Consider the following 127,377-nt stretch of genomic DNA (forward strand, 5'->3'; position numbering starts at 1 on the left):
CACAGATTTCTCAAAATAAACGCCCTAGTCCCTGCTCTTGCCCTTTGGTGTCCCCACACAGCATACACCTACACGTAGTGCTACATAGGGGCGGGCGTCTGGCTATCGAGCCGTGGTTCTACTTATCTAGCCCCTATTAGGCCTCGTTTCCGTTTTTTTGTTTAAACATTCCCGCGCTGGGATCGTTCTCTCGCTCGGGATGCCTGGCGCTGGCGTGCATTTCTGTGGAGGCGTCTTGCCTCTCGCAGGCTTCCCTCGGCGTCGTCTAGAGCCACTTGCGCCGCGTCCTGGTGCTATGGGGTTGCGTCATGAAGCCGCAGACGCGCCAGGTTGCGTTGCATGGTGCTGGCGTAAACCCCGGTTGGCATCCGCTGTTGGCGTCGTCGGAGTAGCCTGCTGTCCAAAAGCTGCCTTGCTCTACGCCGGAAGGCCAACCGCGTGTCCGGGTCCATGGCCTGGATCCTAGCCTAGTGGGGTCACGACCGAACCTGCTCGTTCTCGCTCGATCTTGGGCCGCTGCCCGTACCGCTGCTTGTTCCGTTGCTCGCCGCCTGGCCGCTGCCGTCTGCCGCTAAGCGATGGCTTCCCTCTCGGTGGTCCAGAGCCGCTGGAGCTCGGAACAGATGATTCTTGCTGCCTCCTCCAGTCGAACCCAGGCCTCCGTGCTATAGAGCAGGTGTTCGTGCATGTTGTCGGCGGTAACGGTTGCCAGCCCATGTCCAGACAGGAGCCGCTCGCGCACCCCGGCGAAACGGGGGCACTGGAACAGCACGTGTTCCGGCAACTCCTCGGCGTCAGGGCAGGCCGGACAGCCCGGGGATTGAGTAAAATTTTTGGCTGCGAGATACTGGCGGAAAAAGCCGTGCCCCGTCAACACCTTGGACAGGTAGAAGTTTACCCGTCCGTGTTTCCGGGCCATCCACCGCTCTACATCATCCGGTAGCTCCAGCGGACGAAAGCTTTCTTAGACTCGTCTTCGAACAATGAGGGCTCATTCAGAAAGCGGTAGGTTTGTTCGTTGCTTGTTGATTTCATCAAATCCCGTCGTTGCAGTGAAAGTTGCTGTTCATCGTCTTGAGCTGACACCATGCTTGTTTTCACATATGCACCCAGCAGGACCAGTGCCTCCAACGTGTCATTCTTTTCCAGTTTCAATGGGGAATAAAAGGCCAATTCACTACTCCTCAGTGGGCAAATTAATCCTGTTTCTCCTTCGCTGAGCTTGTTTATCATGGAATCTGAAATTCTCACTTGCAATTACCTTCACCGCAGCCCATCTAAGCTTACTAGATTGCTAAGAATAAATCTTACATTTCCGTTTCTATGGGCCCTCCTATGATTTGTGTATACCACAATATACCATTTCCATAACAGATATTCAATAGAACCGTTCAATCGTTTAAAATAATTGATTCACAGCGTGGATACAATTTGTGAACAGTAACGTCTTTTTCGAATGGTTGACTATATATGTATGTGTACACAATTTGCATCTATGAAACCCAAAACAAACCGGCCTCCAATCTGACAGGGCGATAATGAAGTTTACAAATATCATATTCGAGTTTAAAGAATCATTAATGAAGGTAACAAACGCGATGAAGGATTGCAAGATGTCATATTCCGGTTTCCAGACGCGATAACGGAGTTTACAAAGGCGTTCAACGCGTTTCAACTTATGCTATCCATCGTAAAAGGCTGTAACAATTATAACAGGTTGATCGCCGGTGACAAGATGTTTTACGCGTACCCATCAAATGAACCCTGTATTTGGAATAACGAAGCTTTCTGATCAAAAAATCTTTAATAGTGCTGGCATTAACGATGCAAATGTTTGTGCTTCCAATGAGCCTGAATAATTCCAGCACGTTGGTACGATTACCAATTTCTACCTTTTGTTCACAGGTTCCGTACGTTCTCCCGGTCCAACTGCATTTGGCAAAAAACTTCCTACTAAAAACCAAATCTATTGCTTGATGTATGCGATTGTCACTGTCAACGGCGGTTATGTTAGATTCAAGCCATCTTAGCACATTTTCCTTGTACTCTTTTTCTTGCAAACGATTCTCTAAAGCTTTAAGCTCATTTTCCGAACCAACTGCAGCGAATTCGAACCAAGAACTTCTTGATTTAGACCTGTTACTTGTGCTCGAAATGTTGTTCAGTAGCTTATCCATTTTAATTGAAATCACATTAATACGTTTTTCTACCCCTTTTATGCTCCGAATGACTTTTTCTCTGTCTATGCATTCATATGATGGCATTTCTCTACTATCATCATCCAATGCTTGGTTGGTTGTATCGAACAAATGATTACTACATTTTTTGTATGCTTTCCCTCTTACTAAAATTGATTCTGCTTCATTGTTTGTAACTCCAGCATCGCTTGATAAAAAGGACAGACTTTCATCACCATACATGGCCTTTGGGTCGAATCCGCCGTCCGGTTCCACATCTGCTTTACCAAAACATGCTGTTTGCAGTTCTTTCTGGCTGGCTTCTGCAAGTTTGGTGAAACTATAAAAGCTTCGGACGGTACTGGAGCATTGCGGACACACCGCATCTGGTAAGTTACAGCTTTTACCTGAGATTGTTTGTACCGTCGGAAGCTAAAAGCATTCAGGAAACGTTATATGCAAAAGCATTTAGAGACATAACAAAACTCTCATGTTTATACCGGAAAGCGGAACACAGTTTCGAGCATTTCGCGAAAACCATCGTCAGTGAGAGTAGCAAGGTATTCAGTATCCTTCCCCACTGAGCATAAGCACAAACGACACTTTATCTTTAAATTCATGTTTACTTCAGTGCGGCTTGTGTTGGTTCAACAGGATACGAGTAAACAAACAATCATATGCGAAGGACGCACTTTGTTAGATATCTTCAGCAACGGAATGTTGACATTCATTGTACTTTGACCAAAGTTGATGCAAATTAATGCACCTGGCTGTTCCCAAGGTACGTAGAACCAAAAACACCTCAGTTCGTTTCTGGAAAAAGGCGGGACAAAATATTCTCTCAAATTGTTCAATGCTAAGGGAAAGCTAAAAGAAATATTATATTATAACAAATCAATATTTTATTACACATTCGAATACAATTTCATTTTTGTCAGCTTTACACTTACGCCCTACTTACGCTGCATACTTTATTATCATGAAATCATTGCATTCGCTGGTGAACTGAAATTTGAAGAGTTAGAAGTGTACATCTAGTGCTTTCCTCCCAAAGGTGATGATCTTTTCCGTCTGTAAAACGGATCCAGAAATGGATTTGTCAGCGTTATCTTTTCCCCATCGGCCAGCGTTTGTGGAAGAGGCATGTTTTTAGTTTCCGGCAAGAAAAGGCTCGCTATTCCACCGGCCGTCAGAGCCAGTCCCATGATTACCAACGGTATTGCCACGTTTTCTTTACCCTGCAAACATATGTTGGCTGTTTTTAGGTATTCTTTTTTCGCATGGTGTGTTGCTACTTACAGTATAGTTCATTAGTGGTATGACGATCGGTCCGATCATGCCAACTACGGAGCAAAAACTCATGCCCAGGCCGCGTACGACGGTTGGATAGATTTCTGACGCCGTCAATGGCACCACTACGAACGCCGACGAAACGCCCATCTTGCCAATGCAGTACAGGAGAAGCGTTGTGCCGCGGCCTAGCGGGGAAATATATATTATTCCAGCGTATCGTAAAATGATGAGCTGAACTGCGTTTCACAAAATCGACTCCACATACCCTGCGGCACTATGGTTAGCGCACAGGCCAGTCCCCCGATGACCATCGTCGTGAAGAGAACGCCGCGTCGCCCGAACAGGTTAAGGCTTGGCCAAAGCACAATATATGTCGGCAGCTCGACTAGGCCGGCTAGAAAAAAGTTAAAAATTTCGTCCCCACCAAGGGCCGGCGCGTAATAGCTCAACCCAACGTAAACGCTCGTATTCGTCAACCAGATAAAAGCCACAAAAGTGGTTTTCCGGCGCATCTGTGGCTTCGCAAACAGGTGACGCAGGCCAATGTCTGGGCTACTGGTGACAACCGTACCGCTTGCAGCGCCGGACCCATTGATGGGCAGCACCGGGTCTTCTCCATCCGTCCTAGCGATTGCCTTGATGCGTTCATCTAGCAGCTGGCAGTAACCTTCATCAATTGTTTTTCCATTTACCCTGGAACAATCGCATTGAGGAACAATTAACAAAGGTCGAACAGCATAAATATTGTACTAAATAAATATCAAAATTTGAATTTAACATATGGTATTCAAACCCCATGGAATGAATGAAATAAACTGTATGCCTAGAAACACAGTAAGCTATGAAATGTAATTATGGACTAAAACATAACCATATTGCGTTTGTTTTTTTGTATTAATATTTGGACGGTCTTATGCACTATTAAACCTATCATCCTGTAGTAAAGTCATCCGGCTACATCCAGGCAAGAACCAAAAGACGTCGGGGGTTTTAGCCGATAAGAATCCTACACTAACCGTGGACCCATGGCAGGCCACGGGAACCGGTTGTCATTCAAAGATCTCCTCCGCCCAAAAAAACAAAATCATTGTTTATGAGGTGAATCAATTTTTGAATTATATTTATAATGAATGAGCAAGGATTTATATTTTTTTACGTGAATATGTTCTACGAATACCGTTTAAATGCAACCTACTTTTCGAACGCTGAAGCTTACCCATGAAAAAAAGTTTAAGATCACTAGAGTTGACACTGTTGTCTTTCGTAGTTCCAATAAGTCGGAATAACTCAAGCACGTTGGTGTATTTACTTATTGCTACTTTTTGTTGGCCTCTAATCGAACTTTTTCCTGTCCAATTACATTCGTCAAAAAATTTTCTAGTAAAAATCAAATCTAATGCTTCATTCATGCGATTGGCACTATCCACTGTGGTGATATTGGTTGCAAGCCAACCTAACACTTTTTCCTTGTACTGTTTTTCCTCCAACTGATTGTTTAAAGATATAAGCTCATCTTCCGTTTCGGTTGCATTGAACTCAAAAGATAGACGATGAAAGCGATTATAAATGGACTCGACGCGTGTTTTTCCTATGCTTTGAATAAGCATGTCAATTTTTGCCGTAACCAGACTTACACGTCGTTCAACTTTTGTAAGTTGTTTCGTAGCATTTACTTTGATAGCACATTCTGCAGAAGGAATTTCGCCAGTGTCGTCTGGCGTAGCTTGGTTGACTGAACTTCGCGAATGGCTACCGTTTTCATTGGATGTGTTTCTTGTCACCAAGTTGGATCCATGATTGCTCTCGACTGCAGCATCAACCCACATCAACAGAGGAGGTACATCGTCATGATTCACGTCGGTTGCATTAACAACAGAATCTTGTGACAAACTAGTAGCTTTATTGCCATATTCTGTTTGCAATTTTTCCTGGTTGGCTTCCGTGAGTTTAGTAAAACTGTAAAAGTTCCGAATGGTAGTGTAACATTGTGGGCACACCGTTACTGGTAAGTTGTAGTTGCTACCAGAAATAGTTTGGACCATTGGAAGCTGAAAGCATACGGAAACCTCGATATAGAACCATTCATGGAAGGCTCACAATTCGGATACGTACCGGGAAATGGAAAACTGTTTTAACCATTTCGCAAAACCCATTATCAGTAAGGGATCCACAGAACTCTATTTGATTCCCCACTGAGCATAAACACAAACGACACTTTAAATTCATGTTTTCCGCCGTCAACATCGTTGCGTTGCCATTCGCCTAAAGCCCACACGAGACAAACAAAACTTGTGCAGTTGATCAAAACAAAAATAAAACATTCAATGGTCGCAAATCAGGTGGCTTCGTGACGGGATTCTGTTGTTGACATTTATTGTAAGGTCAAGGTTGTTTTATCCGAGATCTTCACAATGACATTTTTCAAACACCAAATGAGATGAATTTGATTTTTCAAATATTCATGTTCGCGTACTTTGTTCAAGAATCCTTCATTAGTTCTTCCACTATTTCATGACTTCTGATGATACATAAAAGATTATGTACGATTCAGTAGTTTCGAAAGTGTTCCAAGGGAAGGAAACTTTAATTGCTTTTTTGTATTTTTCATCTTTGTTTGTGGAGAGATAGAAAATTGGACAATGTAGGGGTGGATGGGGTAATACGCACCCCTTAAGAAAAACTATAAAATTTTCTATTAAGTTGGCTCTTGATTGTTGATTTTATCACTGAATAGGATTCATAAAGGTTCAAACTAGTTACCAGTTCAAGAATGTTTGCTTTTTTAGCTAAGAAAATCGTAATTTCTTCAGTTTTGAAAAAGTTCAATTTTTGATCGATCTGTATCTGGTTGAGGCAAAACGCACCTGTGCTAGGGGTAATACGCACCCCAACAAAGGGGCAATACGCACCACAACAAAGGGGCAATACGCACCATAACAAAGAGGCAATACGCACCACAACAAAGAGGCAACATCCAACGTCAAATAAAGATAGTTTGTTTACAAACTGGTGCATTTTACCCCTACATACTGGGTGCATATTGCCCCCATTCATAGTTGAACACATTTTCAACTAAAATATGAGTAAATCTGCATTTTTCCCGAAATTTTCATGAACAGTCTCAAGCACTGATTCTCAATTCACGAAATTTCGTATTCCTCGTGGGTAAATATAGGTTTTTGCACTTAATATTTCTTAGCGGAACGGTACGTCACATTATAACAAAAACAGTCTGAGCTGAGAATGATTTTGTTTTGCGTTTATTTCGCGTTTCTGTTGATGTAGAGCTGCCAAACTCACAGGGTGACCATATTTTAGATTGATCTTACAGGGTGAAAACTTTTTACGCGTTAAAAACTCGTCTTTCAAGGGAAATTGGAAGGGGTGCGTATTGCCCCAGGGGTGCGTATTACCCCAGCCACCCCTATATTACATTTATGATTATGATGAGTTGGTGCCAACTCAAGCCAAAGAAACAAACAGTGTCTTCATTGTTAAACAAGGCAGTTTTGTTCTTCTGTCGAAAAGAGGCTGGTTTAGTTTTTCGTTGTTGATACGAACTGCGTGCGTAACTCGTAACAGATTTGTTTTTTATCCTGTATCATTGGCCTACTGGCTTTACATAGTATGATAGCACAGATAAGTTTCGGACTTCTCATGGCCATGGGCAGTTAAACGATTGCAGTACTCAGTTAACAATTTATGATAAAAACGTGTTGATGCGGAAACGTTAAAACTGGTAAGATTAAAACCTACCAACGCATTCATACGGTTCCAGAATGTCAAGGATAAAAACATAGGGGACAGCTAGCCTACCTGGCAATTTTCAGGAGAATTTGTTGCGCCTTGCCATACTGACCTCGAGCAGCCAGCCACCGGGGACTTTCGGGGATAAGTGAATAGAAGAATAACAGCATCAGAAGCGGCACGGATACGGCGATTGAGAGTGAACGCCAGTCTCGTTCATAATACACGATCACCGATAGCAGCACCAGTCCGACCGAGTAGGCAATGTTGGAAATTATGGTACAGAAGTTACGACGCTTCGGCTCGACGAGTTCGATCGCTGCAGAACAAGAAGCAGGCTTAGAGTTTGACACACATCCAGCCTCAGCAGTCCGTGGCTATCTTGATGTTGAATCATTCATGCATCCAAAATTTAAATTTACTTACCTAACATGTAAGGACTAGACAGAATAGCTGGAACGGTTAGTCCAACGATGATACGTGAGGTCAACCAGGACCCATAGCTCCAGACGGCGGATCCTAGGGCACCCGCCGTGACCTGTACCAGCAAACAGATGTAAAACGATAGCTTCCGGCCCCAGTAGTCCTGCATGTACCCAAAGCCTAGGTTCCCAATCAAACCGGCCACACCGAACACCATCAAAGCGACGGTGGTGTCAAAGTCTCGGTCGCAAACGAGATCCCACTTAGTCGAAAGAAAATAGAAAAACATAATATTCTGTAATGTTTGACATCAGCAAGCACTCCCATATTCCAAAGAAAAAGCTGCAATTCATTAATTTTAATGTGAATTTATTTCTGATACATGGTATGCAAAATGTATCAAATGCATCATCTTACTTCTGTCACCACGGTGGAGTTAAAGATGGACTTGTCGTAGCTCCATCCATTCTGGCACGAGGTAGTACCGTTGCTCGGTTCGACAATTTCTGCTAGGCCGCTACCACTGGCTTCGGTGTCCATCAAACGACTGACAATTTCCGAGTAATTTCGCGAATACATGGAACACTTGGAATACTCAATCCTTCCATCCGACTGCCGGTAGTAAGGTAAGCTGGTCCGAAAGAGAACCGTACCGAAAATTAACTTCAATAAAAAAATTGTTCTTCTTAATTCTGGAGACGAAAATCATTGGCCTGGGCCAGAAAAAATCATAACTTGTTTGAAGGTAAGCAACCACCATTAAGTAATGAAACTATCTGTGATGGTTTGATTGATACAATGAAGCGTACCTTATGTTTCTGGCAAAGCCAGTCAAATTGTACGAAAGTCCCTCCAATTCTGGTACCCGACACCAATGGTTCGGTTTTGCCGCTAAAAACAGTTGGCTGGAAAATGGAAGAAAATATGATTTAATTTCTGTTTATTTTTTTATTTCTGATTTATTTATTTATTTTATTTTAGATTTCTGTACTAAAGTAAATCTATATCATTAGGACGAGCAGTAGTAAAATTGTTACCGAGACAAAAAATAGCTCCTATGTGTCGAAAATAAACGACATGAGCCAAAACTAATTTCAATAAAAGATCGGTTATTTAAGGAGTATTTAAAAATCACTTGGATATTTTCCCGGAACAAACTACATACGTTTTACCTCCGGCCGATAAATCTTCACTACCCAGCCCTACCTGTAAGCGTGGAACGCGCAGGGAAATGTGGCTGGAAACAGCAGCACCCCGATGACGATCTTCTGGTACGCCCCGAATCCATCGCATAGTTCCAGCACGGAGTCAAAATCCATCACAACCACCTAAAACTCTCCCCGGTGGGAAAACGAACTTTTAAACACGGATCGGATTATAAATTTCCTTTATACCAAAGGATCACATGCGCTGCTCACGATTTCCCGCTCGAGACTGACCGTTGGATTCGAGCATTGGGTTCCCCTCATCAGTAGACTGAAGCAGTAGCTAAAGTAAATTGGAGCATTTATCTCATAATCGTATCGTCGAGGTAAAGTATAGGCTCGCTAAATGAAATGCGACGCACAGAGGATGGCGTTTTCAACGAACAGCATCCGAAGAAGGAGTTGCAGAGTGATAAATTAGCCACTCAACCTCTATTTGGTGTTTCTCTGATTCGAAAGGAACATTTGTGTGCAGTACAGAACAGAATGGCAAACGGAACGTGTGGGAAACTTCAACGGCACTGACACTATAAGTAATCAAACAGTAGTGAACAGACAGTGAACAGAGTTCTTGGTAGTACCATGTTGTAGATCGTGCTTATCATAGTTTTTTCGTGATGCAATTAAAAAAAATATGTGAAAAATAATGTATCTAATGATCGTGCATCAATATTTACTCCATTTCTTTGTTAAACTTAGTGACAACTTATTAACATTATAAATGCTTCATTTGATGGTTTTTAGGCCCATTGAGGAGTGGAAACTTCTCTAACAATTAATAATGATTCTACTTATCATCAAATTATCTTTAAATGGAGAGGGGTTCACGTCGATTCATTGAATGTTGCACACGGGCATGAAATTAATTCTAATTGAATTAAGACTCCCTAGAGTTTGTGTGGCGGCATTTGCGTTTGTTTTAAATTAGCCATTTAAATAAACAATCAGGCTACCGTTTTGGATTTGTGTTTCGTCATACCAAGGATTAAATAATTAATAATTTTGAATAGTCATCAAACGAGCGTGATGTGCGTTCGAAAGCCGAAAAGTCATGCCGAATGATACACATAATGATTCTCTAATAGACGCATTAAAAAAAGTGCTTTATTTGATAATCAATAGGAAAACGGGGGGAAACAGTACATAAATTCACAAATACAACTCAGTATATTCGCATGTGTTTGTTTTTTAAATATTGCGTGTTATCCATGTGGAAAAAGACCAAAAATACTCAGCAGATTCGAGCCTGTAATGTGCGCGGCTGTTTAAAACAGGTATAGCAGGGCCAATTCTAATAACTATCATACATAATGTTTCGAAAAATCTCGATTCTTTCAGTGTGGCTGGGTGATGAGTGTTCACCATCCCATTGGGTTGTTCGGGTTTGGCGCACCAGGTTGGTGTGCTCCAGGTTGTTGCTGGTGCTGCCCACCGTACGCACCCGGATACGTGCCGTAGTACGCCGGAGGCATCATGTTCGTGGCCGGTGGAAAACCGGTGTACGCTAAAAACGGAGAAAAGAGAACGCCAACATGTAACGAATCGATGCAAGCAATAATTGTTGTGCGAACATTTTACCTGTCGGGTAGGGCAGCGTTCCGTAGGGATTGAAACCTTGTGGCATCGGTGGCGGAACGTAACCGGTGAAACCAGCCCCAGGGGCTACCCCTCCAACGCCATACGCACCCGCCACCGGAATACCCTGCATTTGGTGAGGATAAGGCGCTGGGGCCATGCCCGATGGGGCGCTAGCGGATGCGGCTGGTTCCGCCGACGCAGTGGTAGAAGTGTGGTGTGTCGGGATGACCGGCGTGACTGCCGGGGCCTGTCGGCTTGATTCGTGCGTCAGATCCTTCATCAGCTCTTCCTTCTCAGTTTTGCGAGCGAAACAAAAGTCGCTGATTTTGCTCTGAAACACGAGCAGAATCTCCGTGAGCCCATTGTAGAACGTCTCACCCTCCTGCAGGTAGCCCTGTAGCTCGGTGAACACGTCATACGCGGCCGCCAGCTTCGATAGCATGTTGTCCCGCTGGTCGGTCGATACTCCCGACTCGGAGACAAATTTTTCGTGTGCCTCACGAATGTCGGCGGACAGCGTTTGCTGGCGGGCGAGCGTTTCGCCAACCTGTTCCTGCAGCGGTCCAATCAGTTTGCCGATTTCGGACAGCGAGATCGCTGCCTCGTTGATGACTCCCTCGGTGGCGAGGGCGCCCAGGAAGCGATCCTTCAGGTCAACCGTGAGAGACTTCAGCTCCGACTCTATGCACTCCCGCTCCGCTTTGATCGTGTCCACCGATTCCATCAGCGAGCGGAGCCGCTGGGCGGCGGATGAGTTCGAGGCCTGACTGTTGGCGCCCGCGCCGGCCGATGGAATCTCCTTCGCCAGCTGGTCGGCCGTCATCGATAGCAGCTCGAGACCGTGGCGGTGGGTGGCAAACTTCTCGCGAATCACCTTATCAGCCGCGGTTGCGTTGTTGATGATCGTACGATACTTTTCCCCGTTCGCTCGGAACGTTCCGGCCAGCTTGTCCGACGGTGTACGCGTCCAGCGATCCTTAAATTGTGCGCGCAACTGATTGTCCGAGTCTCGCTCCTCATCAAGCATACGGAAGGCCTGCGAAGAAAACCCGATTAACGTAGATGTAAATCCGTAAAATATTAAAAACAAATTACAATATTTTTAAGACTTCATTTAACGGGCCCTTTTTGGTGTATTAAAAAACAGTCGTTACCACTTCATATCGTCGTCTGTGCCATGACCTTCGGTTATTAGCCGCCGATTTTTTGTTTGAGTTAACTCGCTTTTGCGCCTATTGCTTTGTCTTGTTCGTTTCTAGGAAACGTTGCAAATAAGATGAGGCAATCGGAGCACAACTCTTCACTGTCGCCCATGCCATGATCTTCGGCTATTGTGCTACCGAGTCGTCGTTTGAACCAAATCGCTCAGCTATTCCGCAGTATGCCTTGTTTTGCTCGTCAGCGTTTCCCAGCAACCCGCTAGCCGAAGATCATGGCACGTACTTTACTGAGTGTTAATCGATGTAAAAAGAAATCTTTTCATATCATCTCGTTTTCAACCATAATCATTTGAAAATATTAAACCACCAATGCATATTGTATTAATACATCGTTGTATAATAGTTGAATAAATATGTACATATAAAAAGAAACGTTACCTCGTCAAGAATTTCCTTATTCCTGGTGAACAGTTCCGGGAGACGCTCGATCAAATCCTTCAATTGCCCGATGCCACCCTTCTCCCGCACCGCGCTTGCCTTCTCCTGCAGCGACGGTGGCAAACTGTCGCCCGACGCCGTCACTTCAATGATAGCCGGAAGGTTAAGACTAGACAGCAGCCCATTCATTGCTGTTGTTGCCTCGCGCAAACGCATAATCTCTCCATTGACCAGTTCCGTCTTTCGTCCCTCGCAGGCCGCTAGCGCCTGATTGACCGCAACCGGTACCAGGGCCGTGAAAAGGTCCCTAAAGCCTTCACTCAGATGGGCCGGCATAGGTAAAACCTTCGCCAGCTGCGCCTTGCCCGGGCCGGGGAGGCTGTTAACGTCCGGAATGATTTCGTTGTAGATAAAATCGTTGTCTTTCTTCGCCTCGGCCAGGTTCCTAGCTGCCCGGCTGGCGTACTCTTGAAAGAGCGTTGGTTTTGAGGCCCGCGACTGTGCCGTCTTGAATAGCTCTATCGATTTCTGCAGCCGACTGATTTCCTCCCCGAACGCCTTGTTGCTCTTTGAAACCAGACTGTGGTAGAGCATGGTAAGTGCGTGCATGGCCGCCTGACGACCGGCCACCTGGGATATCCACTCTTTGTCCCACAGAGCACGTACGGTGTCCCGCTGCATCGAACGCAACGCCTCCGAGTAAAGCTCCTCGCACTGGGCGCACAACTTTGCCACTATCAGCTCCTTCATGTTGTCCTTGATGGCCTTGATGACGAACATTTCCTGTGCCTGGGCGAGCATGAGATTGGCCAGTGCGGTGAGGCAGTCCTGCGACAAGTCAGGCGTAGGCTCGCCCTGGATCGTTGCCGAGGCGAGTGTTTTCAGGGCGGAAAGAATGCCCGCACTCTGCTGGAACAGTTTCGCCGCCAGCTTCAATCCTTCGTCAGTATCGATACCCTGGCTTGCTGCCACGCAGCTTTGCAGTGCGGCTATGTTGAACAGCACGCATGTCCTTTCGTAGGCAAGTGATGTTAGAGCTGTGTGAACGAAAAAGAAGCAATCGGAAAGAGCGTTGCTGGAAATTTTCTAGAAAACTATCTTCTCCTTCTTGTCGTTTATCGGCTTGCTTTTCCATACTCACTCAAACTGATACGGCCGCCGAAGATCGACCCCTTGTCGAAGGCATCCTTCCATTTGAATGGCACCTGGAGCTCCTGCACAGGAATTTTCGCCTCCAGTGAACACAGCTGATCGTAATACCGATAGTTTAGCTCCAGCCCCGACTCCTGTTTGTCGAACACCTTCCACACGGCCGTGTTTCGTAGCGTATTCAGCTCCGAAATTGCCTCATTTATGGCGTTCAACTTGTCCGCTTCCAGATTCTGATAGTTGCTCTGAATGAGCGTTTTCAGGGGCTTGGCAATATCCACTTCGGCAGGTTTTTTCAGTGGCACGGACAGCAGCTCCATTCTGAAAATGTTGTTACACTGAATCGGATGGTGGGGGACACAACCAGGGGACACTGTTATCTTTACTTCACGACACTGAAACTCTCGCGTTCTTATGGAAACCGAACGCACGGTGGACGTTACTTGTTCAATCAATGGTTCGCTGGAGTATGGTATTACTCAGACCCCAGTCGCGATGATGAGCTCGTTATTAGTTATCTCTAGTATGATTCATACGCCGAGGTGGTGGCTTGCGCTGCAGCGACGAAGGTTTGACACAGGTTTGTACGCGAGTGCATGGAAATAAAACAGCGTTCACACCTGTGCGAAAAATTGCATTGCATCTGATCTTATTTTACAATTATGGCGTAAAATAAAATGCAAATGGAATTGCATCGAAATACCTAGTTTGCAAAGTAAGCGGGTAGATTGATTGATTGGAGATTTTTATAAATTTTATCCGACTAGGAGAGGGACAAGTGTGAACTACAATAACTTCAAGGTTACTATACATTTGGCTTCATTACGCACCCTCGTTTCTCCGGGTTCACTTCAAATAAGTTGTTTTCAGGTTCCATTTTCAAACACACATGCCTTGAATTGTGTTTAAACATAGAATAATTAGCAACTTATTCAGGCAATTAGTTTTAAGTATGACTTCTCAACCAAGTTCCCTTTTCATATACTATATACATCTTGGGCAATGTTTGACATATGTGAGGAAAAAAGTAAAAAAAGAACTAATTCCAGCTGATGCATGAAATCAGCTGGTAAACATTGAAACGCTGTAATCTACGTCCAAAGATAACGAATACCGTGCAGTCCTTGCAGTACGCTCCGCGCACCCGACGACGTGTGACAAAACGAAAAATGAAAACTCTTGCAGAACGAACAAGTGGTTCACTTTATTGGTGGCTGTTTGCCACGCTGCTGCTACCGATAGCAATTCCCGGTCTTGTTTTCAAACTGTTAGGAAAAATGAAGGAAAAACGTTACGCCCGGAGTTTGAATGGGAAGGTAAAGTGGTTGCAAAACCTTACTGCTCGCTTTGCTTCCAAGAGATTGATTGTTTACGGGTAATTCTTTTCCATCAGGTGGTGCTCATAACTGGCGCAAGTGGCGGTCTGGGCGAAGCATTGGCGCATAGTTTTTTCCTTGCCGGTTGCAAAGTCATCCTAGCTGCCCGACGAAAGGAAGAGTTAGAGCGTGTCCGCAAGGACCTGTTGGCGGTTCATACGGTGCGTGCGTGTGGAAACGTTTTCAGAACTTTTTGTTGTTACGATTTCGCTGTGTTTCCCTTCCTAACAGACGGTCCCAACGCATCCGCCCGTCATTCTCCCGCTGGACCTCTCGGATCTGAACAGTATTGCCGGCAAAGTGCAAGAGATACTAGAAATTCATGGTGCTATCGATATTCTAATCAACAACGGGGGCATTAGTGTGCGAGGGGACGCCCTCTCAACCGCCATCGATGTGGACATACGGATCATGTTGGTAAACTACTTCGGCACCGTGGCCATGACGAAAGCCTGCCTGCCTTCGATGATAGCGCGCAAGGAGGGCCGTATTGTATGCATTTCCAGTGTGCAAGGAAAGTTTGCAATCCCGTACCGTTCGGCGTACAGCGCATCCAAGCACGCCCAGCAAGCCTTCTGCGACAGTCTACGGGCGGAAGTGGCGAAAGACAACATCAAAGTGACACTCGTTTCACCGGGCTACATTAACACCTCGATGTCGATAAATGCTCTCACCGGGTCTGGGCAGGCGTATGGAAGTAAGTGGACCGATTAAACCGACATGATTTCCTTCTCCGTGCCTAACCGACTGAATTGCTTTCTCTTTAGAAATGGATGCAGCAACAGCCGGAGGAGCGTCACCCGAAGCCACAGCGACCAGTATTCTTAAGGCAATTGCGCGGGATGAAAAGGACATAATCCTGGCTCCGATTGCACCGCGGGTAGCATACTGGCTAAGACATTTGATGCCACCAGTTTACTTCTGGGTCATGAAGAAACGAGCCGAAAAATTAAACACCGAGTAAAGTAGGCAATAATATAGGAAGCTCGTAACAACAGTTACCAGCAAAGTAGGCGGGTTTCTATTAGCTTTGCTTTGCGATATGTTACTTTTAGCTTTATGTTGGTATTTGTCTTTAGTTATCATCGCTGACGTTTACCGTTCAGTGTTTGGGCATTAATTTAAAGTAACAAATAACTCCAAAAATGACCATGTCACAAAGAAACCACATTGATATGAATAAAGTTCAAACTATATACCAAAAAAAGACCTCATTTGATCTGGAAGATTAACCTTGATGTAAAGATTTTTGCTTTTCGTTATCCGATGCATACGATGATTTTGATTACAGATAAAGAAACCCCGCCCGTTAGATAACAAACCTGCCTTCCAATCTGGATGATATAATGTCAATAGCGCGATACAGGAAGAATGAAATACGTAACTCATCTAAAACATCAACCGCTGCTGTATCAAGCGTGATTATAATTTTACACGGATCCATTGAATATAATCTCGACCTTCATGCCGTCTCATTGCCAGAAATGAAACAAGTGCAATTTATTGCTTCCATTATCCATGACGCCACGTCTGCAAAGTGTCGACAATCATAATGACTCAACAAAACACGACGAGACTCTGGCGCGACGAATCTTATGTAGGACCGTCGGGCAAGAGTTAATTGATGTCTGGAAATAAGAACAAGCTTCGTTTATGTGCTTCGTCATAAAAACATTCAGTTGCAAAGTAGTAACAAAACGCTTAAGAAATAAGTTTAACGATCAAGATTAGTGTTACGAATCATAAGATTTATTAATTTTCAATTCATATTATTTTCAGAGTAAAACCTTCACACCACATTCTGCGCAAACTTTCTTAATGCTAAGTTCCTTTAGATTATTGTACGTTACGTTCCGATTCTATACCTTTTACTTGCCTTTTTTATTTTGCTCTTTACAACCATGGATGCCAGGCGGGATCCATCAGGCATAGATTGTCTGAGTTGGTTGCCACGTGCACGAAGGTGCTCATCCGGTTCGACTCTCCACTGTCGATGCGCGAAAGGTTGTTCAGCCGGCCCATAATGGTGCTGACGGCTTTGGTGACCGTCGTGATGACGGTTTCTGCGTCGATTTCAATCGATGCATTATCCTGATCGCCTTGGCCACCTTGGGTGGAGTTTGTGGCGCTACTGGCACCCTGCGTCTGCGTGCCGCCCGCCGAGTGCGTCGATGTGCTAGAAGAGATGTTGTTCGCGCTGATTGCCGTAGTTGATGCCTGCGTCGAAGTTGTACCACCCGCTTGGCTTGTCTGATCGAGTACCTTCTCGTCGATCAGGCGTTTCTTGTGGAACGCGATGATTTCGTCCTTGAGGATCGCTTTCAGGATTGTGGTCAGCTTAAAGTTCGGCTGGATGAAGCAGCGAGCGGTCGCCACGGCCGAAGCGGTAAACGGTCCAGCCACACCGACCGACGAGATGAACTCGGCAATGTTGGGCGTCAAGCGGAACGGTACCGGTCGGTTAACATCCAGAAAGCCCGTACTGTCGTCCATCTCGAAGCGGAAGTACGACACGTTCATCAGGCCCGAATCCTGGTGCAGGTAGATCATGTCCGGGTTGAGCCGCGTCAGGCAGAGTGCGTACTCGAGCAGACAGGACAGCGACAGCTGTAGCGTGAACATCTTCCGGAACTGCCAGTAGTCGGTGGCGGACGGGAACGTTCGAACGGCCCACTCCTTCAGCAGCGTCTTTGGAACCATCTGCGCCTGCGTCTCCTTGAGGATGTCACGTAGAATGACGTGATTCGTGGGCGATCCGCGCGCCTGAATTTTCGCTAGTCGATCGTAGTACCGCGTGATCGGTGCATCGTGCTCCATGTTTAGCATCGCGCAGCACGATTTATACACCTCCAGCAGTGAAACCGATGCCGGGTTGTCCTCGACCAGTCGCATCTGCGGCGAGACAGCCACGACTCGCGGCACGGTGAGATAGAGGAACCGACGGGACGTTTCCTTGCGCTTCACCAGATACGAGTTGAGCATGCGGAGCAGCTGCAGGAGACGCTCTTCGCGCCGTGCATCTGCAATGCCCGTGTCGTTCACGACGAGATACGGGTAGATTTTACCATTCGTACCACGAATGTACAACCGGCGGGCGGCCGTATTGTGCTTCTGCACGATGTCAACACGCGGCATGAAACGCGCGATACGAATATGGTAGTGAGAATTCTTCGGCAACAGCAGCTCACCCGGTAATTCCACCTCGGCCGTTTTTTGACTAAAGTTGGACAGGAAGCGGCACTTTTCTTCGATCAGGAATGATCTATGGAAGATAAAAAGAAAATATTATTTTCCATTCAATCAGGCTACTAATAGAGCGTATTATGTCTAATGTTAATTTCAATGGTTTACCATGAATAAATCTATTTTAAAGAGATAAGACATTTATCAGTGTTCCTCCGCGTTCCATTTTATTTGAACGCATTTTCAAATAACTATCATTTTAAAATGAAGAATGATTTTATTTACTTATTAACGTTACTTATTTTTTAGCTATCTACAAACAAGAAAAAGTCACAAACCAATACTTACTTGGGCAATTGTTTCGTTTTGCTCTCGAGAATCTTGATCCACATTTTCAGCTTCATTATCAGGTTGTGCAGCTTAATGGCACCAGGTTGAGAAAAATCGAAATCGCTCGTAAACTGACCCTTCATCTTCTGGAACACGGGATCCTGCACGGTGGCTTGGGCGCGCCGTGCTAGTGATTCCGAGGCGGCCGACGCGAATGTGGTTGATACCGAGCTGGAGATGTTCTCTGGTTGGGGGGATGGTATGAAAAAGAAAAACATAAGCAACCGATTCATTCGCCCGAGTCGACTACCACGACTATGGCGACTTACCGATACCGATTCCAAACGTGGACACAAGCTTTTTGATGAAGTTGAGCGTGTGTTGCGTGATGGTGGCTTCGTTCACAGCGCCCCGATTGTCAAACGCGATCGCGTAGCACTTGGTCAGTCCCTGGCGGAGTTGACGCAGTACCTCCTCATACCAGTTTTCCCGGAACCAAACCATCTGATCGATGATACCCTCCAGCGAGCTCAGCACGGTTGGGTGAATGTCCCGCTGAAGGTGCATAATTTTCGAACAGCGCCACATCGGTGGGGTAGCCCGGATAGGCGTTGTGGTGGCACCGGCACCAGCACCGGCACTAGCAGCGCCCTGGGGAGGGTTTGCACCAGCAACCGGTGTTGTACCCGTTGCGGTAGCACCTGCTGCCGAAGTGGAGCTCACATCGTTCGTGGACTGTGAGGCTGACGATCCAGGTGTTTGTGTTGGAGCGCCATTCATGGTGGCATTCGTCACCTCAGTACCTTTTGTAGCATTCTGATGCTGCTGCTGTTGTTGTTGTTGTTGCTGCTGCTGTTGTTGTTGTTGCTGCTGCTGCTGCTGTTGTTGTACGATAGAAGCCTGCTCGAGACTCTTATATCGTTCACGCTGTTCTATCTTCAACGTGAGGTAGAGCGTACGAATGGGGAAGTAAACGGCTTGCGGGAACATCCGACCTACTTGGCTGAGCAGGTTCATAATCACGTTGCCATCGTACTGCACCAAACTGCATAGCAGCTGGGGGATCCACGGAACCCATTGACCCGGCGGTACACCGACGGCATACTTATCGAGTGCATCCAGCAGCGATGACTTATCGTCGTCGTACGAAAGTAGCCACAGCACCTTGGCCAGATATTTGCGTGACTTGCTCTCGATCTGGCTGCGGCAGGCGTGCAGGAAGCAGGTGACGGCCGACACACCGAGATGGATCTGGCGGTAGTCACGGGTAAAGATGTGCTCCAGGTAGTCGCCCCAGAAGGCCCACGCCTTGATCAGCGTGTCATGCAGCTGGGCCGCGGCACTGAACGCTTTGTTCGCTTCCTCCGAGCGTCCAGTTTGCGCCAGTAGCAAACCCTTCAGCGCGAAAAATTCGGCAGTCATCTCTTTTGTGAAGTAGTCCAGGTTCGTCGGTTCGATCACCTCGAGTGCTTCGGCGAGTTCGGCTCGGCTAGTTACGGATGCCATCTGCAAGCAGCACTTTACTTGTTGTCTTATTTTCTGTAAAAACATAAATTTAAAGTAAATCATAGTCGATCGAAATTTCGAAATGGCTGCGTACTCTAATATTTTAGGCTGCTGTTACCAAAAGGATATACCTCTCTCCTTCTAAGCACTTTGGTTTCATATGAGAATGTATGCGTTACTAGGATTCTGACAGAAGACAAGAGAGGCTATCCTTTTCGTTCTAGGATCCTATCCTAGGAATGAGACGCGTGTATGAGCATATTATTTCAAAAAGAACGCTTCGTACACTCCAGTATAAAACTAGTATGCTATGAAGCAAGATCCCAGGTGGCAGCGGGAACTCAAAATTCCATGTCACGTCTACGTCTCTCCCGTCTCCACCCGTTTCCACCCCTCATTGGCCCACACTTTTTAAACGAAATGCAACACCGTTGATACACGCAGCAGGCCATCCTACTCCCACCTTCGACCGCGGATTTTCGTACTCGCTCTTTTGGGACTTAGTCAATTTTTCAAACAGTTTTCAGTTTTGCAAAACATAAAGAAATAACGTCGATTTGATCAATGACCTTGTTGGTCATTCAAACCTAGTTGGTTCAATTTCAAACTTATTATAAAACTAATCAGATTAAACGTACTTAAAAAGCATGTCCATAATGCACTTGAAATGATTTCAGCACATTTTACAACGGAAATAAACATAGAAAAGAGATTATGCGTTCGATTCCATCATTTTCAATATGATTTACGTCCGTGTATTTGAAAATAACAATGAAAATCAAATTCACACTTCGACCAGATTTTCAATCACTCCATGCCAAGCCAAACAGTCTTCATTATTATGGGATTTGGTTGTTCCATGGACAAAATTATTGCGGGTGGACAAATTATTTTTGTCACCGATTTTTCATGCAATTGTTGAATAGGCGAAACCTCAACCACGTACAAAAAACCATTATCAAATTTAAAAAATTTTAGGGCAGATAAATTTTCGTCACACGCGTTTTTTGTTCTACGATCACACTTATTTTTGACCACCATAGTCTCAAACCCAAGCTCACAGTCAAGCTGTCAGGGGAGCGTTCAGTGATGGCAGCCACCGGGACCGCTTGGTACGCGTCGAGTGCAGTGATAATAAAGTGCGTAAAATAGTGATGTTTTCAGTGTTATTTAGTGAACTTTACAGATAAGACTGAAGATATTGTGTATGTGTTTCGTCTACGGCTCATATTCAGCCCAAAAATGGAAAATGTAGTGTTGTTTACATCGCTATTCTTCCGCATGGAGAGGTACTGCTGCTGCTGGCGTCCGATCCGATCTCGCAGAATTCATCGATGGAAAACAAAACAAGATGAGTATTTCATCACTTATTGCCTATAAACACCAATAATAACTGATTTCCTCTCTATTTTCATTTCTAGAGCATCTTCCGTCGGAAGTTTGTTTTGGATCCCGATCCCGCTGCTCGGATGTGCATCAGAAGATATGCTAGATATCGATATTCCCTAGTGTGCAAGTGTGGTGTGTAGTGTAGTGATGTTAAGTGAACTTTATCATTTAAAATAGTCTTAAGCAGTGTCGTTAAACTATGGTAATCCTAAATAAATATATATTGATAAAAATATTTCGGAACTGGTGGACTTATGTTTGCATGATGACCATCACTATACAGGGTACTCGGGGGCCGCCATTACTGACCCATGCGCATGCGCAAAATCGCCCACGAGGGTATCTCAGACCCGCTGGTTGCGTGTCACAACCAGCGCCAAACCAGCGCCAAACCAGCGGGGTCTACAACATTTTTACGCGTCGCGTGACATTTTCTGCCTCCAGGGATATTTCGATTTTACCGGAGGTGTAATTTTGCGTTCGTCCATTCAATTATACTTTCAGCCAGTGAATATCAACAAAGTAATTTCAAAAGATTATAAATTATCTCCAAGTATACGCCGAAATCACACAGCAGAGCATCCAGCAAATAATCGAAGTGCTTAGCAAAGGTATGATTCCTAGCCAACGTAAAACAGCATAATATTTAATTCGATTGGTTTCATTTGTGTGATGTAAAATTATGTTCATGTTGTGTCACCTTGTTTAGACTTCCACGCCAGCACAGCAAAATGGCCGGATGGAGAGTAGCTGGACTAAATTATGTTAACTATTCCAACATCGTGGCCCGTTTGGTACGACAGGCTTTGAAGCCTGAACAACGAGCGTTGGCTGCCCGTCGGGAAGAATCGCATATCAAGTTGACCAAATGGATGGATGGGAAGCCAAAAAAAGCTAATAACATTGAATGAGTGCAGTGTCATGTAAAGCCATTTTACTAACAACTTCCATGGGCTGACTGTCCTTATTATCGTAATAAGCAGTGAGAAGGTTTGCAAAACTCTTCTACAATACATAAACATGGGCTGAAATAACTACTTGATGTTTTGTATTACTTGTTTGTGACCTGAATGGAAGGGTGCAAAATATCTACGCCTACTAATAAACTTCCTTCATAATTGAATGTAACTAACCTGGAAGCAGTCTACCACCGGCACCGATGGGATGGTGTAGATGCGCGACAACGAATCCTGGCAGACGCTGGTAAGGTTCTGCTTACGCGCAATCTTTCCAAAGTGTATGATCGTTTGGGCGGATGCGTGTGCGCCTAGCATGCACTGCGCATTCGATTCGTTGTGCTGCTCCAGGTGCGCCGTGATGATTTGGTAGTGATGCTGGCGCCACGTGAATATGTCGCTCCAGTGGGACAGGTCGTCCGCGATAACCGGCAAACGATTGCGCCAAGTCTTCACTATCGCCTTCATGTCGTGCAGCGAGGTAGTCCGGTTTTGCAGCAGCCCCTGGTGGATCTGACTCGCCTCCTGCAGCTCCATGATCTGCTGCGAGGCTTGCAGGATCGGTAGGTGAATGTGCGACACGATCGGTGGCAAACGGCGCCACTCGCGCATACAGTACGCCGATGCCATTTCAACGTACCGCTCCACCGAAACGTTACCGGCCAGTTGTGACTCTTCCTGGCTTAGGATGGCCAGGTAGCCGCGGTACAGATTGATCTTATACCCGACCTGCTTCGGGCAGGACTGTTCCACCTTCAGTAGGGCTTGCTTCATTAGATTCCAGTCCGGCACGCGCCACGCACTGTCCATGATCAGGTGCGTGTTCTTGTCCCGACACAGCTGCCCGAAGTCCATCAGGATGTCCCACTGGTTCAGCTCCTTAGCACATCGAATCCAGTGCGTCTCCCACAGCTGCACCTCGCTGTTCATGTCCGTCGGTGTCTGACCGTTGCTGAGGTCCTGCTTGAAGCGCGTCATGGCTGAATCGTAGATACCTTGCGCTTCCTCGAAGTAACCCATCTGCTCGTGCGCGATCGCGCGACTTGTCTCGGCGTACTTCGCGTACTTCTGCCAGAGCCCGGCCCACAGGTCCTCTTCGTACAGCGCCGAGTACATCTGTGACAGTGGCTCACGCACGATCGAACAGTCGCGCATGCCATGGTCGTCCTGATCGACGCACTCGGGCAGCAGCTCTTTCACGTTCGCCCAATCATCCGCCAGCGACTCGAGCATCAGGGTCATCCGGTGCCAGAGGTTGTGCGACTTGCCGAGGTAACCCATCACCTTCGGCGGCAGATAGACAGGTGGCTGACACTGTGCGACCGCCTCCACAAACGTGTGCATCGCGCTCGGGTTGCAATCACGCTGGATGATGTGCGCCCCGGACCCGACGAACGGAATGATTTCTCGATCGAGCGATTGCTGCTGGATCGGGTCCAGCACCTCCCAAAGCTTCGGGAACATGTCGAGCCATACTTTCTCGGCCAGCTGCGTGTCCATGTGGCAAAGCTGAGCCGTCGCAACGAGCAGCTGCTCGGTGCGCACCTTTCGGTTCGCTTCCATAAACTCGGCCTGCCGGCTAATGAGCTTGGCGAGTGCCGCGTGACGGTTGGCCACCGGCCGCTCGCTCTCCTCGTGCCGGGAAATGTTCGAGTCCACGCTCATGTCCATGTCGAACGCGTCCTCCTTGTCCTCGATTGGATCGAACGCGTCCGTTGAGTCGTTGTGGATCGTTGTATAGATGACAAAGTTCTTACGCTCGTCTGCGTCGGCAAAGTTGATTACCTAAAAACAGAATATGGTAAGGAATGTAAATATCGTATGCTTGCCATTCTTATGAAATACCTACCGACGATATACTGGGTAGCAAGTGGCTTTCCACACTGTTCTGTATCTGTGTGGTCGTATTGGCCGTCAGTATGAGCAGCTCGATGCACTGTTTGATCCAGTAGTGCTGCCCGATCGAGTCCCACGAGTGCGAGCATATGATGTAAAGCAGTCGATCGTGTAGCCGGCGACGCATCGACCCGTCGAACACTTCGAAGAACTTCGCCCGTATACGCGGCACCGGACAACGAAGACCGGCCACAAAGGCTGCCTCCAGTTTCGAGGTCAGCTCGGTCGTCTTGAGCACCTCATCGCGGTAGATATAGTTCACCAACTCGAGAAACTGTCCGTTCAGCTCCAGATCGTCCGCGAATCGCTTCTCGACGTACTGCATCAGCTTTACGAGCAGGATCGACTTTTCCCGCAGCGTTGGCGCCTGCTGCACCGTGACCGGAGTGTTTTTGTTGCTCTTCATCCACTCCTCGATGATCTTTACGATCGCTTTGATCACCTTCGAGTCGTTGCTCTTCTCGATCAGCCCGACCAGTATGGCGCCGATGAACATCTTACGCAGCTCGACGCTCATCACGACGACCCGATTCTTCACCAGATCGAGCGAAACCACCAGCAGCTCTAGCGCGATCGAGCTTGTGTTCGCGACGTCGCTCAGGGAAGCACCCGGACCGAGCCCGGCGACAACTCCCGCTCCAACACCACCACCACCTGCACCTCCTCCACCGACCATTCCTCCCGGTCCGGGACCACCTAGTACGCCACCAAACCCGGTCAGATGATCTTTTGTTAAGCGATTGAGAAGTCGCATAAAGGGCACGATCAACCGATCGATGTAGCCTGGGTTGTTCGAGCAGGCCGCCTTAAGCGTCATGAGTGTACCGAACAGGGATGACGGATTCGCCTGGGACGTTTTCTCGTATGTCGCCAGCCCCTCGTAGATCATGCGTGAGATGGTGCTATAAAGAGTTTCCAGTTCGTCGCATTTGTGCTGCGCATCGGTAGGGAAGATTGCCATTAGTCGCGAAAGCAAACCATGCATCAGTTTGATGACGCGCGTATTTGAGCAAGTTACGCAAGCGGACAGTCCACGTTGCAGTGGCCGCAGCATGTTCAGGATCTGGTCCTTCTTCAGCACACCGAGCAGGAAGGTGAGCAACTCCAGAGCCGTGCAGATGTTTCCGGTGCTTGCCTGCTGCGTTTCGACACTGAGGAATATTTTATCCAACCAAACTAGCTTCAGGTCAACCGGAGTGTCCGGTTTGATGGCCACTTTCAGTAGGTTCACACAACGTCGGGACAGGTTGTCACCCGTCGTCACAATTCCGGGCGTACCTGGTGTGGTGTCGTTGAACTGACACGCCATCCGGAAGAGAAAGTTGAGCACCGTATCGTACTGAGCACGGTCGATTGGACGGTTCGATCCATCGGTCTTCGCTGCGGTCACCGAAGACGCACCGGACGAAGTCGATGGTTGCGGTTCGTTTTCTCCAACCGCTTGCTTTTTCTTCACTCCCGCCGTCGTGTCTTCGTCGAGGCCAGACGCGGTCCGCTTCACGGCACCACTTGACTGCGGTTTGTTTGAACCGTCGGCCGAATCGCCTCCTTCCACTCCGAGCGATCCCGCTGTATCCATTGCTTCATCGCCACCGGGCGCCGCAGTTCCCGGTTCTCCGGCGGCAGCCCCACTACCGATGGCTGCCGCAGCCTCATCCACCTCGTCTTTCACCCGTTGCATCTCCCACTTGATGATAACGTCCGCCAGTTCAATCGACAGCTTGCGATACTCGGCCGAGGTGTTGCCGACGTAGCCCAATCGGTGCATCGAGTTGATCATCTGCTGCACGAGGTGGTGGCGCACGGGGTAGTAAACCTTGTAGTGGCGCACGATCAACTGTAGAATGTGGAACAGTTGCTGCATGGAGTGACCCTCCTCCACGATAATCTTTTTCGTCCAGTGGGTTAGCATCGTGTTGCCGTCTTCCATGCGCAATGGCATTGCGGGGGTGAGAACCTCAAGCGCTTGCTGAACGACCTTACGTGCTTCGACGGCGTGAGCTTTAAGCAGCGAGTGAAACACTACAAAAGAGTAACGCAAAAAAAAAAAATGAACATCAGGAAAAGGTTTTTAACGAACCATAAACGTATTTGGTATTAGTCAAATATAAATTGTTTATCAGCCAGGTCAATTATTCTTAAATTATCTTCGATTTTCTTCTGCTGGGATTTCATTGTTATGATTCACATGTTAATAGTTAACAATGTATTTTAAACATTTACATTTTGCACAATTCCTTACCTTGCAGAACGATGCGCTTGTGAATGGCCAGTCTCGCGATGATGTGACTCAACAACAGATGCCCGTGGTACCTCGCCGACGGATCAACGCAGTTCTTCGGCAACAAACACGGCCACGCAAACGTCATCAACCGGCGGAGTTTGTTACCCTCGCGCTTATTGTTTGCGTCACCGTCGTGGATGTGCGGGGACGCTTTTTCTACCAGTAGGCACGCGAACTGCAGCAGCGCAATGCGCACGCAGTCTTCGTTAGCGAACGGTTTGTCCGGGTCGATTACCTTGTTGATAAACACCGAAACCACGTTGCTATCGTCCTCCTGGTAGGGAGCCGGTGGCGCACCGACCAGTTTGTTTCCTTCTCCCTTCTCGAAGCTCAGCGCAAAGCTCGGTATAATGATCATCGTTAGGATCTTCGCCTTCAGGTCCTGTGCCAGTTCGGCGCTAGTGAACACCTCGACAAACTGGAAGAACGCTTTACGCTTCCACTCGACCGTGTAGCTCTGGCACACGGTGTTCTGGAGGAAGTCGCGCAGGAACTGAAAATCCGGTACAAAACGCAGGCAGAGCGCTCGGAGTAGCTGGAATAGTAGGAGAATCTCGTTCGTGTTGTAGGAGAAGTATTCGATCAGAATCTTGGCGATCAGATGCCACAAATCGCACACCACCGCTGTTTGGCATGTCTATGAAATGAAGAAGGTAAAGGAAATAAGTCTCTCTTTTGCTCTCTTCATATGTACCTCTCACTTACCTTGTAGAGATCATTCTTCCATATATTTTTAAGTGCCGTAATAATTTCCACCTGACTTGTAATCCACGGCCCATCGTATTCCACCAGCGTGTGTATGACCAGGACAGCCTGATGCTGTGCTTCATAGCGCTCTTCGTACGTCTTCGCACCTGCACCAGCTGCTACAGAAGATTCTGAATTAAGCAGGATGAGTTGGGTCAAACGTTGACCCCTCAGCTGTGCTGCGTTCCGGAACGTGGTTCCTTCCTTGTGGCGAAGTAGGAAGATCGTGAATCGGTTCCACTGGGCGTCTTTTATTACGGCATCGCTCAGTAGAAGTTCAATCGTTTCCTTCGGATAGCGTAGCAGGAACTTCACCAACGCCGGTCGGTACGGGGATGATGGTTCAATCTGGAATCGGAAATCGTAATCGTCACCGTTGAAACCAGTAGTAAAACAAAACTTCCAACCTACCATTAAACTTTTCTCCGCTTGCAAAATTAGCTTGCAGAGGCTCTCGATGAACTTGGGTGAGGCGGCCGGTATCTGGTGGAAAATGCCGAGGATCGTCACGATCTTCTTCTCCATTTCGCTGGATTTGGAGGTTGCCAGAAAATTGCCCTTGTTGTTGGTGATTGTCACCTCGAGCATTTTCTTTAAAATTTGCAACAACGAGTCGCACAGCTTCTCGTTGAACATGGCCGGGAAGAGCTGCGTCAGGTAGGAAAGTCGGCGTGTTCCGCTGAGCGTAAGATTGCGGTGATCCCCGAGAAGCAACAGCAGCGGACGTATCACCGTGTGGATCTATAGGGAAAGAGAATGAATATAAATTGAATTGAAACATAAACATAGTAGTCCTCTATGCTACCCTGCACTCACCGTTTCTTTGGTGACCGTGCATCCTTGAAGGAAATTTTTCATACACTGAAAAGCCGCCTCCTGCAGCTCGACGTTATTTTTCTCAAGTGCCTTGAACAAAATACCAAAAATTTTATCGCGTGAGCCGTTCGGTATGTAATGACATGCGGCCAATGCGTTCAGTGCACTTTTACGCAGCGGCACCAAGTTTGTAACCGTTTTGTAACATTCCAGCTTGTTCAGTGTGGCGTCTTCCGCATCCGAGAGCGTCAATACTTCGTGATAGAACACTTTATGCGTCAAAATGGCGAGATCTATCGAAGAGAAAGAAAACGAGTAAATCTGAGCTCTAACACATGTAGATTTCGCAAGTCTGCAGTTGTTGCAGTTGTACGTGTAAATTGACACTATATGATCCCTTTTGAGATTAACTATGTACACCGAAAACAAGTCTTGCTACGAAGTCCCTGAGACATACCAATTGTAAAAAGACGAGGTTCCAGAGTAGTGCAGAAGGTGTTTCCATCCATCAGGCCAATCTGAGCGGCGGCCGGTTGATGACGTAGTAGGTGCTTTTTCGGAGGTATCATATCCACCAGAACTTCCCGGTGGGGGCTCATTACCTCCGTGACCGTTTTCTCCTGAAGCTCCGCGATCAAACGTAGAGAAGCCATGGCCTGCGATATAGAGGAATAAATATAAACGAATCATTATAGATTAAACTGCGAGCGCATTTGAGCCGCTCTTTGTCTTACCGTCTCCCGAACTAGCGTGTGGGGACTCGTGACCTGGCGCACCAGCTCGTGGATCACGTCGTACATGGCTTTCTTCTGCGTCGCCAGTAGCTCCTCGTTCTTACAGTCCTTCTCCAGCGGTGTCATGCAGATGCGCAGCATCTTCTCCAGGAACGTGCGGGCCATATCGATCGCGCCGCTTGACACTTCACCCGTGAGGTCCATGATGATAAACATGAACGCCTTCAGGAAGACGAATAAGTGCTGGTAGAGCCACCGAAGTGCCATGTTCTGGTAGAGAAACTTGAGTGCGATGCAGCCGCCCATCTTCGAATACCACGGCCGCTCGTAGCAGAGCGCGGCCATCTTCTCCCCGAGATAGTTCATCAGCGGCAGTCGGCAGGCGCGCTCCTTTGAGCCCATTATATTGGTGGCCGTCTCAAGAATAAGCACCATCGCCAGGTTACCCGGTTTACACAGTTCCTTTTCCTCATGGCCCATGATTTCCGCCAGCGCATCGATCAGCACGAGCGGATCCATGCCCCGGTCGCTCTGCTGTGGATGCTTGTGAAGCGGAAACGGACCTGCCTGCTGGGCGATTGCTACCATCGTGTAGTGACGTACCACGGCCACCATCGTGGGGAGCACGGAACCGCGAAGTTCTTTCGTCGCCGCCGCTACAAACATTCCGGTCAGAGCCGTCTGGTGCGTAAGCCGGGCACGCCGATCCGGTGCGATATAGTTCGCTGCCGGTCCACACTGCACGTTGTTTTCGGTGAAGCTTGGGTGCATGAACAGCTTCTGCAGTGTGTACTTGTCGTCGTCCAGGGTAATTGAGGCGGCCAGATAACAGCGAATCACTTCCCAGCTCTGCCGCCAATAGAACGGATCGGTTGTGCTGCACTTGAGTGCGTTGAATGCGGTCTCGATAACTTTGTCCACGGCGAAATTGATCGGATTCCGGTGGTCTTGGAAGTAGGCCACCACGGCCGGGTGGGTTATATTGTGTTCCTGGTACTTGAGCTTTTGTGGTTCAATCATCATCTTTCGGTTGCCACCACCAAACTTGCCCAGCACACGGAACGCCACAACGGCCGCACTATCCTGGTTGCGGAGTGTGCGCCATAGTGCCTGCATAAGGTCGGCACGAACCGGTTGAATATGATCGTACAGGAAATCAGGCTGTAGATTGTCCACGCACAGCTCTAGCGTTCGCAACCCCTGCGAAGAGAAATCAATAAAGGTCACTAGGAAATTACAACACATTTGTAGCACACTATACCTGACTGATGAGAGTATGTGAGCCATTCAAAGCAGACACGAGTGGATCCATGAGCATCGGCAGGTAGGGCAGCAAGGAAGACAACCGCACCGGCACGGTAAGACACAGCTCGACAAACAGATCCTTCATGTGCTGCTTGTGGAAGCCACTTTGCAGCCGATTTAACCCTTCGAGAAGATTCGGCAGCAATGGTAAAAACTCCTGATATAGCAGATCGTGGGATCCACCGCCGATCGAACGGAACAGGGCCCGCAGCAGCAGGAAGTAGTTGTACGGTTCCTTGGCCGTCATCGCCAGCTCCATTGATCGGTTCACGATGTTGTGCAGATGTGGCCGCAGCATGTGTTCGTTCTCGGCCGCAAACAAACTCACGCTGCCAAACACAAGTTTGAACAGGCGCAGGTACAGATTCGACCGCTCGATGTTCGAACCCATCTCGTCCATGCGCTCGAGCAGATACTCGACCAATACGGTCGCAAACAGAGGCGACGTTTTCGGGTTCGCTAGGAACGAGTTTGCGATCACCTGTAGATTGGTGTTTTTGTATAAACGATCAACCATAAAGTCAATAGTGGATGCGAATATTTCCTGAAAATTCTGTGGATCCATCGTGAGAAACTGCAAAAAATAGACAATGGAACATCAGTTAAGAACAAGATGAAGCTACAATTTACCCCCAATTCTGTGGGCTCAATACATTTATGAAATCACACTTACCACGCCACTGAAATGTTCTAACACTTCCTTCTCGTCCTTTGAGCGTGGCATCTGGAGCGTTTGCTTCTGAATCGGGATGGCCTGCGCCATGCCGGCCGTTGGGATGTTGATGGTGTAGATGTCCAACGTTTCCAACGCCCAATGGAACAGGTCTATAAAGATGATAATTTCGTTCGGATTGAAAAGTTTCGCCGGTCCCTGGTGGTCGTTAGGGTTGAGCGGTTTCGGTGATGGGCATCCCCACGTGATAGTCTTCACGCCGCACACTAGCGTTTTGATCAGACTGCGATACTCGGACACGTTTAGGTTGCTTGGCACTGGTAACCCAATACTGGTAGCCTTCTGTCCTGCACCGTCCGTGCCGTCTATCGAACAGGCGGTAAGCAAATCTTTTGGTTCTCCCTGGCCTGGCGTTGTAGCACAATCGGTTGGTTTGGCTTTCCTAAAGTGTAATGAAAAGAAGAGAGTCATGATGAATTGAATTGATCAATATACATCAAAATAAGTAGTCTAATCCCGGGAAGATAACTAATCATAAATTTTAATATCGCAAAAATGTGCCCCTTAATGTGAGAATGGAAATCATAATATTTGGGAACTCTGGTCTATAACAAACACTTGGGAACTTACCATTTCTGCATCAACTGTGGGAGTTGGAGTTTGGCAATAGTTTGAAATTTAATCGTAAACACACGCAACATGGTTATCATCAGTTCGCGGGCGGCCACTGGTTCAACCTCGCTCTTCAATCGAATACACTCGACCAGGTTGAGCAACAGCTTGCAGGACATGGTCTGAATGGTGGTCGGTAATGATTCGTCGTGTATGTTTTTTGCGAACAGGTGCACCGCCTTCGAGAGGGCCTGCAGGTTCAGTTGTTGCCGAATGTGGTGCACCAGGTCGGCCAGCGTCGAGTAGGCCAGTGGGCGTAGGTTTTCGTACGTCGTCCAACCCTTTCCGAGCAGTACGTCATCATCGAAAAGCTTCTCAATCATTGGCACAAAGTCTACGATTTAAAAAAGAGGAGAAGCAGATGAAACAATGCCCACAGCTTGAGTAATAAATTTTGCGTTACATACGATTTCTGAACTCTGTCTGCAGAATGTGTCTCGATGCCACTAATAACTCCTTGCGCAAGCTAGCAACCTCTTTCGGGCAGCTTTCCAGCAGGTTTATCATACCCTTCACCATCGTCGTGGCATGTGTGTTTACTACCTCCGGAAACAGCCGCAGGATGTAGGCCGAAAAGGTAAGCGTTTTAATTTGCGCACCCATAAAATCGACGTAGATCTCTTTGTTGAATCCGGGCGAATTTCTAAAATACCACAAAAAAAAAATACAAATATTTGTATCACACAAGTTGTGATGTTCATTTTTTTAAAATAAATCAACACTTACTTATGAGCAAGCGATGGCTGTAAGATGATTGTGCTCATTACCAACGGTATGAATTCTCCCACCTCTTGGTGGAGATTTTGTTTGTATATTTGATACAAAAGAACTACGATGATTGGTAGTTCTTGTAGCACTTTCAACGAATTGATACCTTTTGGTATCAGATTGTACTGCAAAGGGAAGGTAAAAGGAAGAGTATGGGCTATCATTGAAGCTTAATAGCAATTAATCTACTCGTTGTCAACACACAACACCTACCGCCGCGGTGGTCGTCTTCCCATCGGCAGTTTTCTTCTCCAGCTGGATCGGTGTGACGGTGAAAATATCTGGCAGAACCGTCTCAAAGTTGAGCTCCTTCAAATCCTTCACCTTTATTGGTTGCCGCGGTTCAAACATCACACCCATGTGCTTCGGCAGATCGGTGTAGATCTTTTTCAAGTACGCCAGAAAGTCCTGAATTTCCGCATGGAATGGTGGTCGGTACTGCTTGTGGATATCAACAATGATGCGCAGGCACACCAGAACGTTTTCTTCGTTCTCCGTCTGGAGCAGCTTGATGGTCAGGATGATGATTGACTTAACGAATGGCCGCACGAGCTCATTGTTGGGCAACCGGTGGATCATTTCCAAAATTAGCTTTCGAACCTTAAAGAAAGCACACAAACGTCGTGAAACTTTGTACAAAATCAAAGGACCTGCCCCTCCTCCTCCCCCTTACCTGTTGCATATTGAATTCGGAAATAAACATTGGTTCACCGTCCTGCAGAACCTTCAGGAACACACGCATCGCCTGCTCCAGAAAGCTCTGGTACCCGCTGCATTGGGTGATCAGCTCAAAATGCTCGCTCAGCTCCTGGGCGGCCTTGAGCTTGAACTCATCCTTTGCACCGGTATCGCCCAGCATGTTTACAAAGCTTCGGAAGTGGCTCATTTGCGTCGGATCAACCGCCTGCTGCGCGGCCGGCTGTGCGGACACATTTGTTGGGTAGTTTGTTGCCATTGTGCGCCGCAAAAAACAGCACCCGGTTGAGAAAAGTATAGTACAAGGAGCACCAAGCACAGCCACTTGAGGATGCTACCCACGCTCGCCGGATGAGCGCTGCCAATCCTAGCCGCGCTACATTCGCACTCGATTGAACGCTGTGTATCGAGTGTAGACCAACAATTTCAGCTCACGTTAGCTTGCTGACCTGTTCACTGGGAAATTGCACCAAAAATAATGAAAATAAAACGATTCAACAAGCACACTTTTTCGCGTTCACTTTTTGGCGTGGTTCCGCGACTTCTGTCGAAAAAGCGTCGATTATTGTAGAGCTGTCATCGTGACAGCAGGAGTGGAAAGCGAACTGGATCGTATGAAAACAGAGGTGAAATGATCACACCTGCCATTGCGCACCTTGGCAAAAAACAAACATTTTTCGAGTTGGTACCAAAACAAACCCTCCCTTCTTTTCATTCGCAGCCCACTCTCTGGACCCCTTTCCCGAAACCCTGGACAGACATCCCGAACGGATCGACCAAGCGAAAACTTTTTTCATCGCATACACCGGTACTTGACAGATCTATTTCAGTGTGTATTTTGAGTTGGACAGAATACACTCGTGGCTCGCAAAGTCGGTAATTTTTTAAAGAAGTTTAAAGTGAAAAAGATTCTGACTATTCAAAACAGCCCCGGATATCTAAAATTTCTCCAGCAGGAAGAATAGAACGTTTCTCCACATCGATCTCCTACGTGCAATTTTTTATCCACAGATTTCCCTACAAGTACGTGGAGTTTTTTTCTTGTTTGCACAATTTTGGAAAAACAAATGTGTCTCAATCAATAGGATTATTGTGCTGTTTTACCCCCGGCAAAGTTGATTCTCATTCACCCCGTGGATTTTTATTTGTGCAAGCTTATTTTTATCGTGGTGTTTTCTAACCATGAAGAAAACACAAATCATCAGGTTGAAAAATTCCTAGTTGGTACATGCCAGTTGGCGCAGTTAGTGCTACATTTTAACTACACAGTAATCGGACAGCGTATTCATTTTTCGCAGAAATAACCATCACAAAACCTTAAGCAGCTTAATTTCGTAAAGTATGGAACATTAGGTTATTTAATTTCGAAAAATGGAAAAATACGCCCTGCCCTATGCCATAAATGGGTACACACCTGGCCTTTCTCTGTCCAGTAAAATGTGTAATTATGTAATCCAGGATATGGATCGCTGATTTTCAGTGCAGTGTCTGTTATTAGAAAAGAAAATTGCACGGAGTTAATCACTATGGCTGTTTGTCCAGAAAAGGGTACTTTATATTATTTCATATTTAACATTAACCATTCCAGCCATGACGAACATCGATATTGTTCAACCGCTGTGGGATTTGAGTACTTTCTCCGGTCGTTTGAAGCACTACTTCTGGATAACGGACCCGCGCACATGCTTTGCCACCGATGAAGAACTGGATCGTGCAAAGGATCTTTACTTGAGCGTCAAGTAAGACAATACACTAAGCTGGTTGGTTTAGGTGCTATTTTGATTTTTTTTTGTTTTTTTTTTCGCAGAGCTGGAACTATACCTCAAAATGCGACCATTGATCAGATTCATTATGCGAAAAAGTTATACGAAAGTGCATTCCATCCGGACAGTGGAGAGAAGCAAAATGTGTTTGGACGCATGAGTTTCCAGATGCCAGGCGGAATGGCCATAACGGGCGCTATGCTACAGTGGTACCAGTAAGATTAGGAATTGCTACACCGTTTATACAAATTGCCATTTTACTGATTTTTTATCTTTCCCGTAGAACTACAACGGGTGTCGTATTCTGGCAGTGGGTCAACCAATCGTTCAATGCACTAGTGAACTACACGAACCGTAATGCCAACTCGTCCCTTTCCACCACTCAGCTAGGGGTGGCTTACGTGTCAGCGACAACCTCCGCGCTGGTAGCCGCGGTTGGATACAAGGCGTACCTGGCCAAACGAGCCTCTCCCCTGTTTCAACGTTACGTACCCTTCGTGGCAGTTGCGGCCGCCAATTGCATCAACATACCTCTGATGCGACAAAACGAACTCATTCACGGTATCAGCATTGAAGACGAGGAAGGAAATGTGGTTGGATCAAGCAGGTTGGCCGCCGGCAAAGGAATTGCGCAAGTATGACCAGAAAAGGATATTTTTATTCCCGTTGAGTTGCGGAATGTAGCGTTTTCGTGTGTTTTCTTTCTAGGTTGTATTTTCACGAATTGCTATGTGTGCACCGGGAATGTTGATTTTACCGATAATAATGGAACGTTTGGACAAGTATCAATCGTTTAGACGGTTGGCGATTTTACACGCACCATTCCAGGTCTTGGTTGTTGGTTGTTTGTAAGTTATTGTGATACAGTAGGCTTATATCGTCATTATCTGAAAATATGATTTCGAATTTTCTTACAGCCTGACCGTTATGGTTCCTACAGCTTGTGCTCTGTTCCCGCAAAAAGCTGAACTAAGCACGAGCATGATAAAGCTGGTGGAACCGGACTTCTACGAGGATATTCGCAAAAAGACCGATCGCATACCAGAGCTTGTGTACTTCAACAAGGGATTGTAAAGCAGTTTTGCTGAATAAAAAGGGTACTTACGAAAGCGACTACACTAGCCACAGTAAAACAAGAAGACTTGTTATAGGCTTACTTCTCACGCTGAAAAAATGTATTTCAAGTAATAAATTTCATGCATGTTAACGAGATACCTTGCTTGTATAGTTGTTAATATGATAATTTAATCCACTTCGTTTCTATTTATCACTACAAACGTAAGCATCCTGCTTTTCTTGTCACTTAGTCATCAACTGCTTTCAATCGTTTTAAAACAGCCAACAACATGCGATTCGAATAGAAGACTGCATTTTCGACACGAACAAAATTGTCATTAACTGCTGACCAACCGGTAAAAGGTTATTGAACCGGTAATTACCTCTTGAGAAGTTTTCCGAAGGAATCCTAATTTCTCTAAAACTGCAAAAGGTGCGAAAATGTTATCTTAAACAAAGTGGTGTGTCGCAGAAAGACCTTTTATTTGAAGAGTCAGCGTAGTAAACTCGTCCAGAGACTAGAATTTTATTAACAGAGTAGCTATTTCTGCTTGACATTCTAACCAAGATTTCTCCACCAATAACCGCTTAAATTATTTTGTCAAAAACTCAAAAGTATGGAATAGTCTCACTCCTCAAAACTTATTTGTTTTAAAAAGACCTTTTATTTAAGTGGTTGATTGTACAAATCGAGTTAGGAACTGAAAAGTTATTTGCAAAGTAGTTATTTCACCCATTATTTAATCTGGTCCCTTTTTGTTTGAAGCTTTGCTCAAGTTACCTTCGTCAAAAGGTAAATATTTCGATCTACTACTGCAAAAGACAACTCCGCTGACAGTAAAAAAATATCGTGGCAAAGACGTACATGGTACTGTGGATTCCACAATTGTGCAGGTAAACGAAAACGAAAAGAACATTTTTGTACGGTTTTTGTCAGCTTTCGAGTCAACATCTACCACCGTAGGCAATATTAGTCAGAAAGACGCCAATAGCGCGCTAGGTGATATGAAATTTGTCTTACGCATCGATTGGTTAAAAAACTTTGAAGAGGAACGCGTTTCGCAGATTTCACTACGGCCGTGTTGTTGTGTGTAACTTTTAAAAGAATCCTTGCCGTGAGCTGCGTGCTTTGGCGTGGATTGCGAATACAAGATGTGACCACCAGTACCGTCTGTTTCGAGCCAAAGCGAGCTCGAAGGGCAAGACTAGTGAAAGGCAGGTTGTTTCGTGTGGTGACCCGTATTCATACAGCATCTCGGAAACCTTGCGTTTGTCGTGAAAAAAATGACTAATTAGAAACGAGCAGGCCGCCGTTGGGTTTTGTTTAGCGCTAACTAAAAACGGTGACGCAAAAATGCTACGCTTGCAGTTTAACAACAAATATCTTATTGGATCGGAGAGATCTTGATGTGACATTTGTGGTCCTCGAAATTGTGATGTTTAGTTTCTGTGGATATTAGGGCAAGATAGAAAAAAAAAGAAACAAGAAAGTTCATAACGTTTCTCTTGTCCAACTAATCCAATCAAGGTCGGTGCTGCCTAGCTCTCGATGGCTAATAACATCTAGTGATACGTTTTCTTCTAAGGGGAGGCGGTCTTTGTAGGTGGGCGCTAGGTCGCTGGAGGTCAATATAGCGGAAATCGCTTTACAACGAAGACTGTGTGAGCACTAAGAGATGTGGCCATCGACAGTTGATTGGTATGACATGCAGTTAATCGTGCAAGACTTAACAAAGCTGGGGAAAAGAAATAACTCTGAATGAACGAATCTGGTGCACGATAATGTCGAAAACTTCCGCCATCACACATATCTGGTCGATCTGTATGTAAACCAATCACCAACAAACGTCCGACGGATTGCGTCGTTTAATAGTAGAAATGAATAATGGTACGTTTAAAAAAGATCTCTTGTTTTAGCAGTTAAGATTGAGCACCAAACTTCTTTTGTTTAAGGATTTATCTAACGATCGTTTTAACCGTTTTTCGTAGTCATCAACATGCCACCAGTCAGCTGGATGCCAAAAGGAAAAGAAATCGGTTCGTCAGCAACGGAACCGTCGTCGTCATTTCGACCGATTGCTCATGAAGCGCAATTTGTGTCTCGTCGGTAAAGAAAATGCTGTATGCTGCACCGTATCCCCGTGCTCGTCGTCGATTGCTGCGATTGCTGCTCGTTGTAAGCGCTGTATGTGCTGCGGATGTCCTCGCATCACCGACCACCGCGTATGATAGCTATGATAGCAACCACCATGCGGGTCTGGTGAGACAAGGTGTCGAAACGCCATCAAATGGGCGAGAGTATCATTCTCTTCATCTCCAGCATCATCATCTTCATCATCGTAACGCCCTGTCACCGGCGTCTTCTATCGAGGTAGGGCCGCAGGAGGTGCAGGAAGCTGCTCAAACGCTTCCGGTACAGCAACAGTATCTGGCAAACGGTGGTGGCGACAGTGTGACGCGTGTGCCCTGGTACGGACTAACTGAGTTATCCGATGTGCTACTGCTCGCGGTACTAGTGACGTTCGTTGTGCTTGGGCTACTACTGTTTTCCGTGTTAGTGTTGGGTTTGCGGTCAAAGTTGCAGTTTTTTGCTCGTTCAACCAGGCAGCAGGAACAGCAGGAACAACCGGACGGTTTCCTGCTTTCGGACTATGCAGATCAAAAGAAGGAGTGTAGTGCAGCAAAGTGCAGTGTCGGTGGTAGTGCAAAACTTCAGACAAAACTACCGGCACCATCGCTCATACTAGTGGAAACTGGGCACGTTCTAGTCCGACCCGTGCCTGCGACGTGCGTTGCGGTTACCGTGCGGGATAAGAAAAGCGATCGTGAAACGGCGCCTCGCGGTCGACGGCGCATCGAGCAACCACTGAGTTTATCAGACAAACGCCATCTAACATTTCCATCAGCTCAGTCGGCGGCAACATCGGAGGCGGCGACGTCGGCGGCTGGGAAACGACAATCTCCGTTGCCGATCGCTATTACGTTGCCAACGGCAACCATGAGTGCGACGACGATCGAGCCTGCCAACAACAGTAGCCAAGGCCCAACCGTATCCAATGTAGAGGGTAGCTCAGCTAATGACGACAAGGAAAATTGCCTTCAGCAGCACAACAGCAGCGAGCCCACCGTAGAACAGTCGCAGCACCAGCAGCATCCGGTGCTTCCTACAAGCCAGCGGAATGTGTTGAAACGTCAACCGGTGGCGGAAATATCGTTATTCGGTCCGCCGGGTACACCCGGTCCGGCGGGTTCGCCGACCACCTTCATCCAGCTTCTTACACCCTCCTCCGCGTCATCGCTGTCGACTTCCGCTACTACCACCGATAACAATGCGACCCCGACGAAAGGTGCTTCCACCGGGGGTGGTGCTCCTGGACCTGTGCTGTCGGCCGCTGAAACGATGGCCGCAGCACGCTTTGGCTTTTCCCCCCGCTCGATACACTCGTTCACAGTGCAAACGGCCACCTATTTTCGCTTTCCAGATGTGGATGATTTCACTCCAACGCCACGGTCCATGCGTTCCGCTGCAAAACATCACGGGGCGACCGAATCGTCCTCTACACCGCCTGCCGTTGATGGATGTACGGAAGAGGAAGGGGTGGCGGTGTCTACAGAAAAAATACCGGCAGTGGAACCTCCGGTGGTAAAGTGCGAGCTACAACCGTCGAACGCTGAAGCGAAACCAGCTGAACCAGTGCCACCCGAACGGGAACCACGTCCGGCGCACCGAATCTGTGCCCCGATGGCAAACCGACGTGTACGCTTGAAGTCCATTTCGCTCGATTCTGAAGGCGCGCGACTGGTGGAAGAGAATCTCACCTCAACCATACCGGTCCAGGAGTTGGTGGGAATGGCTCAGCAGCGCACCACCGGTCGCTTCGATGAAGACGACAATGACGATGAAGATGACGATGAGGACGACGACGAAGACGACCCAGATGGGAACCATCGTCAAAACAGAAATGATAACGACGACGGCGTGGCAGGTGGCAGCAGCAGCAAACATGCGAGAAGAGTACGGAATATTTTAAACCTTCGACTGAACATACCACCGGCCGGGTCGGCGTTGGCCACTGCACCCCTCGCACCACCCGGTGCGTCCCAATCGACCGGCTCGATGGCGAAGTCTGCTCCACGAACGATGGTGACCGTGTCGGGGTCAATTTCGAATCCGACAATGAGTAGCACTAACACAACAACTTACCCGCCGCTCCAGCATCAGCACCACGGGATGATGGCGGTGCTGGGCGTGGGAGGTGGTGGTGGCCAAATGGACGAAAGTAATGAGCAATTTTACTTCGAGTACTATGACTACGGTGACACGGACGAGGAGGATGAGTACGACGGGGTAGACTACGACGAGGAGCACGAGGACAATAACAACAACAGCATGGTGGTAGCGGGCGCGGTGGCCGTTTCACTGCCTCCGGCACCGAAAACACCCACTCTGTCGCAGTCGAAGCAGAAGGCGAGCTCGCTCGATTCGGACAAGCTGCGACTGACGACGGCAACCGTTCCGTACGGTGGCAGCGGAAGTGTTGCGTCCGGCGCACCGGGCGGCTCGGTAAGCTGCAGTGGTGGCATAAGTCACATCTTGAGCATTGCACAATCTACCAGTGGACACAGCATGTCCACGCTTTCCTACCCCAACTCTCAACACCCGAGGGAACAACAGTCCGGCCGGCAACAACAGCAACTGCAGCATGGACAGTACCATGGACAGCAACAGCACCACCAACAACAACTGCAGCAACCACCGAGGCGCGTTTCTTCCGCATCAGTGCCAACCACGCCGAAGAGATACCAGTATCGGACGGCGGTTAACCATCACTACCATCATACTCATCACCAGCAGCAGGCAAGTGGACAATCAAAACTTAAACCCTCACATCATCCCGGAACGGCACCGATGCACCTCTCGATGCCGGTTGGTGGTGGTGGTGGCGGTGGAGGTGAGCCAAATCGAAAGGATAAGTCACCGGTGAGTGGTCACAAAGGAACAGCAGCGGGAGGTGCCACAACAACAACTGTCGCTTTACCACCGTCTTCTTCATCAACCACGATCGACGCAATGAAAGGAGGCCAACAGACGAACGAAGAACCGGGTGGTAAGTCGACAAAGGATCCGGTGACCGGCAAAGTTCCAACCAGCGGTCGGTCTAGCATTCTGCAGCGGCGGGGCTCAAACCATAGTCTGACACTGAACCTGGACGTGTACACGCGTGGTGGTAGCGTCGATCTGACATCATCCAGCTGCAGTCTGTACCGAGGCTCGTATAAAAATCTTCATCAAGTGCAATCGCACTCGCAGCTCTATCAGCAGTACCCGGACGCCGGAAGCACGGTACGCGTGCAGTGCCACCAAGCTTCACCCCAGCAGCAACAGGGAGGACCACTTTCCTCCTCCAGCCAGGCTGGTACACCCCATACTAATGCTAGTAGTAACGCCAACAACAATAACAATGCAAGCAGCAAAAAGAATCTCCTACAAAGACGTGGCTCGAACACGAGCTTAACATTGAATCTCCGCTCGGGGTTAGGGGGGACTGGTGCCGGTGGTGGTGGTGGTGGAGTAGGCGGAGGCGGTGCCGGTGGAGTTGGCGGTTCCGCGTTTGGATTGAATCGCTTCAGCAGCCACAATTCGCTCAACATGACGCACATGTCCACGCTCGGCACGATCAATTCGAGCGCCATGGGAGGCAGTATCAGTGGAACGGGAATCAGTACCGTTGGTGGTGGTGGTGGGCCTCATCACTCGTCGTCGCTCGTCCGACCAGCCGGATCGCGCAAGAGTCTGCTCGAGCGGCGCAACTCGAACGCCAGCCTCACGCTAATCAACGTCAACCAGCGGACCCTATCGGTTTCGAACTGCAATCTCCGCGGATCAATCTGCAGTCTTAACAGTCTGCTGACAACGCATACCCAGAACGAAGGGACCGGTCCCGGCGGCATGATGCTAGAGGAGGACGAGATGGACTGCACCGGTGCGGGCAATGGCGAGGGCGAGCATCATCATCATCATCATAACCATCACCATCACCAGCACCATCATCATCAGCACGGTGACCGTTGCCACCATTCTCGTGGTGGTTGTGCGCACGGTGGTGGCAACCAACATGGACATGGACGAGGTGGTGGTGAAGGCGAATTACGCCGCTTCGGAAGCAGCATGGATGCCGGAATGCTTCACGAGGGTGGTGGTTGCGGTAGCGAAAGAGCCAGCGGTGGCGATGGATCCGGAGTGCAAGCTCGCGCTGGACGGTCGGCCAATTATGGTCGGCTCACGGTGGCTACGATGCACGGAACTTCGATGGACACCGGCAGCAACGCTTGTGGTGGTGGTGGTCAGCAACATGGCGGTGGGATGGAGGATGCCGCAGGGCGTGCTGGTGCCTCGTGCGGTGGGCGCACTGGAGGACATCATTATACGGTGGGAGCGAGGCAGCGCAAGTTCCGCAGCTCGGACAGTTTGCACAATATTAACTCCGTGCGAGAACATGCCGTGCTCGGTTGTGAGCGGCATCAGCACGGTTCTGGCGCAGTAGACAGCCATCATCAGACGGAGGCGAAAATGATGTCGGTCAGCAACTATCAGCGCAGTTGTCAGTCGTCGTTTGATGATCGTCATCACTTCGGTAAGATTTGTTTCAAATTTCGTATTAATAGAATTTTATGCGGGGTTCCATGACAATCGAGCGGTTTCGCCGGTTAGAAAATCGGCCCACGAGCGTCGAGGCGCTCCGCAGTGGGATATATTAGAACAATCAAGTGGACATTTCAATCTTTTGATGAATTTCTCGATGATTTTATTGTTTTTAACCAAAACTGATTAAAACTCACGGCATAAATTCAAAATTTCTATTGGAAATCCAGAAAACGCTACTGTAATATAAAAAAGGCTATACAAACACTTCGACTTTTCCCGCCGAAATATTCGCCTCTCATCCCATCGTGCCTCCACTGGAACGAAAAAAAGTCTATAAAGGGCTCTTGCCGGGAGGAAGACGGTCGTTACGCCAAAGAAGAAGTTTATTAATTAAGTAAATTCCATTGATGGAATCGAATCAACTGCAGTATTTCGGGTGGCTCTTTTATTGTCTTATGTTTTCAACCAGCGCTCAGTTCTGTTTCAACTATCATATCTTTGCGATTCACGAAAGCTGAGGGATAAAAGATACACAGTTTACGTTTGTTACTAGCCAACCCATCATTATATTTTGAAAATATGCTCTTTTATGCAGGATCTTCGGAGAACGTCAAGGATCATCAAAGTAAACTCTCAACCCACCGCGGCCTGTTCCAGCGGGATCCGGCCACCGTCACATCTACATCTTCGGCCAATAACTTATCGGCACTTGGCACAAGCTCACTGTGTACTTGCTGCTGCTGTTGCTGTTGCTGCTGCTGCGCCGGTGGCGATCCAATGGACGGCGGAACCTGTTGCGCCCAGTCGGGGCTGATCGTTAAGACGGGCAACCTAAGTATTAGCAACTCGAACATACGCAACATCTCTACGAAACCGCTTAGCCCTCAGACGACCAGTGAAGACTTTAAGATCTACCTGGCGAACATACAGTTTCTCCAGAATGCATCCAACGTACTTACGATTGCGTACCTTCGGAAGCTGCACAACTTTTTCAGCAAAACCTACCGTCGGATGCTCTCAAGCGTATCTGGAGCTGACCAGCGTCATCCATCGAATGAACAGCAGCAGCTGCAGGAACCTACTGAACCCCATGGTAGGGGCATTGACGGTGGATCAAAGATGATGCTACTGCACAGTGACAGCCTACACCATCCACCGGTGTGCGATGACGAGACGTACGATGAGGAGCACAAGAAGATGGTGCTCAAAATCCATCAGGAGTTCTGGGACCTCCCCACCAACTACCAGGAAAAGCCGCTAGTGTTCGGATCGCAGGCGAAGAATCGCTACAAAACAATCTTACCGAACGAACATTCACGGGTGATACTGGAAGCGGAACGAGCGGTTGTCCCTAGCGGTGAGCCGTACATCAACGCCAATTACATCAAGGTAGGTATCATTGGATCGCTTATGCATGCATGATGGAATCTACGAGAGCAGTAAACAGGGCGTTTAAGTGGACTTTTTATTACTGTTACTGATACATTTTAATTTCCACAATCATATAAACTTACGATACGCATCTGATTTCATTAACATTTTCGAGCTAAGATTAAACAAATAGACCAAATTTGTAGTAGTTGATCGCCTGCCGCTTTTCAAGAAATTTAAGAACTTTTACCTGTAATAGACCCGAAGGAGTCGATAAACAGACTCGAATCGACTACATATTTCGAGAGCGACACTTCAAAATTACATCACCACTATAAATCTATAATTTACTATCATTTAAGGGTCCGGATTATGCCAGTAACTGCTACATTGCAACCCAGGGTCCATTGCCAAACACAATCTACGAGTTTTGGCTGATGGTTCACCAAAACATTATTCGCGCTGCAACAGCTTCGCCAGCGTCACCTGGCTCACCCACCGGTACCACCGCCGAGCAGGCACAGAAAATTGTCATGCTGACTAATTTTGTGGAAAATGGGCGTCAAAAGTGTGCCGTTTATTTCCCCCAGGAAGAGGACGATTGGTTGGCGTTCGGCATCACCGCAGACGTGGACGTGAGTAACGTTCTGGAGCACAAGGCAGAGCTAGAGGCATCTGCCGGGGAGCGAACGGACCAGACGGAACGGAACAGACCCACAAAACTGCGCTGTGCCAGTGGTTTCTTTCTCGTGCATAATCACTGCGTAGAGCAGCGAAATGGCTACACGGTACGGACATTAGGCGTAGTCTATGGGGTGCGGAAGGACACAGTCGGTGTTGCTGGCAGCAGTGTTGGATCAAGGACGGAATCCGTTGATCACGGGGACGACGGTGACGAATTCGAACTGACCAGCTTTCGAGCACATCACTACTGGTTCCCGGATTGGCCCGACCATCGCTCTCCAAACGACATCAACGTTCTGCTCGATCTGAGCCTCGATGTACTGGGAAAGGATGGTGCTTCGTTATCGTTAGCGGGTACCGACCGCGATGAACCATCATCAAAAGAGGGTTACGCCACAAGAAACTGTGCCTCCCCGATAGGTTCCGCTTCCCGAGCCGCGACACAAGGGTGCGTTGTGCTGCCAATCATCCACTGTTCAGCGGGAATTGGCCGCACGGGCTGTTTGATAGCAATCTTAAACGGATTGCGTCAGCTTCGATTATCCGTTTCGGCTCACACAAAACGAAGGCAAATGAAACGGCATCCGCAACTGCACCCTACACAGATCTGTTCCTCCCTTCCAGCAGACATTGACGATGGTGCGGAACCAATAACCGATGGCGCACTGAATGAAGTAAGCGGTGTCGCTATCACTGGCACGGAACCAGGCCATGTTCCTCTTCCGGACGATGATGAGTTGGAGCAGCGGTTTCCTTTGCCACCGGTTCCTGGCGGCGCTATAGAAGCTCGCATTAATGGCCGCGGCTCACAACTGACTGGAGCGCAGCGAGGAGAATCCGGTCAAGTGGACATCTTAGGTATCGTTTGTAATCTACGCCTTCAGCGTGGAGGCATGGTGCAGAACTCGGAGCAGTACGAGTTGATCCATCGGGCCCTCTGTCTGTACCTGCAGCAGCTTACACAAGAAGGGCACATTTAGATCAGGAGACCCTGGTTACGTAGTCCTGGTAGTTGAGTGGTGTGTAGATGCTTTTAAAAGTGGTGAGATGTACGATATTCTAGCTTTCATGAAATTTATTATCCTTGTGAGGTTGAATAATACCAAAGAACACTGACTTTGAATACACACACACATACACACACACACACACACACACACACACACACAGAAATACACACAAATACGCGCTAGCGAGCGCTTAACACGTAAACGAAGGCAAATCAAGGGATATTCTATACTTTCTACAAATTGTACACACAACGCGTAACAATCAAACGAGGAAATACAACAAAAATTAAAAGATAACACAACTAGTAGCGAACATAGCTGTACCAAGTGAAAAATAGGCATAACATTGATCTGAGCAGGCTTGTTTAGAATACAAAACAAAGCTTATGAATCGCAAAATACCCAACGTTGGGTGGAAGGGCAGCAGATAAGAAAATCGAATATCAAAGGACTCATTGATCTGTGCGTATGTGGGTGTGCGTGTGATATGGTGTGCAAATCTAATCGAATTATGAATTCATTGTATGTTTGTTGTAAGTGTTTCGATGGGCGGCAGGGTACGAATACGAAAGGGATTGTCATGGGAATTAGTCAAAGGAAACACAAAATATGAAACTTAGTGATTATTATTATAATTATTATTATTATTATTATTATTATTATTATTATTATTATATAGTAAAAAACAAGAACAAGGGACTACATAACTTGAGAGCTCGCGCAGGAAAAGTAAATTGCAAGCAGACAGACGCACTACTAATAATAGCAAGCCGGGAAAGAGTATTAGTGCAAGAAAGATATTGGAAATAATAGTTGATATAGTAATGGTACAGATTTTACAAAGCACAAAGGAACTAAATTATTGCATAAATGGAACCTATATATATTATATGACTATACACATACATATACTTATACCTATGATAACAAATAACTAAACCATTAGTAAAATCGGAATAAGGCTGGTTTTTTTAATTGAAGGATATTATAGGTGGTTTGTTTTTTCGTATAAACACAAACTACATCACGAGGCGACCACAACCAAACCGAGGGTCACTAGCATCTCTACAATCTTGAGCACCATCATCATACCATCCTTAGCAGAATCGGTACCAGAAAATACAAATTTGAGACACACACAAAGAGTTGCATTGGAGACGAATCATTTTGCATTTCGGTAATAGGGTCATTGTGAAGCATAAAAAAATGAAACATAGAGCCAATATAAATAAACAATTGAAACAATTTATATCGCTGGTAGAGATTGGAAAAAATACTAGGATGGAGTAGGCATTTCTACTAAAAAATATCAGGAAAAGTATAACAAAACTAACACATATACACACATAACATACAATTTTATGTTCAATCGGCAAGGGATAACTCAGCATACTAAAATACTTACTAAAATATTCAATAGAAATTAAGCAGGGAAAACAACATTTTTAAAGCAGACATAACCACAGGAAAGTTGAAGGGGCAGTCGATTTTAAAAGCACAGTCATTGGGATATTACCGCATTATTCAACCCATCGTTCGTGTTGCGAGGGGTAAGATGCAATTTAATTGATTTTGCCCAGCTGTGCTTAAAATGTACGGTGTGAATGTTGGAACAGTTGAGATTTTATGTAACATCGCATGGTAAGCTGGGAAAAAACTACACAATGAATCTGCTCAAAGTAAGAGAAAAATGGTCGTACTGATTCACCAAATCCGGCTCGTACTTCTGTGTATTATTATTGTTTTTATTGATGTATAACACGATTGAACATTGCAATTGCTGCAGGCAGCGGTGATCTTGTGTACCTTGAGATTGGCTATTAATCGTTACAGCTCATTTAAATTAAGTGCTTGCATAAGTTTTGATCAGTTAGTAAATGGTTACACTGGTAAAATCTTTGGTAAAAATTTGAATCACCAATATAAGCAACAATCAGCGTTTGTATGCCATCGAGCTTTAACCATTTTGCTTCGATGTCCAACAAACGATTTCGGTGGATTAATGTTTTGATGATGATGGTATTTGGTATCACTGTTGTCGGATAAGTTTTTTTTTATTGGGCATTCAACACTGCCCGAATGTTGAGAAAAGTTTTTCTTTTCAATCCTCGATTCTGTCGAAATGATGAGCCACATGGAAGCCGAGACGATGGTCAAAGCATATGCAAGCACCTAACCACTATGTACCTCTTTTACTACTAGACGATTGCTATACTACGAGCGACAGGAACGTGACCGATAGGAATGAATAGAAAGGCATGTAAGATGGTTTAGGCGTTGGAATGAACAGAACAGTTTCGTACAAAAATCAAGAAATACGCATAGCAGTAAACCAAAAGAAAAAAAAAAGAAGATTAACAGCAAGATGAATCAGGAACCACCAAAACCACCAATATGTGTGTAAATAAATGTGTGAAAAATAACGCTTCTACAATTTCTTTCTATTCAGATGGTGATGGTAAGTTTTTAAGTTTGGCACGTCGACACGAACATGGCATGACATCATCGGTTTGTATATAATTTGCATATCAAAATTCCACATTTTATTCGTGCCAAATTACCGGATGTTTGCGTTAAGATTGGTTTATTTTTAAATAAGTTCTTATATATCTGTTACAGTTTCAGTTCCTGTACGAAGCGCGCTTGCTTACATAAAAAAATCCCCCGAAAGTTTGTAATTTATTTTCCCTACTCACTCATTTGCCGGTACCTGTCATTGCCCACTTTCTTTTAGTGACTGACTAGCGCTTCCGCTGCCCCCAACCCCACTACCGGTCGCTCCTTGATCAAGCTCAAGCTGCTTTAACAATCGATACAATGCAGCCGCCTCCCGGATGCGACTGAACTCGATGCAAAACGCTTCGATCTCGATGTACAGTTGCTTAACGTCGATGATCTTATTCCGGATGAGACTCTGCAGAAATACGCAAACCAGTCGCACCAGCCGGTTCTGCATGTACTTATCCTTGATGGTCGAGCACGTCGCAATGCTATTGACGATGTAAAGGTGCACGAAGTGCGCCGGCAGGTCGACTGACGTTGTTAGCCGATTGACCACTTCCATCGAGTGCAGCGACAGTTCCATGTTGACGATCTCGTCAAGGTAGGCGTTGATGTGGCGCGTTTTTAGCATTTTCATGAGAATTTCGATCGCAATAATTGGATTGTATTCGATCAGGTTGGGAAGCTGCGAAAAAGATTAATATATATAAAGGTAGAAACATACGAAACCAGCCTGGACAAAAGAGAAGGAATGGCAACATCCCGTATAAAGATGTGCACATTCCCGTCATCTATTATCTTTATCACCTTTTCCGGTGTTACGCACGACAGATGGGTCTGTTGCGTGTCCTTCTCTAGCTCAGTGAGTAACGTCTGCTGATCCGCAATGCTGAGAGCCTGCCGGAAGGATTGAAGTAGTAGCGTGCGCAAGCACTTGTCCGGGGTTGGTTCCGCATCGCTGCAGCTGTTGTAGACTGGTTTGTGATACGACGGGCTACCCAGGTCCAGCCATATCAACTCTTCCTCGCACGTTAGTAGGGGTGGTGCGACCGACATAAACGTCGGCCCGAGGGCATTCGTGAGCGGGTTGCTCGTGTGCAATGTCATGGCAGAGATGAGCTCTTCCACGGCTGCACCGGTGTAGTTTTTGTGGGTTTGTTCCCGGCCAGGCATCATCTGAATGGCAGGGATGACGTTCATGATGTTTGAACGTACCGTCAGCGGAAGCTCTTTCAGCCTTTCGGTAACCTTTGCCTGAATGTACACGATTTCGGCCGGCGTAGTTGGTAGCATGGTGCCGAACGTTTGGCACAACAGTCGGGGAGATTTTTTCTCGATCTGTAGGAAGGAAGAAAACATGCATAAGGTTTGGGTCACTGTGGTTGTCTGTTGAACTTTACCTCCGGATCACCATTAGACAATAGAAGATGGATAAACTTGAGTTCGAGTGAGTGACCAGGGCTGCTGGTTGCGAGCAGCCCATTGGTTGGCTCAAGAAAACGTGCTAGGAAAAGGAAGAATGGCGATTCCGCTTGCTCTCTTCGGCGGATATCGTGCAGTACATAAATTGCAGCTAATCTATGAACAGGCATTGATAGATCATCTTCCAGCAACAGCAAAGCAAGCGCCGATCCAACTAAAATTAGATGAAACGCACAGCCATGGTCACTTAAAGCTAAACGCTTGAGTGCTGATCGTTATTACCCTGAAACCAATTTCCCACATTCATAAACCGTTTCTGCACAATCGTGGATATACTCTCGAACGTCTGATGGTCGATGTTCTTCCCGGTTAGTAAACTGAAAAAGGCGTAGAGCGATGCTGTTACTTGCAATTCAATGAAACAGCCAAAAAGATACTTACTCGTACATGTCTCGAAAACTAGACATCCTGGTACGCTTTGCAAGTCTATGGTGCGCCGTAAAAGATCACTCCAAGGCTTGCAATTGTTCAGCATCCAACAAAACACTGGGCAACCACAACAAAACCAAAATATTACATTTCACACATTTGACAGCTGTTTCTGCAACAGCACATCGGCCACGATCGGTTGAAGGGGAAAACGAAAAGTAGCCACTAAAGGAAGAAGCAGGAAAATCGTTAATTACAAATTGCTTGGTGGCGATCGCCTGGATACTGCATGCGGATCGCAATTTGTTTGTCATCAACAAATCATCTGTAGTAACGGTAACCAATGGCAACGGAAGTAATTCTGGCTATAGGGTCAACGCCAAAGAAAACAAGCCCTTTTTCGGATAACTTTTTATGTAACGATGAAAAGAAGAATGATAACATTTAAGTAAGCTGGTGTATAATTTATTTGTTCCGTTATTTGTGTAAGATCCAGCGCCATTATACTAGCACTAGAGCACGCTTCACTTTGGAAGTAATAATACCATACGCAAATACAATAGAAAGTAGTTTTTAAGTTTTGTTTTGTTAGATTTGTGTCGTCTTTTTGGCAGTATAGCTAGCTATCCCTTAACGAATAGCGAAGAGAGTGGGTGTGAGTTTAAAAAGCTATCAAGTCTTGAAAAGGAGGTACACACAAGTTACAAACAAAATGGAACTTCCCACGGAGACTGACGGCCAGGGCGATGGCCGCACTGGCTCGCCAGCGGGAGGTAGGCTAGGCTGGATGTAAACAACACATAGAGGGATATCTGGCGAGTGAGCGGCCACATCCGACAGTTTGGTTCCGATGTATGGAGTGCAATGCAAGCCTGCGATGCTGCTGCGTCTTTATAGAGGAAGGAAATCACCAAAAGCCCTGCGAGTGTCCGCCCGGTGGAACACGCGCCCGCTGGGAATCCGATCCAGCTGCTTTGTTCTCGGCACCGCCGTTGGGCGAGCCCCCACCATTTTGGGGCGCCGATGGCGACGACGCGTCACCAGACGATGGGGCGACGCTACCAACCTCACGCTTTCCGGAGTCGAGCGACTCGTTCGGGTCGACCGTGCCCATCACGGCGTTCATGTTGGACGAGTTTTGCTGGTTGTTCTTTGGTCGCGGTGGGTTATGTCGCACGTCGGACGAACCGAAAATGTCCGAATGGCCACCGCCCGGTGGCTTCAGGACGCGGCTCGATGGCTTCGTTTCACCGCTCACTCCAACGTTGAAGCTAGTCGACGACATCTTGGAAGTTCCTGGGCACCGGTTGAAGACTTTCGTTAGAAGGAAAACTCAACTACACACTGGTCTTTAATGGGAGCACACCAAACACACGAGCTCTTCAGCTGGCGTTTTTTGGATCAATAAAATGAATCAACGCAAGGTGCAGTCGCAACGCAGAAAATTCAGTTCAGGCACGTTTGACAGATGGCACGATAAAAAATAGGTCGAATGGAGAAGTGCTAGAATCGGATAATACTGCTCGAATATGAATATTATCCTCAATTGACAAAATTTCCTGAATTGCACCTGGCGCGGCAAGAGACAACTCTTTTGTTGAACATGTGTTTTTTTAAGCAGTTGTATTGTTGAACAGAAATGTATTTCAACGCAGTTTTGAATTGCAAATATGTTTTGATAAAGCATCCCACTTCATTTCGGTAGTAAAATGAACCTAAAAATTCTACATATTACTCTATACATTTGTCTATTTATTTCATGAAACGTTATGATAGTGCCGGACAGTAGAATCAAGAGATCTGTAGTGAGGGTAGCACACGTATTGCTAGTTGGTCAGTTGAGAGGCTTCTGGCAGACCAGATATATGCTGTTGTAATGGCTTTGGTGCATGGAGTTGGGATTTTGGGAATATGTAGTCACAATATCTGTTTCATTTTTCTGAAAAGAAACCAACATTAGCTTCTCATACACGCCTGTAAAAGAAACCGCATACTCACAAGAATAATAAAGCCAAGAGAGCGAATGATCTCGATCAGATCCTCATAGGTAGGTTCGATGCTACCTTCGTGGGGCACATCCGAAAAATGGTACAGCAGTGGACCAAGGTTCACCCAAATACCACCGGGTTTTAGTATGTTTTTTATCACCTCAATGAACTCAATGATGTTATTGGCACAATCGATGAAGAAACAAGTGGCGATACAATCCCAGTAATTTTCGTCTCGGTAAACCTGTGGAAATATTGGAACATTGAGCAGCGGTAGCACACAACGAACGATCTCAGATCGATATAGAAATACCTGCAAAAAATCTCCCGCAACCATGTTCATGGTGCCTTTCGGAGGAAATTTAGTTGGGCTGACATCCGGGAAGGAAACAGGCAGAAGCTGATGTTTCTTACTAAGATTGTTCACAAACTGATGAACCCAGGGGTAGATTGTACATTGATTTTCAATAACACATCTGCAAGCAATAACAATACTTTGAATATTAAACACCAAGTAATAAGGATGCAAAATTGAAGCTTTACCGATTGAGAACAAAGTTCGATGCAATCAACATGAACAGGGAAAATTCGTTTCCTTCGCAGTAGAATCCTTGACAGGCGAGCTCATAAATCAGTCGCCCCAAACCAGCGCCAGGGACGAGAATTTTTACCTTAGAAATGTCACTATCCCAAAGAAAATGGTAACGAATATCCTTTTTAAGTGAATGTTGACAAAAATCAAATCCATCGTAAGATACTCACTATTTTGCAGCATTGAAGAATGTAGTTATTTCCTCTATTATAGGTTTATAACATTGGTCACGTTCCAGTTTACCATGCTCACTCCAATCCCGGAAAATTTGTTTCAACGTTATTTGTACCTAGAAATGAAACCGAGAAAGTGTAGAATGGTTGGACCGTCTACAAGCGACACGATCGTCGTTTGATCGTTAAAGACACTGCATACACACCTTTTGAAAATCCTGATAACGTATCTTCAGACCCTCAGAAGGTTGCTGATCCGGTTCAATGTTATGGTCCGCATTTTGAAACAGGCAGTTCGCATCCTGTATGATTTGCTTGATCACCTGCGCGTTCATGTCGATGCACCGTTTTAGGTTACGCAAATGCTCCTGATAACTATGCAGCATATCTTGATGGCTAACGGGCAGGGTTTGCAGGAAGCATTCCTTACGTTTCAGCTCAGCCACCGAGCTATGTCTGCAAAAATGGTACAAAGAAAGTATTGAATGGAGCTGTTCTTGCAACAATTGATCTGATGCACTATCCGAACCTGTAGTATTTGAAGGCAGCGATAATTTTGAGGAAGTTTTTGCGCTCCTCTTCCATATCTTCCACGACCGGGTCGCCTACCGTTTCGTCGAAACTTGCCGACGGAACGTAGTTTCGTTTTGTCGAAGAGGGTTGCTCCATGATGCGATGTTGTTTTCGACCGGCGTTCTTTTGTTTTCCAGTGAAGGTCAATGAAAACAAACATCATGCGTTTATGACAGCTGTTGTTGCTTTTTGTGCAATGTGTTTAAAATAGAGTGCCGAATGCTGTATTTTTATGAATTGGCATGTCAAACCACCATCTGCAGAAAACCCAAATTTTATCGTAATTTTTTTATTAATACTGCTAACTCCAAAGGTACTAAAATTTCTATGCATTGCAAAAAAGGTTTAACATCCCTGTACGTACAATTTGCGAACGAAAAATAGAGCAAGAAGTAGAATGTTTTGACTATTCAACTCGGGGAACAGACTGTTTCACTATTAAAGTGCATCGGCATATAAGATTTCGTATTTATTTGTAGCTTTATAACTTTATACGCATCTGGGAAATATCTTAAAATGGTTTGATAATCTTTTATTTTTGTAAGCAAATCGCAAATGTTGTGCCAAATCGGTAACGTCAGATAAGACTAAATGACATCACCTGGTTCTGTTCAGAGCCTCGAAAGGGGGAGGAAGGTTTTGGGCTCCCTACTAAAGAAAGGGATGCACGAAACGTGCAATAGCATCGGAGCAGTGGCACGATAAAGTGAAAAATTAAGCAACGGACGTCTAACCTTTAGATTTTGTGTCTTCTGTGATGACCAGATAACGTGAAGCAGTCGCCATTACTCCCACTTTCACAAACCGTGCGTAAAGTGTACCAACCTGCCACCGAGTGGGCGAATGAGAAAGAAACAACGTGTGTTGAAATCTGCACACGGAGCGGGGAGAAGGCAAAAGTGTAAGTGAGTTGTCAAAAAGTGAAACTTTTGTCCAGCTTGCAGAACCGTCCGATCGCGGTTCCTCAGAAGTCTATTACCGAACGTCGAAGAAGGCTGCAAATGGTGTCGTGCAAACCAAGTGAGTACTCGGATTGTTCCTCCGCCGTCGTCTGCAGTCGCGAAGGTGGAGATTTGGTAGAATCATCGCACCAGTTGGGACCAGCTGTCTTCTAAAATTGTCCTAGTTTAGTCCACCCGGGATTGCACAGTATCTTTTTGTGCTCCCCCTTACACGCAGCGACAAGTGGTAGAGGGCGAGGGTACAATTTGGGTCGTGTCCGGCGACGGAGACTCAACGGGACTGTTTCGTTGTGACCTCTAAACAAAACAGTTCCAAGGATTGCTTTTACGGAGAATATTCAGGCAAGGACAAGTGAAATAAAATTCGTGCCGAGCGGTACCTTTTGCTTTTGCTTGAGAAGCAGCTGGTGCTACGGTACGGGGTTACACATTTGTTAAACCCGGATGTGCAACGCACCACCAACGCATCAAATATCCACACTGCTTGACGGTCGACGGGGCCACGAAGAAACGACTAGAAAAAAGGAATAATAAACTAATGAAGACGACAAGTGAAAAAGAATGAATGAAAAAACATCATGAAAGAATTGGCTTGCCACGCAAGGATTGCTTTGTGAAAGGCGCAACATCACCATCACAACCGTCGTAGTGTCGTCGTCGTAGTCGTCATCATACTCATTGTGACTGCGTGAACATTACGATTAGAAACCTTTGCTTGGTCAGTGCTACTAGAGGCAGGCGCAACTATGGCAGTGAAATTGATTCGCTTACCAGTCGGTGCAAGTTAGTGAATAAAGTGATCAAATGTAATCAAAGTAACCATCTAAAAAAGGCTCCTCTACACATGCAGTACCCCGTCAAGGGTCACGCGAATGAATGGTGGATACTTGCGCGAGTGAGTCAGAGCCGTGTGTCCGTTTTGCGTGTCTCCACTCGCGATCGTATGTGTGTCCAATATTGTCCCCCTCTCGGCGGTTCTCGATACGTCATCTTACTTCGAGCTGCTGCTAGCTGTCATCCGACGGACACCGTTTGTCGTACTCGGACCGATACTGGCCAGTATCGGTTTCGGTGAACGTGTGTTTCGTGCGGCCCCACACGGACACACGATGAACCGGAACCGGTCCAGTTCAGCGGTCACAATGGTCCCCACCACGCGGTATAATTTGTCCCCGGTCACAAATGATTGACTTTGCGAGGGGGGCAAAGCTCCGCCCTGGATCGTGGTTTGCCAAAGCGGCAGGGTCATTATTCCGTGCCTTCAAAAGGCGATAGTGCGAAGAAACACAGCTGATGACGTTACCATTGTGCCACTGCTTGGCCACCCAAAAGGGGGAGGTGGAACCACCGCCGTGCTGCTGCTGTGTCATGGCATATTTCGCTTGTATATTCTTGAGCTTCTTCGCTCAGTTGTCACTTGTTGGCGGCGTTGGTGTGTGTTGAAAGTTTGAATAAAGACTTTTTGCCTTCTGTACCCGGGCGGTGCGGCGGGACAATTTTCTTTGCTTCTACTTCAATGACTTTCCTGGGAATTTCGATTCGTTTGCCGATAGCTTTTTGTTGGTAGTTGCGTCCTTTAAAAATAAAATTATACAATCCTGCACTGTTTCCATTCATCGAGTAGGAAATCGTATGCGAAGAAAATGGGAATTGTCTACGTGACAATTCGTTTGCATGAGATTTTTGGGCCAACCGATGGTGTATAGTAGAATTAATGAAATGATGGATCGCGTAGGTAAAAGGTAATTGTTTCCCTAGCTGATTGGAAAGAGCTGTAAACAATCGGCAATGAATTCGGGCTGCTATGGAAACCTATCGGGTAGTGATGAAGGAAAAAGAAAGCAAGTGTATCATACTTTGCCACTTATTTTTCGCTGATTGGGTTGATCAAGTGTTGTAAATAGATTTTACTAGTCGAGGAACGACACTGGTGCACCAACGTTCAGGTTTTCTATGAAAACATTGGAACATTATCATTATAGAGTACGCCAATTAGTTCTTTCCCCTGATGTCGTCCATCGAGACAGCCGGACGAAAATAAAACTCCTAACGGTGGTACAGTGACGATCCACTTTATCAGATGTCACCTGCAATTGTCGTGTGTGAGTGTGTACACATAAAGCACAATTTCGACTTGATGCAACAGAAAAATTGCATCGTCCACTGGTGAGAAATGGCAAGTACGATGGGGGCGACGCAAAGACGGCGACGAACTGCGATGGGGATGGTGGGATGATCATTGAAGGTTGACATCGTTGGTCATCGCGTGCGTAAATAATGGAAAATTTCATTTATTTATTTTTTTTGGTTGCTTTTGTATATTTCACATCACCATCAACATGTTTCAGCTAGATAACGGGACTTTTATGGTGATTTTTAATTTTCGGTCTGTAAATCGTGAAAAGTTCGGGACTAATAATCTTGCTTCTTAAACCTTCCTAATAAATTTCTCTTCTTTTGCAAGCCTATAGCAGCAGGAAGTGTGATTGTTTTTTCCCTGCAGTACAGGGAAATGAAAAACGCAACGCACGCAACGAAAAATAATAAAAAAAATTAAGTGTGGTGTTGAAAAAGGGGTTGGTATTTCGAATGCCAGTGAGAGTGGTAAGGGAAAGGTAATAGTTGGGGAAAAAGAGAGTGGAACCGCTGCCCCAAGTCGAACGGAGGAGGGAAACAGCGAGCGGAAAGTGCGGAAAAAGCGAAAGGTAACCTGCAGCAGCACTACATCGTCGTTGTACACACTACTGCGATCGGCTGTAGGTAGTGGTGGTAGTGCCCTAGTGATTCGTAGTGCCCGAGCAGTGGCGGCGCCTTCGAGTAGGGAAAAGTGTTCTGCACCCCGCGGCGGGGCTACAGTGAAGCTGGAGATCGGCCTGATCATTTTACCTTAGCCTACGGATGAGAAAGTGCGCTCGCGAAGTGTGAGCTCGGGTGAGAAAGTTTCGCGACAAAACACAAGATGCAAGTTTGGTCTGGTGGTGTGTGGGATTGAAGAAAAAAAAGTGAGAAGGAAAGAGTGGAGCAAAGCAAAGGGTATTCGTAGATAAAGTGGATCCCGCGTGTAACCACCTGTTTCGGTAAACCTGGCGCCCTTGTGTGTGAGGGAGAAAAGTGGCATCGATTGTTTTTTCTCGCAGTGTGTGCACTAGCGACTGTTCGTTACTGGTCCGTGTTTGTGTGTGCGTGTACATTTTGTTTGGCGTATCGCTTTATCGTCCGCGTAGGGAAAGTTTGAAAGGAATCGCGAGTCGCGCACTCTCCGCGCAGATCAGACGGTGACGAAAGGTAGTTTAACGGTAGACCCAGTACCGGTTGTGCGCGTGTGTGTGTTCGTGTGTGGGGGGGATTTGTGAATAGTTTTGCCAGCTGTCATCCGCTACCTACCGGCGATATTACTAAAACGTCAGCTGTCAGACAGTCCCGGACGATAGGTTTGCAAGGAGAAGTAAACCCCCAAACCCCAAAGCCTACCCGAACCTTCTCCTGCGCAAATCACCTGATCCGTGGTTCCGCGATCAATCTTTCACTCGCTGGCCGGAAGAAAGGTGACACAAGGCGACACGCTGATAGCGAAAGGAACGCGAGCCTAGCGTGTGGTGATCGTGGTGCCAACATCGACTGCCGGAGCGAGTGCTACATTCCTCCACGGATATCATCTGGTGACGTGTGTCTGGTGCACGGAAGGAAATGTAATGTGTTTGAAAGTTAACACACAAGGTAAGTGAAGCTGCGTGCGTGGTTATCATCATCGATTGTTGTATTTTTCTTCGTTTTTCTCATTTGGTTTCACGGATCTCCTCAATGCACAAGTGCAATTGTTGAAAACACCGCATAATTCCTTTTCATGCACACCCTTTTTCAAAACCCTGGGATGTGCATGTTCAAACAAGCACCGATAGGCTCCTGATGACGTCAGACGTAGTGAATGTACCGTTGGCATTCTTCTTACCCCGACCCGTCTCGTTCTCCCAGTGACCATCTCGTTCGAAGTAGTCATTGCTGATTCATCGTACGCATCATGATGCGGAAGTCAGGAGAAAGGGAAAAACAAAGCACATCATAGAAAAACCCCTAGCGCAAACTAGCGATCAAAGAAGGCTCGGACAAATGATGTCATTATGTCGCGCCGTTTGCAAACTGCAATTGCAATTTTCTGCCCGAATGGAGCCACACTAGAAAGAACATGCGTCTGTAGGATGAAGTTTGCTAAAGGAACACTTCAACAGGCTGAAACAATTGTCTCAAAACGTTGGCAGCGTTTCAACGTCAATAGAAGGTTTGTTTGTTGTTGAGTTAGCGACCAACATGATATGGGTTCCAGATAGCCAAATATGTTCAACTCTTAAGATTTACTGCCAATTAAAGCCATTGAAGGCATGTAGACGAAGGCATTTAAAACGCGTACAGAACTTTGAATTCGTCTCATTCTATCGGTCTGCAATAGATTTGCTTTAGTTGATGAGTGATGAAAGATCATCCATAAAATTACTTTAAGTAGCGGTCCATGCAATTGTTCATGAAAAGTGTGGTTTTTATCGGCCTTTCAAAAATATATTGACCTTTGAATTAGGTTAGTTTCATTCATAAATTTGAAACATAAATGAATGAACCATTGGTAACGGAGAATTAAAAAGCCTCGTCGTAGTCTAATCGTAAAAAATCGAATTGCTCAAAACTCATATCAGTCTTTTCTTTTTTGTCGTCTCGTTAGTGTTGGTATTGAGACGCACTAACTTGCCTCTTAAAGAATTTCTTCCCTGCTATTGTGGGCTTTTTATTCCCTTATCCTGGGCTTTCTCGATTGATCAATCTTATCTAATCGTTAAACATATTATTAAGCTTCAAGCATATCGCGTTTAACTCCTGTTCATGTTTCATAAGCTAAACTTGATACCGCTTAAACAGCAAAAATGTGTTAGATGTATTAAGTTGCCATGTGCAATCATTTTCAGATTCAAACATCAAACAAATACGTTACAACTTCTTCTTGGCGTAACGACCTTGTTGGTCATGCCTGCCTCATGAAGGGCTTACAAGACTTTTCCCGTTGAGTATGTGGATAGTCAGCCCCCTCGTACAGGGGAGGGTTCGGTCTCGGTTGGGATTCGAACCCACGCCACCCACGTGTAAACTAGAAACTTTATTGTATCATAAACGGGATTGTAATTTGAATTGTTACCGTATTGTTAAGAAGTGTTGTGAAACAAAAGCGTGCGTTTAACATTTCGGGCTCAAAAAGTTTTTTTCGAAAAGATAAAAAAAACCTATCATCGTTTTTATGTTTATTACGGCTCGTCCAAAACTGTCGCCTTGAGGAGGCTTGAATCGAAACCATTTCTTTGTCAATTCATGTTCTTGTACAGAGAAAGTGTTAAAAATGATGACCATTGGATCTGCACAACAAGTGCCTTGGCGGAGTAACGCCGAGCCCTTTGACCGTAAAACTAATAATCTACTTCACGACAACCATCCTCTCTTTCTATGTTGCGAGACACGCAATGTTTTTCTCGACCATGCAACAAACCATAGCCAACCGATTATGATGATTACGTTTTCTGCCCTTTCGGGTATTATGCAATGGCATTCAAGAAGTCCTGCCGTGGCGTGCCCATGTTCGTCCTCTATAGCAGAGCGGCCTTCATGAGCTCCTGGCTGGTTCATAACTTTGTGCGCGGGAGATTACATCAACCCTTAAAATAAAAAGGATTCTCGCACGTACGACACCGACGATGGTTTAAAAAGGGATTTTTGTCGGCTGGCGAGTTGGACCGGACGTTCCGGGCAGATCCCAATTAAATGAAATGAAAATGTCACCCTGGGGCTGTTTTTTCTTCATTCGCGATCTTTACCTCGTTGTTAGAAAGGGGAAACTTTTTCGGAAGCTTTCCGTAGCACCGTTTTTGGCATACAAAAACTTCTCAGCCCTCGTGATGTTGTTGGTGTTGTTTTGGTCAGCGTGTCTTTCTGTTCTATTCTAGAAAACAGATGACATTTTGTAGAAAATGTATGGACTAGGAAGGTTGTTTTATCAAGGGCGGAAATACTAAAAAGTGTGTGTACGGATAATTTTCAGAAATATTTCCTATGAGAAAATTCAGCTGCCGGAAGTAAAAGAATCGAGTAAAAATATAATTTTCTTTTATTTTTTCTCTTACCTGAACATTTTCCTAGGCTTGCGAGGGCGTTGTTCTATAATCTTAATTTCTTGTCTAATTCTGTCTATAGTTACAATAATTTCAAACTATGTTTAGAAATGTAGCGCACTTGTATGAACGATGCCATACCAGGTTTTGGACCAGAATAATGGGTAATGGATAAATTGATAGCTGGTTGTTAGAGTTTTTTGCTTATTGTTGGGCGTTTTTTTTTGTCGTCAAAATAAAATTTTTGACTGGTCATTGTGGAATAATGGGTAATTTTGTCCGAGAAAAGGAGAACAGCTTTTTTCTTTATTCAATTTTGTTTAATATCTGGCATGGTCATTTCCCCTGCGACCACAGAAAAAACGAGGGTAGTTTGTTATCCTTAATTGAAGAAATTGTTATTTGATCTTCCCAAAACCCAAGGATCGTTTAAAATTTCACAAAAATTTGATTGGAGAGAATTGAGAGATTTTTTCATTCCAGCAATTTCATTGAGCTCTTCCAACCCACCAAAATTTGCGATCCATTCTCCTGTTCATCTACATTTGATGGACTTTCTTCTTTTCTTTTATTACAATTAATCAAACTTTAAAAAATTGTCGGTCAGTTTTGCTTTATGTTTTTGATTTCAATTGTTTGTCTTTAGTTTTCGCTAAGTTCGCTTTCATCCATCTTCCGACGGGCAGCTAGCAACAGCAAAATGCTGCAACGCGAGTTTTAATCTTTCGTTTCTCGATGCCTTTTGCTGCTTTTGGAATTCCTTGCCATTTACTACCGTTACTGCCTCTCTTTCACGTTTCCTTGTCTTGCTCGGCCTTTATTTCTCTATTCGCTTTTCCTTTCCTAAAGCGACTTGGAAAGTGAAAATGATGTATGTGTTTCGCTCTTCGCAGCCTCGATTGCACAATAGGAGGAAGTTATAATGTTCACCGAGTAGTATAGGTTTCTCGTCACGCTACTAACTAGCACGCTACACATTTTCCACCCGTCTTTAGCTATGATGCGATGAGTTTGGGTTGTTGTTAATTACTTAAGTCTTCTACCGGCGATGGAGCTGGAATTGAAGAAGATCAAACCAGACCAAAGTGGATGTTACATTTTAAACTTTTTTGAAAGTTGTGATTTGTTGATATTTATTTTAGTTTTATTTCCTAAACACATTTAACCTTGAAGATAATGCCATGTTGGTTTTGGAGAACAGCGTTTAAGTTTAGTTGCAAAGCTGTTTAAAGTAAGTCTGTTAGATAAAAAAACATGATATAAATTTCACACCTTTCCAAAGCCTAGTCTTTCGGAGGTTGTCTTGGTTAGCGCTGTTTTAAAATCGTATCAAAATAAAGGGTAGTCGAGGTTGAAAAATGGCTGATATCCTTAAAAAAACGAAGAAGACAAATAATAGTTCCACACGATTGCAATTTACTCTTGAGGAAATGTTACCATTACGATGCTTTTGCAACCACCACTAAAAGGTGTCTTCTGCTGCTGCTTCACCACGAAATCGCATTTCGTTTTTGTAATCGTTTTTGGAAAGTGACCGTTAAAATAAACGTTCGATGTGGCAATTTTTAGGTGGCCAAAATGCCTGTCCGCTGGAAAACAAACCACCAGACAACGTAGCGTAAGTTTTACGTCGTTGAACTGTTCAATGTTTTCATACGGTCTGCACCGGACTCGGGCTCGTTCAGATAACGAGCTTTCACATTAACAGGCCCAGTGGGAAAAATGTCAGTGTGCGCTCGGTGGTTACTCTATCCAATGGGAAGTAGAACAGACCTTTTCATCTTTCGGACCTATATGAGCTATACCCAATTCGATGTATTCCAAGCTATTTTATTTGCCGAAATGTTCCGTCCTTTCCGGTTAGGTTTTAATAACTACTGGAAAACCTCTCGCCATGTGCTGCCAGGGTGATACATATCGGAGAAGGGCAAAAGTAAGGCGAAAAGGGGGAGGCATTTGGGAAAGATCATACCTAACTTACACAACTTGAGCATTGCCTTTTTCGCAGCCATAACCAACGCTGTAAGGTGGGTTTTCCTTCACCGTTTCCTCCATGCCTCGATCACTCGGTGAAAAGAAAAGTGGTTTCACGTACACGAAAACCCCTTTGCTTTCGATCAGCCTTCCTTCTTACGGCGTGTGGCGGAAGTGTGGCTGGCGGATCCTTTTGCCGATGGGGCCGCCAAATAGGGCATTTTACAAGCGCCCACACTCGCATAGAGAAAAACAGGACGGGACCTGTATGCGTTTATGCGCGCTGGCGGGCACTAATTAGTGCAACCATATCATCACCGACGACGACGACGACGACGACGACGACGACGACGTGGCTGGCACGTAATCAGGCCATTACCGGTTTCGAGACGGACGACAGAGAGAGAGGATAGAGAGCGAGAGTCTCTCAGTGATGCACTGCAAAACTGCAGCGGAAACCTCCGGTGCACCGTAGCAACACCTGGCTTTTTGGCACGGAAGCTGACGTCGGATGGTTTTGTAACAAATGGGAATGAAATGGACTACGTCGGTACACACACACACACACACACACACACACCCACCCAAACACAGAGGCACACATACGTGCATTACGAGGAGGCAGTAGTGACTAACAGGTTGCAGCGGTTTTGTCTCGCTGCAGACTTGCATTTACCATATGTGTTAGCTCAAATCCACATACTGAACTGGAAGTAAAGAGATGTCATGGGAAGAAGGAAACAACTTTTCAACAGGAAGCGACTCCCAACGAGGCCACAATTTAATGTTTCATTTCAATTAATGAACGTAATTAATTTGGCATTTTCTAATTATTTCTTATCGCTCTAATGAAAATATAAAGGTGATGAAGTTTACATTTGAAATTTGGTACCCTATGCTACAATAGTACCGTTTAAAATAAAATAGTCACAAACGCTCTTACTCCATTGCACAAGAACCTGGCGGAGGTATTTTTTATTTATTAAATGGTGCATATCAAGCAATATCGTCAATTTTCTTCTGTTTTAATATCCATTTCTATCTATTTGACCCACTTTACAAACCTTTTTAATTTAAGAACCTTTAAAATATGAACTCGAATGCTGAGAATAGTTATAAAATTACCACCATTTTACCACCGCTGTTCTTGTGCAATGGACATTAAACTACAGCTAACCTAGTTTCTCTAAACACTCGATCTTCACTGCTATAAAGCATATCATGTTGTTGCCACATACTGGCATATTTTTACCAGGTGCTTTTTATTCTTCTTCAGAAAATGCGCACGCGATCGCGCAGCGGAAAGATCCGGCTGTCATTTATACGCTCCGGTGACGTGAAAGTTAGAAGAAGATCGAAGCAATTCGCCGTGAGCGCGGTCTTTATGCTGCAGATGACTCTTTTTCGTTTCCCATCAATGCGACCCCGGAATGATGGCATTCGACGTGGGTGTACGTAGCGTTTGAATACTTGGTGTGTCATAGTAGTAGTAGTAGAACACTGTGTGTAGTTTAAATCTGGCATTTTTCGATCTTAGATTCCGCGATCAAGAGATATATTTAAGACTATGATCTTTCTAAAACTCTTCGATCGATTAAGTGGTATTTTGATCTCTGTGTGTATGTTAGAAGCCTTTTTTTCTATAGAATATGAACGGTATTTTTTCCAATTTTGTTAAACCCACCGCGACTTTGGCTGCAACTTTACGCAATTTCCCCCCCATCTTTTGTCGTTCGTCCCGATGCCGTGCGCGGTATTACCGCGTTTTCCGTTGGTACCCGTTCGAGTATTTATGAGGAGCGACGCGCCTCAACTATCGGATCGGAATCGATTTTCCTCCGGTGCGAACAAATTTATGTAAGCTTGTTTTTGCAGTATAAAAACAGAGTTTATTACGCCGGTGTTAGGACACTATGTGTTAGTTATATAAGACTTTTGTCTTTGATACGCCCGATTTTGTTGTGCCTTGATGAGTCTTTTTTTTAGTTGAAATATAGTGTAACTTGCTGAACTGAGTGTGTTTCTATTCCATTCGAATATTTCCCATTGAAAATATGAATAAAAGTAAATTCTTGCAGGGTTTTAAAAAACACATATTTAATTACTTTGAAATCATTATGAGTAATGAAAGCGAAACCGTGTAATTTCTGGATTGAAAACATGCGGCATAACATGTGTCTTCAAAGATGTATCGGAATGAACGGAATGAATGAATTGTTCTTTAGGTCTTCTAAATCTAATTGTATGGAATATTTCGTAACGCTGTTCACCCAACTGAAATCTGAGTCTGACGGAACATATTTCTCTGTTTGGACAAATATCTGTCTTCCTTTTAATTTCTCCGTCAGTGTCTCGAAGCGCGTGAAAAACGTCATCGTTACCCCGAAACACTCCCGGGAGAAATGGGCAGTTGGTCGGTGAATTCAAAGGTAGAGACAACACTGATCAATCCACCAGGCGATGGTTTTCGTTCTGGCCCCGCATCTCCCGTAAGCAATTTGTTGTTCGGTCAGGCGGCAGGGAAGAGGGAGGGGGATTGTGTTTCGATCGGTTGTTGGATGTCGTCTGGTGGTTGGATGCTGTTGGCATATTGACGATACGGTCACGTTTTCACGTTCATGTTCGCATCGAGAGTGCAGCAGAAGCAGCCCCGGGTTTCGCTGACGTTGCCATTATGTTTTGATTGGATGACACATAATTATTAGAGCAAATAATAATGGAAGCATCTTCGAAGCACCGAGAGACGGGAGGGGGGGGGGAGGGGGGGGGGGGGGAAGGGGTTTTGGCGGATTGGCCTCCCCAGGGGATTCGCCAGCAGAAGCAGAAGGATCATGGCGTACGTAAGGGTACCTCTTTTTTGTGGTCGTATCAAAACACAGGCTCCCCCATCCGCTGTGTGGTGTAATTTGAAATTGAGACATTTGCAATCGATTTCTCCGAGTCTCCGCTATCGGCTCGGATGAAGCAATTTGGGTAGCTTTTATTTTAAAAGAAAAAGCTTAAATTTTAATTGAAATATGAGCCATCCGGGCCACGAATTTAAGTGAAGTTTGAATGAAAGTTAAAGGGGGTTATGGATAGGTACAAGACCATCCCTTAAACAAAGTACTGATATCTAATAAAACCCAACAAATGATCGAATCGAAGAAGTTTAAATATATTCTACCCACTTTTTTCATTCATTCTAAAAAAACTACTTTTCGTCGAACAAATTAATGTAATAAGCACACCGCTGTTATTTAGTTAAACTTTGTTTAACAAAATAATACTAGTTTATTTATTTTACAAAAACACACCGAAACTTTTGGAAGACAAAAATTTCATCTCTGGTGGCGTTCTACTTCCAAACATTGCACGGGCAAGTTCTTACCGGCTCATAACTTTTTGCGTACCTCGAACCGTAGCCTCCCTTTCTGTTAACTTCTTTCCATGTGCTAAAAGAACCGAAGTGTGCGGAACGTTGAGTCGTACTTAACGCTAATTAAATGCTCCCATGGGAAAGGGAGAAACAGAGAGAGAGAGAGAGAGGGAGTGGGCTCCCCAATTTGAACCAAAACGAACCAAAGAAAAAAAAGGCACATGAAGATTGGGAAGAAATCAACCCATAACACAAGGTCGGAATGTCCTGATAAAAACAACCCCCCGATCGCCCTTCCGTGTGTATACTGCCTTCCCCGGTGGCCTTTTGCTTGCTGCTGGTGGCACCGTGGTCACCGTTAATGCTGTTAGGTCCGAAGGGCCAAACTTACTTAACCGCCGGGGTCTCCGTCTATTTGCGGCATCGTTTAATCGTTTTACTTTTCCATTAAGTACACCCCTGTGCGCTGCCATTATTTTTCGGGAGGCTGTAGTGTTCTCTACCACGGGGTGATGGTGAGATTATTGTGGGAAGGTTGGTATTGAGAAGAAAATTGATTCGGTGTGTGAAGGTTCATCGATGGGCGGAGTTTTGTGCTTGTGAAAGTATCCGCAGTACTTAATATCTTTTACGAATTCCAACTTTGACTATTTATTAATATCTTGCTGAATCTACTGAAAATCAGAAAAATGTGGTAATTGCAAAATATTTGTACTGCTAAATACACCTTCAACCATTTTCTCACGATTTTCGCGTTTTTTCACACAAAAACACTGGCCAAAACAAAAACATCAACACCCTTGTGCGAAGTTTTCCGGGACACAAAAAAGGGACATTTGAACGATCAGAAAATCGTTCGAGAGAGGTCCGTTCGATGAAATGGGTTTCCATTTTCAGTTCATTTTGTAGTGCCTTTAGATGGCTTTATTTTTTACACCCCGTCGTCGTCGTCGCCGCACAAAAAGGTCGTTGGCACCTTTACCCTCGTTCTACGAAAGTCACTTTCCGAATCCGGCCGAATGTTTTTCCCCTCTTTCCCAGCACGTAATCGAGAGAAAAGTGTTTAGCGGTTATGTCTCGATTTTCGCTCGAGTGTATCGGTAGTGTTTAGAAGAAGAAAAAAAAACTAGCCGGAAAAAGGATTCATGCTTTCACAACGCTCTCGTGATCATGTCGAACACTTTCTTTGCTTTTGCACTCTTTTTCTCTAAATCTCCCCATGCCCATGTTTGTTGCTTTCGCAAATTGCAAATTCTGATTCGACGACAGCCAAACATTTCGGAACCGGTTTGGGTTCTCTCGCACCGTATAAGGTTCAGTGAGCCTCCTTCGGAGTGCCGCGCTGGCAAAGTTTTGTTGGTAGCTGTTGGGAAATGACGATAAGAGGGAGATCAGTATGGACGTCTTCAGCATCTGACGGGGAGTAAAAAACATAAACGCATAAAAATATAAAGATCTTTGAGCGCCTCATTTGGAAAGCAAGAGGAGGGAGGGGGTGGTTGGTAAGGAAGCGGTATGTGTGTTTTTCCTTGATTCGGAAACACCAACCCAGCTGTGTCGGGTCTTGCTAGCCCTGGCCAGCTTTGTGCCTGGTTGGACTCAAGAATAAAAAAAAAAAACAAAAACAACCCAAAGCGCACAGAACGAAAACGCAAAAGTATAAAAATCCTAAATTCAATTTTGTCCTAACGGATTTTTTGGAAGGCTGCATCTGGTGGGGTCTGACTTTGCAGATATTCGATGTTGTTGTTGGGACCGAGCATCTGAAGGCTGTGTGTAGGTGTTTGTATGTCACATTATTCCGAATGTTTCAGGTTTCAGTTCGCTGGTTTTATCGTCCGTTTTTCGTACATGTTATTTGTATAGCCTTTTGCTCCGAACGCTCAGCATCATTGTCGTAAGGTTTGTCCATCGGGGAAAGTGGGGTAATAGGCAACTTCTATGTGAAAAAAAGTTGAAGTCTCGTGGTCGTAATCATAGAACAAATTCTTACTTTCTCCTTACAAATCCTTACTTGCTTTAAGAACTCGATGAATTTTGAATATTAACACTAAACCATATACTGTACATTCAATGATTGGTGATAAACTTTATGTTCTATTCTATTCAATGAGTGCTTAATATTTCGATGAAGTAACTTCTATGTAATTTAGTTTTAGAGAAACCCAGAGGAAACAAAGAGGCTCAAAATTGATGGCAAAAAACTGGATTTAAACTGGATGTCAATAAAAAATGCAATCCCATGGAATTCATATAACAAAATAAATTTAAAGAAATGCATTCGTAAAGACTCTACAAAACCATGTTTAAGATCTCTTTTTGGGGTAAAATATTTTACTAAAGCTGTCGCAGTGTATATTTTGACCGACATTCCCTTACGCACCTTGTGTTTGGTGCTGCGCGCGATAGAACAACAATTTCGAACGAAAGCAATGTACAAATACCACACGACAGTTGTATGTGCGCGATGGTCCGTCGTGTTTCAGTTGGCGGAAGGAGAGTTTTTCCAACGTTCCTCTTCAGCTTGTCGAAAAATCTTGTGCTTGTCTTCGTCCATCCTTCGTGGGACATTTTATCACCGGGTTCTTATTTTTTCCTCCCCTTTCTCTTTCATTATCGGAAACTCCACTGTTTCGACTGGGCGCTCGGAACTGAAGAAAGGCACAGAAAGTATTCGCCATCGTTCCCAAGGCGGCTTCCGTGTGTGCGGTGTGGGAAAGTTTCAAGCACGGGGAAAACAGGCAGGCACCTTGTTTTCAAACAAACGCGCCCGGAAATCGCCAACCAAAACTGTGGCGAACACACACAAGCACCTTCCAGCCGCGCGTTGGCTTTTAGGGACCCCGGCCCTCGGGTGATGAGCGCCTTAGTACTTTGCTGCGGAAAAACCTTTCGTGCTATTCGCGTGGGCATGTCTATTCAAGCGCCTGGCTGGCAGGTTGTTTCGGGTCGGCGTGGAAGGAGGGTGGGTTGCACCGTGTTGAGTTACGTGACACGAAAGCAAAGCCCTGAATGGCGGGGAAAAAATGGGCCGAAAGAGGAAGGAAGGTAATGAGTAACAGTGTTACGAAATTATATGAATCGTGGTATTGATGAGGAAAACGCGTTTTTCCAATGGAGGAAAAATGTAAGACTGTGCGTGAAGAAGAGAGAGTGTGATGGGGGTGCAAGAGTGATATGGGATTGAATGGAAAATAACGAACGAAATGCCGGCTATTTTCGCAACGCGTCTTGCAATCGTGGTGCTTTAACTTGTTTTTCGAGTTGTTAAACAAAAATAAATAAAAAAAAGAGAAGAAAAGGTCACGACAGTGGCACACAAAACGCCACGAAACGTCTTATGGAACCGGCAGAAGCATCAACAGCAGCAGCAGAGGCCACCTCATCTTCTTCATACACTCTCCGCCGCGCCGCAACGCTCTTAAATGACACAAACAAACCGAAGTGTCTCAAGCTTTTCCCTGCAGTTTCCATTTGCGCTCGCCGTGTGCAACGGATTGCCGGATGACAGGGTTATCCAATCTGCCTGTCGGCTGCTTCCCTTTTGCACCGTGGTGATTACGAGTGTGCCTCCAGACCAGCCCGCCTGGTGGAATGGAAAACCTAGGGAAAAGTGGCTGAATAAATCATTCGTATTGTTTTGGCCCGATTGGAACTGGCAGTTGACGATGAGATTGCAATAATAACTCAGCACGAGCGTGAACAGTTTAGTTGCGCTCGTCATAATCGGGTGACAAACGCACTACAATGTGGTATACTCGATAAACTGCTAGTTCACTCGTAACCGTGCTTTGTATGATACGCCAAATTTAAACCAAGTGCAAGTCGGTCTTGCAATCTAGGCAAGATATGGAACGAATTGCACGGTTTTATCAATTAACACATTGACTGTCAAGCGTTTTTAGCACACTGTTTTAGAACAATCTTTTTTAATATAATTTGTTTATAACATTTATTAAATCAACAATTTTAAGGCTAAGCTAAAATTTAGCTTCCCAAAGAATTGATATTAAATATTACTATAATTTTTTTGTTGCATTTTCATTTATTTATGGGTCAAAAACTTTTTAGAACTGAGTTTTGCTGTCACCCACTTTTGAGTGACATGACAGTGAACTTGTTAATATTTTGTAGATCAAACTAATCAACTTGAGTGCCAAATGATTCGTCGTTAAACTGCTTGAAGGAAACGAAATCCATATTTACTAGCGCCAGTATTGGGTACGTGAGCTCGCAACACTAATGCATGGAAATGCTATTCCTTATTTAAACAAATCGTAAATGCGTTCAAGCTTGCCAGCATTGAGTCATATGTCAACATGTTTCCGTTTTGTACTGAAATATGACATCACATTGCTTGGAACTCCTGATTGGAAACGAGTTATGCGCAGGAAACGATACAATATAATTTAAGCAAACTTTAAACTGTTTCTAATCCTACAATGTATGTTTCGATCAAAAGTCAAGGATGTTTATTATTTTAATTGATTTTTAGAATGTTAGTATAAATTTTTTTTCACTCATCATACTGACAAACAAAATGCCTTTAACACAATGAAAACGATTTCAAAAGTGAGGAATTTTGTTTTTGAACTTCACTTGCATTTAGCTAAATGCGTATTCGATATTATCCAAACGTAAACAAAGGTTTTAAAAACATGTCTACACTAATGTGTTACGTTTCTTGCAACTGTGTATAATTTTGTTTTAGGAATCGTATAATATTTTAGTTTCCATATTTTTGGTTTATGTTGGTTCCCATTTAGAGAAAGAGAAATTTCCTCCCAACTCTATCTCTACAGAATATTGGATTGCTGTTGGGTGTTTCACTGGATCAACTCTGATTCCGCGAACAGAAAGGATTTTGGATGAGCGACTGTTCATTAACATTTTAAAGCAATCAGTAACATCCGCCCTAACCCCTCTCACCCCCTGATTGGGTAGCTCTCTTCTCCTAATCGCCTAAATATTCCAATTGGCGAGCAGGTCTGGGTAAATGTTATGATTTCTGCAATCCTATTTTCCTCATTGATTCATCAGATACAAAAGTTTGAACCAGAGGGACATAACGAAAAATTGCGGACGAAGTACGGAAGGAAATTCCCCGTCGTTGATTGACGTGATTGCGTTGGTTTAGGAAATAGGATGAGCTGACTTTCGCAGTCGGAACGTCAACACGCGGAACATCACATTCCTCTAAAAATATTTCCAACTCCTACTCTGATTTGATTCTAATCGTTGGACGCAAGAGGAAGTAACGGTGTGGTTCCTTAGCACAGCCATAGCTTGCAGCTTCCACATCCGGCCGGTGTTTGCCCGTGGCCGTTTGCGTTTTGCCACCTCGAAGAAATTGCAAACAAGCGAACGAGCTTCGAAGAAGACGAAGAACGTTAAGAACCATGCTCTCCGGACGGTTCATCAAGGCTGTTGCCGGCGCAATAACGATAAAACTTTAACCGACCGAGCGAATCCATCGCACACAGCACCGGCGCGCCCCCCAAAAGGACACTTTGCCCAGCCTTCCAAGGTGGAGACGAAGAAAATTCTGCCATAATCCCGCGCATCCCCCTATCGTCTTCCTGCCTCGGTCGTTGTTGTTCACGGCGCTCGGCGCGAGCTTTCGCCTAAACACGGTCCAAGCTGGTTCGCGGCAGAAATGAAACCACATCACGATGGGCCCGGGAGTGTATCTTTTGGCGGTGGTGGACCAAAGAACCGCAGAGCCATTTCCACGACCCATCCAGATGTGTCCGAATGCCACTTTCGGTTGTTTCTGGCTTGCGGCGGAAGGAAGTGGAATCGGTTTCTCCTGGTCACCGCTGGCAAACAATTCCAATTGCAAATCTACGATGGCGCTCTCGCAAACCCTTCGATGCAAATTGCTGTATTGATTTTTTCGTGTCCGTTACCTTGCGCTTCGAGGTTAAAGGTGATTTTAAACGGTTGCAGCTTTCAGTTTTCGTCAATTGGCAAACGCTTTCTGTGTGGCTGTTTTGTCGTTTCTATCGCAAAGTAAAATGCTTTATTTCAATTTCAATTTCGTTTATTAATTTATCTGGCCTTATGGCCTACATAAATCTTAAGACTAGACTTAACAATTAAACGCGAAGATAGCGTAAAATATTATAAACCGAATCCGCAGTCATATTAAAGTCCAAGGAATGCGTCAAGTTATACGCGGAAGCCATCCGGAGCAAAGGGTCACGAGCACAAAAAACATTACGACGAAAAGCGTATTTTATCAGCGTAAATCTCCTTAACAACCAACATGTCGGATTGATTAATTATTGCGTTGGACTGCAACTTTTGGTTGCGCAAGTTTGTCATAAAGGCTCTACAAGGAATTTAACAGACAAATATTTAATTCTAATTCAGGTATTTCTTAATTCGATGAATTATCTCACAATGTCCGTAATTGTTAGGTTAAAGATTCATCAGAACGTCAAAACGTGAGTCTACAACACAATTCTGAAGAACGGAAATGATATTGTCAACACTTTCATTAGTGTTTTGGTGACAATTTGATATTCTTCTTCTATTCCAGCTGCTTCTGGTTTGCCTTATTCATAAATACAGTTCCGCCTACCAAACAAAACAATAGTAGTGGGATTATTTCCTCATATCCGCCAAACTTTTATTAAATAAACTTTTGTTCATGGGATTTTTATCAAATTGATTTTTTTAAAGCGACTATCTCGGCTGTGATTCAGAGTAAAATTTGAAAAGAAAATGGTATGAATTTTTATTAAATATTTCATTGTGTACTACAAAAAACACCGTTTGTATTGTGTTTCTTTGTTGTATACACTGAGATATTTAATAAGCAGATTGGCATAATTTTGAGCATACAACTTTGTCGAATTGTTCCGCGAAGGTTTGCAGTGCGCACTTAAGGGTTTATATGTTCTTCTCGATAAGAGAACCGTTCTCATTACGCCCAGAAGTGTTATGGCAAAGATCTTTTTGAGATGTGGCTCTGATGAGCGGGTGGAGGGGCGTAATTTACTGCAATTGTTTTCCTTCCTTCACGGCGACTTCAGCAGCGCGCTCCCGTTGTGAGAAGCTCTGCGTAACGAAAGAACGCGCGCCCAGGTGCTGCCACGGAGCGACGTTGTTATCATTCGGATGTCCTAAAGCTTCATCTCACCGAAGGGCTTGGAATGTGTATACCACCTGCGTGTGTGTGTGTGTGTGTGTGTGTGTTGGGAAGGTAAATAGTCCGTGTGCACACTGCGCCCTTAAAACGATTTAATCGAGATTGGCAGCCCAATTTTCGGTGGTGGTGACCCGGCGAGGATCGGTATTTTACCACGACAAGAAAAACCGCACGTAAACGCTGAGACACGATGGTTGGCGGCGGCGGCCAGTTTGGAAATTGAGTCTTGAAAATTTGAGGTGAAAGTTTTGTCTCTAACTTTTTCCCCCTTTCGCTACCGGACTGCCGCTTCCAAACTGCTGCTGCAGCGGCGCGCCGTCTTATGTCTTCGCAACAAACTCTCGGTGAAGAAGGTTGCGGTGTGGCACGGTGGCGCGAACGGGTTGGAAGTAAAATTCCGGACTCGTTTCTTAATACACACTTTGTCTCTTGGTTGGCCGGCTGCCCCTTCCGTTTCTTTGCTCTTTCCTTCTCTTCCCTTTCAGCCGGAAGTGAACGTCTTCGGCAATGTGTGCGAGAGGAAAACAAGCCGGCGCGGAAATAATTGGAGTGGTACGGGGAGGGAAAAAGTTTGGAATTTGTTTGGCCATAGTGTTCCCCCTTTTTTCCTACCGCTATTTTTCATCCCCTCCCCTCCCCAGGCCAGTTTTCTTTGCAAAAGGCTTTCTTCTTCGTGTGTTGCAGATCCGAAACACTTTCATTAGATGTAAAAGCACTTTTTTATATACCTTTTGTATAGGTGTGTGTGTGTGTGTGTTTCAATGGGGGTCTGCCGGAGGGTGGATAAAATATTACTCACCGAAAAGGTTTGGCGGGAAATCCCGGGGGGAGGATCCGTCCGGATGTTCCGGTTTGCTCGGAGGGTGCAGAAGGGAGCATTATGCTGTAATAGTTGAGCATTGTGAGGATAAAAGTTTCGATTTCCGGCTTCCGGTTTCCTTTTCCAGCCGGGGCATTGTTCTGCGTGTATAGGCATCCCTGGGATAAAGTGTGTTTGGAAGTACTGATTGGGGGAGAGATTACATTCCTTCCAGGGGGGAACGGGTAGTATAGTGTTACAATGTAGATTGCCTTCCCAAGTTGATAAGTTTCTCGAAGCGCACGGTCTAGTTTATCTGTTTACTTTGACAGACTTACAGTCGTTGTCTTTAATATTTTTTTCTCGTTAATTTTTGTCTCTCTGCCATCCATTGCTGTTGCTAATTGTTTTATGTTTTTGAGAGTTTATGATTATAAATGTTTTCAGTTCTGTACTTGTGCGATATATGTTGTGTGCAAAAAGTTATATTTTCCCAAGTAAGCGCGCCACCGGAATAGTTACATCTCCCGGCTGCTAAACTTATTCTTCCACGCGAAAGCTCTCCCGGGAACTTATCCGTTCGTCGCCTGGATGGCATTACCTCGGCAAATCACCCCCCGGGGCAGATAGAAAGTGAGAGGTGCCATCGGGAGCGATGGTGTGGCCGTAAAAGACGTTGCGCTAGTGCTGCTCTCAGGGGCCTGGGCATTATTTGTGGCATTTGTGGCATTTGTTGTGGGTCTCAGTGCGATGGCGCCTGGGTCTGCTTCGGTTCGGGTTGTGTCGTACGCCTGCCCTGCCATGCTTTGCATCCCCCCAGGGCACCGTTCGGGGATCGTTCCATAAAGTTATGAATAATAACTAGCCAACGGTGCGGGCAGAGTGAACCGTCGTTCCTGCAGCCAAAGCTCTGGAGTATGCGGGCGGATTTGTGAATTTCTCCGTCTGCCTCCGCCGCTGTGCGTAAGATGGCCGATGGTGTCTTCTCCTTGGTTGTGCTCGATGGAATGAGGATTTTGCTCTTTACGCTGAGGCTTTTCTTGCGTGCTCCATCTTGTGTTTGACGGAATAGTGCCACCAAGACAACATTCAGAATGGTGAGAGATACATTTTTGGTGTGTTATTTGACGGAAGTTGTCCCACTGATGCTATTCTCTTGTTTCCACATCATACAGCGGTAATCAAGAAGTTATGCTAGTTTTAATTGAAATTGTTCAGTTAATTTCGACTCCACAATTTAAGACAACAGGACGCGTTTGTCCTACTAGGAATGCACGAATTTGTGTAGAAATAGCCGTAAAAACTAAACTGAACTAACGTGAAAACACGATTTTGAACAAAATCGCCATAACGAAAAACATAAACCCCAGAATCAAATGGCATGAATATAGTGAACGAATAGGCTCACAAATGTTGTTCCCTTTTTATGACCTCTAACGAAATATTATAAGTATCTTATAGCGCGCTTCTCATCTCATCAAAGTTCTCGCTCATCTTGGTATTATTTAATTTACTTACCCAAGAACGCTGGCCAGCCTCGACCGGAGAATGTTACCGAAGGGCTGAAAACGGCACAAGAAATTCCATGACGCGACTTCCTACTCCCGGCTTTCGCACAACCAGTACCGCTCTCTTCACCGGAACCGGAAGGAAACGCGTTCCGTTTTCGCTCTTTTCCTTGCTCTTCGTCTGCTCCTCCAGTCGCTGTCGCTATATGAAGCCGATACCAATGCTCCAAGGTACGGGCTTAATTGTGCGGAAAATTGGGTTCATTGAAAATGAATCCTTTCCCCCCCCCCAACTTCGGTGGCATCCTCTTGGTGTCCCGTGTTGCCTGCACCGGGTTAGCTGGCTTAGCGGCAGCATAGTAGTAGTAGTATAGTAGCTGAGAATGGGCTGAAGTGTTGTGCATATCTTCTGTCTAGTTTTCACAACTTTCGACGCCGTGGTGGTTTGTGTGCGACGTGTGCTTTTTTTCCCTCGTCCCTGTCCCAAACTTCGAGCCCAGTGGAAGACAAACTTTTTCCTTTCCCCCTTTTTACCAACCACTTAATGGGAAGAAACTTCCAAAATCTTAACCTTAACAGCTGAGCGGAACGGGGCCCGCCTGTGATAGAGTGGCGCGCCTCTTAAACGGTAATGGCACATCGTCGTCGTACAAGTCGCTACCGGTGCCTATACCGGTACGAAAGTTACCAAATTTCCATTCTTCGTCACATTCCACGATTTGGGTGCGTAATTGGTAGGGCACGCTTTTTCGGGTGGGGAAAAGTTTTCCCTTCATTACGTGCCCCATTTTGCTCTACCCGCTCTGGGAACATGGTCAGGAACAGATGGCTACTACAAGCCAGCAGCAGCAGAAGAACCAGGTTCGCCCTATCACTTAGCCGAACTTTTTACACATTTAATGAGTACGGTCCTATCTTACGAACGTGTGAGCCCTCAAGCTCTGGTGCTGGATGGGTGGTGGTGGTGGTGGTAATTGTTTGTTACAAAAGTTTTATTCGATTTTTTTACACATCACACGCACCGGTTTTGAATATTAATACACAGTTAATAGGATTCCAATGAGGAGTTCATTAAACGTGTTGTCTTCACAGGGACAGTGGTTCACATGATTATGTTTTGTTAATTTGTTTACTTGACATAAAATCCAAAACAAGACTATTTTTGTTTATAATTCTGTTGGAATGGATAAGATATCTTACAGCCGTTGTCACTAAACTTTATCTCGCAAGCAAGGCGGTGTTGTCTTTAGGACAGCAAGTTTTGAAACAGCAAGAGAAGCTCATCAGCTTCTGTCTCTAACGCATCTGACTTTGTCTACTCTAACTCCAAGCTTTTGTTTGTTGGTGAAAACATGAAAATAAAAAAGTGTAAGTGTGGTTTTCCCAGAAAACGGTGAATTCGGGGATATAAACTTATTTTCATAGCTCCCAAACGTCACTTGTTTTGTTTGTTTACAATCACTGTCGTACATTTTCCAAACTTTTTGTCACTACCAAACTTTTATTCTGATGCTTAATTTGCTTTCTATAGGCAACGTTATAACATAATTTTAGACAAAAATTGAAAAAATAAGAACAAACTTTAAATAACGGTACAAAACCATATGAACACGAGACAAAAGCTGATGAGTTAGAGACAAACTCAGATGCGCTAGAGACAGAAGTTGATGCGCTATTCCAATCATGAGTGGGTGATAGGCAAAATTAAGAGTCGACGACTTTATTTACTTATTTACTACTACAAAATAGTATTATTAGGCATACCAGATAAGAAAAATCAAGTCTAGTAGTGTTAGGTGGTTATTTATAATGCTACTTTGATATTAATTTATGGTTTCCAAAAGTGTGGTACACCTCACGGAAAAAGGTAACAAATCACAAGCATTGGTTTTATGCAATTTGATTTTCCATTTACTTGATCCGTCTGCCCTCACTTGGAGCCATTTTTGTGCCGTCGAAAAAGTGACGCGAGAAAGAAGGTGCCAGTAAAGGCCAACCATTAGTTCAAAAATTCATCATTCGCCATTGACAACGACCCGTCGCTCTCGTTTGCCCTCCAATCCCCGTACCACCTTTCAGGGTGCTGGGCCAGGGCCACCGTGTTCGGTATTGTGTTTTTCTTCGGCAAGTGCTAAATTATTCGTTACCAGATCACCATTTTCTCTCTCGCAAAGCCACGGCAAATCCCCCACCCCGCCGGGCTTTGGCCGCACGCGTGTTCCTCCTTCTTTCTCCTTTTCCGGAGCGCGACCGGATGTAACCCGCTGGCCAATAATGCCGGTCGATGGAAGGAAGGTTGGCTTCGGTCGGTGGAATTTAGCGGGGACCGGTTTCGATCGGTATGTGTTGGGGTTGGATGGGTGCGGCGTTGCTGTGGGTGTGCGGCACCGAAGGAGGGGAGGGACAACGTGTAAAGACACTTTTTTCGTTTGCCTTTCCTTCGAATGTCACCCACTCGCCATCGTCGTCGTCGGTGACTGTCGTTTTCAGCGTACGTAAGCCCAACGAGCAACTGTTGTGCTGGCCTCAACAATGTTGCCGGTCGTGTCGTGATGGTGATGGCCGCGGTGGCGTGGCCCTACTCCCATGGGGGTCCCCCGGTGGTCGTGTACTCGTGGGATCAGCTTGTAAGAACACGCAAAAACTCTTTGTGGGATTTGTCATTTTCTTCCGTTTTCTTCCGTCCACTCATTTCTATGTTTTCTGCCGTTGCGGCGGTGGTCCAACGTAGTTTTGTGCCACCGATCGGACGTGTTTTCATCCTCATTGTCTGTCCGGTCGTGAGTTCGCGATCAGGTTTGTTTTTTCAACAAGTCAACGGAGCTTTTTTAACTCTTATATTTGCAAGTGGAACATTTTATATAAAGCTCTTTGTTCGTGCTTGGGATGGAATAAAGATTGTACACGCCAATTAGCAAGTCGGTAAAAAAGGGTACGAATCTTTTGTAACGTAAATTTGGTAAACTATTTACGTAGGAATAAGTTATTTGGTGAGTTAAATTTAATTTTATTTCATTCGTGTTTCTTTCTGTACAAAAAATAATATCTAAGTTATATGAAGAAATTTAAAGAAAAAACTTTCTCTCAAAAAATGAAATCCAAGCAGGTAACGATCATGCGGTCACATTATTTGTCTTACCTTTGTTCGTTAAATATTCGTTGCAGTATGTTGTCCCAGTTGGAAAATGGTTTCCCAATCGTCCTTCGCTGTACAATATTGTTCCCTCTCTCTGCATCTATTTGTAGAACGGAATTAATAGAAAAGAAGAAACAAATTTGCAACTGCATCAACTGTCATTTTTCTGGGCATGAGAAAAAGGGGCATTGCTTGGCACAAATAAATTGCTCTGCGGGACGATGCGCTGACATATTTCTGTTTAAAAATTCATTCGTTCCCGCTGTTTTAGTTGTTGTTCGAGCATTTGTATGTGGGTCGATGTTTTATTTATATTTTTATACATTTCAATCGCCATCCTTTTACCAATCAAAAGCATTAAGAGATTGTTCGTGATAAGTGCAGTAGCAACATGGTGTTTATTCTTTTTTGCTCTTACACAATGTACAGGAAATGAATAGGATGTGGGATTTTTTCATAATTATTCTATTTTTAAATATCTCATTCGTGGTCATGCGAGCCTCCTAGCTCAAACCATAATAGTGCTACGTTGAAATGGAAAGGAAAAGTTCGTTTCTCCCTCGGTTTCGCTTTTTCTTCCAGCTTTTCTTAAAGCAATTCAACTATTCCGGAAACGATTGGAGACCGGCCAAGAAAATGGACGGGGCTGGAGAGAGAGAGAAGAAAAAAAACTTGCTCCGAACAAATTCGATTATGTTGCGGAAGAGATTGTCAACGCTTTTTGACATTGGTCGCTTTGATTGTCGAAAGCGCCTTTTGCGATGAAGCGGGTCCGCGCCGGATTCTCTGTTCAAATACGGGGAAAATTGGTCTTCCAACCGCTTACACACTCACACATGGCGTCTAGCAAATAGACGAAGGGATGCATGACTGGGGAAAAAAAACGACGGGGACTAATTCGGAACCTAGCCTCCGGGCTCCTTCCCCCCGCTTCTCTACGTCTATCCAAGGCAAAGTGGCAATCAAACCCGCTAGAAAGCGTGAATCGAGAGTGAAAATCACGACGATCATGGCTAGCGAAAGATGGTGGTACCCCAAGACGATGATGACGATGATGATGTTGGTGATGTGGGGAAGTAGAGATTATATGGCAGCGTTCCAGTGTGGCGCGCGCACAACTTTCTGCCGATGACGGCTGCCTTTACGCGAACTTCTCATCCCCATCGAGAGTGGGAGAGGAATGGCTTTTTAAAGCTTCATTTTCATTTTTTTTCCATTTTCCTTCATGTTTAGTCTGCAGAGGTCGTGATTTTTTTGGCAGAACCGAAACATCACCCGGATACCAACGTCGAAGGAACAAAAAAAAAACTAAACGCCGGTTGCATGAAACGTTTCTATATCCGCTGCCCAAAAACCAATTCCTTTTTCTAAAAATAAGTGTTTCATTTCTTATACAAATTCTTTCTGTCATTGTACCTTGCGTCTAACAACTTCAACTCAGCCTTAAGGCTTCATGCTCCATATAAACAAAATAATATGTAAATAAGATAGCACAACATCAATTCATTTGAAATTGACATTACTTGTTTTTAATTGTTTCTATGTCACACAAGATTTGCTTCGACTCATTTTTTTTCGAATTTTAATGAATGGTAATGTTGTTTGGGTTCTCAAAAATATATCAAATTCAACATCTCAATTCAGAGAAATAATTTTCAATCAATAAATCCGCAGCCTAAAAATTAAGTTCAGTTCCTGCAAGCCAGCTGTTTAAAAGACTTCAGTTAGATATTTATGTTACTTAGCCTTGAAACTAGATAATCCTTCTAAACAAAAATAGAATGAATGAGATCGATTTTTCCTATAACTTCCTCCATATAGAACAAGATCATTTTATTAAATGATGATACTAGTTTGTGATTAACCAAAATTGCATATAACATATAAATAGTAACCATAAACGGGGGCTGCACTTAAACCGGTTGTATATTAATAAATGCCTAAATAAAACTTAAAAGCAATTACAAACTATTCGCGAAATATATCTCAGATCTGTTCGGTTCAAGATAATCCAATCAAATGAATTTAATTTGTTCCATTGACTTCTCAATCCGCTAAAATCACGAACGATCTCTTCGCAGCTCGTTGAACAATTTTTGGTTTCTAAGCCATTTAGAGATCGTGACGATTGCTGTTGACCTAATCCAACGATTATTCATTAAAGGACGGGAATGTTCAAGCTGGAATGTAGGGTGTTTGCGAAGGACAGCACAAACGCCTTTCGCCCGACTGCTTTTACCCCTTTTGGGTACTGATTTTCCCTTTTTTTTTATTTTGTCGTTTTATGCAATCAAAATGCGTCCAACAACGACGACGTGGAGAGCGCATTTGGTTGAAGGTTTTGTTGATGGTGGTTGTGTGGGACTTCTCGATCCGCTTTCTCCGACGAGTATCCGAGCCACGTTTCAGTAGTTTTTAGAAACCTCCCTCCCCTCCATCCTCCATGACCACCAAGTCTCCGAGGGAGTAAAGCGAGTCACGGAGGAGTAGCGCATCCGGTTCCGTCGGATCAACCGGGCGACCTTCCAGACGACCTTGCCACAGTGATTGGCATGCGTTCGCGGCTTCAACGTTGCCGTGTTCGGGTTTTGCGACGCGACTGGAAACCACTATTCGGTGCATTTTTCCCTCGGGTGCCCTTTCCTCAACGCCGGCAGTGCACCAGGAAATGCAAAAGTGGGAAAGTGGGCACACGGGGGTAGTGAATCTGATCCAGCAATCCGATCTTCGACTACTTTCACCAACCGCGGTGCCATTAATCCTGCTCAACATTTTTCTACCACCCTCTTTGCTTTCGCTCTATGCTTCTTCACTATTATAATTTTAAGTTGTCTTTTCTTCCCAACCGAAACTACAACCCCGGCATTTTCTTGCGTTTCTATTTTCCACAGAATGCCAATACAGGCGCCCCAATGGACAGAGTTTCTCAGCTGTCCCGTCTGCTGCAACGAGTTTGCGGCGAACCTGCGCCCACCGATCAGCCTAGGATGCGGTCACACCATCTGCCGCACCTGCCTCGCCACCCTCCACCACAGGCAGTGCCCCTTCGATCAGGTAAGCTTGGCGAAGAGCCATCAAGTCCAGATGGCGTGATACTATTTAGTAGATATGCGCGAATGTCAAAGTGTTGCCCAAATTTGCTGACAATTCGGGGTCGCTTATTACATGTAGTAAAACAACGATGAGATTAGCTAAGAATGAGTGAAAGTTACAAAATATTATCAATTAGTATTATCACTAGTAGATTTCTTACAAAAAGTGAGCGTCAAAGATTCAATACTCGCTCTGGAAAACATACTTTTGCCGTCATAGGACATTAAAGTCCATAGAGCAGAAATGGAACACTATTCCGAATAATTGTGAGGATAGATACCTCATAGCAAGGGTCTGTAATAATAAATAATGATAACGAAGATAACATTTTAATTAGGCTGTCATACCGTTCGCACGTAAAACCATCGAATGTTTCGGATACAAAATCTAAAGTCTAAAGCTCTGCCGTAGATATTTGACTTTTTGTTTATTGTTGACGGATAAAAATTGTTGAAAAACTGCAGAAATATTGTTTTGTTTATCTTTGACACTGTAGAAAATAAATTATATTCTAATAGCAATATTGAAATGAGCTTGAATTGTAAAAAATCATCATAACTGTATCCGAGTGGTTTACGTATTCGAAAATTGTTGTATGCAAAAAAGGCACAAGCATAAGTATCCCGCATTGTTGATGTTGTTCGAATCCAAATTCAAAAAACAGCTACGCAAAACAAATAGAACATTCTTCAAACAAGCTGGGAGGAAGTAGCAGCGAAAAGCATGAAACGAAACGAAGTTAAATGCCAGTTTTGCTTGGATTTTCCACCAATCAATGACGGATGTAAAATTGCAACCGACCTTCCTTCCTCGCTTATTTTTACCATTCTGTTGACTTTTATTTTGCCACCAATAGCAAATACAAAGTTTCCACATAAAACCAAATAACTCACGTGGAAGAAGTAATCAAATAAAGACACAAAGGGAAGTGTGGCACACGGCGAGGTAAGGGAAAAAAGCGAACCAAATCAACTTCCTTCCTTCCGGTGTGATCCCGGGGACGAGAACCAAAAGGTGTTGGAAAAGAAGAGAACGGTAGCGGAAGGTTGAGCAATAAAACTTTATCATCTTCTCGCGTCAGCCGGTGAGACCACCCCTCCTGGGCTCGGAAGGGAGGACAAGGGCACAGGTTGCCACGTGCGTCGATCGACAGCTTTCCGTGATGTCATGTAATATTGATGTTCATTTTGCCTGCCCAGAAACCTGCCGAAGCGAAAAGGTGCAAACAAAAAAAAAAAAAGGGGTTCATGTACCGTTCTGGTGATACACTTGAATTTTTATTGAGGTGTGCCCCTCGACACGACGAAGAGTTGCCCGAAAGGGCGAGGAAGGTTCGTTCGGAAGGCAGGGAATATCCTTATCCCCCGAACCCGGTTCTGATTATGGTTTGGCTTCCTCGTTTTGGTTCACGAGCTTTTCTCGGGCACGGGTGTTTGGTTCCGGCGGGAAATAAAGGATTTCTTGCATTATTCCTAGATTCTCCTATGTGATCTTGCGCGCAATTTCAAGCACGGCCATGTGCACGGGGAGTTCTATTTCGGTGTGTTTCTGTAGCGTGTTCGGAAGCCGTCGCCGTGGAAGCAGGCCGAAGTTGGAAAGCTTTTTCCTTTTCTAATCGGATTTACCGGAAAACATGCACCGGTTGTCTTTTTTTTATCATTTCGCTATTGTTTGGAGTGGGTCGAGGAGAAATATTTGGCTAGATAGATTTTTTCCCATGTGTCCGTGTCCGAAACCACCCGCTCCCCGTTTCAGGCGACACGACACCCCCTTCCCCTTGTCACGGCACGGTCGGAATCACAGCCCCAAAAAGTGGCAACGGGGAAAGGCGGTAAAAAAAAAAAGAAATAGAACGGCTCGAAAGGTATTAAATTTTGATGCCTTCGGGAAGGGAATTATTTTGTTCCTGCGTGTTGTTACCTTCTCGAAATTCGGTGCCCCGGAAAAGCCCCCTCCCCAAAAGGGAGGGGATGAGACCCTTCCCGAGGGGGAGGTATTTTCCAAAGCACGCATTGTGTGCGTGTGTGTGTGTGTGTGTGTGTGTGTGTGTGTGCTGTTTTGCGCTTTGTTTGGTGGTCCTATGTCCGCTTCGGTTGGCGTTTGGTGGATTGACGAGATGTAATACAGCTTGGCAAGACGGACGGCGGCGTGCTGTGTGGTGTATATTGGTCCTCTCGGCGCGTGGTGTCGGCGAGGTTCTTTTTTCTGACCTTTTTAAAATGTCCCTTCTGACTTTCCACTCTCCTTTGGTGTGAGATTTGAGCGGGTTTGTAAAAAAAAAGGTAACACGCAGCTTTTTCTGTTCTGGCGGTTGAGTTTCGTTTAAATCCATGTCGAAACGTTTAAGCCATTGTCTGTGTGTGTGTCGATGCCAATATGGCAACCAATAAGCCTCCTTTCGCCGGCCAAAGAACCCCTCTCATATCACCCCCTTGCGCATGCAGATGGTGATGCTGGAAGCTCTATTTAGCCGCGTTCGAGACCGTGGTCTGGGTTCTATTTATGTAATGCGGTGAAAAACTCGCCGTATAAAGGATAAGCCATCACGCGGTGGTGTTGTTTTTCCTTCGTTCCATCGGTTCTGTGTATTATTTAGCATGTATCCATTTCCCGAGCAGCCGTTCTTTTCCGTGTGCCGGTTTGTTTTGTTTCATCTTGTTGTACAACTCTTGTTGTTTGTTTATTGTTTGATTCTTTTTGCTTCTCATTCACCGAAATTGCTGATCCACTTGACAATTCAGCTATTTGTTCTTACTTTGCCGTGTAAACAGTGGATTTCGTGTGTATGTTTTTCTTCGTGTCATGATCAGTGACATAACAAATCGACTTTCTAACGACCAAGGAAAAATGTTCCAAGATATTTTTTTTCAATCAAAACATTTTCTCAGTAGGAAATGATCATTTTTACGTAAACCAGAGCCTTTTAAAAGCACAAGAAAAAAGATATCCGTCTTACTTAGCCAGGAATTTTTTTTTTGTTTTTTTTTTTTATATTTCTGTGAGTGCTTATCAAAAAGTTAAATTGAATGGATTTAATTTTATAATTTTAATACAGCTAAATTGTTCGCGTTGTCTTCACTTGTCCGGGATCGGTTCGAATCCCTTTGGCATTAATCCATCAGCACAGTTTCGTACCAGCACATAAGGATGCTGCAGAAACATATATACCAGCTTGATGGAATGGCCATCCGACGAGGGAAACATTTTCCACAAGATAAATGAGACTGTTCAAAAATGCAAAATTTCATACACATAAATGGTGCCCCCTACCTTCCCCTTTAATCTCCGCTGTAACTACCCTTATGTGGGAAATTTTCTTTTATACTTGAATCAACATAAAAATTACCCTTTTTAAAAACTTCACTGTGTGTACCGTGGACTTGACTGGCATCATTTGGGAGAAACATTTAATAGGAACACTCACGGAAGCAACACCGCTTGTTTGTCATATCCTCTGGCTGGCTTTTGTCGAACAGCGCTGGGGGGGAGAGGAAAGAATTTATTTAATTTCTTCCGTTTCTCCTTTGACCCTGCAGCCATTATTTGGTTAACACGCGGCGAACGGCACCGGTACAAATATTCATAAGCAAACGGCGCGCACCACACCACAGAAGTAAATGGATTTCCACCACTTAATCTGAATAAGTTTATATTAACTTTACGATTTTTCGCGATGGCGGAGCGCGTTAGTGGTGGAGCTTTTTCGCTGTTGGTGTAAAAAAAAAACACACACACACACACACTCACACACACTGTACCATCCCGTAGTTGGTTCCAGGAAGGGACGAGATTTTACGATGCCAACGGCGCCGATAGCTCGTGGTTACGCACGTTATTATACGGCACATGCTAACGATGCTCCGGTGGCGTAAAGTAAAATAAATAACTAAAAGGAGTTCCGTTCCGAGCGCCGGAAAGTGGATATGGGAAGGACGTGGAGGGACGACACGGCGGGGCGGGCTGGCAGGAATCGGGCTTTAGCATTGACTTCCGTAGTTGGTGGTGGGTTTGCTTTTTTTCTTTGTATTTTACATCACCGGAACTCTTCTGTTCGAAGCGGCAGCGGATCAGCATATTGCGCTGCACAGTAAATCCTTTTCATCCCGCGTCTCGCGGTTTGTGTAAGATAAGATTTAGGAGGTCGCGTGCGCGGCCTCGTGTGCAAGAAGAAGGAACGCAGCAGAAATGGTTATGCATTTGATGATGGGTTGGCGCGGATGGTTGCCGTTGCTCGGTTCATAAAGTTTGCTGGCTGCTGCCGGAGCTTGGCCTGTTCGGTGCAGATAAGAAGTTCTTCGCCTCTGACTTCTGCGCGACTCGCCGGAAAGCACTACCCCACTATACATCTCGTATTTTCCATCGGCAAACACACATACGCGGACAGAGGCTCGCCTGGCGCTAGCTGGTGGGACCAATAAATCTAAATCCGGTCCGTAACCACAAACTTTCCGACGCTTGTTTAAACCGTTCCGGTACGCCAAAAGCCGACCGGCAAATGTGGTCGTTTCCGATGACTGAACGGGGGGAGGGAGGGAGAGTCGGGAAAGGCATCGAAAAAGGTACGACAAGAAAATATTGCATCCCTTACGGGGCGACAACGTCCTCGGAGTGGAAGGATTACGTGCGGCAATATCTTCGGAGACGTTTGCACAAGAAAAGCTCCTCAGCCTGTCGGATAAAACGATGTACTCTGCTGTTTGGTTTCGTAGTGCTGGCTGTAAAGTATGGTATTTGCATCATACGCTGTGGGCGTTCGGGTGAAAAAGTGGGGGTGTGGTTCGGGGAAGAAGAAGTCGTGTCTCGCCATTCGAATGGGGGGACTGTGGTTTAAGGATAAGAATCCGTAGATGGACCCAAAGCAATATCTCGCGTCGTTAGGGAGGGCAGTATCATGTTTGATTTCGATGCAATATCGCACGTAATTGCGCATTTCGAATCACACGTTTCAGACACACGAATCAAACTTACCTCAATTTTAGGTTATGATAATTTTATTGACGGGCTTCATGCGTTTCAAAGATCATGTGGAAAGCGGCCAGGTGGGGCTCTGATGGATGAACCCGTCTACAATTAAACTACATTCATTTTCATTTGCGGACAGGATCGTTATCTTTAAAAGCTTTTCAAGGTACAGTTTTTTTCAAAAAGCATTTGTTTGACCAGCTATGATCAGGAGAAATGAATAACCGGGTTTCCCACAATTAATAATCCTAAATTTTTTAGTAAAATATCATATTTTCTTCTAGTCTAGATCAAAAACTATATAAAAATGTACAATGTAAAAATGTTTTGAACCATTTTCTCAACTTGGCAGGACGGCGAAGGAGTTATTTTCTTAAAAGTTGAACATAGCTTTTCGTGGGTTTAAATTTATGGCCATCGCGAATGTTAGCTGGATGTATTGAAAATGCGGAGTTCCGATCCGAATACTTGTAAAGTTTCTGAGATTTTAACATGCAGAAACTAACATGTTGCTGAAGTTTAATTCCAACGACAAAAATAAAATATGTTGTAAATAGTGTTGTGCCTTATGAAGCTTTTGGCGAGATTCATTCATATGACTCTTTCACCTGAGATTCATTCAGATGGATTCATAAATCTTTTTGGATTAGAATCTTCAATTGTTTATGAATCTTTCGAAACATTCATGAATTTTAATGAATCTTTCATGGCTGTTTCACGAATTTCCATGATTCTTTCATTGCCATTCATTTCATGGAGAGGGTCCCTTACACATTGTTTGTTCATCGCCTTTTCATCAGTTGATGATTTTTTGGGACTCATGAATCTCTAAAACACAAAGAACCAATCAGATTCATGAATCTGAATCTGAATTACATAATTCTATTTGTAAACCGAGAGAATGTCTACAACGCACGGTAAACTTCAATTCATACTTCTGATACTTAATTGCTCTACCTCGCTTTTAGTGGAATATAGAAGTACAATCGATTGAAGGAAGTCCGGAAGTTGGTAATGGCAAGGCTTATTAGTAACTAGTCGCCATAGATTTTTCTGTGTTAACTATTTCTTTCCATTCCATGACATTTTCGCTGAGCAATGGCACCCAGATACTAATGGATTTCGTTTCAACGCTTTTCGCTTTCTTGCAGACTGTTATATCGACTGACTTAGACTATCTACCGATCAACAATGCGTTGCTGCAGTTAGTCAGTTCGCCCGGCTCGCCCGCGGCACCGTCTTCCTATGGCGGTGGCAAGAGCGGCACGGGAAGCTCCGGTGGCAGCATCATCAAACCGATCGGCAATGGAGGCAGCGCGTCACCGGGAGCCGGCAGCTCGCAGGGGGCCGTTTGTGGCAGCAGCAACAGCAGCCCCACAAGCAGCGTTTCCGGCAGCAGCGGGAAAAGCTCCAGCTCCAGCTCGAGCAGCTCGAGTACCAGTAGCAGCACCAGTAGCGGCACGAATGGCACGAACAGTAGCACGGCCTCGCCAATCACCGGCGGTGGTGGTGGTGGTGGTTTGAGCACCACCTCCCCAACTGGAGGTGCGGTCGATCCAGATCTATGCTCGACGAGTGTGCAGAGTCTCGGACCGGAGGACCTGCAATGCTACAAAACGGCCAAGGCGTGCATCGAAGAGCTGGCACTCTACCTCAAGCCCTGCTCGGTAGGTGGTGGTGGTGGGCTAGGGGCTGGCAGTGGCGCTGGCGGGCTCGGTGCAACAGGAGGATGTAGCGGTGGAACGGGTGGTGGCGGCGGTGGTAGTCTGCTTTCGCGGCAGATGCAGCGCAAGCTGGTGATTCTGGTCAACTGTCAGCTGATTGAGGATGAAGGCCGCGCTAGGTCGTTGCGTGCCGCCCGGTCTCTCGGGGAGCGCACGGTCATGGAGCTGATTCTGCACCACCAGAACCCGCAGCAGCTGAGCACGAACCTATGGGCGGCGGTGCGGGCCCGTGGCTGCCAGTTTCTCGGTCCGGCCATGCAAGAAGAGGTGCTGAAGCTGGTGCTGCTGGCGCTCGAGGACGGGTCGGCATTGTCGCGCAAGGTTCTGGTGATGTTCGTCGTCCAGCGACTCGAGCCACACTTTTCCCAAGCGTCCAAGACGTCGATCGGACACGTGGTGCAGCTATTGTACCGCGCGAGCTGCTTTAAGGTGTCCAAGCGCGAAGGGGACTCATCGCTGATGCAGCTGAAGGAAGAGTTCCGCACGTACGAGGCGCTGCGTCGCGAGCACGACGCACAGATCGTGCAGATCGCGACCGAGGCTGGTCTGCGGATCGCACCGGATCAGTGGTCCTCGCTGCTGTACGGCGACACCGCGCACAAGTCCCACATGCAGAGCATTAACGACAAGCTGCAGACGCCGCAGTCGTTCGTACAGTCGGTGCAGGAGCTTATCATCGCGCTACAGCGCACGGGCGATCCGGCCAACCTGTCGGGGCTTCGCGTGCACCTAAAGCACCTGGCCGGGATCGACTGGAACGCGGAGAACCACATCCCGAGCTGGGGAGAGTGTGCGGCTGCACTGCAGGCGGTCAAGCGCGTCGTGGCTGGGCTGGTGGACTTCGTACAACACCACGGCAATCGGAAACTGCAGGAGGCAGGCCATCTGGCGCATAATCGTAACTACAAGATAAGTTTGTGTCGCGATTTGAACAACCGGGGCACTTGTCCGCGCGGCCCCAACTGCACCTTTGCCCACTCGGAGGAGGAGCTGGAGAAGTATCGGACGAAGTTGCGTAAAAACCACAGTAACTCCGGTGCCGGGGCCGCCATGCGTTTGCCGAATGGGAAAGATCACCATCTAGGGCAGGGTCCGGGGGGTGGTGGATCGACGGTTGGCGGAGGTGTGCAGCTAATGAACCGGACCCGAGTCGGTGGCATGGATTACCATTCAACCGGCGGATTGGACGGAGGAGGGGGAGGGATGCATCAGAGTTCCTCTTCCTCGCACGGCTATCACTCTTCGGGTGAGGAAGCGTCGCCGGTGCGCGGTGGATATCAGAAGCCGCCTGTGTCGAGTTCTGGTACTGGGCATCACCGCATGATGGACAAGTCGCCCATCGGAAGTCACGCCAGTAGCGGTGGCGGAAGTAGCGGCGGCGGTGGTGGTGTAAACGGCACCGGTGGTGGTCATCACCTAAGCTCCCATGGGGGGACGGGAGGCGTTCATTCACCATTCGCACAACAACAGCAGGGAGCGATGTCTCAACAAGGACCGGTGTCAATAAACGGTGGACGAGGATCTTATGGCCCCGGTCACTACCAACAGCAACACGGAGGAGGAGGAGGAGGAGGAGTTGGTAGCGGTGGCGGAAACTTCCATCATCCAAGTGGTCGTCCACCACATCATCCGTCACAGGGTGGTGGCCATCATAACAACGCCGCATCCTCTTTACGCTACCGTCCACCACCGCATATGGGACCGGGTAATTCGGGGGGAAGCGGAGGAGCATACCATCCGGGCATGCTCCAGCATGGTAGTGGAAGCAACCGTGGTGATTATCCTCCCGTTCAGCAGTTGGAGCCGCATCACCAAGCGTCTGTTCATCCACTGCTCGGTGGTGGTACCGGTGGCCAGAGTGAATATCTTCCGCCGTCCGTGCCCGGAGACAAGATTGCGGAGCATCACCACCAACACCACAGTCAGCAGCAGCATCAACAACGGGGTCGGGGTGCAAACTTTGGCTGGGATAACCTCGCTAGTCCAGGTGTGTCCATGGTTGGTCAGCAACAACAACCACCGCCACCACCGCCGCCTCACATGGGAGGAGGAGGGCCACATCCTGGCGGTGGGTTGGGCAAATTGTCACCGTCCTCCGCCCCTGGTGGCTCTTCCCAGCAGGGTGCTGGGTATGGCGCAGGCCCACCACTTCCACCACCACCGCCACCGTCAGGGTCGAATGTCAAGTGGAATGGACACATGCCACCTCCATCGGGTGCCGGAGCAGCAGCCGGATTGCAATCACAGTCGAAGTACGCGTCACCCGGTAGTGGAAATGGTGGTGGTCATCAGCAGCACGGTCCGCACTACCATCACCACAAAATGGGACCCCAGCGAGACTATAATAAAGAGAAACAACATCGGATGCAACCAGGTGCAGCAGTACCGCAGGCATCGTCGGGCCATGGTTTAAGCGGCCACCACACTGGACACGGTCATCTACCGTTCGGCGGCGCACGTAATGGTGGATCGCAAACTCCGTATCTCACTTCCCCTCTTCCGGGCGGAGAGATTCCCGTCGGCGGAGGTGGTGGTGGTCACCTTAACGGGCATAATGCTGGGGCTGGGTATCACCATCACCACATGGGGACGAACCCGATGTACCAGCAACAACGTTCATCCGGAGTTGGTGGTGAAGGATTTCTGCCCAAAATGTTCCACGACGGAACACCTAGCGGCGGTAAGAAGCCATCCTATAGCCAGCAGCTGATCAACCAACATTTGAGCGATATTGGAATGGCGAATCCATCGGCCGGCGCAGGTATCCACCACCCTGGTAGTAAGGACATATTTATCCGCTCGGACTCGCTGCTCGCTGACGATGACGCGCTTATGGTGGCCGAGCAGGAGTTTAATAATATCGCATCCTCTCAGTATGGACCGATCTCGCGCATGAACCCGATCGGCACGGAGCGCATTGATTTGGGTCTAACGCCACGAGCACACTCGGCCGGCCTGCGCACCTCCACGCAGACATCTCGCGGGTTGTGGTCAACCTCTTCGCTCGGAGAAAGCCCTTCGCCCACCGGCGGCGGATCGACACCGACCAACGTCGCGTTTTATCACCCAGGTGAATCGATGCCACCAGCGTCCCAGCCACCACCACACGCCACCACCCTTCAGCAGCATAAGCAACACCCGCTGCAGCAGCAGCAACACGTTCACGTACATCATCACCAACAACCAGTGTTGCACCAGCATCCATACCACGTACAGCATCATCCAATGGGTGGCGGTGGTAAGATGGTCGCACCGGAACCAAACAACAATACGCTCGACTTCGATACGCTGCTGCACGCCGACAAGAAGGCGCTGAGCGAGTACGAGCGTCACGGATCGGGAACGATCGTGGACTGCTGCGTCGAAGCACCTGGCGGCGGACCGACGAATGCCGCTGGCACCGGTGAACCGGATTTCCTACTGCAATCGTTGGTTTCACCGACGGCACACGGACAGTACGGACAGCAGCAGCAGCAGCAGCAGCAACAACACCAGCACCACCAACATCAACACCACAACCAACACCATCATCATCATAATCATCATCAACAGCCACAACACTATCCAGCTGTGGGAGGTGTTTCTTCGACGATGCTCCTGGGAGACAACAATGGCGGTGGTGACTCGTCGCAACACCAGCAGCCTCATCCGATGCCATCACAGTTGCTTTCCGTCCCGCAAGGGGTGGATCGATGCAACGGTGGTGGAAGCTTGAGCGACCGGCTGGTGCCCAACGCACAACAAACGCTGTCCAACCCCGCTTGTCTAAGCGATCGGACGAATGAGGATCAGCGCAAATTGATGGAGATGAAGGTAAGCCTCGGCTATCGCTGGAACTTTGTTTGTTTTCTCATTCGAAAACTGTGAACACAGTCTTACCAAAGAATATGAATCGAACAAATAAGTATTTCGATATTCGACCATGCTTCTTTCAGTATGGAAGGTAGTTTATTGGTAGTATGGAAGGTAGCGACTACCTATGTAGGTGTGCTTCATTGATACATTTCATCATCAAAGGCTACTTCGATATCAATGATAAATTCAGAACTATGAATTAGAGTACTCGATATTTATATACATCGTTTTACATACCATATCGCAACGCCGGCAGTGCAGGCCTACTGTAATGTATTTGATATTGAATCACCAAACCTCCAAGTTGGATCACCAAACAGGTCAACGACACGACCGAGTCGAGAGGTGCAGGTAAAAATAGGGGAAATCGCTTGTCGGTCAAAAAACATACTTCTGAGAGGATTGCGGTAATTGGAGGTTTGGTGATTCAATATCAAATGCTTTACAGTACGCGGTTATCATTGTTTAATGTTCTACGTACACTGCCGGAGTTGCGAGATGATATGTGAAACGCTGTGAAGTACGGTAAATTCGTTTAAAATACCTAATATCGAATAATTCTTCATTTGTTTTCATTTGTGTTCTTTTTTAGAGCCCACAATCCTGCATGCAGTCTCCCTCCGTTGGTATGCTCGTGTCGGTGGCTACGGAATCATCATCCTGCCAGACACCTTCGTCTGGGACCGCCGTGTCATCCGCCGGGCCCGGTTCCATGTGGAACACCTTCACCGGGCTCGATTTGCCCAGCCTTAAACCGCCACCGTTGACCGCCGCTGACACGCCAATATCAATCGCTGCTCCGAACGATCCGGATACGACAACCGGTGGCAGGTCGACCGGTGGTGGAGGTTTTCCGCAGGCATCTTTCATACGCCAGCAGGAGAAATTCAAGCTCAACAAGATGCTTATGGACTCCACGGCGGTTAATCAGCAGCAGCAGCAGCAGCAGCAGCAACCGTGCTTCCTGGGACAGCAAACGAACGGTGGTGGGTCGCTTGGATTCCACGAAATGCTCAACACGAGCCAACCGTCGTCTCCAAACTGTCTGAACGATCGCTCCGATGATTCACGCAAGTTGGCTGCATATGGTGAACTGAATGATTTAAGGGTACGGATACGGGCATGTTGTGTGAGGGTTGCAAATGTGCAAAATATTGACGATCAATTCACTTCCACCTTCCTGCAGCTTCAACAAGCTTCTTCCATCCAGACGCCCACGTCTTCGATGCTTACCTCGACTTCCTCTTCGTCGTCTACCGGGGCCGGCCCCACCGATGGCAACACGAACAACAATAGATCATCGCCCGTGACGGGCACCTCGATCGGGTGGAACAACTTGCTCGATCTGTCCCCACTAGCCGCCGCTGGCGCTTCCAACAGTTGCAACACGACGGCCAGCAGCAGCAGCGTCATTATGAACACCAGCAACAGCTGCAGCAGCAGCTGTGAGGACTCGTATGAGGCGGGTATTGCAGACGATATGCGTGAACTGGAACTGCGTCTCGAGACCGAGCTGCAGCTGGACGAGAATGGCATATAACACAGGAGAAAGTGGGTAGTCGTTGCGAGGAGCCAGGGTTTCTGATTCTCGCGACGACGAGCAATCGTAGGTGTAAGCGAAAGAACTAGTTCTCCGAAGCTGACGAAGACGATAAGACACGAGAGACGCACATACAGTAGAAGTATGGTAAAGTATAGGACTCTTCAGGTGGAGAGAAACCGCACCGGGTGACGAAGTGCCCCACAATGTCGATCCAGATTGAACCATCACGAAGTGATGCTTTTGGTACTATTTTAATTTTTATGCATAAGGTTTTGTTTATGATCTATTTCCTTGGGTGTCTTAGCTTTGATGTGGGCCGTTATTTTACTAGCAAATGTTATGACTCGCGAGAAGCGTGTATAAAAACCCTATTTGACTCAAAACACACAAAGGCCGGAGGACACGACCCAGGTCTGTTTTTGTACACGATCCGCTGCCAATCATGCTTCGTGGGGAAAAAGTGTCTCCAAATGGGAATGGTTGCCGCCGCACAGTGCGATCGGTAGGTAAATGTGTTTTAAACATTTTGCTTCTGATAATGAAAAAGTTATCGCTTGCATCGGTCGCAGTAATCGTGTGGTTGGCCTCGACGAATGCCGATTGTGCACCTGGCTTGTACGCCTGTTTTCAACATCATATTAACCATTGAAGTGTGTATTGTGAAATTTCCTTCTGACGACTATTTAGAATCACGCCTTTTCTAACCCATTACACACACCAGACCTTGTACGAAACGAAATGAATCGAAGTCCGATTGCGAGGCAAATGAAACGGATGGGTTACAAAGTTCGCTTAACCGCGTTACTTTGAGTTCTGTTTACAAAATAATGGAAAAAGATCGTACCCCCGAATAGCTTGGGCCGTAAGACCACATCCGGCAATGTTAGCGATAGTTAAATTATATTCTAGCTCAATTTAAACAATCATCCTTACCCTGTTGTTAAGTCCTTAAAATCAATGACGACGCCACGCCATGCTCAGGTTCCCCGCAATCAAATGGAACCGAGCGATGATGAGAGACGGAAATGAATTTTAATAGGACTAATGTAACGATGGTTCAGCATATGTATGCCTTTTACTGACCCTTTGATCCGTTCGTGTGATTTTGAACTTTTATTCGTTTTCCAAGAAAAAGAAAGTTATGAAAACTTTTAGGATATAATGTTATTTGAGTTACGAAATACTGGTTTTTTTGTCATAAATTGCTTATAAAGCTTCTATAAATTATCGTTATAGTGTGAAATTATGTATAAGTAAAATATTATTATCGTTGTTTTTTATACACACAGTTATACATATGTATATTCATTTGTACATATGTATAAATGAATGTCATGTGGGCGCATGGCACTGCTTCGATTTTTCGTAAAGCAACATTATCAACTGTTTTAAGTCGTTCAACCATACTTTCCTAGATACGAGTGACGACTACCAGAACAAAAGGTGTCGGTAACAGCAAGAGCCAGCCGCAGTTGGTTTGACGTTGATGAGATAATGTAGTAGAATAATAATACTCCACCTCCTGTCCGGTGTCCACCATGCGTGCTTCCCCTTGATCACTTCTCTATCGATCTACTGAGCATTGTTTGATTAGTAAATTATGTATCGTTTGAACCGCTCAACGCAGGAAGTTCAACGGGTGGAGGTTTTACACCAGGCAAGAAGGCAGACGAAAGTGGTTTGTTGTTACCCATTTTGTTTGTACCGAATTTCTAATGCCACTAGCAAAATGTAGCGAATATGGACGAGCACCTTAGAACAGCCGTACCTTCTATATTACGAGCTAGCGTTACTGAAGGCGGCATAAAGCACTCAGGAACGCAAATGCTCGGTCGGATCATCTCTTGCATTGAAGCAGGAAATTTGATTAAATTATGGTACAACGTAAGTACTTTCATTTTGTTTGCCCCTTCGTGCTTGTAAAATAGATAAAAAAAAGGTGATGGTTATCCTTAAACAATATAATAGTTCAATTCTCCTACTGAACGGGCAGAGTCTATATATATAAATGTTTATAGCTACTCTGTCATTAGATAAGCGTGCCGTATGCAAACAGTGTTTATCAATATTCGCTAGTGTGCACAACAGGGAACCGCTGCCCTAGTAGTTTACCGGAATCGCTTCACAAACCAACCGAACGAAAAGTTTGTCTTTGTTCTGGGTTTACGGATTTTTCCTGTTTTTGTGGTTTTACACAAGAAAAAAAAACGAGAAACGAAAGGCAGAGAAATGCAAACCTACAAGTTATCGGAAGAGATGTGCATGCCCATCAAGACAAGGGTACAAGAGAAAACGAAACTGTAAGTTAGTGTTCGTAGCAAATCACTTTGACGTTCCGTATCGTGCGCTAATGTCGAAGCGGAGCTGTTGGAAAATGGTTAACATGATGAAGGGGTGAAGGGACGAAAAAGAGCCTAGATTAATGTATAAACTAGTTTGGCTTCAGAAGAGGTCAGATCAAATTGAACGATCGTAACTATAGCATATAAGAGAAAAATTTTTGCTTGAACACATCTCGTAGAGAGTAGATCAATTTTCACACATTGGATTTTTCGCATTGTTCCGATCACGATCGAAACAAAAGCAAACGCTGTGTTTACTGTTGAGAGAAAATAGGAAGAAGAAAATATGACCACCATGTACCGATTTGTTTTTTTCTTGCGTAAACAAACGGAAACTATTTTCACCAGGCTGTTATTTAGCAGTGCTCGACGCGTTGGCTTAATGTTGGCTTCCCCTGTCGTTTTGTGAATGGCTCTAAGTGACGGGGTAATTCCATGCGTTTCGGTGGAAACATACCATCCTGCCTACGGGTTTCCATCGGACGCGGGGGACAAGGGTCATCTTTCGTGGGCAATAATTCGCTTTTATAAAGCTACTGCCCCTTACGATGGATTCTCAGTCACTTACAAAGTTCACAAGAAACAGTAGAAGTTGCGCTGCGAATATTGTAACACGGTGCACGTTTAAGCAAACCGCGAAGGGTGCTGCAGATGTTTTGTTTTCTAAACCCAATGGGTTCATTGTGAATGGTATACATTCGGTCAACATATAAATCTATTTATTGTAGAAAAAGTGCGAAAACAGCGAGCAAGCAAGGCGAGACAAAATCGAGAGAATAGAACAAACGAAATAATCGCAAAAGACAAATACGTCTTTAGTCCGTTCCTTGAACGATTCCTAGTACATCGTGCGTGTGGACAGCATGCTGATTAATGAGCTACAAGATAAAATGAAAAGGAATTAACCATGTGGCCCACTGTGGCAAGTGGATGTTAAGCGCGATTTGGAATAGAGACCTTTAGCTATGTGCGTCAAATATCCTATCATCATACCAATACACGACAAGGAGTGATGATTGCTAGTAGTGAAGTGGCTCAAAATGAAGCGTGTAATGTAAAGTTTGCTGCCACACTTGGCTCAAAGAGATAATTTCTGCTCGGTTAAGAAAAAAAAAACCGATCGCCGAAAGAAGTCAACAATTGAATCAATTTAGCGATTCTATGCCACCATCACCACCATTCGTTATCGTGTCGAAATAAGCACTAACTGAACGTTTTGGGAACGTTATTTAGGAAAAAACGATCGTATAGCAAATGATACCCATTGCATTGCAGAGAGAGAAATCAACCGGAGATCTGTAGAGAGAATTCGGTTTGTGGAAAAAACGGATAGCAAAATAGTAACCTAAAATGCGGTGAATAGTCGAATTAGCATCGGGCTATGTCTAGAAAGACAAGTAAGCACCAATACGTAGGCAATTTGGCTAGAGAGCTTGCTAGCAAAATGATAAAACTAAATTTAAAAAATCGATCATATGATCGATCGCAAACAAAATCTTCGATTAGCCGAAGGTGTATGCCCCTTGGGAGTCGATTTCCACTGAGAATATGCCAGAAAGAGTTAATCAGTAACATACACAACACCGTGTGGACAATGCGTGTCCAGTTTCTAAAAGAACAAACAACAACAAAAAAAACAAAACAAGAACACAAAATCACTTAATACTGAAATCATTTATACATTTGAAATTCTATACATGATGGCGGTAAAGGAAGCATAAACGATGGTAAAAAAAATGGAAGGAAACAGAGTTAACATTTAATATATATATTAAAACATATACATACCTATAAACAAATATATATATATATACATAAATATATGTATATGAAAATATATATTTTTAATATTCAGAGGAGCAAAGAAGAAAATCATTTATTAAATTGTCATTGGCTGCAAAGTAACCGATGTAAAAGAGTAGCAGAAATATGAGAATGAGTAACAAAATAATAGAGAATAGATGGAAAAGAAACTTTTATCACTCATGACTGCGTCGATCGAAAGGTCCGGTTCGTATAAGATACGAATGTGTTGGATTTTTATTATCTACGCGAAATGATAGGTATTGCAGCGACACTGAATAGTATGCTTATTTTAAATTGAGATTGAGCAATGTTTTATGAATTTTTGCTACAACTTTATTTGCTTATTTGCAAAACTTTCGTTAAACACAATTGCTTCCGACTCGATTAATTTACTGCGTTGCTTGACGTTTATCTGTTTCTGTTTCTTTGAGGTGTTGTGGATCAACTGTACTGTGGCAGGGCGTACTGTGTTAGGCGGTTTAGTGTTGTTTTTATGTTTAGCAAAGTTATGTAAGCGGTTAAATATATTTTTTTATTTGACCTAACATTACCTGGGTGACATTCTTGCGAAGCGTTGTCTAAATAGGAGACATATACATCGCTCGTTTGTCCATGGGACCTACGTACACAAGCTACTGTATCTGAGCAGAAAATAGTCCCACAGCTGGTGATGTAACTAACGACTCACTTAGTTTAGTTTAAAATTTTCATTTTGTTGATACAATTATAATAACCCGTTAGCTCAAAAATCCTCCCTCCCTTAGGGTTGCCCTGTATATACGTGGCAAAATTTGCAGAAATATAGCGTTCATATCTATTCATTGTTCTTCTTTCGCGTTAGTTGTTGATGAATTTACGATTTTTATTAACTTTGTATCGATACATCATGGGATGCACCGCCACAATCGCTCGCTACGGTGTTTATGATTATTATGTTTACCGTTTATTACTTCTATTCTATGCTGATGTTCGGTTGTTTTAGTTTGGCGAACTATCGATAACTAACTTAGTTACGCTTCATTTTCATTCTGAAACGTGTTTCTTTCTTCCTGTTCTTGCGACCAGCATCAGTCACCTGTTGACTTAGTTTGTTTACCGACAGTTAAATTTAGTTTCTCACGATATAGTTTCCCTAGATTTTACGAACGCTTAACCATAGACACATTATGTAGCGGACAAACGAAGCACTATCGGTGAAAAAAGGAAACAACGTTATACATTGACATAATCCATTAGCGCTGGTTAATCTTTGTGCGTTGGTTTGCGTGGTTAAACTGATTTGTATTTCGCAAACAGCAAAGCGATGGGTAGCAGAGTTTAACCGAGCATTGAAAAATACAAGAGTTACTGGTGTTGAACTATGTTTCGTTTATTGATTTTCTCGTAGTTGGCGATTTTTAAGTTATGTTTTCGTTTCACTGTAATATCACATGGTTGCGTTTTGTCATGGTTATGATTTTTTCTTTTTAGGTTTCGGTATATTCATTTTACAGTTCATGACAACATTTCAGTGATAAGTTGCAATAACATTCATAGTCTCCGTCATCTTAACGTGTTGCATAATACTAGAAGGTGTGACAGAAAAAAGCAGCAAAAGTGTAACGACTCATAAAACTAATCAGATAATGTTTTTCCTTGCTTGTATCGAGCGCAGATGAGATGAAAAGATATTTAAAAAATGAAAGCGAAACTATGTTTATTCGAATCCTAATCGCACTGGAAAGTGTCTATTAATGGTAAGGATACACTAGCATTTACTTATCCGTTAATGTCATCATTCGTATCGAATAGAGTAAAGCCACAAGTAGCGTTAGCCCAGATGGCAGTCATAGATGAAATCGACATAACAAAACAAGCATGCAAAGTAAAGCAAGCAACATCTTCTAACATATACTTACAAACTGAGAACAAACTCATAAAATAGTAAAAGCAACTAACTAACAAAAATTAAACATTAAAAAAACATACACAAACATCCACACACACACACACACATAAATAATTAAGAAAACTGCATACCCTGGAATGTGCGTAGCTTAAATCTTACCGTTGTTTGTTAACATTTTGCTAGAGAAGGATGTGGGTGGACAGAACGACGAGTTAGTAAATAGTTCTACAAGCCGGTGAAAAGAAGGCACCTGTATCAGAATGGAAATATTAACACAAACAAAGACAGTTTATGAATGACCAATATAAGTGTCCCTGCACTGGAAGTGGAGTGGAGATATCATAGTTTATAGTACGTAGGTAGATCATCTAGCAAACATATGAAGGCCACGGTTATTCGACTTTTTTATGCGTCGTCTAGTGTATGACGGAGAGAAGTTTCTACTCCCTTTACTTTTTGTTTATATATTATATATCATCAAATTTGACTTATCATTTAGTTTTTATTTTACCCTGACCCTACCCTTTATTAACTTAACACATATGAAGAGGCATCATTGTGAGTACTTTTACACTGGAAGGGGAATCAACTAGGACGGTGTTTGTTTCGTTTGCTACTAGAGTAAAAGTGCCTTTTTAATACTTGTAGTTAACTTTCACGTGTATTTGCTATACAACATCTTTTGCAAACAGCTAGAAGAAACCCACAAACACTCTTTATCGGGAAGGAGGAAAAAATCGTTGTCTTAAAATATACCCATTTCGCAATGTAGGCAATGTTTGGTAGGAACTAGTAGGAAGCTATAATTGGTAGATTGATGATTTGAAACGAGCCCTTTTAACGTTACAGTTCTGAAACTCGCAAAATATCTCCCTTCAATTAAAGTTCACCTTTCCAATTTGGTTGCTCCATACACAAAAAAAATCTTTACACTTTAAAGGTGAAGTTTAAAGTGAATGTTGGCGAAACCTACATTTGTATCACATCTCATTTGTAATCACATTGTATTATATATTATCGTTGCTTACTCAATACTGATAATAATGTGAATTTATTAACAGCTTGACCGTTTACAAAAATGCACGTTTTTTAAAACTATTTCTTAAACGGTGGAAGTATATCGTTTCTCCACACAATAGGCGTTGAAGTTTATATGATAAAGCATGTGCTGCACAATACTTACAGGACGTGATTTCACTCTAGTTCCTAAATTCTTAATTCTCATCTACATTGAGAGTATCACGCAGAATTTCCCCTTCAAGAGAGAAGTACTTATGATTGAGGCGTTCATTAAAAATCATGATTACGTTCGTACTAAATACTTGAGTTTTACAATCCGCTTGCTTTGTTTACGGTTTTCTCACTTCGACGTAAATATTAAACACTGAATAAAACATCACCCATCCCATATTGTCCAGCGTGGTCCAAGGATTAGCCGAGCAAGAATTTAAATTAGTATTCGATCCGGGTGAGGATCTTCTCTCTACTTACCCCGGGAAGCATATAGCATACAATATTGGCCCCCTCAAGAGACGGAACGCAGCAGCGGCAGCAGTAGCAGCACCAGAACAGACATTTTTTCCTTCGAACTTGTGATGTGAAATTTAGAAGTTAACATTGGTTCATCCTCCAGTTTAATGGAAGCGGTGGGCATCATACTTTAAGACGGTATTATTGTAATTCAATGCAACCACCAACCAAACATACAAAACAAGCAGCAGCTGCAGCATAATGCATAACCGACTTTGTGTCCTCCTAGAACAACTCAACCTACCGGGAAAGGTACGTTACAGCAGATCAGATAATTTACAAAACTATATAGTATAAATATATACACATCGTAAAGAACCTTGGGAAGGAAAGTAAATCAACCAATTCAATCAATAGGTAATAGGAACAATACAAGAGATATTGGTCTACGATGTTGGAAAACACTCACACACATATTTATTGAACTATTGCAACATTCTGTTTCATGTTGACCAAAGGTGGAAATCAAAGCAACCTATTGTTTTACTTCTTTCAAATTACAAGCTTTCATTGTGGAATGAAACGGAAACATGAAAGTAATAACGGTGAATTCGATTAAAACATTCATAAACATAGCGCAACGGACATCATCAAATGATCAGGAATGGTACCATTATTCCCACTACAAGTGCTGATATTATTTACTTTTTATGACCAAGGATTCTTCTTTCATTTCGTCATAAACAAACGTTACCGGCATTGTTTAAAGGCACATTGTACGTGAACTGTGCAACCAGAAATAAGACAAATATCGAGTAACGATATTCGATGCAAACGTAAAGGAGGGCATAAACATTAGTTAACATTTTTACAGTTTCTCTGGCTATTTTGTATACAAAAGAAGATGAAGCTAAACATAAATGATAACAAACTAGAGATTACTATGTAATACATTAAGAAGCACATAAAAAGGGTGAGTTGGTATTGGTTGGGCAAGATAACGAAGAACACACGGTACACAAACATACACACTTTTCAATTCAAAGTATCTAACAGACTTGTTGGGCGAAGGGGAAGGCCCGGTCCAATTTAATTGTGTATTAACAGTTGACAAATAGGGAAGCGGTGAGTTGTGTGAAATAATTGAAAACATTAATTGATGGCACCTAAAACCAGATTTAAGCGAGCAGCATATAAATCAATGGCTAAAGAAATTACCATACAGCAAACAAACAACCACTAAACCAAACAATGGAAAATTCAAGAAAAAAGGTCAAGTGGTACTGCTTGATTGAAAAAAAATGTTAATCGTGTATGCAACCACATGTAAAAGTAACAATGAAGAAAGTCATGTAAGTAAAGGTTAAAAAGGCAACAACAAACTACTTAAATGAATATTTAACGTATTTACATTTTTAAGCTTGAACATATACAAAACTGACTAAATGTAGATCAAGTAAACTACGACGAACGAGTAGACTAACCATCATTTCAAAACGAGAAAAGAGCGAAGCGGCGCAGTTGGTTTTTTGCTCGGGTCAGATGGCCAGGGTCTGTGCCCAACCACCGGGAAGTCTACTACGTTCTGTGCAATAAAAAAAGCAAAAATTGCCTCTATTTGCTATGGTTTTCCATGTTTTCATGAAACTATAAAATCTTTAACTTAAATAAAATGAGACAAAACAAAAAACCATAAAAAACCACAGCCAAGAGTCTCGAAGTCGAAGACCGCAAATAGAAGCTTCCGAAATTTTGCGTCACTTTTCGGGTATGAATGTAGTAAGTAAAAAAAAGCTTAACCTAATACAATATAGTATAACCTCCTGTTGACATCCATCTTCTTCTTCTACTTCTTGTTTGACGGTGTGAAAAGTTTCCACCCAAGTGTTACACATTGGAACGTTGAATTTGCTGTTTTTCGACCCAAGCGAAGCCTTCTTGGGTATGCCATCGTTGCGTCACGTTGCTTTGTGGCATTTTTTCTTTTTCAGATAAAAAGTAAATTGAAAGTTAAAAACCTAAACCTAAAATAACTCGCTCGCTTAAAAAACGGCCAAAATCATCCTATATACCTAGCATAATAACCATGGTTAACATTTTCTCACTCGCTCGCCAGCACGGAGTGGACAGTTTTTCACCTAATCGTAGCAAAAAAAGATAGCGTTAGTCAAAACAAACAACAAACAATACCGTAAATCGAAGAACAACACGAGCAACAAAAAGTTCCAAAAGGTTCAGAAAGACGATAACAATAGGAAGACGATCACATCTATTGAGAGAAACAACTCATATCCGCAAAATAAGAAGGAAAACTGATTAAAGACTCACTGTTTCCTCACCTTTCCAACAAAAACACACATACATTTACTGACAAACGTTATAAAATGTTTCGTTATGAGAAAAAGGTGGTAGTTGACATAAAATGTGCAGGATTATACAATTTTGCGGTAAAACACAAACAAGAACAACAACAACATACTAGTATGTATAGTATGTCAAATCGATTGCGTGCTAATGAGTGGAGGTAAATTAAAACTTGACAACATAACTTTTGTAGAGAATATTTTGGTTTGTTTCTTTCAAACTTTTTTACACAAAGCTTTGATTTGAACGACTAACTAATGTGAAGGTAACAGAGGTTTTGCCAGCTACATTTCAATTTGAATGACAGACAAAAAATAAGAGGTTTTTCACCGTCTTACTTTCAGTTCAGCCTTTGCAAAAGATACCAGTGGATGTTGATAGTGATAGTAGTTATAAAAATCGATTTTTTTGCAAATCATTATGTGTAATAGGTCTTTGATGTTTGGTACATAGTCAGTTATATATTTTTTACATAATGTCACGTATGATTGATAATACATCATTTGCTTAACCTTTATTTGTAATCCTCTACAGACAGACCTGGAGAATAGTTAGCATCAATAGCTAAAGTTTTACAAACTAGTCAGAGGATGAGAAAAATAGCTAAAGAAAAAATGAAAACCAAATTCCAGCGTGAGTACCAGTGCTCCGATTTACGACAAACATTTAACCAACTAAAAAGACGTTAAACAAAAGGAAAAATAGCTTGGAAGATAGAATGGAGGCGTACAAAATCATAAAATTATACACGGTTAAGAGCATTTGTTTTAAAAATGCGTGTCATGTTTGAGTACTTTTACTGAAAGATTACTGGTAATTTATTGCTGATTCGGCATGAATAAGCAGGATGCCGGGCATACATTAAAGATGGACACGTTTTGCGCGCTTGAATGCGTGTGTGCGAGCTGTTTAAAGAGCTAGAGTTTTCATCTAGCTCGTCGTTTGATTTGAGTTTTATTATGTAAAAAACAAAGAACAAACAATTGCAAAATTGTTGTGAAAGATAAGTCCTAAATTCGAAAATGAATCCCAGTTGATTGACGTGATGAATCGGGTATCTCGAGGTGCATAGTTTATAACGTTTTGTGAGCATATTTTTCCACCAATTAATATAGCCATATTGGTCTAGCAGATCGTTCATAGAGAGCGTTGTTTAGCAAGCGATCGATCACTTTCATTATGGTGGAGTTTCGTTCAGAATGGATACGGCTATCTTGCGCTGGTTAGATAATTCCATTTGCCTATTTTTTTTAAACTTATCAATGCATCTTTTGAGAGTAGAAAAGTTATTGATTGTTAAACATAGAACCGAAAATAGCAATGTTTAATTTCTGTGGCCTACGCAACGAACGTTCTGATACAAATATAGCTGAAACAATCAAAACCAATTTCAAAGAAATAGCAAACTGCATTGCCATTGACAACAACAAGATAAATACACGGATACATAGTATTGGAAACGAAATAGAAAACACAAAATTATCAAAGAAAAAACTATCATTTTAGAACAGAACCCACTAAGAAAAAAAAAACATATGAGTAAAATCACGATCCTTTTGACTCGATCTTCGGTTTCGTTCTCTTAAATAGAAACCGTTTCACCCAGGGGGAGCAAAAGTCGGTGGATCGTAGTGTTTGCCGTTTGTAATCAATAGATTGTGTAGAGAAACTACGATTTGTCGGGTTTCTATCGAACCGGATAGCGCGTGGACGCGGAAACATAAATCAACGTTAACAATTTTGTCTAACATAGCGTAATAACTAGCACGACTGGTAGTAAAGATAAAGACAATGCGGTAGTTCCGAATGCCGGTGGTAAATCAGTAGACAAACGGTGCAGCTTCTTGGGAAGCTCCCAATCTATCGCTCTCGCCCCCCTGGTAGAAAGGAGGGGCTATCCTATTTAGAAGAGTGGTAGAAGAAAATCGCACCGAACCGCGTGAACGTAGACAAATTCACAATCAACCACGAGGGGAAGCTAATAACGATGGAAAGTGGAACAAATTTAATAAAAAAAACTATATAAACTTACAGAAAGAAACAGCTAGCTAACATTAGAGAATATGGTGGTGGAACACTACTAACAATTTGATAACAAGAAAATAAAGATGAAGCATAAAAGGAGAAAAATCAAGGAAACTTAAATTAAAACAAATAATGAAACACATATTTGATTACATTAATCATTAACAAATATTTGTGCGTGCGGCAAGCGGGAAACATGAACAAGATTAAAAGCTACAAACTATACTGAAAGCCAAGACAGACCGAAAGTCATCAAGCGAAAACTAACAATTGGATATTTGTAACCGTTTTTTTCGTTGTTGGAAATTCAAAGTCAAGTCGGTTTTGGATGGATGAACCGATGCGAAAGTTAATGAAAAATGCAAGCCAATAAACGATTCAAAGATCTTAATGAAACCACAGTAATGCATGTGTTTTGCTATGAAAGTTTGTATAACAGTTAAGAGAACCAAGGATAATACGTCGGTGTAAGGTAAGTCTGAAGCGGTTCTATTGGAGTGGTAACATATTTTGTTATTATTTTAAATGTTGCAATGCCCTAACGTGTAGAATGTCCACGATCAGAATACCAACACCCGCTCTTACTTTTCAATTTTTGAAAAAAAAAAATTGAAACTTGAAGCGAACATATTTTTTAAGCTTGCCTATCTCGAAAAACAACCTAAAAATTGAATAATGGTAAATTTAATTTAGAGAGAGTTATGACTAACTTCAACATTCAAAGTCACCAAAGTAATACTCATGGTCAGATTCTCTTTTTGTCAACGTAGACATGAAGCGCAAAAGACTGTAAACACACGCGCTAATATCAATTTTGCTGTTATTTTTATTGCGTTTCATGTAGACGTTAATATTGATTTGTGTGTTGAACTTTGAACAAACAGCAGAGAGATTTTTATCGCAAACAATACCAAGTGCACAAATCTTTTTTAAATCGTATTTATTATTCGCTGACACGGTTGCGCATATTTTGACCGACTGACAGTAATTTACTGTTTGCAAAGGTTGCTTTGTGCTCCTTATAAACCTAGCATCTGAGCAAATAAAACACATAGAAAAACCCCTTTGTTTTCGTGTTGTTCATTCCGAAATCCTTTCGCAAACAGATCGTTTTATTCCATTCGGTATCCACTGTTCACACCACATTCAACAAGCGAACATAACACGGCGCGTGTCAACTTGTTCGGAAGCGTGGAACAACATTGACATTGAATAAAAACCAATAAAACCGACCATAAAAACGGCGATGGGAAGCTTTCTTAATAGCTGACCCCTGACTGGATACATCGGAGAGAAAGGATGATGTAATAAATGATGCCGAAGAGAGTTCCCTTACGGGGCTTTAAGCTCAGTTTTAAGTTTGTATCTGCGTACTTTTAGTTTGAAATATAATTCTCAAAATTGTGTGCCAAGTTTTACTTTTAACCGCGTTCATATCCCTTCGAAACCCTCATTTCGCATAGTTACAATCAGGTTTTCCCCTTACTATGTCCTTTTTGGCATTTTTATGTTTGTTTTTCTTTTTAATTGCAAACAAAATTTCATTACACCGTTTAAAACAATTCGCTTTATTCAACACAACTGGTTACGAACAATGAACTGGATGATGATCGCGTATACTAAACTTTATTCATTACAAAACTAGCAACTTACGGTAGGATGTTCTTGAAAGGAAGTACGTAAGTAAAAACAAACATGAGTAAAGCAAGTCAACCGTAATATTTTACCGTCGGAAGAACTGGTTGATGCGAGCAGCGGAAGAGTTCTGTAATATTATAATCGAAAATAGTGTTTACAAATTTGCGCGCCCTTATTAATCCATGATGTTGAGCATTTACATTATTCGAAAAGTTGTGCAGTTGCATTTTTGCAACATTTTACTCATCATTACTGGAAGATACTGGAGCAATTTAGGTGCCGATAAGAAAAAACAAATCCCGCCATTTGCATGCTTCGAGCTAGCGTCTCTAAAATAGCGTCAACCTCACTAGCTACCATTGAACAGATCATCTTGTGCCCGCCGTTCCGTTGTGCCTTTTTTGACGGTTCGTAAAAATATTTCAATGAATACATATATTTCGTTGCCTATCCGGTTAGAGATAAAAACACATGTTAGTAAGGAAAATAGGGAACTGAAAAAATCTTTCAAACCAATTTCGCGCGTCACACACGTCGATGAAATCAAAAACTACGACCACCGCCCTGAAAAAAAACTTAAACCGAATGATGTTTCCACATTCCGACCGGCTGCCATACTGCTAACACCTAGCAAAAGTTCAAACTAATTTATAATTCATTTTCTCCAATTCGAATGTCCACTTACCGAACCTACCCTCTCTTCATAGCGCTTTTGTAAGATTTGTGTGTGTGTGTGTGTTTTTTTTTTCTTCAATTTTTGGTTTCTGTGGCCTCTACTGTACACCGTTTAGCAAAAAACCCCTCCAGCGTTTGGTTTGTGCGGGCTTCCCAATAAATAAACTGTTATAAAATAGCTGTGTTCTGCAATGGTTCCGGGAGTTCGACGGCGTTCCGTTATGCGTGGCCTTACATGGCGACCAGCATGCGGTTTCTGCACGCACAATCCCACGACGCGGGATCACATTTTACATTCCTACCCAGGTGGTTCCCCTAGAGGGACACGGGTGTTCCTTTAGACCTCAACAGTTTTGCTCCTTCCGTGCTTTGAACTTGTCGTGTGAACCACAGTACATATATTCATAGTTTTACATATATGTATATATCCGTGTATATATTATCTATATATAGAATTATAAAGTCGTTTCCCTGCTTCGCTCATCACACACATGCCTTGTTGCTTGTTATTCTTTTTCTTTTGTTTGTGCATTCGCTTTCTCTATGTTTTGCTACTTGTAGTTTAGCCCTTTTCCATACTGCACACAAATTCGTATCCCAAATTTGGCCACACGCTGTCACATAGTTCCTGTTTCGATTCGTTCGGCTACCAGTCTAACAACAAAACCATCATCATCGGGTGGGTGTAAATATTTTTTTTTGTTCGAAGTGTAAACATCTTATCGCGCGTCAGAACGCCAGTTCTAAGGATGACGACGGAGAAGAAAAATCACACGCGCATCATTCACATCGACTATTGTCTCCATTTCCTGCCTCCCCTTTTTGCGTCCTCAACGTCCGGAAGGGTAAACTTACACGGTACCGGAGACGGTGGAGAGTTCCTTTCGTACGCTCCTTTTGCAATCTGCGTTGTTACTGCTTCTTTTTCGGTTTCGTTTATCCTACTTATCCTTGGCCGACTCGGAGAAACCGGTCGTTCCGGCCGGTCGATGATCCGGACTGTGTCCACCGTTCTTCTGCTGCTGTGCACCGTACGACGAACCTTTGCTGATCTTCGACATTCCGATCGCCTTCACCATCAGCATGTAGACTGCAATAGGGTAAGGGGGTAGGGTAGGGGGCGATTATTTGAATGTTTGATTAGCTTTGATCGAGTGCTAATGAGTGTCAAACACTTACAGGCAAAAATGATACCGGCACCGATCGAGAAGTACAGAATTTCGCCACTGAACAGTAGCTTCATCAGGTAGTACAGCATCGGGGTGAGGGTGGCCACGACCCAGAAGGCCGTGTTTATCAGCGTCGCCGGCCGACGGTGGAGCGTGAACAGCGGCCGCTCGGTGATGCCGGAGTCGGTGAAGAAGTTGCCGTGCCGGTGGAAGCTGTCCTGCATGCGATCCTTCTCCCGGAACAGCTGTTGCAGCCAGGCGGCGGCTTCCCCCTCGCTCTCGGGTAGCGTGGCGGTGGGAAAGCGGCGGACACACATGTGTGCCGTGATCGGTTTGCCGTTCAGAATATTGAAAATTGTAGGTTTTACCTGCAAAGGTTGCGGAAGTAAGCATATCATGGGGTAATTTTAGTCTCTCTAGTCCATGATAAATGATCCATGAACTTAAATTTTCTTAACGCGGTTACTTCAAACACGGCACACAATTTTATAGAATAACAAACTCTGAATGGAACAGTAGATTTATAAGAGAACTAAAAAAAAAGAAAGCATTCGCTCGGGTTGGAACGCTTTGTGGAACGTTCAACATGAAATATTGCATGGGAACGAAATAATTTTCCAAGATCGGTAAAAAGTGTGGTCAAGAAAGGCAAATTTCTGCACTACCATTGTTTTAACAGTTAGTTCAATTTAAGTTGCATAAGTTGCATTATGTAGAAGAACTTCGGCACAAGCCTCAATAACCTCACGAATAATCGAAAAAAAAAATCCAGAGCAGTTTAAAGGTCCTGGGTGCGAAGTTATTGAAGGATCCTCTTGATCAGTAAGATATGGCCGAAATCAAGTACGAGGGGCCTTCTTCACGTGGAACCTTCTTCCAGAACGTAAAAAGGAAGGCCTCAAATGCTGCTCAGTTGATGAAATATTCCAAATGTGCCGGTTTAACCTACCTTTCTGTTTAAATCAGAAATGGTGACAAAATTCAATGTAACAATCAAAAATATTTCCACGGTTTCGGGCTCGCTATATGATATGCTGTGGCCTCTTTTTTATCGATCTTGAAATTAACCAAGACATGGTATTTAATGCTTGTTAAAGCTTGAATGATATAGTTTTAAAACCAAAAATGCCATAAGATAGTCAACAAATAAAGTAAAAAGTAACCGTTTACGGATTTAAAAAATCTTCAAAAATGACGAAGTTATATTTCATCTATAAAAGAGTGATCAACAAGTCCGCTAAAAAGCTTTCTGGCAAGTTTCCAAAGCAATGTATTCTAGTGTTAAGCAACAAGCTTTCTGCCATGCTTACCGTCGAGTCCTTGCTGATGGCCAGCTGAATATCCAGCACCGCGGGGCACTTCTTGCGCAGGTACGGCAAGCTCGCGGTGAATCCTTTCGTGCGCGGTATCAGATGGTGCTTGAGCGGCACCATGCCCTTCTCCTCGGCGAACTTCACCGACGCTTCGTGCTTCTGCTCGGTGAACCGCGTACCCTCGGCGTTCAGCAGTAGCCAGACCGGGTCGGGATAGTCGTAGATTTCGTTAATCTGTCGGCCGATGATTTCGCGATCCTTCTCGAATGAACGCTCGAGAAACACAAACTCGGCGAACTTCCACGCCCAGCCGATGGTCGGGATGTATTGGATCACCTTCTTCGCGTACGCCTTGCAGTTACCGAGGACGCGCATCTTCTCGCAGAACATCCACCCGATCAGCCAATCGATCTCGTACGTGTGGTTCATCAGCAGCAGCACGTGCTCCGAGCCGCAGTACTTGATGTCCTCATCGCTCACGTACACGTTGAGCTTCGTATTGGACCACCAGTCGGCCAGGAAGACAAGCTCTGAAGGGAGAAGGAAGGAAAAAAGCACAGGTTATAACCCGAAAAATCGGTCAAACGCATGTGGCACGATGGCGCTTCGCCAAGGAAACTTACGCGAGTAAAACGAATAGCACAGGTAGTATCCGATCGTTCGGTAAAGACGCTTGTTGAATGGCTTCAGTCCAAGGTACAGTACACACTGTACCGTGTTGATGATCAGACCGGAGGTGAAGAACGATATCGCAAAGCAAAGGTGGACCAGCGTGGACTGCTTCAACATCGGCACCAGGCCCGCCATTTCTGTTGTGCTAGTGTTTTGTTTTGCTTGAGCTAAAACCTTTCTCTACAAGATCAATCGAAACCCTTCCGTACGATCCGCCAGTCAAGGCCAAAAAATGGCAAAAAGCAACGTCCTTCTCTTTGGTTCAGTTGTTCAAGTGGCACGATTAAAAATGATATCTAAGCAAAAGTTAAAAAAAAAAACAAAATGCCACTACTGCTTGCTGAAGAGATGCTGGAAACTACTACGGTTGGCGCAGTGCGTGTTCAAAGCATCATAATTTAATCGATGCCAACCGGACAAAACACAAACCGTTTGTCAACGTTCGTGCTGGATGCTGCATGCGGAAAACGTTTCTCCTGGTTTCTTGTGGTCCAGTTTTGTTTTGTTGTTTTTTTGTTTCTCTATCGATCGTTTGAAACAATTAATTTACAACTAACACTTCCGAGACTTTGGTGGGATGTGTTTTCTCACGGAAAGACCACGGAGTCCCACCAGCACATGGAGAGTACTGGACGGTGGCAGCAGATATCGATTCGATTGTTTCCTATCTTTGAATATCTACAAGTAAAATAGAGAAATGAGAAACAATTCATAAGACGTTAAAAACAGATTTTTCAACATTTAATTTCGTATTCGAATTTGTTACCGATCACGAAGGAAGTTACGTACACACCATTCAAATAGCAACAACTTAATATATTCTATACCAAAAATGAGCGACCTCGGAGTGCTGGAAGAGCGATAAGGAATGGGAGGTTGGCTTAATTCGGTGGACTAGACCGCCACAACCAGGACCAGAGTCACTTAGGCGCGTGCGATTTGATTTCATTTATTGTTTTTTGTTCCGCTCGTTGACTTTCGGCACCTAATCCAGTACGCGCACCGGAACGAGCTCCCGACCCGGTCTAGTGCGCGGGATTTAGGTTAGATTAAGACCACGAAACACTTAAATAGCTCGACTGCGAGACGACCGATAACAGCGAGCCTCGGATACCTGTGGACATATGACCCCTCGTGTCTCGTTTGTATTTTTGCAACCTAACGCTCTGAGACTTCCAACGACACCCTAGGGACAGGGTACTGTGTAGACAGAGACGGAACAAAGCAACTCCTAATCCCCACATGGGAATCATATCTTTTGGGTGGATTTTCGTGTGGAATTTCCAGTAAATGCAGTCCATTCGATTTGGGCTTGAAACTGGGTGTAAACAAAATTGAAGACACCAATAAGTATTTTAGGGTGCTTACGATTTGAACCATTCGCATAGCAGATTGATTTCCATTATGATCAAGGCAATCATTGAAGGGGTCATAATGATTGACTTTTAAATACTTCAACACTCGACTAAGACTACCTATCATCCATCCTAATTAACACCATCCTTCGGGCGATGTAATAAGTGCACAGAGTTCCTTCTAGTCAAACGTGTTACCGTTCTAAGCTCTGTTGACTTTGCTTATCACATGACGTTCCATTCCGTTCGTTGCTCCTCATTTCTTTTTTTTTTTTTTTTTGCAAAGCTAATGAGAAAACCAAACATTGAAAGAGTAAAAAAATCGCAGGGTTTCAGGTTAAACACAGGCGTTGTCAGGCAACTTTGCCTCGAAAGCTGATGATTTTCACTCTAACGCACTTTATTTTGAAATAACTTATCAACTGTTGTCTCTAAAGCAACTGGTATTGAAACAGCTCATCGACAGTTGTCTCTAACTCATCTGAGTTTGCCTGTGTGCGAGTTTTTGTATGCTTTAAAGCTATTTTTATGTATTTTTAAACAATTTTGAGTATACTTTTCATTCGTGCATGCATACGCATGTCAACAAAGAAGCCTGCATTGTGGTGTATAACCCGGTGGCATATAATCAATCAATAATCAATATCCCATTTGCTCTACAAAGCAGACGTGAAGTTTGATTGACAACATGCTATTTAAAATCAAACAAAAAACACAAAAATTAATAAATAAAACACACACTCATTAAACGAATACTACAATTTGGTTCTGTTCATTTGTGCGGCAAGGTCGTTGTGTTGTTTTAAGGACATTCAATTTTAAAATCTCCAACGAAAACCCAAACGAATCACACAACAAATTAGAAAAATATGGTAATTTGTTTCGCTTCTGAATATGAATGAATAATGAGTATGTAAACAACTATCCTAGCGAAACAAACGACCGAATGGTTATCGCAAGGAAACCAAAACGAAAAAAACAAAAATCTCAAACGTACTATTGCAACAATTAGTTGCGCTAATTTTAGCATCGTCAAACTTCCGTCCGACGCGTTTGTAGGTTTCGTGTTATTTTTAAAACCGAGGGTCATGTTTTTCAACTAATTTAGCGGTACGTTGGACTTTGAATACTTTCCCTTTTTGAAGCCGATTTTTATTTTAAACTGCAACTTTCTTGTACAAAATAGGGATCGGACAAAATTCGTTTCATTAAAAGACCATGATTACGGTGGGGGTTACAACGGCCTTACCTTAAAAAGACCGTAGAACAATAAAATCTTATTTGATATGGCTGTGTTTCGACTTTCTCTTGTCAAAAGAACCCTATATTTACCATAATCAAAATTATTGAAACCTTCCAGACCTGCTTATCACTAAATGCAATCACAAACCACCTGCATGCCCCCAACATGGCATTGATGGGATTGATAAAGTCAATCAGGGAGTGGAGAAGTGTGTGTTAATCTGAAACTCGATGAAACTTTGAACCTTTTCCCGCGAAGCGGGAACAAACAAACGATGACTCGGTTCGCGCTTCACGAGGAGGATATGGTGAAAACATCTGACGATAAGAACAGCTGAGTAGGGAGGGGTAACCGCCTAACCGGAGGGTTGTGTTTTGTCTTTCGAAAGCTGCTATCTCTAGTATAGGTCACAAAATGATGTGTCTAGAAATGTTAAATTATGTTGAGGATCACTTCTAAGCCACCGCTCACGAAATGGCAAACGAAATCATAGCACTCTACTATTCTCAACAGGTGGTGGTGTTTCTTGCAAAAAACAAATAAAATGAATTAGCTTCAACTCGAACGAATCTCTGGATTATGTGCGGGCACGTTGCCTCAAACAACAAATGCTTAAAGCCTGCCCGAGGGACAAGACCATCGCGTCGATGTTATCAGAAAAGACAGCCGCAAGAAGCCGGACACAAAGAAAGACAACCGTTTGCTGATAAATCAATCAAAACCGGCCCCATCAATCAACAGCCGAGCGAAGCTGCCCGGCGTTTTGTGAGGCGGTGAGAAGCTGAAGGAGCTTTCTTCCATCAACTGGTGCACCTTTGTTGCTATAGTAATGATGTTTCGCTGATGGACGCTAATTGTGCAGAGATATCTATCGTCCGATGCACGGTTGGTCTATGTTGATATCCTTCCGCAAAATAAAGAAAATTTAACAAAAATCTTTCTGGTCGTTTTTTGAACATAATGTTCCGTTTAGCAATATGTTTGGGGGAAAATTCACGCAATAATTGAAAGCGTTTGTCGTTCGCGTGATAAAAAATTTTTGCCCCCGGGACGTTTTCGTATCTCCTTACGCGGCATAAACTACTGCGTAACATGTGAAGAACTCGCTCGAACTTCCCTTGACATGACGTAATGGTTTATTGCATTAGTGCGATTGGCGCATGGTAGTGTTGGTAGTGGCAATGCATACTTTCGACTAGCGGATTTCGCGCCGCCGCTGCTGCACTGCAACAAGTGCAACATGCAACCAGATGTGCATCCAAAGGGATGGATTCTTTACGTGGAGGTAAATCTCTAATACCGTATCAATAACTGCTAGCTAAAGTGGACTGCCAATCGAGGGGTCGTTTCATGACCTGTGCAGTTAAAATGTTCTATGGTTCGATGTTCACAAGCAGGTCAAAGTGCGATCGATTGCACGGTCGGGACGGTGTGAGATGGAATTATTAATTACACACTTCCAATGCGCATTGTAGCAGCTGAAAATGTAAAAAAAACAAGAAGTAGAATGAAATATCGGAATCGATACGGAATGCCGGGTGAACCGTTGCGAACAAGGGAAATGCAATGAATTCCAGTCAGAAAGTGTGGTTGTGTGGTGGCCATAAAATTGTACCGACCGGGTGTGCACTACCGTTAATCATTTGGTAACCAGCTCGCTGGTTGGTAAGCTTCCGGCGCGAGGTGGGTGCCCTTGAGCTGCATGGTATGCACCGTTTTCCCGAACGGGAGTTTTTCGTTCCGTTCTGATTGCCCACGGTACTTTGTTGTTCCGGTTACTACGGAGCGCGGCGATTGCACTGGGCGTATGAGAAGATGCAGGCGGAAAACACGCATTTGGAGCCAACACTGTTTGGTCAAGAAGATGCTTTTGACATCTTGTTCCATTTAGCAAACGGAAGTATATAGAGTAGAACATTTTATCTACTAGCGGCCTGCTGATCAATTCGATCACTTTGCTGACTATTTGCTCCCGAATGTTCTGACACGACACTATCTATCCGAGAACTTACGCTGTTGGGGACAAAGCTCACACTGCACTAAATTACGTCTTCCTCAATTTGCGTCAAAGAAAAAAAACAACGCCCGCCTTTCGGTCTACTTACAACTGCCAATCGCCGTTGTTGGTGATGGAAGAAATCGAACTCGTTGACGCACCGATGTGCGGGAAACACTAGATGGACCGCACAAGAGCGCACCGACAACGCGATAACGTCGACATTCGCAAGTGAAAAACAGAAAGAAACTGTTTCTGAAACTTGGTGTTGGCAGAATCGGGATTCGGAAGATCCGAAGATTAGGGATCGAACACGGATTTCAAAGATTCGAATCCTATTTGACGGATTCTAAAGATTGCTATTTGAATCAGATTTGATTTGTTTGAGATTCGTTTCAGATTTGAATTTCAGATGGTTTGTCTTGTTCGATAACTCAGGACCGTTGCATAATAAAAGAACTGTGCCCGATTTTCAATGCCTGCGAAGAGCATTGTTTTCATACGTTAGTTGATTTTCAAAATCAACAGGGCAGTTCCAGTTCGGCGTTGCATCAGAGCGGATGGTTAGCAGTGCACGAGGTTCCTGAAAGGGTTAGCGGAAAAGTAAGGTTATCTTAGTCACGACCGCGTGGTGTCGCCGAGCTGGAGCTCAAGTCAGAGAAATCCTAGCCGACGCACATCTCGTGCTGTTTGAGTAATCAAGCGGATCACGAGTTTCGTGCGATCTGACAAACGGAAGGAAATATTCCTTTCGTTACGGCGGGTGAACAGCCGCATTTTGACTGCGCACTAGCGTGGTTGGCTAGCAGTGCTCCTGGCCGCATGGTGGCAGTCAAAATGTGACGCCTACAGAAAATCTGAACAACAACAAAAAAACAGGACATATGGTCTTTAGCAGCCAGTCCTTAACCAATAGAGGTCTATGTCTCCAGGTTAGCTTGCGAAGGCCCAGGAAGCTGGATTCAATAGCCGTACTGGAGTAAATCCTCGACGAAGTGAAGAAGAAGAAGAAAATCAACAGGACTACTAGCAGCGATGAAGCTGACATTGGAAATGTGTGGGATGTTTTTATTACGGAAAAGTGAGTTATCAGTTGTGATTTGATGGGGAATCAGATTAGGACAAACGATTTCCAGATCGGCATTGATTGGTTTACTTCGTTTCGCGACTGTTTGATGGATTGTGATCCGGATCACCGAATGGATTCGGATCAAAAGATTGGAATCCCAACCGGGAATTGAATTCTCCAACACTAGTTGAACTCTCCGATTATTTGGAGAGTTGCCAAATAATGAGTGGTATAAATAATGAGGTGGCATCTGGAAGTTAACTTTGACATACCTTTTTTGACATGTTGGAATCTCGATTCCAATGGAAAGTTTTTAATAATTTTCATAATATTTGAGTTTACTTGGATGATTATAAACAATCAAACCTTTCAATTCATCCAGCAGACTTTAGTTTTTTTCTAGTAGGTGCGTAGAAACGGTACAAAATGCCATCACCAACGTTCTTCCAGGGTTGAGTTGAACCTTAAGAAACGGCCTTTTTTGACAGCAACACTTGTGGAGACTTGAAAACTGTTTCGAAACGTCATAACAATCCTTTTCTTCGTTCTTCGCACGACATGTGCGGTTGGTGTTTTGTTCGCAGTGGTACAAAACGTGATATTTTATCCTGAATCGTGGTCTTTTAGTGGTTTTGTTTGATTCTCGTTGCGAAGCGTTTCATTCGGTTGTACAAGTGCGTCGCGTTCATACTACTCCGCTACAATGGTGAAGCGATTTCACAAGGTATGTGCTTTTGGTTGAGAGTGAGGTTATGTACAGATAACAGCATGCTGTGTTGAATGGTAAATAAGTGGCCAAAATGTTACCCCCGTTTGTTTTTACTTGCAGTACAAAACGGGTGAGGGTGCCCTGTACTACACGCGGAAAGCTGCGATGAATAAACTGCAGCTATCCATGCGTGACTTCCGGCAGCTATGCATCCTGAAGGGAATTTATCCGCGCGAGCCGAAGAACCGGGCCCGTGCTCAGCAAGGCTCGCGGGATATCAAAATCCTGTATCACAAGAAAGACATCACCTTCTTGCTGCACGAACCGATCGTTTGGACACTGCGTGATCGTAAGATTTACAACCGACGCATCTCGGAAGCCTCGCACAAGAAAAATGGCAAGCTGCTAAATATCCGCATGAACAACTATCCAGAAATGAAGCTCGACCACATCGTCAAGGAGCGCTACCCGACGTTCATTGATGCGATCAAGGAGCTCGACGACTGTATGACCCTGCTGTTTCTGTTCAGCACCTTTCCGGCTTCGAAAGTTATTACCCGCGACCTGACGAAAATGGCCCGCAGGCTGACGGTCGAGTTTATGCACTACATCATCGTTGCTCAGGCGCTGCGCAAGGTGTTCGTTTCTATCAAAGGCTACTACTTCCAGGCGGAAATTAAGGGCGAAACGGTGACGTGGATCGTGCCACACTACTTCCCACACTCGCCGCATCGCGGGGAAATGGTTGATTATGGCATCATGCGATCGTTCGCGGACTTCTTCGTTGTGATGGCCGGGTTCATTAACTTCCGCCTGTACCATTCGGTCAATCTCGTGTACCCACCACAGTTTTCGCACTCGCTAGATTCTGATGAAACTATCGACAAAGAGGATTCATTTATTTCCGAACGCATTGCGGCCCTGAACACGGAGCTGCTTCGGTCGGACGGAGGCAACTCGGGTACGGCTGAGGAAGAAACGGAGACGCTCGATTGGACGGGCATCAACGAAGACGTACCGCACGTGAATCAGATCCGCGAGGAGGCGCAAAGCGTGCAGAAACTCAAAACGCTCTTTAAAGGTCTCAAGTTTTTCCTGAACCGTGAGGTGCCCCGTGAACCACTGGTGTTTATCATTCGTTGCTTCGGTGGTAAGGTGTCCTGGGATCGGAAAATGTATGTTGGCGCGACGTTCGACGAGTCGGACGAAACGATCACGCACCAGATCGTCGATCGGCCGAGCGTGCCCAAGCAGTACATTTCACGCGATTACATCCAACCGCAGTGGTTGTTCGATAGCGTTAACCAACGGAAGCTTCTACCCACGAACAAGTATTTCATCGGTGCCGTTCTGCCACCGCATCTGTCTCCGTTCAATCGGGACAATGTGATTTACGTACCGCCGGAGGAGCTGTCACTTAAGCAGGGCGGTGATGACGGAAACGGTAACGAGTTCGAGCGACCGGGTCGACGACGCGGTGAGGAACAGGTATCTGACGACGAGGAAGTGGTGGATACATTCAAAGAACAGCAGGAGCAGGTACAGCGTGATTATGCGCTGTTGAAGGCATTCAACGATGAGAAAACGACAGATTTTAATTCGGGCCCCGATGTGAACGATGCCGCCAGTGATGCGGAAAAGAACGATCAGGATGCGGAAGGAGAAGACGATGAGGAGCAAGAGAGCTCAAATGCCGGAGCAAAGAAGAAATCGGCCCAAAAGAAAACAGGTGCCCCGAAGGGTATGGCCGTCGTGAGTGGAAAGGTGTTCAAGGAGGATGAAGTCGAGCAGAGGAAATTAACCAAGCAGGAGGAGGCGCTCCGGGCGAAGTTGGTCAAATCGAAGCACCGTAAACTGTACAAGATGATGATGGAGAAGAAAAAGAAGGCCGAAAAGGAGGCGAACATCCTGGCGATGAAGCGTGCGAAGATCGAGAAGGACAAGAAGCGCGACCAGGTGACGAAGCGGAAGGAACAGAGAAAGAAAATTTTGACGTAAACGAACATGAAACGTGGCGTGATGCGATTGGGCAGAAGTTTCCAAGAAATGCATCTTATTCTAATGCTTGTTGTGCAAACGGTTTTTGTCCAACATTAATAAATTTCTCTTATTACACACTTTTCGCTCCAGTCCGTAAGCTTTGTACAGTTGGTGAGGAAAAAAGTCAAATGAGAAACTACCAAAGTACGTCATTTTAAAATGCACGTAAGTATATTCTTTAACAGCTAACATGTTTTCCCTTATACATTAGAACTTAATGTAATAATTTTATCCACACGCTCGCTACGGTTGATAGCCAGTTTGACAGTGATTCGACTTTTGACTTACTTTGCAAGGATTTCCTTTCTTCCTTGCGCTTTTATGGCGGGAGAAATTCTACATTCTAGCTTTGCCGTTAGTTCAAGAGGAAAAACAAGTAACGAAGAGCATGCGAGTACGAAATCCATGCTACCTAGCAACCGTGCTCTTTTCCAAGCACATTAAGTAGACCGATCAGTTCGGCAGAGTTCAGATGTCTAGAAACCGATCAGGTGATCATTTTCACACCTCCCGCGAAGCAACTGTACTTTTGTTTCCACTAAGGCCAATGGCGATTATATATGCACTTTTATAGAAGGTAAGTACCAAAGATGCTGCTTTACTATCGCTTGGCCGACCCTAGGATTGCAAATTTCTCGATGGTCGATGCGGAAGAGCGGGACACAGAATTTTCGTAGTGCAATACTATCGGAACAGGATGGCGAGGTGCTACCAGCAGGGTCCGTGTTCAGTCAGTTCCGAAGTACTTCTGGCCGAAATGATTCGGTGCGACCGGATTTAACTCGGAGGTAAGTATCTTCAGATCCGGAAAGGCCGTCACTACCATCCGAGCGGCTATCGGTGTACAGAACAGGTTCGACAGGATGATCGAACTTTCCTTAACGCCGTGATCCTTTAGTACGTTCACTGCCTGCGAAGTAGAGAGGAGATGAGCGCATGAAGGGATGGCATTTAAAGGAATCCTCGTCTTGATTACCTGTATTACGGTGTTTCCCGTTGCCATGATCGGGTACATCAGTAGCACCTGCCGCCTTGCAATGTCATCGGGAAATCGTGCGTAAACCACCTTGGCCGCATGTGTTTCCGCGTCCGACTCGACCAGAATCTTCCCGATTCGTATCGATCGACAGCAGTCGCGCAAACCCTTTATGAACGAAGCGCATCGTATGCTTGTAATCGATAGTTTACTGGAGGCTGAAACAACAACGTACCTGCTCCATCGCTTCACCCGATCGTATGATTGACACGCCGCAGTTTCCCGACCGGTACCGCAGCCCATCGTAGATAGCGCCGGTCGGCGTGACAACCGAGCAGTCCGAGTATGGTAGCTGATTAAGGCTTTCCTCGATCACCAGCCTTATTAGCCGGTCCGCGTAGAATTTGAAATCGCTCCTCGTGGTGTTTCTAAAATTAGATACCGGTCCGGAAGGAAATGACAACGAATTGTGAAACCGTCTTTTGCCGATTTAACATCGCATGCAATGCATATGGAAAGGTATTTGCGTCATGTTTTTTCCCCTGTTTCCACATACTTATCCCGGATGATCGTCTGCAGCTCCTTCACCTGATCGTTACAGTCCAGTATTTTTAAATTATCACCATAATCAGCTGGATTTTCCGAAAGTACCGGCGTGGTCGTGCCATTGCTTTCGTTGCCGCTGCACATTGTTTTTTTCTGATAGTATCTTGTTTATTAATCTATACTGTTTTGTATTGAATACTATGATTGAAGCCGGGTGTTACGATTTTTCTAACGTTTTCTTTGTGCTCGTTGCAGTGTCGGTTTCTTTCAGCCGTGCTCTAGTTTAGATGGCACCTTTCGAATTGGCAAGAATCGGTAATGTTGTTGGTACGATATACAGAGGAAACGGGATGGAGAGTATAGGAAAATCGTTCACTTTCGCATTTCTGACGACACAATGAAGCTGTCTGCGTCAATGTAGGTCGAATCGGATCAGATCCTACAAACGATACTGCCTAGCAAAGCACGCCGCCGGCTGGTTTATCTGAGGTCGTCTTTTACCAACATCGGTCAATACCTTGCGCTTCTGTCCGGCACGGCACGTTATGTGGAGTTGAAAATGGAACACGTTTTACTCATGCCCCAGGACGAATGTGCTTCCGAGACCGATAACAATCTCCGTACAGGGCACGTAAACGACTGATTCTAGTGTTGGCAGAATCGGGTTCGGAAGACTCGATGACTCGTTCTCTAGGCGGCTTCTGAAGGATGATCGATCATCGACTCGAGTCCCATTTGACAGATTCGGCTCAGGTTTGATTCGTTTGGGATTTGAATCAGATTTGATTGGTTTGGGACTCGAATTGACTCGATTATGACTTAATCCGAATCTATTTTAATTTGATGTACCTCGATCTAGATTCGAAAAAATGCATAAACCTTTTTTTAAAAAAAAAATACTATAGAACGTCGATAATCATTAACACCTCAATTCTACCATTTTATTTATCCCACGGAGTGAAAATGACTCAGACCAAGATCTGATTCACATGCTTTCTGGATTTTTATCAAAAACATCACTCTACATTGAGAATCTTCTTTAGACAGTGTTCAATACAAAAATCAATGTGCCCGATTTTCAATCGGGCGAAGCACATTGTTTCCATACGTTAGTTGATTTTCAAGATCAACAGGACTACTAACAGCGATGAAATGTGTGACATGTTTTTATTACGCTCAGATTACGATAAACGATTTCCAGCCTCGCGACTTTTTGATGGATTGGGATTCGGATTTGGGGATTCGAGTGCCTAGAAGGGATTCGATTTACCCACCACTAGAACGAACAACAATCTTCAAATACCTTGGATACAATTTAAAAAAAAAAACACCGTTTTCATTGATAATTCGTCCATGTAAACCTGGTTTGTCTGTTTAAACAAGTAAATTGCATGCTCGGCGAAGTGATTTGTATCTCGTCTGTGAATAGAGAAAAAATACTTACATGTAGCGCTACTGTTGCTATTCACGACGTCAATGTTACTCTTTTATCTAATTTGTATATAGCCAAAAACAAGGATTCGATATGCTTGTTGAACTTTGTTGCAAACCATGATTTTGGTATTGCGTTTTTGGCACCACTGTAGTACTACAGTTTTTACAAACAAATTCAAAAAATGCAAAAATAATTATTATTTACATTAAAGACATTTAAAAAGCTATTTAAAGCATTTGATATGGCCGTAAAAGTGTCTAAAAGTAGTAAAAGCGATGATGAATTCCATCAAAATTTGATTAACCCTTTGGTGGTCAACAGCAGATATTCATTGAAGATATTAAAAATGCCAAACATTGTCAGGCTTACACAATTTTCATGCTTGAAATGAGCCTCAATGCACATCATTCGATCCTTTTTTATATTATGAAATCATCTGCGACGCGGCAACGTTTCCTTTGGGCCAGCTACATCGGTTCCAACATTAAAAAATCCAGCTCAAACTATTATTAAATTTACATTTTGAAAAGGCTTTCCAACTGTATCATAAACTTATAAACTATGCTTAATTTGTGTGGAAACTATACTCCTTTAGTTAAAATATATACCTAAAATTTTTACATTTTGAAACTATCAAACTAAGTAACAAAACTTTCAAACAAACTAACAAAAATCACAATACCAAGATTTAAAGATCGTTTCTTCTTCTTCTTGGCGTAACGACCTCTTGGTCATGCCTGCCCGTTAGTGGCTTACGTACTTGTTTCCCTGTTGTACGTGGATAGTCAGTCCTCTCGTACAGGGGAGGGTCCGGTGTCGATTGGGATTCGAACCCACGCCGTCGAGGTGGTGAGCCCCGGCGCTCATGGGCCGATTTTCTAACCGGCGCGACCGCTCGGCTGTCGCGAACCCCTCGTGATCGTTTAAAGTATCTTATTCGAAAAGCTAAAATTTATTAACATTGTTTACTACATTAAATAAAATTCGTATACTTGCATTGAATTATTTGATAATACATTTCAATATGAAATATTTAGAGACGGTGCGTTTTGCTGGTGTACCTTTAAATATGATAGCTAAATTAAATGTTTTCAATACACCAATGTTTCATCTTGCTGTACTTTCCCGTCCATCAATAGCCGGTCGTCCATCATTGCCGTTATTTTAAAACAGACATTCTAGATTTTTTTTAAAATTATAAATTATACACAGCACTATCTTTGGCTTGTTTAAAACATAACTCAATCTTAGTTTTCTTTCACTCAAGAATTCGATGATGTGATAAAATATAGTCCTTTTGTGATTTCTACACAATTTTTATTTGAATTTGAATTAAAATACAGATCAATTTCACACAACTGGTTCGTCTCGTTGTAATCGCGTATAAATTTTGGCCAAAACAATCTTAACAAGCGACATTTATTGTATGATATTTCTAAGCGATGTGCTAGAAAATGATTTATTACAACTTCCATCTTAACTATATACAATCTTTGGTATGTTGAATGTTTTATTGTACGCCGTCAAGTGCGCTCCAAATATTGGCAATTAAAACTTAACTGCAGACGCTCATAGCATAGCCTTACAATCCTACATTGTGCTAAACTGATCAACATTGAAAGCACAGATACTTTTATTCGTTATATGCCTGTTTCACTTGCTTCTTAGCGTTCAGCAGCACTTGGTAAGGTGTTTTCACTGGTAGCAAGTTGCGTAAGAAGGTGTATAATGTCCGAAAGATTGCTCGGGAAGTAGCGTATCACAAATTTCAGTGTGCTCAATTTTCCTCGTCCTCGTAGTCGTACATGCCCGGTGGCGGGGAGTCCATCACGAAAAAGTCCATACATTCGGTGTACAGGCGCCCTGAGGAAGTGGAAAAACCATCATTAGTTGTGGAACTCTTGCCGATTGGTGCACAGTGCATACGCAAGAGGAAAATATTATTTAAAATGAACAGTTATCCAGAACGTTAGAGGAGTAATACAATTCGTTAGTAAATGCAGCATGACGGGCCTGGTTAGTGGAAGAGTTGTAGTAAAGTAGTGATTCTTCATGTGTCATATGTTTGAAGGTGATTTTCTGACCTGTTTATACTGTTTAAGCTAAATGCATCTTTTCATATGCCACATGAAGGAATATTATGTTTCTCAATCAGTGTATTGACTTTTCGTTGTTTTCTTGTATTGTTTCCAAAGCCAAAGCCTTTCGCTCCAGTCTAGCTTTCTCTTGTCGAATTGTCGTTTATGTCTTCTCTAATCCAGTACATTTGTACCAAATTCGTACACTTTGTTTTGTTTTTTCTATTTTTAAATTATTTTTGCAGTTGATAAATTTCACCATGGTCTTGATACATGTTGTGCGTTTCGCATAGCGTGTTTTTTTTTAATTTACAGAGTGATTTCTTTGTTCAATGTGCTTTTTGATGACATCCGCCTTGCCTTCCTATATCTTGCATATTTGGCATATGAATATTACTAATGCTGTAAATCTCCGGTTGCTTCGATTCCTCGGCTGTCGTTTTGCAATCAAACAGGAGAAGATAGTTAACAAAGGTAACGTCCAAAAACATATTAGAGCGAATATTTACGATGAAAAATGGAAAGATAGCAACTACATGTATAATACAGATGTAAGGTAGCGAAAATGTGAATGTTGTTTTTTGAAAATATAAGTAATAGTTATTTACACACGTTTACATTGGTTATTATTGATGCATTTGCTAGTGTTAAATAGGGACACAACAGAGTGGGAAAAAGTTACGACATGAATAGGGCGTGGATGCAAGTTTGTAAGTACTGAACAAACGTCAGAGTCGCTCACCTTTGGTGATCGGGGATGTAATGCTGATCGTTACTTTCAAAGGGCTTCATCGGTCGTACAAATAATGTTCAAAAAAGGCAAATTATTGCTGCACGCACGAGTTTTCCTGTGAGTTTCATTTTTAATAGAACTTTTCTTCTTCTATCGTAGCATGTTCGTTTTTTATCCCCCGTTGTGTATACTAAGTGTACGGTGGAATTCGAACTCTCGTAACGGCAATGTAAACAGCTTCCAGTGGTTTTTCACGAACCTACGATCAAGATTGCGAAATGCTCCCGCAGAAGATGGAAGAAACTGCATATACCCCACATGCTAAGGATTTATTTTTCTTTTGCTGCAGTACACATATACTCATAAAGTGATGAGAGAGAGAAATAGAGAGAAAAAACAGGAGGATTTGATAGGATCTGCCTTGATTTTATTGCATACACGTGTTCCTCATTTCGCTCCAATAGAGCCCAACCGATGGTCTCCCTAAACGTTAGCACCTAAATCTTATACTTTCAGCCAGGCCTTGCTGTTCCGTTTGGTTTGAGTGGTTTGTTTATTTTTTGGTTACTTTGTTATTCCTTCTGCTACGGGGTTTTGCTAGTGACGTTGGACAATTTTAGGGCAACATTAACATTCATTTACCACACGATTTACTGATACGTTTTGTAGTTTTTTTGTTTTCTCTTGCCATGGCGTCTACTGAAGGCAGGTAGTAGACTAGTTAGTTTTGCATCATTCTTCCCCCGGTAGGTCCGCTGTGGTTCATGATGTACCTCTAAAGTGTGCTGCGACAGTTGTTTGTTTGTTAATACTTACGCCGTTTTGTGAGATTAAAAAAAGGTCTATCTATATCTGCTAGTTGTATGTACAAATCAACAGTTAAAAAAGAAATTTTAACAGCTCATCGTTTTTACTATCTTTTCTATTCCCTGTTCACCTCTTCATTCCTAACCCTTGTCTCACTTCCTTAAGCATATTTTCTAGCTTTACCGGGAAGAGGATCCGCTCATTATCTTTAGTTATTTTCTGTACAGCTCCTTCGCTCGAAGGCAGATATCTATACAAAACAACTGCCATACTAAAACGACCTATTGCTGTTTGTGCCCCGAAGGGTTTTAATGGCTGAAACAGTTGTTCTGTAATAGTTTTTCATTTTTGAAACTCGATTTTCTACTTCACATATCATTTCTTTTTGTATGCAAAAGGGGGAAACACGGGAGTGATCAGACCGCTTTGGTTCTGCTATAACCTTGGCGCTCACCTAGTTCTTTTGAACAACTGTTCCGAATCAGCTTTTAAGCGACTTCTTCGACGATTGTTGACGACGTTATCAGAGGGATGATGCTTGGGATACAGGGGAGAAAAAAGTATAACAAAAAAGCTCTAAACCAACACCATAGCCAGAAGCAAGAGCGTGCGCAACTCCTGCAGAGAATATTATTGCGTGTGTGTGTATGTGAAGGAGAGAGAAAGTGTATGAAGATTATATTTTCAAGGATATTTGAGAGATAATTGTCCATTTCGATATTTAGTTAATCTCATGTCAATTAGCAGTAGTAGAGGAAGAAGGCAGAACTGCAAAACCATGGTGTGTCCGTCTGCTTTTCCCATCCCATTGGTGGGCTACCGGAAAGTGGCAATAATGAACACTAACTAAAGAAAGCTCCCCAGCTTTCGGTGCGCGGTTATGCGGTTTCAAAAACTCCTTTTGATTTTAATAACAGTTAGTGAAAAATCAAAAATATTCGTCGGACATGGACGGTTATTGTTAAAAAGACAAGGAATTAAAAAATTTGAAAAACTATCCCACGAGTGTTGGTCGCGGAAGTTGCGAGCATAGTCGATGCATTGAAGCTCTTGCAAGCTGTTTCATTCTTTTAGACACACGTGGTGAAAAGGTAAAAATAATGCTGCGCTGTGAGTGAGTGGAAAATTTGTGATTTTAATTTACACTTTTGTATAATTTCTTCGACGAGCCTTACAATAGACATTTATTTGTTTCGTTTGACAGCATCGTCGGAAAACGATTGCATTACTTGCATTTTGTTTTTTGCAGCTTGGTGTTTGCATTTATTCCTATTGGTTTTTATCTGCACTTGTTACTTCCTTTGCACACATCCACTTTAAACGTGCTTTCATTTCCATCGTTTTGGTTACTCTTTTGCGTTTGTTTTCGTGTTTTTCTTCATTTGCTTTCAATACGGGTTCGATTCTAGAGTCGCGTTGGCATAATCCAAGAGAATTGGAATGTTGGTTGATGATTCATTTTTAGTTTATTTGTCGGATTTGTATTTGTTTTCATTTTTTAAATATTATTATTTTTCTTAGTTCGTTTGTTATTTCGTCGTGTTAGCTGCAAAAGTACGGATACATTTTTTACTAGGGCCCGGTCGAAGGATTTCATTCGCTGTTTTTTCCGCCGTCTGTCCGTTTCTTTTGGTAGTTTTATCCGTTTCGGTCGGCACTTCTTAAATAAACATAAACAATAAATAAGTTTCACTTTATACATTATACACAAATTTGTACTATCAAATTCTCTTCTCATGGAGCAACGCGCCTTTCGATCTGCAATCGATCGATCTCCTTCCTCCGTGCTGCCTTTTGTCGTCCTTTACGCGGTTTTGTTTACTACTCGTTCCGTTGTGCACACTTTCGGGACGTTATAAGTGTTTCCCTTTCATATTCATATTTACAACCGACTAATCCGGGGATGGAAGGAGATTCTGTGGCGCTTGTGTCCGTCGTGTCGGCTGCTGGCTTCGATAGCACGATAAGCACCAGGCCGGATGTAGACTGCAGGCACAGAACCATTTGTTTTCCTACGGTCTAGAGATTGTCTACTAGCGTTAATTTTTGGTTTTGATCGTTTGACTAACTGCTACGGCGTACGAGAGTCGAGTCTCTGGAAGGCA

General features: G+C 44.4%; 13 protein-coding genes across 13 annotated transcripts; 5 read left to right on the plus strand and 8 right to left on the minus strand.

The window, feature by feature from the left end:
- Positions 1-3,211: 3,211 nt before the first annotated feature.
- On the minus strand, positions 3,212-8,959 carry LOC131294045 (beta-alanine transporter). Its single transcript, XM_058322092.1, has 8 exons — positions 8,847-8,959; positions 8,450-8,545; positions 8,058-8,271; positions 7,644-7,902; positions 7,287-7,536; positions 3,736-4,163; positions 3,477-3,655; positions 3,212-3,415 (listed from the first exon to the last, which is right to left on the minus strand). The coding sequence occupies exons 1-8, from the start codon at positions 8,957-8,959 to the stop codon at positions 3,212-3,214; spliced, it is 1,743 nt and encodes a 580-aa protein (XP_058178075.1).
- A 987-nt stretch (positions 8,960-9,946) lies between these two features.
- LOC131286005 (programmed cell death 6-interacting protein) lies at positions 9,947-13,521 on the minus strand. The gene is made up of 4 exons (XM_058314900.1): positions 13,163-13,521; positions 12,022-13,058; positions 10,424-11,459; positions 9,947-10,349 (listed from the first exon to the last, which is right to left on the minus strand). Exons 1-4 carry the CDS (start codon positions 13,488-13,490, stop codon positions 10,204-10,206), a joined length of 2,547 nt encoding a protein of 848 aa, XP_058170883.1. The 5' UTR covers positions 13,491-13,521; the 3' UTR covers positions 9,947-10,203.
- A 729-nt stretch (positions 13,522-14,250) lies between these two features.
- Positions 14,251-15,540, plus strand: LOC131281086 (dehydrogenase/reductase SDR family protein 7-like). Its single transcript, XM_058310339.1, has 4 exons — positions 14,251-14,486; positions 14,564-14,707; positions 14,778-15,243; positions 15,314-15,540. Exons 1-4 carry the CDS (start codon positions 14,340-14,342, stop codon positions 15,508-15,510), a joined length of 954 nt encoding a protein of 317 aa, XP_058166322.1. The 5' UTR covers positions 14,251-14,339; the 3' UTR covers positions 15,511-15,540.
- Positions 15,541-16,355: 815 nt separating this feature from the next.
- On the minus strand, positions 16,356-32,987 carry LOC131294046 (transcription-associated protein 1). Its single transcript, XM_058322093.1, has 21 exons — positions 32,479-32,987; positions 32,019-32,405; positions 31,764-31,930; positions 31,445-31,680; positions 30,996-31,371; positions 30,366-30,807; positions 29,649-30,266; positions 28,388-29,587; positions 28,111-28,309; positions 27,654-27,946; positions 27,249-27,578; positions 26,796-27,185; positions 26,049-26,727; positions 25,439-25,828; positions 24,503-25,186; positions 23,760-24,436; positions 22,088-23,695; positions 18,951-19,598; positions 18,389-18,710; positions 18,078-18,303; positions 16,356-17,808 (listed from the first exon to the last, which is right to left on the minus strand). Exons 1-21 carry the CDS (start codon positions 32,758-32,760, stop codon positions 16,440-16,442), a joined length of 11,523 nt encoding a protein of 3,840 aa, XP_058178076.1. The 5' UTR covers positions 32,761-32,987; the 3' UTR covers positions 16,356-16,439.
- A 1,104-nt stretch (positions 32,988-34,091) lies between these two features.
- Positions 34,092-35,338, plus strand: LOC131281439 (sideroflexin-2). The gene is made up of 5 exons (XM_058310771.1): positions 34,092-34,240; positions 34,309-34,479; positions 34,548-34,899; positions 34,973-35,112; positions 35,182-35,338. Exons 1-5 carry the CDS (start codon positions 34,092-34,094, stop codon positions 35,336-35,338), a joined length of 969 nt encoding a protein of 322 aa, XP_058166754.1.
- Positions 35,339-37,336: 1,998 nt separating this feature from the next.
- LOC131294047 (uncharacterized) lies at positions 37,337-46,247 on the plus strand. The gene is made up of 4 exons (XM_058322094.1): positions 37,337-41,661; positions 41,737-41,955; positions 42,562-43,355; positions 43,700-46,247. Exons 1-4 carry the CDS (start codon positions 37,437-37,439, stop codon positions 44,999-45,001), a joined length of 6,540 nt encoding a protein of 2,179 aa, XP_058178077.1. The 5' UTR covers positions 37,337-37,436; the 3' UTR covers positions 45,002-46,247.
- A 1,350-nt stretch (positions 46,248-47,597) lies between these two features.
- Positions 47,598-49,404, minus strand: LOC131294048 (CCR4-NOT transcription complex subunit 11). The gene is made up of 5 exons (XM_058322095.1): positions 49,397-49,404; positions 49,238-49,332; positions 48,934-49,169; positions 48,341-48,871; positions 47,598-48,218 (listed from the first exon to the last, which is right to left on the minus strand). Exons 1-5 carry the CDS (start codon positions 49,402-49,404, stop codon positions 47,745-47,747), a joined length of 1,344 nt encoding a protein of 447 aa, XP_058178078.1. The 3' UTR covers positions 47,598-47,744.
- A 429-nt stretch (positions 49,405-49,833) lies between these two features.
- On the minus strand, positions 49,834-50,847 carry LOC131289306 (uncharacterized). The gene has a single exon (XM_058318537.1). The coding sequence runs from the start codon at positions 50,667-50,669 to the stop codon at positions 50,292-50,294; it is 378 nt and encodes a 125-aa protein (XP_058174520.1). The 5' UTR covers positions 50,670-50,847; the 3' UTR covers positions 49,834-50,291.
- A 288-nt stretch (positions 50,848-51,135) lies between these two features.
- On the minus strand, positions 51,136-52,824 carry LOC131281178 (carnosine N-methyltransferase). The gene is made up of 7 exons (XM_058310437.1): positions 52,667-52,824; positions 52,344-52,593; positions 52,135-52,253; positions 51,916-52,056; positions 51,686-51,848; positions 51,383-51,616; positions 51,136-51,323 (listed from the first exon to the last, which is right to left on the minus strand). The coding sequence occupies exons 1-7, from the start codon at positions 52,804-52,806 to the stop codon at positions 51,219-51,221; spliced, it is 1,152 nt and encodes a 383-aa protein (XP_058166420.1). The 5' UTR covers positions 52,807-52,824; the 3' UTR covers positions 51,136-51,218.
- Positions 52,825-56,142: 3,318 nt separating this feature from the next.
- On the plus strand, positions 56,143-92,982 carry LOC131294050 (AT-rich interactive domain-containing protein 1B). The gene is made up of 5 exons (XM_058322096.1): positions 56,143-57,389; positions 80,638-80,800; positions 86,953-91,338; positions 91,973-92,488; positions 92,567-92,982. The coding sequence occupies exons 2-5, from the start codon at positions 80,639-80,641 to the stop codon at positions 92,918-92,920; spliced, it is 5,418 nt and encodes a 1,805-aa protein (XP_058178079.1). The 5' UTR covers positions 56,143-57,389; position 80,638; the 3' UTR covers positions 92,921-92,982.
- A 14,212-nt stretch (positions 92,983-107,194) lies between these two features.
- LOC131282395 (1-acyl-sn-glycerol-3-phosphate acyltransferase gamma-like) lies at positions 107,195-110,937 on the minus strand. The gene is made up of 4 exons (XM_058311847.1): positions 110,237-110,937; positions 109,611-110,143; positions 108,311-108,668; positions 107,195-108,221 (listed from the first exon to the last, which is right to left on the minus strand). The coding sequence occupies exons 1-4, from the start codon at positions 110,418-110,420 to the stop codon at positions 108,073-108,075; spliced, it is 1,224 nt and encodes a 407-aa protein (XP_058167830.1). The 5' UTR covers positions 110,421-110,937; the 3' UTR covers positions 107,195-108,072.
- A 5,569-nt stretch (positions 110,938-116,506) lies between these two features.
- LOC131281386 (pescadillo homolog) lies at positions 116,507-118,768 on the plus strand. The gene is made up of 2 exons (XM_058310718.1): positions 116,507-116,672; positions 116,778-118,768. The coding sequence occupies exons 1-2, from the start codon at positions 116,652-116,654 to the stop codon at positions 118,653-118,655; spliced, it is 1,899 nt and encodes a 632-aa protein (XP_058166701.1). The 5' UTR covers positions 116,507-116,651; the 3' UTR covers positions 118,656-118,768.
- Positions 118,769-118,861: 93 nt separating this feature from the next.
- On the minus strand, positions 118,862-120,783 carry LOC131287348 (uracil phosphoribosyltransferase homolog). Its single transcript, XM_058316393.1, has 4 exons — positions 120,230-120,783; positions 119,909-120,101; positions 119,674-119,841; positions 118,862-119,607 (listed from the first exon to the last, which is right to left on the minus strand). The coding sequence occupies exons 1-4, from the start codon at positions 120,361-120,363 to the stop codon at positions 119,425-119,427; spliced, it is 678 nt and encodes a 225-aa protein (XP_058172376.1). The 5' UTR covers positions 120,364-120,783; the 3' UTR covers positions 118,862-119,424.
- Between the last annotated feature and the right edge of the window lie 6,594 nt (positions 120,784-127,377).

The sequence above is a fragment of the Anopheles ziemanni genome, chromosome 2 (assembly GCF_943734765.1).
Source record: "Anopheles ziemanni chromosome 2, idAnoZiCoDA_A2_x.2, whole genome shotgun sequence".
NCBI lineage: Eukaryota > Metazoa > Arthropoda > Insecta > Diptera > Culicidae > Anopheles > Anopheles ziemanni.

Coding starts and splice junctions, on each gene's coding strand:
- LOC131294045 (XM_058322092.1), bottom strand. CDS start 8,959: ATGGATTTTGACTCCGTGCTGGAACTATGCGATGGATTCGGGGCGTAC. Junction 3,656..3,735: donor GCTAACCATAGTGCCGCAGG/GTATGTGGAGTC, acceptor TTTCCCCGCTAG/GCCGCGGCACAACGCTTCTC. Junction 3,416..3,476: donor TACCACTAATGAACTATACT/GTAAGTAGCAAC, acceptor ATATGTTTGCAG/GGTAAAGAAAACGTGGCAAT.
- LOC131286005 (XM_058314900.1), bottom strand. CDS start 13,490: ATGGAGCTGCTGTCCGTGCCACTGAAAAAACCTGCCGAAGTGGATATT. Junction 13,059..13,162: donor CGGCGGCCGTATCAGTTTGA/GTGAGTATGGAA, acceptor TCGTTCACACAG/CTCTAACATCACTTGCCTAC. Junction 11,460..12,021: donor ATAAGGAAATTCTTGACGAG/GTAACGTTTCTT, acceptor TTTTCTTCGCAG/GCCTTCCGTATGCTTGATGA.
- LOC131281086 (XM_058310339.1), top strand. CDS start 14,340: ATGAAAACTCTTGCAGAACGAACAAGTGGTTCACTTTATTGGTGGCTG. Junction 14,487..14,563: donor CCCGGAGTTTGAATGGGAAG/GTAAAGTGGTTG, acceptor CTTTTCCATCAG/GTGGTGCTCATAACTGGCGC. Junction 14,708..14,777: donor ACCTGTTGGCGGTTCATACG/GTGCGTGCGTGT, acceptor CCTTCCTAACAG/ACGGTCCCAACGCATCCGCC.
- LOC131294046 (XM_058322093.1), bottom strand. CDS start 32,760: ATGGCAACAAACTACCCAACAAATGTGTCCGCACAGCCGGCCGCGCAG. Junction 32,406..32,478: donor CCGAATTCAATATGCAACAG/GTAAGGGGGAGG, acceptor GCTTTCTTTAAG/GTTCGAAAGCTAATTTTGGA. Junction 26,728..26,795: donor GGAAGAATGATCTCTACAAG/GTAAGTGAGAGG, acceptor TTCATTTCATAG/ACATGCCAAACAGCGGTGGT.
- LOC131281439 (XM_058310771.1), top strand. CDS start 34,092: ATGACGAACATCGATATTGTTCAACCGCTGTGGGATTTGAGTACTTTC. Junction 34,241..34,308: donor GATCTTTACTTGAGCGTCAA/GTAAGACAATAC, acceptor TTTTTTTCGCAG/AGCTGGAACTATACCTCAAA. Junction 34,480..34,547: donor GCTATGCTACAGTGGTACCA/GTAAGATTAGGA, acceptor TCTTTCCCGTAG/AACTACAACGGGTGTCGTAT.
- LOC131294047 (XM_058322094.1), top strand. CDS start 37,437: ATGCTGTATGCTGCACCGTATCCCCGTGCTCGTCGTCGATTGCTGCGA. Junction 41,662..41,736: donor CAGCAACGCTTGTGGTGGTG/GTGGTCAGCAAC, acceptor GGCGCACTGGAG/GACATCATTATACGGTGGGA. Junction 43,356..43,699: donor TCAACGCCAATTACATCAAG/GTAGGTATCATT, acceptor CTATCATTTAAG/GGTCCGGATTATGCCAGTAA.
- LOC131294048 (XM_058322095.1), bottom strand. Junction 49,170..49,237: donor TGTGGGAAATTGGTTTCAGG/GTAATAACGATC, acceptor ATCTAATTTTAG/TTGGATCGGCGCTTGCTTTG. Junction 48,872..48,933: donor TGTCTAATGGTGATCCGGAG/GTAAAGTTCAAC, acceptor TCCTTCCTACAG/ATCGAGAAAAAATCTCCCCG.
- LOC131289306 (XM_058318537.1), bottom strand. CDS start 50,669: ATGTCGTCGACTAGCTTCAACGTTGGAGTGAGCGGTGAAACGAAGCCA.
- LOC131281178 (XM_058310437.1), bottom strand. CDS start 52,806: ATGGAGCAACCCTCTTCGACAAAACGAAACTACGTTCCGTCGGCAAGT. Junction 52,594..52,666: donor GCTGCCTTCAAATACTACAG/GTTCGGATAGTG, acceptor CCATTTTTGCAG/ACATAGCTCGGTGGCTGAGC. Junction 51,617..51,685: donor TTGCGGGAGATTTTTTGCAG/GTATTTCTATAT, acceptor ATATTTCCACAG/GTTTACCGAGACGAAAATTA.
- LOC131294050 (XM_058322096.1), top strand. CDS start 80,639: ATGCCAATACAGGCGCCCCAATGGACAGAGTTTCTCAGCTGTCCCGTC. Junction 91,339..91,972: donor GCAAATTGATGGAGATGAAG/GTAAGCCTCGGC, acceptor GTTCTTTTTTAG/AGCCCACAATCCTGCATGCA. Junction 92,489..92,566: donor GTGAACTGAATGATTTAAGG/GTACGGATACGG, acceptor ACCTTCCTGCAG/CTTCAACAAGCTTCTTCCAT.
- LOC131282395 (XM_058311847.1), bottom strand. CDS start 110,420: ATGGCGGGCCTGGTGCCGATGTTGAAGCAGTCCACGCTGGTCCACCTT. Junction 110,144..110,236: donor GTGCTATTCGTTTTACTCGC/GTAAGTTTCCTT, acceptor TTCTCCCTTCAG/AGCTTGTCTTCCTGGCCGAC. Junction 108,669..109,610: donor CCATCAGCAAGGACTCGACG/GTAAGCATGGCA, acceptor CAACCTTTGCAG/GTAAAACCTACAATTTTCAA.
- LOC131281386 (XM_058310718.1), top strand. CDS start 116,652: ATGGTGAAGCGATTTCACAAG. Junction 116,673..116,777: donor TGGTGAAGCGATTTCACAAG/GTATGTGCTTTT, acceptor TTTTACTTGCAG/TACAAAACGGGTGAGGGTGC.
- LOC131287348 (XM_058316393.1), bottom strand. CDS start 120,363: ATGTGCAGCGGCAACGAAAGCAATGGCACGACCACGCCGGTACTTTCG. Junction 120,102..120,229: donor CAGACGATCATCCGGGATAA/GTATGTGGAAAC, acceptor ATCTAATTTTAG/AAACACCACGAGGAGCGATT. Junction 119,842..119,908: donor CGGGTGAAGCGATGGAGCAG/GTACGTTGTTGT, acceptor TCGTTCATAAAG/GGTTTGCGCGACTGCTGTCG.